This window comes from Nilaparvata lugens, chromosome 6 (genome assembly GCF_014356525.2).
Source record: "Nilaparvata lugens isolate BPH chromosome 6, ASM1435652v1, whole genome shotgun sequence".
NCBI classification, from domain to species: domain Eukaryota; kingdom Metazoa; phylum Arthropoda; class Insecta; order Hemiptera; family Delphacidae; genus Nilaparvata; species Nilaparvata lugens.
The window spans coordinates 67398821-67535663 of NC_052509.1; the positions used below are offsets into that span (position 1 = coordinate 67398821).

Genomic DNA, 136843 nt, shown 5'->3' on the forward strand with positions numbered 1-136843 from the left:
ATAATGGCAGTGGAGTAAGATAGGAGAACAATGTAGCCGATCTGTAGTTTCTTGTCAATGCCTTCTATAGACGGAAGCTGATACAGGTTCATTGATGTAATATTAAAAATAATAATATTAAATATTATTGATAATCAATCATATTTTGTCAGTATATACTTCTAGTTGATATTGATTTCATTCATTTATTTATTCATTCCATTGACAATCAGAAATCATAGTTATAATATATATAATAGTATTGGGAGAAGACAACAGGCATAGCCCAAAACAGTCTTCTCCCAAACTTTTAAAAATAAAAGTTACAAAAAAAAATGAGGTTGAGACTTCACTTTTCACTTCAAAAATTCCAATTTTCACTACAAAACTGATGACAAGATGAAAACTTTAAATTTTGATATTTTAAAAACTGGTTAGAAACAAAACTATTTCTCCCAAATGTCTACAAATTGGAAATTTTTGAGTAATTTCGTCTTCATTTCTTTCATTCCATTACCTTTGAATCCCTGTTTTATTTCTGTTTACTTGAGCTCTCAAGCAACAAAACTCCCTTCAATTCATTCTATGGGCTTCAATCGAATTATCAAATAGCATTTTAATTAACTATTTTATTCGCATGAAGTCTCACTGTAGCTTCTCGAAATCGAATCCAGAAGTTTCACTTCATGTGTCAATGTATGTCCACTACATATCAATATATGTGTCTACTACATGCCAATGTAAGTGTGACAAGATGTATGAGTGAATTTATTCAGCTGCAACACAAATACATACAATGTGTAACACAAATGACGCTTGTCAATCTAAAGTTATACTGTTTCTTGTTTATTATTCCGATATCTGATTTAAGGCCAATAAACTGGATCGGTTTATTTAGATTTATTTGCTCGGTTTATATAGATCTTACAAGTAACAAAAACTTGGACTTAAACTACTTTGGAAATGGATTCATTTACGTTGAGAATTTGTTCTCTACTTTGAAAATGTATTCATTTACTTTAAGAGTTTGTTTGTAAAATGTACAAATAGCAGAAAGAAGGTGAGAGAATCGACGCAGATTTCATGACTACAAATCAATCGGAGCGAGGTTTGTTCAGAATTAGCATTCGAGCAGATTGATTGACAGATGTCTTATTGAGTGTATTCTAGATTGGTCCAGGAGACGTATTCAAGGAGACGCCTTCAGTTCTGCGACACATGTCTTCTGACATATCTCTATCTCCCTCTTTGACATGTTCTTTGACGTATCTCTATCTCATTCTGTCCTTTATCGCGTTCTCCAACGCGTGCACGTTCATTAGGGTGAATTTATTCACTCGATTTGCAGCTACAAATCGCTGCGCGTCCTATCTTATCGGCGCGACCTTCGTGTCTACCTTCCCTGTCTATTCTTCAGTGATTTGGAATTTCCTTCCTTTTCTATTCCACAGTGATCCTAGAGTCTTTCCTTGTCCATTCTCAGTGATCCAATAGTTCTTTCCTTGTCTGATATTCAATGATCTTTGCGTCTTTCCTTGTCCATTTTCCAGTCATCTGGAGTGTCCATCCTTGTCTATTCCTCACTGATCCTTGTCTATTCTTAGTGATCCAGTATTTCCTTTCTCGTCTATCCCTCAGTCATCCTGGATTCTCTCTTTGTCCATTCTCAGTGATCCAGTATTTCCTTCCTTCTCTATTCATCAGTGATCCTCAACTCTCTCCTTGTCTATTCTTCAGTCATCCGTAGAGTGGGTGCTGCAGAGATTCAGTGTTTGCGAAAGAATCAATAAATTTGCCGACTGTCCCATTGCGAAAGTTTGTCTCCCACCTACAAATGTGGGATTCTATGGATGATATTGTTCGGTTGACACTCAGTCGTATATCAACTCTACCCATTTCTCAATTAACTTTGAGTTGGCTGGAAGAAATCTGAAGAGATATTTTTGAGTATTTGAGAAATAATAAAGTATGTAGAGTATGGAATATTTGTAGGTATTTGAGAAGTTCATTCATGAAATACGTATGTAGAGTGTTTTGGATATCTTAAATTATTTTTGAATAGAATTACATAATATTTATATACCAATCAAGTATAATAATTATCATTTTAGAAGCAAGAACTGTTCCTCTTTAGTATATTCAAAAAACTGCGCATTAGAATAGTACTCATGGAGAACAGTACTCTTCGAATATTTTCATACTATAGTGAGGTACAAGTTTTAATAGCAGTAGAGAAAGATGCGTGAACAGTGTTGCCGATTCTCTTACTATTGACTTACTACTGCTTTCTATTGAGGATATCTGATGTGTAGTATTCTTCATTGTTAGAAATGATCAATCATAATATTTAATTCGTCAAAAATTATATTTGCTCAATTAAGATTGAATTTTTCGTTGATTAATTACATTCCTGTATTGTTAAAAATCGATCTGGCAACGTTGGTCTTCATCTGGCAAAGATGAGATCAATATTGAAATTTTCGAGAAAATATCCTAATAATATTGTGCTCAGACATAGCTCCTGAAACTAGAAAAGGATGCGATATCTGCTTTGTCAAATGATAGATAAGGATAGCAACATGAATGTTCATCAAATACTGCCATCATAACGTGGACCTCACTATAAAAGGAAATTCGATAAGAGTTTATATGAAAAAAATAATATTTTATTTTTTATTTTATTTTTCGTGTAGTTGAGAAGTTGATATTGTGGTGATTATTCATATTGAATGAAAAAGACTAAGAAATTGTCAAAATCACAGATTTATTGATACTTAGAAAGACCGGTTTCGGTTATCACACCATTGTCAAACTCTGATAAACCAATTTCGCTTCAGGTATTTCAATAAAATATATATATATATGTTAGGATTTTACGGTGAATCACCGCCTTCCTTCTTTTAGTCGGATTTTCCATGTTTGTCGGTCATTCCACTCCCCATCTGTGAGATTTCTAGCCTCCATGGCGTCGTCCACCTCGTCTCGCCAAGATCGCCTTGGCCTCCCTCGCTTCCGTCTACCCAATGGGCTCCAGTCCGTCACAATTCCGATCCACTTACTTGCACTAGCCCTTCTCACGTGCCCATACCATACCAGTCTCTTGTCCTCAATGAACTTCATTATATCCGATTGAACTTTCATTCTGTTCCTAATCTCTTCATTCCTTACTCTATCCAACCTGGTGACCCCGCAACACCTTCTCCAATACTCCATTTCCACAGCCAGAATCTTACCCCTATTTCGCTTGTTCGTCACCCATACTTCTGCACCATATGTCATTATGCTTCTGACTATTGTATGGAATATCATCTGTTTGGTCTTTCTGTGGATACTCTTACTCCAGATTATGGGATGCAGTTGTCTTATACAACTTCTAGTTTGCCCTAGCCTTCTCTTTATTTCCTCCTCTGTACCCCCGTTTTGCGTAATAGTATAACCCAAGTGTTTAAATTTATCTGTGCCTTTAATTTCAACGTCATCGTCTACTTTGAGATTCTGCGTGACTTCACTATTTGTTTGCAAGTACTCCGTCTTGTCTAGGTTTATTTCGAGCCCCGCCTCCTTGTATTCTTCCTTCAGCCTACGCATCATGTAACTCAATAAAATAATATTTAAAAATAATCTATTTTCAATTAATATTTTAAATTGAAATTAATTAATTTAATTTTTTTAATTATTAAAATAATATTTTATTGAAATACCTGAAGCGAAATTGGGTAACTGAATTATGAATTGTGAAGTTCAAATATTCATCTAATGCGAACTATGTTTCTACATATTTCAATAAACTACTGATCCTTTTCAGAAATCGATACCGGCATTCAAGATAAAATGCGGTGTTACCCCAAACAGGAAATCCTTTAAATCTGCTGTTTTTAGAATACCACTTCCTTGATAATAAGATGAAATAGGTACAGAAGGTGAAATAAATATCCTGAATAATCTTGTTGTTAGATATTGAGTTGGTTAGAGAACCCAAAGCTCTTATTTGATAAGAGCTACCTGCTCGACAAGGAAATCTTTTCAATATTAGAATCGTTGAAATATCTATACTGTATGGATTGAAATAGATTTGAAATCAATCGAGTACCTCCATTTTTGATTTAAAAATTATTCGATTAACATATATATTTATGATCTGTAAATCTTCGAAAATGATATTCCAGTTTTTCCCTTGTAGCACATTTACCTAACATACAGATTCATTTATTTATAATTATTAATTATCATTGAACGAAAATCCAAATTAAATGCTGTGATTCACCCCGAAGACTTACTTCTCCCACAGCAAATAAATGACAACAGGGTAAACAGCTAGATGGAAATTCGATGAGCGCTACTATTCAAAAATTATTTTCAAGGCTTCTTTTCCCAGTCACGTCAAAAACGATTGTAATTTAATGATTATTTTGTTTGTGGAAATATTTCTTGTATTTGTCAATAAATTCATTATTCATTATTTGTCAGCCCGGGAACCGAACCCAGTACCTCCTAATTGCCGGTCAGGAATGCATACTCTTAATACCAAACTGACAATATCTGGATAGCAGCGCTAATTTTATACCAAGCCATAGCAGCAAGCCAGTCCAGAGAAGGAGATTCCATCTGTAGATTCATTTATTTCATTCAGTTACCAACAAAGTCATGAATCATGATAGAATTGAATACAATCAAGTTGAACAAATATCATAAAAATAAATTATACATAATATTTTATTCAGAAATGGATAGTATTTTAATTTCATTATATTCATGCAGCTTGGTAACAGTGAACCTTCAAAGTTGATTTGTTTTTGATCCCAATCATGCCATCTAAGTGCCTTTTTGTAAGGTTGTCAATCTACGATTTATCCTGCAACTGTTGAATAGCAAATAATGTTGAAATCCTTCCTGATAAAAGTGCTTGTCATTCAGAAGCTTTTAATAGTGGGTTGATTGAGCACGCGCACCACATGTTGTTCAACGGATGTTGGTAGGTTGCAAGGTAGCTTAGTGGACTTACATACGGTGGACTTTAATACGAGCCTATTAGTTTCTGCTTTGTAGGAGAGTCTACGCTTAAAGTCCACCGTATGTAAGTCCAATACGAACCCATTAAATTCTGCTTCTTAGGAGAGAGTCCAGCGTTGAAGTCCACCGTATGTAAGTCCACCCAAGGATAGGTGAAGCCAACTGGTTCTAATAGCTTCCATTTGATGTAAGCAATCAAATGGCCAACTTTGGTCCATTTGAATGGCAATTAAATGACCAACTGATTGATCAATTATTTCAGCCATCGCTCGTATTAGTTCCACCATGTGGGAGTTATTTTTCCAATAAAAACTTGATCGATTTAATAAATTAGTTCACCTACAGCAAAGTTATTGATTTGAGGAATTAAATCAGAAAATTAAAGTTGATAGCTCAATTTTAACAGTAAAACTGGAGTTGATAGTTTGAATTCAATCAATTCCATTTCTACTAAACTGTAGATGGTATTCAAATAATGTATTCGTGCAGGAACAAGTCATCTGAAGAAAGTGATATTATTGTCAGAAAATAATGAATGTCATAGATTAATCTTGGGGCCTTTCGCACAGTACCAGTTTGAACTTGATTAATCCGCGTTTAAATCAAAGTTATTAACAAAATGTTAATAACTTAATCCTTATAGATTCTTTTAGATTCAACAGAACTTGACAAACACATAATATGATCATCATATGGATGATAAGCTATGTTCGATCTAATAGAATCTATAAGGATTAAGTTATTAACATTTTGTTAATAACTTTGGTGTAAACACAGCTTTAAATCCATATAAAGTCCAGTTTGATATAATGTGGTTTATTTTGAGTCAAAACCACCATGGACCAGTTGAAAAATTACAAGCATATTTTGTAATTTTCTATAGCTTGTGATTTCCTATACTCTAATACTCAGCTGAGTACAAAAATCATTAGTTGTTGTTTGTATACTCATATGCAATAGGCCCCAGCTGATTAAATTAAGTTCAAGCTTCTACTGTGCAAACAGTCCTTGAATGACAAGTTTTGAACCTTCAAATATCATGATATTTTCATAAGATAATTTCCCCACTTCACTATATTATAATAAAGACTTACAAAAGTTTCCATTATTCTGGGTCACTGTTTATCCACAGGGAAACCTTCAATCTAGACGTTTATGATAAATTTGAGTGCATTTTTACGTGTTAATCGTACAGATGAATGAACTTGAAAGGAAAGTAGAATGTTCAGTGAAGCAATCAGTATAGAAATCTATTTATATAAAAGCGAAATGGTACTCACTCACTGACTGATTCACTCACTCGCAGAACTAAAAATCTACCGGACCAAAAACGTTCAAATTTGGTTGGTATTGTTCAGTTGGCCCTTTAGGGGCGCACTAGGAACGGATTTGGAAAAATTTCCAAAGATACGCCCAAAGTCTGCGTTTTTCCAGGTTTTTCAGCGTTTTTTCAGCTTTATTGAAAACAAATTAACAGAAAATGTTCAAATTTAGTACAGAAGATCAGCTAGGGTGTAATAATTCTTATTATTATAATGTTGTGTTGGAAGGAATTTGCAATAACGTCAAAGATACGCCCAATATTAGCCTTTTTTTTTGCTTTTTCTCAGATTTGTCGATAACAAATGAACAGAAAATGTTCAAATTTAGTACAGAAGCTCAGCTAGGGTGTATTAATTCTTATTATTATAATGTTGTGTTGGAAGGAATTTGCAATAACGTCAAAGATACGCCCAATATTAGCCTTTTTTTTTGCTTTTTCTCAGATTTGTCGATAACAAATGAACAGAAAATGTTCAAATTTAGTACAGAAGCTCAGCTAGGGTGTATTAATTCTTATTATTATAATGTTGTGTTGGAAGGAATTTGCAATAACGTCAAAGATACGCCCAATATTAGCCTTTTTTTTTTTGCTTTTTCTCAGATTTGTCGATAACAAATGAACAGAAAATGTTCAAATTTAGTACAGAAGCTCAGCTAGGGTGTATTAATTCTTATTATTATAATGTTGTGTTGGAAGGAATTTGCAATAACGTCAAAGATACGCCCAATATTAGCCTTTTTTTTTGCTTTTTCTCAGATTTGTCGATAACAAATGAACAGAAAATGTTCAAATTTAGTACAGAAGCTCAGCTAGGGTGTATTAATTCTTATTATTATAATGTTGTGTTGGAAGGAATTTGCAATAACGTCAAAGATACGCCCAATATTAGCCTTTTTTTTTTTGCTTTTTCTCAGATTTGTCGATAACAAATGAACAGAAAATGTTCAAATTTAGTACAGAAGCTCAGCTAGGGTGTATTAATTCTTATTATTATAATGTTGTGTTGGAAGGAATTTGCAATAACGTCAAAGATACGCCCAATATTAGCGTTTATTTGCTATTTCTCAGAGTTGTCGAGAACAAATGAACAGAAATTACTACAGAAGCTCAGCTGGGGTGTAATAATGTTGTGTTAGAAGGAGTTTTAAATAACGTCAAAGATACACCCAAAATTAGATTTTTGCGTTTTCTCAGTTATTTCATCAAGTAATAGTCAGAAAATTTTCAAATTTGATACAGAAATTTAGCTAGGGTCTTAAAATTTTGTGATGAGTTGACTTTCATATTTCATCAAAGATACGCCCAAAATCAGCGTTTTTCCAACGTTTTTCTCAGCTTTTCTGCGTTTTCTCAGTTCTTTAACTTTCTGATGGAATGAAGCATGCTCAAATGGAAAATGCAGGCGAGCGAAACGAGTCCGCTGATCTCATTCCTGGACGATCCAGTCGTGGGTCCAGGGGGCGGAGCCCCCTTGCTAGACGGATATGGCGAGCGAAGCGAGCCTGACGGCTAGTATCATATAAATGTTAACTTGAAGTCAATAATTTCTACTATAAATGAATGTACTGGAATAGTTCAATAATTTGTAATAAATTGTAATAAAACAATCGGAGTTGAAGTACCTCATGTTATATCAATAATTGCTACCACAGATAAAAATTTACTGGTTAAATTCGAGATTTTAGAATCTCAGTATAACAATCAAAGTAGGATCACCTTAGTTTCAATAATATTTTGTCAATAATTGCTACCACAAACACTTGTACTGGAATAAGTAGAAAATAATTTATAATTTGTATTAACAATCGTAAGAGTAGTGTCATGTTATATCAATAATTTTCACCACAGATGAATGCACTGGAACAAGTCGAGAATTTAGAATTCGTAGTGGAACAATAACCGGAGTAAGTGTGGATCACAACATCTGCAGACATTACCTTTCAGTAAGGCGCCACTCTCAGTCATTAATTGCTATTAGGGAACGTTTAAAGGTAACTGGTATTCCGCTCCGAGCTAAACGGACACTATGGATGAACCTGCAAAACTACAGACTTCAGACCTCGGGTGGGTAGGTTACATTTTTTCCTCCCACTTGCGAAAGAAAGTTAGCAGCTCCAAATTGCCGGGGACCAAATAGATTCTCCGCAAAACACCGTCTCCGTCTTCGGATCTGCTCGTTTTTTATAGTGAAATGGAAGGGTATCGCCCGCAAAACGGATAATAACAGTTATCTGTAGAAATAATAGTTCGGCTACTTTCACAGTGCCAATCGCAAACAACCGCTAAACTTCGGAACACTACGGGCTATCGCTCTAAGAAGCTCTGCACTGCAATCTGTTCACCAGTTTACCTGCAACTATTATTACCTTACATCCTGTATATCTGTATATATCTACCACAAAACACATTACACCAACCTGGATTATACCTGTATACACTACGAGAGTCCACAGAGTATCTAGCTACATACACATAGATGTTTGTTCGTACGATATTTTCCGTCCTTTTAAATTCTATTAGATGAAACATATTTCTCCATGTTTGGTTTTGAAGCATCTAAATTTAAAAATCTACTTTGTGAAAATAATTGAGGACTGAAAATTGTGTAAAGTGAACAGCTCTAAGACTAACTTAACCTATTTCGGACTGTGTGTAACTTTATCTAAATTTGGGAGAAGAATAGCACAAGGTTACCTTATTTTTTCTCTCCCTATCATTTTGATGATGTACTTATTGTAAACATGTTCACATCAAATCAGAATCAGCTGACTTCAAGGTTATTTTACAGCCCTAGGGCCGTAAAAATTTTACCGGCCTGGTCAGAAAACAATCATTTTCGGCCTCCATATGACACACGAAAACCAGCTCATTACATCCAAGTGGGCGAAAAATCCATTACACCAACCTTGAGTATGCCTGTATTAATATACTACGTTAGTTCATCAAGTATATTATCTGTAAACATACCACAAAATATATTGAACCAACCTTGAGTATTCCTATACTACGTTAGTTCATCAAGTAGCCTATATCTGTAAACTTACAACAAAATACATTGAACCAACCTTAAGTATTCCTATATATTACTCAAGATGCCAATATTGTTTTTGAATTCTGTCACGTTTCACGGTGATAAAACTTTCAGTTCAACCAAACAATTATTGAGACTTCATAATTTTGTACACCTGTAATGAGTTGTCTTCTTGAAAATAGGTGGGCAGAAGATGTGACTGACCAGCTAACTGGTGAATTGATAACGGGCAACTCTGGTTAATGAACAGGTAACTGGCAAATTTGATAACGGGTCACTGGCTAAATTGAATGTGTTTTGAATGGGGTGATGTTGGAAAGTCATTTTTTGTTCTTGGTGTAGGTCTACTCAAGACAGATGAAACCTAGATTTAGGACCAAATTCACCAAAACGAAGACTTGGTTTGAGCGCCAGTTGATTGTAAATAAACAAAGAATCATACTAGTAGTTCTGTGAAAAGTAGACCTCGCGCTTAGTAAGTTACATTGACCTGTTGTTATGTTTTCTCAAAAATTAATAAATAATTTATCAATTTAAAATGTCTAGAAAAAATCATAAATAAATATAGAGCTTTCTGTCCTATCGTACCGTGACGTATCGTCCCGGAATGTGAGTGTGAGCGCTGTTATCAGGTCTGACTGCAACTGTCTACAACGTTGATGGAAAGATACAATTTTCAAGATGTTGGATGTTTTTGAACGGGTAGTATTATAGTCAACTAGACAGCTGATTTATGATGAATAATTCTATAGTCTGATTTTCACGGTAATATTGGCGTATGGAGGAGGCTCCTTTTTCCTTTTATATTATCATTAAAATGCAAAATTTCCAAAACCCTTGTATGTACGTCGACGCGCAATTTAAAAAGGAACATACCTGTCAAATTTCATGAAAATCTATTACCGCGTTTCGCCGTAAATGCGCAACATAAAAACATTTAAACATTAATAGAAATGTCAAACCATCGACTTGAATCTTAGACCTCACTTTGCTCGGCCAATTACAGGATCAATTCAACATCATTTCACTTTGAACTGCAGCACCTTGTTTTCGATTTTGGGTCTAAAAGAGGTAGATTAGAGCTCTCAGGATGAAAATTTGTGGGAAATGATTGAGAAATTAATTATGTCTTCCTCTCAAGGTTATGATTGTCCCTTGTATCTGCGATATTATTTAAAACTCACTGCGTTCCTATCACTATGATGCTTTTATGTAAACGTGGAGTTAATAAATCACAATAAAGGACTTTATCAGGAGTCTGTCAATCAAATTTTATACTCTCACAATTCTGAGGTCCACGTTAAAATGGCAGTGTTCGATTATTCCTGATTTCATTTCTTGAAGTTCTTCATCCATTATGAACTGCAATATGTTTCATCAAGTTTTAACACTGGAATGACAACTTGCATACTATAATAATTGCATATTAAATACTATAGTGAGGTCCACGTTATAATGGCAGTGTTCGATTAGCAATGGTATTGCTATTCTTGTCTATCATACAACAAAGCGGATAGCGCTATCTCTTCCTCGCTTTGCTTTGTTGTCAAATCGTCTTTTTACAAAGTAGAATAAATAATTAATAACAAAATATTTCAGCTTAGTTATGAGATTATTGGAAAATATAATTTGTTGCTTAATGAAATATAATTGATTTTTTAAACGAGAATGAACAGTTAATATTACATCAATAAACTTGTATCAGCTACAGTCTATAGAAGGCATTGGACAAGGCAAAGAATCGGCAACGTTGTTCTGCTATCTTTCTCCACTGCCATTATAACGTGGACCTTGAGTGGTTTTCCCAAGGTATATCAATGTTAAATTTCTAGCACCTGTCCCATTATCAGAAGGTGAGCACCCAGGTATTTTCAAAAATATACCCTTTACATTCAAAAATATACCCTCCACTCGCTAAAAAAAATCTGTATTAGTCACAGCTTCCGGTAACCTCAGTTTTGAATAATAATCAGTAAAAATTCCCCAGTTTTCGCCCACAATAACTGCGTAGTTCCCGTAGGAGTTGGGACGGTCCAGGTAATTTACATACTATGTAGCCCTTCATGAGTACCTAAGGTAAGGGTGGAAGGGGGTTGTAATTCAGGCTCCGCCCTAGACACCCTTAACCACCCCCCCTACCTAGATACCCTTACGTCCCCCACCATAGTATAAAATAGGCCCACGCCGCTTGATGCAGACCAGTCACCCACGGATCCTCCAACTTATACAGTCTCTAGTGTAGTTTGAGTGTCGTGGTAACTACGTGCGCTACTTCTCATCTATCAACAAAACTGAACGATAAACTGTTTCCAAGTTTGTCATAAATCCAGCTACTACAACAGTTGTTTATCTCTGTTAGTTGCAAATTCAACTCCAGCTCTGTTAGTTGTAAACTCAGCTACAGAGTTCTTTATCTCTATTAGTTTCAAATTAATCTCCAGTTATCTTCATCTCTGTTAGTCACAAACTCTTCTACAGTTCTTTATCTCTGTTGATTGCAAGATCAACTACGATTCAACTGGACAATCTCTACAATTATCTGCAGTTCTCCATCTCTGTTCCTCGCGAATTCACCTACATCTCTGTCAGTTGTGAATTCAGCTACGAATCTTGGATTGATAGCAGATCTATTGCGCGCCTAGGAAGTGACTTGTTGCGTCTTAGCTCTACACGTGTTTAGCAAGTGTCTTATTTTTATCAGCCTGCAAGGAGTGTGTGTGAAGGAGGTAAGTGATTTGTCACAGTAACCTATTTCTATTTATTTTTAGGAGGTTTTAGTGGAAAGGTGAGTAGTTTGTCATAATAGTCTATTATATTTATTTGTGGGAGGTTTTAGTGGAGAAGAGTCATGTTTGTTTCGTGAAGAATGAAGAAAAACTTTCTTCTCAGAGTTTAGTTCCTCTATTATATTCAATTATTTATTTTTTTAACAATGACATAAACACATAATCATAGAATAATTGGAAATGAATAAAAAAACAAATATTATAGAAGGTTTTAGGGAAAAAGGGAACATATTTGATTACTGTGAAATATTAATTTTCTTCTTAAATTTGTATGTGGTTTTAGTGGATAAAGTCATAATTGTTTGTTGTAAGAATAATCACATTCTACTCCAAGCTCAATTTCTCTATATATGTATTCATTTGTAGGAGCTTTTAGTGGAAAAGAGTCAAAATTTGAAGAAAAATACTTGAATATTCTGATACTTTTTTCTCCAAGTTCTATTTTTTCAATAGATCGTGAAAATAATAACTATCCTTGAATCTATCGGTCTATCACAGTGTCTCAAACCACCTTATAATTTATAATTTCCTCCTCCAAATGTATAGAATACGAATGAATATTAACTGAATTCCTAATCACTATTCAATTATTGTCTCTACTAAATTCAGATCACCCATTGTGGAATTGAGAATATCTTTCAATGATAACATCAAATTTCCAAAACTTCAAACTTTTGAAGACTTCAATTTCTGATTTCAATTTGAGATTTTGATTTGGAGACTTCAATTTGGATTTTCATTTAATAATAATCATGACTTTAATTTCTCATTTATACCTTGCAACCTTTAATAAAGAACGAGGTGGGAATTTACTGTAGTCTATCTAAATCTATCTAACACTATACCATTTGAATGGATATTGAGAAGCTTATAGTATACACAATTGTTGTAGATATTGTTGGATTTTGCAAGATATGCAATTCAATATTCAATCAATGAAACACAAATTGATGAGTAATATTGATATTAATGTTGCTTGTAGGAATCAATTATTAATCAAATCGATGACTGATCTCTCAGATACAATTATTACACAAAATTGAAGTTCATCAATATTGTCGAGGATAAATAATAATAGAATGTGATCTAAAATAACAAATTAATTTTCCAAACCTATCAGATTCCAAATCACTTTGAGATTATCAAATACTGATTGATAACAATTGCAATATTTATCACTGGTATTTGCTAATTGTTTTAATGTCTTTATGGATTCGATAAAATTATTAGTTAAATTAATTAAACAGCTATGACTCATAGTGCCGGTTGCACAAAAACCGGTTAAATTTTAACCGTGATTAATTCCACGAGATCCAATCAAAGAAGCCGTCCCATCAAAAAGGCCTTCTCTGATTAGTTCTCTTGAAATTAATCACGGTTAAATCTTAACCGGCTTTTGTGCAAGCGGGCCATAGTATTATTAGAAGTAACCGTTTTTTGTGAGACTTCCATTGAATGTTATCATAGAGAATGAATAACGTAAGTTATCCTATTTGTTTGTCTCTGATGTTACTATAAGTTACACAGTATTTATAAATATCAACAATAGACTTGTCTATTAATAACTCTTTAGGAATGGCAAATTTCATAGTTCTCCATTCATTGTGAAAATTTAGGCCAATATCGATGAAGTCCTTGAAGAATAATTACACAACTCTAGTCTATTTTTCTGTCAAGGGCAAAATTTTTTATTTTCTCTGAATCATTATTGTAAACAAATGTCGATTGTTTTCAATATTGGGAATAGGAAATGTGATGATACCAGCTAAGCGGTCAGTCATTTCAAGTTCACTGTATTAAAAAAATTATAGATCTGGTTGAATGTAATAAAAATAGAAATGTAACCTTAAGCTGGTTGCAAAGATTTTTTGATGTTCGATTTTCTGCCGTCCCAATAAATTCTATTAGATTGAAAAGATGATGTCAAACAGATGATGTTTGTCAGTTTCCGTTTAATCTAATGGAATTCATAAGGACGGCAAGAAATCGTACGTCCAATAATCGACATGTATTGCTTGCTATAGTGATTCAGATTGATTGATTGATTGATTGAGTACTTTATTTATGTAGATTACAATATATACTGGCTTATACACTTATATACAATAGCTTACAATACAGCAAAGTTATAGATGAATTTACATAATATAGACTAAGAAAATAACTATTGAACTGTATATGATATGAAAAAGCAATTGGTAATATAATAACTATAGATAATAATCATATTGTTATGCATCTACATAAATTGGCGGAGCTTCGGACATATCAATGTCCATTCTTCGGAAAGAATATTAAAAATATCCTCCCCACTAACTCTCTACCAAAATTCAGATTCAGATTCAGATGAAAGGTAAAGTAATCAACCCAATAGAAGAAATATCTTTTTAGGAACTCATCAACGTGTAAAAATAAATTAATGATGTATCTCTCAAATATTTGTAATTCCTTATTAGATTCCTCAAAAGTATATACAATTGTCATCGATTTCTACAATATCGTTGCAGCCGAGAACTAATGATAGTATCATATTGTATAAATCAAATCCAAATTTAATTTACAATTTTAACAATTGGGGTCCTGCCAAACCCGAACGTTTTTCAGCTTGTGACCAGTTACCGAAAAACAAGTTACAGAAGTTCAATAAACTTAGACAAAAGTTTATACATTGAAGTATATTTGCACTCAAAATTGAACAAAACTTATGAAGTAATAAACACAACCTATTTTTGTACACTTTCTATCCAAATTTTGTAAAGGAACAGTTTTGGGCTTTGAGCCTGTTGTTCCTTTCCCAATCATTTATAGTTGAGAATTATATTGTATATATCAATGTATAAATGAACTAGTAGTTCTGTGAACAGTAGACCTCACGCAGTATTCTCATCCACATGTACCTGATTGAAACTATGGACTAAGGAAATACAGCAATAGACTGGCTTCTCCACACATCTGTGTAATCACTTGTCTGCTGAATTATGATGAATAACTCTATAGTCTGATTTTTACTCTAATATTGGCGTATGAGGAGGCTTTTTTCCTTTTATATTATCCTTGAAATGCAAAATTTCAAAAAAACCTTGTATATACGTCGACGCGCAATTAAAAAAGGAACATACCTGTCAAATTTCATGAAAATCTATTACCGCGTTTCGCCGTAAATGCTCAACATATAAACATTTAAACATTATGAGAAATGCACAAACCGTCGACTTGAATCTTAGACCTCACTTCGCTCGGTCAATAATATTGAAAGTATGAATTTATTGACTGCATAAGTATTCTAGATATCTTTGTGTTAGTTGGTTTTAGCATCTAGAGCTTGAGAGAGATTTCAACTGCTTCGTTGTCAGCCAGTTGTCAGACATGCGTAGACAAGTAGAAGCTAGAAGCAAAGAATTACATATTAGAATATCTATATTTTTTCTATATAGGTATAGTTCATTCAAGTTGAGGAATGCTTGCCTCGTGATTGGCTCTGCTGATCATTCAAAATTGATTGCATTATAAGTTCCCTGGTCCTGTTATAATATTCCATCTGAGGTATAAAATTTTCTCCACTTATACTCTGCGTGGAGATAGTTTAATGTTTCTGTTCTAATTTGGAAAATTTGTTTCGAGCATACTCATATTACCAAAGAGGATACTAGGAAGTTTATTTCCTTTCATCTTTGAAGTATAGAGATAATCTAGTAGAAAAATCATCTTTTCCTACAGTTACGTTGAAAAGTGGCCATTGCTGCACTGATTACAGAACGCAAAGAATCACTTTTCCGCTCTAGTGCGGGAAAAATTTTTCTGCACTCCAGATTTGCAACATGGCAACGCAAAATACTTAGTAGGTTATATGGAGCAACAGTGCAGCAAAATCAAAATGAAGTTGGTAACAGTGACTGCTGTGGCTGCTATAGTGAGCAGAGGTGCAACCAAGCACAACGCGCTAATTATTATTCAATATATATTATAACCAAGGACAACGAGGACTTTAGGATTTTAGGATTAAGGTTTTTATCAATAATAAAATTACACAGAAAAACATTTGATGAATTTCAGGCAATTTTACCCATAATTACCCACTTTTCATATTCAATGGTAACTGTAGGAAAAACTTAATGTGAAATACGTGCGCAAAGTTCCTCTGCTGCACTCAACAAACCATTCCGCCCTCGCCTAAGGCTCGGGCGTAAACGTTTCTTTCGGTGCAGCAAACTGTCACTTTGCGCACTAGTTGCACAAATAACTATTGTGATCTAAAGTATTTGAATTTATTTAAAAATGTGATTTGAATTCGAATTCTGATATTACCTGGGTTAAAGGAGACGAAACTGGTATGTAGCATTGTTGAGAATTTTCAATTTGCACCTCAATCCCAGAAATAAAAACTGTTGAATATGTGATGGAGGTTTCCAACACATACATAATCTTATAATTTATACGATTAGCCTCTCACATCTAAGGATTAAAATATTAAAGTATCTCAGTCAAAATAATGTGTTATTATTATCGATTACTGCAAACTGTCTGCTCGTTTTCTAGACTGATTTTGATGCCTATATTATCTTCTGCGAATATTCACTTCATCAGTTACGCTATAGTGAGGTCCACGTTATAATGACAGTGGATAAAGATAGGAGAATAGCGATGCCGATTCTCTGCATTAATTAATTATATTTCTACACTGTCCAAAACAATTGGCATCGTTGTGGACCTAGAAAAGGATAGAACAACCGGCTTTGTCGAATGATAGACAAGTATAGCAATTCCAAAGTTGAGCAAATACTGTCATTATAACGTGGACCTCACTATAGAATGATATTCAAGCTTCATCCAATCTTATCATTACTATTATCAGCATTTTTCCATGTATTCTAATTAACCTGTTCAACTTTTTCAACTTAATTATAAAAATGTCAACTCTTTAAAACATATTAATCGATGCAACTGATTATCTATACTATAATAAAGGGAAGACTAATCTATATAATAAGAGAGAGTAGGGTTGTGTTTGTTCGTGTGTTCGTTTGTCCGTTTGTTCGTTTGTTCGCATCAAAACATGTCAACTTGTGGATTGCATACCGGAAAAACGGGAATGATTTAGATCTCCTAATTTTGAACATAGATTCTAAAAATATCAATCTCGTGCACCTGGAAGCCCAAATTTCATTTTTCCTTCTAGATTTTTCAGAATTAATGTTCAAACTTCATTAATAGTACATACGATTTCATAAAAAAATCACCAAATCATATGGTCGGAATTAAATTTTTTTATTATAAATTAAAGAATTGGATTATACACGTATACAGGTGTAAAGTAGTATAGGAAAATTATGTTTGACGCATTCAATTATGTTTCAATTGAAAGGTGGTCATATGATACATGATTCCTATACAGGATTTCCAGAGAAAAGATATGGTGAAAACCGCACATCGATATCTCAAACCTTTCAAAATTTATTCTCATTCATTACCTTTGTTATAGTATAGAAGATAATAGAAAAATGGATGATATATCCATCTATCTATCATCTTCTATTCTATAATAGTGGAAAGGACTGGCTCAAACACGTATACACACGTGTAGAGGATAGGGGAATTATGTTTGACGCATCATCACGTCTGAACTACTGGACTGATTTACTTGAAATGCTGCTTATAAATTCTTAATCAACCGAGGATTCTTTTAGGCCTATTTTCAATTCTTCTGGATTTCATTACGCCAAGTTTTAAAATAGACCCTTGCGAAGCACGGGTACCTGCTAGTCTCTAATAAGTTAGAAGAGACGGGTGTCTCTATATGCTCGTACGGAATAGGAAGGTTATATTTGACGCATCATCACGTTTAAGCTACTGGACTTGAAATTTTGCATACAGATTGTTAGTTAACCGATGGTTATAGGCCTATTTCCAAGATATCATTACGTGAAATTGTCAGTTTGTCAAGTTTTCAAATATAATCATGAGGAGCACAGGTCTCCTGCTAGTCAATCAATATTTTCACAGAATTTTTCATATCAATTTGCTTTGTATTGATTGATTTACCAGAACGTCTTGATTCAATTAATATCCTCTATCCATTAGTATTGAGCATCCATTTATTCATCCACGAATACATAATAATTATAATCGAGTAGATGATTGACAGATAACCAACAGTACTCATTATCAAATGATGTTAAATAAAAAGACTAAGAAAAAGTACACAGCTACACATGAAGTACTCATTATCCCAAAAACCATTTCCTTGGAAAAATAGAAATCTTTAGCTTTAATCGTAGTGAATTTGTCAGCTTAATTTTAGTGAGAAACGCTCGTATTTCTTTCAATTATTATTTCATATCATAATTAATTGGAATTTGAAGATATTCAAATCTTACTAAACATGTGGACACAAAATGAGTAGATTTATAAGCAATTTACACAAGGAAATTGATGAATATTAAAACCATGCTCGTATAATAGAATAGAATTGGGTAGTTGAAGAATGGACCAATTGATAACAATTTATTTATTTTTTGATATAATTACAAATCATATGAATATGATCGGGATAGAACAACAGGCATAGCCCGAAACTATTCTGTTCCCAAATTTTTATAAATAATAAAATGTCCGAAAATTAGGTTATGTTCTTACTGAAGAAAGTTAAAGTTCAAATTTGAAGTTATTTAACGTAAATAAAGTTATGAATACATTATAAGAAAGTCTTGACGTGGAACAATTCATTCCTTCATTAATTCGTTTCTGAATTCAACAGAACATCAATTAATTTGCAAGAAGGAAATGCAACTTCCAGGATACTTGACCCCAGAGTGCATCACTTGCATAAACAGGAAGCTCCGACTTTCACCCCTAACTGCATTACTGCTAGACTTCATACATGCCAGAGGTCAACCCACTCACCTGTCCACTTCCTACCCTTCTACAATTATTCACATTAGGGTCAAAGGGTGGCTTCAACACAATACTTCCCGGTTTTTCCACCCCTATCATCATCAAAATCCACATAATCATCATCATCGTCTTATTCTACCTCTTTCCAGCACTCCACACTTTCTTCATCCTCTTCTTCTTCTCCTTCTTCTCCTCGTCATCCTCCTCTTCCTCCTCCACCTCCTCCTCCTCCTCTTCCTCCTCCACCTCCTCCTCCTCTTCCTCATCCTCCTTCTCCTCACCCTCCTCCTCCAACACCTCCTCCTCCAAATCTTCCTTTCCTCCTTCTTCATCTACTTGTTCCTCTACATCTTCTTCTTCTTGATTCTTTTACTCCATCCCCAATCTTCTTCTTCACCTACCTTCATCTTATTTTGCTCCTGTCATCATCTCTCCCTGAATCCTTTTTCCTCTTCTTCTTCTCCTATACTTTTCTTCACCTGTCTTCTCATACTTCCTTTCTTCTTGCTTTTTGTTCTTGTTCTTGTTCTTCTTCCTCTTCCTCTTGTTCTTCTTCTTCTTCTTCTTCTTCTTCTTCTTCTTCTTCTTCTTCTTCTTCTCCTTCTCCTTCTTCTTCTTCTTCTTCCTCTTCTTCTCCTACTTCTTATCCTTCTCCTTCTTCAGTCTTCTTCATCATTAATATAATACTATAATCTTCTTCCTCCTCTTCTTGTTTTTCATTCCAGATATTTCTCATACTTCATTTTTCTTCGTCTTCTTCATATTCTTTTCCATTCTCATATTCCTTATCATCATCATCATCATCATTATCACCAACATCGTCAGAATATCACAATCGTAATGAACCTTCCCCTTCCACCAATCACAATTCAACCCAACCTTAATCTCACTCCTTCTCTTTCTCTCACTCACTCTATACTCCCCCCTCCATCACTCTGTCAGTCACACTCTCTCTCTCTCAGAACGTTCTCTTTTTCATGCAAAATCACTTGTTGACAACCCCCTCTAATCTTTCTTCTTTTGCATTTCCTGGTCCCGAAAAAAACGCTCGAAAATAACACGTTCCTCAGGGTTGCTTGAGTTACAATTTGTCATTTATATTAAGTTCAGGATTTCAAGTACAGGCTTCAGTTTCCCCCTCAACTCTGTTGTCCAGTGCACTCGAATCGGTTGTAGGTCTACCTGTTTTTGTGGTTGCGATTCAATTGGAATTGAGTGAGATGTGGAAGATTGAGAGGTTGGGAATTGCAAACTCCCTCAATCCCACCCGGATTTCGAGAATAAGGGGAATGAAATAAGGATTATATGAGTTTCAAGTAGTCTTAATAGCCCTATATGAGCATTTCCCATGGATTGTTATTATTAATACCAAATATAAATTTTGGTAATATATAACATCTCCAAAATTGGTTTTCTTTTCACTGTTATACGTTCAAATTGGATTGAACCTCCTAATATCCTCATAATTTTGCAAAATTACTCTAAAATTTCCAATTTGTAGAGATTTGAGTGAATTATTTTTGTTTTTAATCAGTTTTTTAATGTCAAAATTCAAAATTTTCAGTTTAGTCGTTAGTTTTGAAGTGGAAATTGGACTTTTTGAAGTGAAAGTGGAATCTTAACCTTATTCTTTTTTGAAACTTTTATTTGTAAAAATTTGGTAGAGGACAGTTTTGGGCTATGCCTGTTGTCTTCTCCCAATCATATTATATTTATTATGATTATGATCTGTAATTTCCAATGGAATAAAAAAAATAAATAAATAATACCATAGAGAAACAATAGCATAAGTATATACTTTGAACTCAATATTAAGAGGGAATGTTGAATCATGCTCCACTACACAACATGAAAATTTCATAAGAATATATTTGAAAACGTATCAGAAGATGAGGTGAGATAGTATTATCATAGAGAACAAAAGCGTAAGTAGATATTCCATGGTGTAGGGCGTTTATGTCGCAACTTTTACTGTTATCTCAAGCCGCTAGTTCATGTAATTCTTCTCCATGAAGCTGTGTGACACTGGTAGTCTCTCATATTGTGCCGTTCATACACTCTCACCCCAACAAAACAGTAAAATTCGACAATAATCAACAGTAATCGGCTTGAGATAACAGTGAAAGTTGCGACACGAACGCCCTATACCATGGGATATCTACTTACGCTATTGTTCTCTATGATAATACTATCTCACCTCATCTTCTGATACGTTTTCAAATATATTCTTATCAAATTTTCATGTTGTGTAGTGGAGCATGATTCAATATTTTCTTTTAAATCTCATATATTGAGTTCAAAGTTGTTAATTTGATACAGTATATAACTGTCCACTCTACCTTCTCCAGCAGAAACTGTAGTGAGGTTCACGTTATAATGGCAGTGTTGATTACTATTTCTATCCTTGTCTATCATTCAACAAACTAGATAGCGCTATCTCTCTCTCGCTTTGCTCTGTTGCCACATTGTCTTTTAACAATCTATAATGATTAATTAACAAAATATTCTATCTTAATTATGAAAATTCATTATTAAATTATTGAAGAATATGATTTCTTGCTTTATAAAATATAATTGATTATTTTAAACGAGAATGATCAGTTGATATATTACATCAATAAACAATGCGGATAGCGCTATCTCTTTCTCGCTTTGCTCTGTTGCCAGTCGTCTTTTAACAATGTAGAATTGATAATTGATCAACAAAATATTTCAACTGAATTATGAGAATTCATTATTGAAGAATATAATTTCTTGCTCAATAAAATATATTTTATTATTTTAAACGAGGATGAACAGTACATTTAGTAATAATATTGAAGTGTATTTAGTGTACATCAATAAACAAACCTGTATCAGCTACCGTCTATTATAGGAAGCATTGACAAGACAGAGATTCTGCAACGTTGTTCTCCTATCTTTCTCCACAGCCATTATAATGATACAGCCATCGATAAACAAACCTGTATCAGCTACCGTCTATTATAGAAGGCATTGACAAGACAGAGATTCGGCAACGTTGTTCTCCTATCTTTTTCCACAGTCATTATAATGTCGACATAACTATAGCCAAAATAATATCGAGGTAAACAAGTTGTTTGAATCCATTAAATAGCGTGGGTAATTCTTCTAAAGAGTCCTATTTGTTCCGTATTGAGACAGAGTTATTACTATGGCTTGAGAGAAATTGTCTCAAAGACTCCATTTATAAGTTAGAACCGTTAATAGCCCCCTACTAGAATGGTAGTGAACCATTGTTTACACAATGAATAAGTACTAGCTCTTGAAGGAAAGATCCGTATAATATAAGTGTAACAAGCAGAATTCCTTATAAGTGCGCGGAGTAGTGGGTACAATAAATTTAATTCCAAAAGTAAGTCAGGATTAATAAAATGCAATTGGATACGTCTCCCCGCTGATTGCACGGTCATTGACAATGCAACTATGCACTTCTCCATTACTTGCTGACTCTTTAGAGTCAAACTAACTCTTTAGAGTCGAACTAACTCTTTAGAGCACGGTCATTGACAATACAGAATGCATTTCGCTGACTAACTCTTCAGAGTTAGTTTCTCTAGAGGCAATTGTGTTGGAGACTTACTACATTATATGTAAATAATAGCTTATTTCAACGTTTAAAACAACACCATACAATATAAATAGTCGGGAATTCAAAGAGAGAGGTTACTGAATTATATTATGTAAAACGGGCACATTTCTTGTCGTAATTTACAGTCAGTCGTTAACAGCTGATCAGAGAGTGTTTGACTCAAAAATCGCTACAGGCTTAATATCGAGTTGAATGTGATAAATTTTGAGGTTGGGATATGGTGAGGTGACTGGCTGTACCTACCTTGCTAGTTTCTGATAAAATATAACAATCTATAGATGTTTTCTCTGTTAGCAGGTAACCCGTACTCCGCAAAGGTCTTAAAAAAACTTGATAAATTGAAAACCTAATCTAATGAAACCTTGAAGAATTAAAAATAGGTCTATGATCATCCTCAGTAAATTAAAAATTTATAGGCTACCCAAATTTTCAAGTTAGTCAGTTGAGTAGTTGAGACGTGATGATGCGTCATTCATGAATTTCCTAACCCATACGTGTTTATGAACCAATTCTTTCCTTCATTATTTATTGACCGAGCGAAGTGAGGTCTAAGATTCAAGTCGACGGTTTGGCATTTCTTTTAATGTTTAAATGTTTATATGTTGCGCATTTACGGCGAAACGCGGTAATAGATTTTCATGAAATTTAATAGGTATGTTCCTTTTTAAATTTTGCGTCGACGTATACATCATACGGTTTTTTAAAATTTTGCATTTTAAGGATAATATAAATGGAAAAAAGCCTCCTCATACGCCAATATTAGAGTAAAAATCAGACTATAGAATTATTCATCATAAATCAGCTGACAAGTGATTACACATTACATTTGCGTCGACGTATACATCATACGCTTTTTAAAATTTTGCATTTTAAGGATAATACAAAAGGAAAAGGAACTCCTTTTAACGCCAATATTACCGTAAGAATCAGACTTTAGTATATTCTACATAATAAATCAGCTGTCTAGTTCACTATACTACTACCCCTTCAAAAACATCGAACATCTTGAAAATGTATCTTTCCATCAACGTTGTAGACAGTTGCAGCCAGACCTGATAACAGCGCTCACACTCACATTCCGGGACGACACGTCACAGTACGATAGTATAGAAAGCTCTATGTTTATTTAGGAATTTTTCTAGACATTTATTAATTTTTGAGTAAACATGACAACAGGTGAATGTAACTTACTGAGCGCGAGGTCTACTGTTCACAGAACTACTAGTCTTCGAGAAATGAAACCAAATGTCCTAGCAGTTAACTGTATCACAGTAAATGCTGACAATTATTCATAGTTTTATCGCTCAAAATCTTTTCTCCTATCCATGAATAATCCAAATATTAGATGAGTCAGTGGGTTATGAAGTCAACACTCTCTGACTAAGCCAGTCATCGACCAGTCTGTGAATAACGTCTGCGTCAACCCACGCATCTGCATGTGAAATCACATGTGGGCTACTCAGATTTTATCACATTTCAACATTCGATTGAAATTTGTCGATACTCTACCAAATTGGTGATCTGAAACAACTTTACAAACTTTACACAACTTTGGTCCGCCTATCTAAAACAAAATATCTTTACTAGATTACAGGGAACGCGGGCAAACTCACAGGTTACGGACATATGTCAAGTTAAATAAGATTAATGAAGGCTGTTCACAACCTCAACCTCCCACTGATGCTAGGTTCACCTACAACTGGGATAGTACATCACTTTTAAATGCTGTGTGACACCCTAATATTTCCTTGACTGGAAACTGATTAGGTCTTAGTCTAATCTATGACACTAGGTCGGCATAGAAATAGCATAATATCAGCCATGACTTGCTAGATGAACGACCTCGATATCTATTAATTACTTGAACAGGTTCTTGATTTATACTCAGTATTGTAGAATGGTTGTGTTGAATCACATTGTAACCTAAACTTTAACTTTAAGATTTATGTTATTGAGCCTCAATTACATCATCTCAGTTTAACACTAATCTCAGTTTACATGTAGATATCGTGGTATTTATTGTAATATGTTTCATCATAGCCACCTCTAAAGGTGCGTACAGATTTACGCGCCGCGAACATGAGCAATTCACTTTTAATCAGCTGATGCCAAGCTATTTATATCTGTACATTACCGTTTCTGTAAAAATACAGATATAGTCAGCTGATTAAAAGTGAATTGCTCATGTTCGCGGCGCGTAAATCTGTACGCACTTCACTTTTAATCAGCTGATGCCAAACTTTTCATATCTGTATATTACCGTTTCTGTAAAAATACAGATATAGTCAGCTGATTAAAAGTGAATTGCTCATGTTCGCGGCGCGTAAATCTGTACGCACTTCACTTTTAATCAGCTGATGCCAAGCTTTTTATATCTGTATATTACCGTTTCTGTAAAATTACAGATACAGTCAGCTGATTAAAAGTGAATTGCTCATGTTCGCAGCGCGTAAATCTGTACGCACTTCAATAAATACAGCCACCTCTATTAGAGGTGGCTATGGTTTCACCCCAGGTTTTAAATCCAATAACTGATCAATCCACGTTTAAACTGAGATCGCGGATGGTCCTTGGAACTACAATAGTCTACTTTTTCAACTAACTTGAAGATTTATTATTCATATGTAGATTTACTTGTAGAGATCCAGTCACTATTCCAATCTATGGAATATCTATACCTCACATTAAAATCCCATTATAAGTATCTCCTTGATTCAAATATAAAATACTCATTTCCGTGTCTTCTTCTCTATTTCATCATTATACTGTGAACAGTATTAAGAAAAACTGCATTTGAGTATTTGAGTAATAAACTGCACGGTATTTAGATGAAAACGGTAGGGGTCATGAAATGTGTGCGCAGTGGCCAGCCAGCTAGATTACGTCATCGCCACCGTCCGAGGTTTTTAACACCTATTGGCAATTTATGAAACCTATTTGTTAAAAACAGATGATTGGATATAAAATGACGTCAGCGACACTGGAAATTCAGCACAAACATGCGCGTGACACCTACCGTCTTCTTCTATATACCGTGATAAACTGTACTATTTCCAGTTTACGTGCTGTATCCATGCTCAACATACATTTGGTTGTAGTTTTGTTCCAAGTATGTTCTTGTGGGGATGTTGAATTTATTAGATATTTTTTTAATATCTTGCTAACCAATAGATAAACATGTTTGTCAGATGAGAGAATAATAGAGATACAATATCCTAACTATTTAAACAATATTCTCAACTGGAAATCTAAATTTAGGAGAGGAATTCTCTGGGGTTTGCATGTTTATTCTTTTCGAATGTCATTACAATGATGAGAATTTTTTTACTGATGGATAAATAAACAAAATCAAATGTGATTTTTTTCAAAATAAACAAAATCAAATGTGGTTTTTTTCAAACTGATCAACTGGAGGAAATATGACTCTTCCAATCAAAATCAATGGAAATATCCACTAAATTCCTTCTTTATAATATTCCTTATATTCAAATCAGGAGAAAAATTTATTCAATATTTGGTTCAGAACAAACTTACCCTAATATCTTACAATCCAGAACGTTTTACTTCCCAAACATACTGGAAGTCAAGAACCGGAAGTCAGAAACCGGAAGTAGATGACTGCAACTAACCACCCACCCTATTTGCAGGCGAATTGCAATTCTTCCTGAGTCGAAGGGTAAAAATATAAAAAATATAAAAACCGGCCCCAAATAATGGCGAAACCCTTTTGTGAGAGTCAGAAGGCTGGTGCATGTGTAGGCGAGCGATCAACTGGTTTCCTTCTTTATTCTCTTTTGCACTTCTTCTCCATGCAATTCTAGTTTTTCTTCTCTCTCTTACGTCAATTGCATCCGGAATGATGGTTGCAACATTGCATTCGTTTATTATTTTCTGGACCAGACTTCAGTATGTGACAAATATGCAGGAGGGAAGGAAAGAGATGGGTGAAATGAGTGCGAAAGAGAAGGAGAGGAGAGAGAGAGTTGGAGAAATAGGTTTAATAAGAGAGCAAGAGGGAGGGAAGATTCTTGCAATGAGTGTGGTAGAGAGAAGAAAGGAAAGAGAAAAATAAATGAGGGTATGGTGCAGCACATAGCTTGAAAAAAGATTGCAAGACTGCAGTATAGCTCACCTTACATCCAATGCAGAAATTTCTCAATTCATGTCATCTGATTGTTCGACCCCAGTGAGCTACTCCATATCATAAAATACAATGTCTACATATCACATTGTATCTGATAATACACGAAACTAGTATACATAATGAATGAACGTCAATAAATTAAGTCAACCACAATAACTCATTCTGTGACATTTTTTTTTCATTCATTTTATTTATTGTATAAAATACTATAATCATAATACAATTATGACATTGGAGGAAAAACTAGGCTGAGCCTGTACTATTTCTCTCCAAAAAGTTTGATAAAATGTAAATGTTGTCCAAAAGATAAGGTTATGTAATCACACACTGCTCCGTTACTTGATTTCCGGTCCAGGAATGATGATTTAAAATTTTGAATTTTGAAGGTTGATTTTATACTCTAAATGAATCAGAGAATGTATCACAATAAATTAAAAACTCTTGAAATATTGCACTTATTTAGAAAAATTTTAATACAAAATCAAAAACCTACTCACTATTTGTTATTCACAGCTGACTGACAAAAAGTTGAAAACCTGGTTTTGTTAAAATTTGAAGATGGTTGACAAAATTTCTCTGTGTTCATTCATTATGGAGAAATACTACATCACTCACAATGACACCATAATGGTTTAAGCTGAGTTTGAAGGAGACAATCAATAGTTCAAGGAAGTGGAGATCATCTAAGACATGAACCAAGTTGAGGTATCATAACAACTAGCAAAAAACAATTCAAATACGACTGCACTCCGTATAACTCAGATTGATCGATTGTAGAAGTATTCAAGAATTGTCAAAGTATTTGAAGTTTGTTACTCTGAAATAAATCTTCCTAAAATGATAATTCTTATCTTCACAAATTGTCAGATTGTGAAAAATAACAGATTGAAAAGAGGATCGAGTGGAGACAGTACTCATATTCTATTACCAAAGGATCTGTGAAATTGATTAAGCTATCTTAAATCAGCTTTATTAGCTGCTTTAGGTAATTGAATTCCCATTTATTAGTAGATTGAAATTCATAGATTTCCTACATAGATGTCCTAGTAGAAATTCGACTGAGTCATTGTCAGCTTGAATATGTGAATGAAAAAGACTAAGAAATTGTCAAAAAACAACTGATTTATTGATTCATTCATTAGTAGATTGAATCAAAATCTTTCAAATACAGTATAGTATGAAGAATCAAAGATCTGAATTTATAAACTCCTTGCTTCATCTCTATTCTATTAGCAAATCGAAACAATCTTTTAGATAGCATGAGAAATCGAAGATCTGGATTTGTCGATACCTTGCTTCCTATCGAACAATCGATACAATCGATTATTGGCACATCGAAACAATCTTTCAGATACTATGAAGAATCAAAGATCAAGATGAGGTTGTTGATCTTGAATTAACCATGAAGCAAATATATGGTTTGACGCCACAAGAACGTCTCATATAAACTTGAGAAACGCAGCTTATAATGCTGAATGAAACATGACTAGCTATATTTTACGGCCCATTAAAATGAGCCTAATTAAATTTTCTGTTACAGTTGGAGTTGAAAATCATTTCTCGTTTGAAGTAACCGGGAATCAGCTCTCTGTTCCCATGACTAATGCCACAGGAATGCTTGTGCATTTCAAGCAATAATTCAAGTTCCTTTTAATGACAAGATTGTGGATGAAATTGAAATGGTTGGACGTCCGTCAAAACAATTAAAATGTGTTAATTTTGACGAGGGAATTCAGTTGAGCTGTCTACTGGTTTGAAATCAAGTGAGAAGATTTATTTCCCTGCGCTGAAATCGGATCAGTCTTCAAAGCTGCATGATTTTCAGTGCGTTTCATGTCAAAACAAGATTCAATGAAGGATGAAAAGCTTTACAACTTCTCCATCTCTCTTGATTTTTAATAGCACATAGTTGAATACTAATAATATGCTATTATATTTTTTGAATTGATAGTTCTTTGAACTTGAAATGAACAACTCTTTTGTTCACAAATCTCATTTAAATTAAATTAAATTAACGTTTTGGTAGAGAGTTAGTGGGGATGATATTTTTAATATTCTTTCCGAAGAATGGACATTGATATGTCCAAAGCTCCGCCAATTCATGTAGATGCATAACAATATAATTATTATCTATAGTTATTATATTAATTGCTTTTTCATATCATATATAGTTCAATAATTATTTTCTTAGTCTATATTATGTAAATTCATCTATAATTTTGCTGTATTGTAAGCTATTGTATATAAGTGTATAAGCCAGTAAATATTGTAATCTACATGAATAAAGTACTCAATCAATCAAAGCATCTAATTGAAGGGGAGCCATTGAGTATCTGTAGAATGAAAAGGAGATATAGTGAGGTCCACTTAATAATGGCAGTGGAGAAAGATAGAAGAACAACGTTGCTGATCCTCTGTCACATCAATGCCTTCTATAGACGGTAGCTGATACAGGTTTATTAATGTAATATTGACTGTTGATTCTCGTTTATAATAATCGATTATATTTTATCAAGCAAGAAATTCTATTTTTCAATAATTCCATAACTAAGAGGAAATATTTTGCTAATTAATTTTTATTTCTATATTGTTAAAAGACGATCTGGCAATAGAGCAAAGCGAGAAAAGGATAGCAATGCCATTGCTATCCTTGTCTATCATTCTACAAAGCATATGGCGCTATCTCTTCCGCGCTTTGCTCTGTTGCCAGATCGTGTTTTAACAATGAAGGATTATTAATTAAATAACAAAATATTTCATCTTAATTATGGAAATTCATCATGAAAAATATAATTTCTTGCTACATAAAATATATTTGATTATTTCAAAACGAGAATGAACAGTTAATATTACATCAAGAAACCTGTATCAGCTACCCTCTATAGAAATCATTGACAAATACAATCGGCAACGTTGTTCTCCTATCTTTCTTCACTGCCATTATAACGTGGACCTCACTATAGATATGATCATTGGAGTGAGGTCCAAGTTATAATGGGGGTGGAGAAAGATAAGAGTCACCTTGCCGATTCTGTGCCTTGCCACTTCCCTCTATGGAGGATAGACTTTACCGGTATATTTGATCCTATTAGTCTATATTAAGCGAGCAATTACTCTTACCGGTATATCTGATGTAATTTTAACTGTTCTTAGTAGTTAATGTCATAGTTGTGGGAAATTCAGATATCCTACTTCAATAGCTCCAAACTATTCATAAAAATTAGTAATAACGGACTAATAGATCCTTATGGGTCTGGAATTTAACGAAACTAAGGAACAGATAACTCATTAGAGCTTGGTCAGTGAAAAGCTATCAGTTCTAGAGCACCCATTACTTTTAACTTTTTCAAACTCATTTTTCTAGGTGTTCAACCAATTTGTTGGAGTTTTTCAGCCCTCCAATTTCATAGACTATTGTTTCAAATTTCTATTACTGTAGACCTAGTACACGCATCACGAAGCTTCAATGAAAGTCTTACAAATTTACAAGGTACATGATAACGAATTTACTTTACTTCACTTCACCATCCAAATTTACTTCACTTTAACAAGAAACTTGGTTGTAGGACGAACGAACACAGGGTTTCAAGTAGCAAAACACAGTTTAAAACGATAGAGGAAAATAAAACTGAGAACGTTTGCAGTTATTTTGTTATTTTTCACAAGCAATCTGGTTGAAGTCAGGCTGAATTACCGCGGGCAACTTACTGCAGTGATCACTTTGAACTGCTCAGATCCATAAACAGCATCTTGTCTCAGTTTTTGTTGGTCTTCAATAGTACAACTCCTTGTTCAACTGTTCACTTTTTTACAGTACTTAGTCCAGCTGTTGCAAGAATTACCGGTAAATCTATAAGGAAAATACAGGCCCACTCCCACTTAGGATAGCTCTTCTTTATTCAAAGTGTACCACTGAGACTTCTTGCATAGATCTGGTTGCCGCATTTAACGAAACCACAAAACAATTTCGTTCTTTGAAATCTGAATTGTAACTGCTGGTTGTCAGGTAAAACAGTAAACGCCACTTGTTAGAATCAGGAAAATTATACTTCTGGAATAGTGAGGTCCACGTTATAATGGCAGTGTTTGATCAACATAGGTGTTGCTATCCTTGTCTATCATTCGACAAAGCAGATAGCGTTATCCTTTCCTAGCTCCGCAATGTTGCCAGATTGATCTTCGACTATGTAGAATAATGATTATCCAGTAAATAAAATTCATAATTCATCCTTGTGGAGCATTCATACTAGCTCGACAGGTCTCAATCATCGAAATTTATTGATTGGATGATTTATTGAAAAATATATATTTTCCTAACGAAAAATAAGTAATAGATTTTAACAAGAATGAACAGTTTTTATTCTATGAAAACTTTTATTATTTATTAAAATAAGTAATATAGTGATAAACAATATATTAAATAATAAGTAATGTTGAATAAGTTTTCATTTTATGAACCAGTATATGCTATCCTCTATAAAAGGCAGATAATCGGCAACGGTGTTCTCTTCTCTTCCTCCACTGCCATCATAGCGTGGACCTTACTATATGCTAATTATATCTTTCCAAAGCCCACAGCTTCCATATGTTCCATTGTTGTTGAATGGTACAAATGCACACATAGTCAAATGGTACACATAGTCAAAACTAAACTATAAACTTCTGTAACTATTTTGAAGAAATAATTATAATTATTTGATATCCTTTTTATGAAGCAATTCATTAAATAATATTATTAGTCTACAGATGGAAATAAATTGGAAATTGCACTCATTGAATTCCCATCTAGCTGTTTACCCTGTTGTCAACATTTGCAGTAGCAGAAGTCATCGGAGTGATTTACAGCATTTAATTGGGATTAGGGATGACAATCCCGGGATCCCGGGGATCCCGAATCCCGGGATCCCGGTCCATTTTTAATACCTAACAATCCCGGGATTTTCCAGCGTCAATCCCGGGATTTTCGGGATTGTAAACCTGAAATTGTGGATCATATTTTTCCAAAAACAATTCAATATGGAATTTATTTACGGTGATGAATATGAGTTTTTATAACTAATTTATTGTTCCAAGTGTTTACATAATTTATTCTACAGACACAGTCTACAGTTGCATATACATAATATTGATTGTATACTGTACTCTTTACTGGCTTAATAGAATTCGCATAATTGGCAGAATAGTTGTTGATCGGTTGTTATGTCTCTTCACTTGTTTCTGTTTAAACAGCACCACAATTACCAGTCTAGACGGCGCAATATTTGCAATAGTGCTGATGGCATTTCCTTGAAATGCATTCCGAACTTTGAAAAGACTTCAGAAATCAGAAATAAAAAAGCACTCACGATTCACTCTCTGTCTAATTATTCCTCTCCTCTTCTCTTTTTCTATCAAAGGTAGAATTATCTAATTATCTTTAGTTGAAGTAAATATTATAGTTGGCTTTACGAAATTTCATTTAGTAGTGTAGTGGTTCAGCTTTCGCGTTGTTTGGTCGGTATGGCGTTACTGTCTTACAAAAAGTATTCTATTTTATCATTAATATTATTAATTCAAGTGATATTAATCCACTTTACAGTATTTGACGTAATTAAAGTGTGAGCTTTATCCCGTCCTGATGTAGGATAGAAATGCTTTTGTTCTACATAAAAAAGACTCTGATGAGTTATCTTGCTTTCCTCAGTTCTCACTATCATCTGGGATACAGCAAATTTAAGGTAGGACATGAAATAAAACAGTTAACTCCTAATCTTGAAAACATTATTTCATAGAAATAGAATGTTCAATTATAATATTATTCCCAAGTATTTTTTTTTTTCATTTTTATAATAGTCTCTCCCTCTTTAATGGACCCTTTTTCATCTCCACACACTGTTACTGAACATGTAATTGAGGAGGAACAATCGGCTAAAAATGCATTAAACAAATTTTTGCCAATCCCGGGATCAGTCCCGGGATCCCGGGATTGATATTGGATAATCCCGAAATACCGGGATTGGAAATCAGTCCCGGGATTGACATCCCTAATTGGGATTTTCGTTTAATAATAATAATAGTATTCGTATGGATTTTATTGGTGGGGAGTCTCTGACGAAAGTTCCACCTCGTCTGAATGTATCATTTGAGCCGTCAATGGGCCCTACGATTGTCATAGTTCAGCCGGGACCGACATTTTATCGTGCCCATCCGATAACACGGGTCTCGTTTAATAAATGATATGATTAGAATTTCAACAGACAGGACAGTCATTGATCCTGCATTGGCTTGGAACATGAGAAATTTGTGAATTTATTTGAACATTCCAGTGTAGGAACAGGGACCCTAAAATTTACAAATATAATGAATGTATATTTTTCTAGATCAAGCAACTGTCAATACCCAACAATAACTTTTAGAAATAAAATTATATTTATTAGCCGATGAATACTCGAAATATTACAGTGGGCCATGTCACATATTTGGATTAAAAAAGGTAGGCGCACAAAGATTGTCATCGGTATGCGCACTCCAATTGAAAACAATGCATCAAATCTAATCGTCCGATCCGTCCGATGCGTGCCGTCCGTCCGATGACGGTCTGTGTGCACGAAATACGGTGCATTCACATAAATACATCTCAATATAACGAATACAGGTTACCTTTGATTTGGGTGAATAAGTATCGAAACCATGTTATGGCTGTATCACAGAACAGTCGATAATTGGCTGAGATATACGATACCCAAAAACCAGCAGGACGCGTGTATTTATCATGTTTGCAAAGCAGCTGACAATGCCCCCACGCGGTGTGTCCTTCTTCAGAGGCTCACTCCCCCGCTAAATCTCGTTCGGTTGACAAACAAACTCACAAAATAGAGAATCTGTCAGTGGGTTGTACGGAACTGACCGCTGTCCAGCAGTTTTACCCGACCCCTGATTCCGCGATCCCATAAATCAGCCCTATTTTCTTGACGGGCCGCTCGAGCCAATACATTAGACATTGTTGATTCTGTTTTTCAGTTCTCTCCCCCACTGTAATCGACAGTTTCTTAAGAATAAATCTCGAGTTTCTTACAAGATTTTCGGTGAACATCTGTGCTTCGCACAATCGATTAATTCTAAACCATTTACTGTGCAGTTTTGTAACGGCGGTTTCAGTTGAAACGCAGCTTTCAATAAAGAACGTCGCGGCACACTGTTTGGGGGAGTGAATGAATCAATGAATTTTGATGAATGAGATTGATGTTTGCATCTCAAGCTGTTATTGTCACCCATGTTTAATCCTACTTGAATCTATATTCATCAATAGATTGAAAGGCAAATGCATTATTTTGCATTTTGAATTGTTTAATCTATGATATATTAAAGAGAAGAATCGGCTTATACACGTACGGGATTCATTGATTGATTGATTGAGTACTTTATTTATGTAGATAACAATATACTGGCTTATACACTTATATACAATAGCTTACAATACAGCAAAATTATAGATGAATTTACATAATATAGACTAAGAAAATAATTATTGAACTGTATATGATATGAAAAAGTAATTTGTAATATAATAACTATAGATATTATATTGTTATGCATCTACATAAATTGGCGGAGCTTTGGACATATCAATGTCCATTCTTCGGAAAGAATATTAAAAATGTCCTCCCCACTAACTCTCTACCAAATAGGGATAGGAGATATACGATTAACGCATCATCACGTCTGAACTACTGGACTGATTAGCTTGAAATTTTGCATATAGGTTCTTGATTTACCGAGGATGATTATAGGCCTACTTTAATTTCTTCAAGATTTCAGTAGGTCTAGTTTTCAGTTTGTTATGTTTTTAATTAGACGCTTGAAGAGCACGGGTTGCCTGCCAGTCATCAATGTAATTTGAAACATAGCATCACTTATAAGTGAAAGACAGAAACTGATTACAATAATATACATTATTCGATATTTATTCATTTTATGTATCTTAGAGCCATTATTATTTGAAACACATCACTTCTCAGTGTAAGAAATAAACTGATTACAATAATATACATGCTACAGAGTGAAAGTACTGAGATATTTCCGGGTTGACAAATAATTTTTTTTATAGTAGTGCTCATCGAATTTCCATCTAGCTGTTTACCCTGTTGTCAATATTTGCAGTAACAGGAGTCTTCGGATTGATCTACAGTATTCAATTTGGGTTTTCGTTTAGTAATTATTATAATTTAGCCCACATCATTTGATATTCATTTTGGCAGATTTTGCAGTAGCAGAAGTCTTCGGATTGATCTACAGTATTTTATTTGGGTTTTCGTTTAGTAATTATTATAATGTACATCATTTGATATTCATTTTAGCAGATTTTGCAGTAGCAGAAGTCTTCGGCGTGATTCACAGTATTTAATTATGGTTGTCGTTTAATAATAATTATCATATTCATAATTTGATATTCATTTTAGAGCCATGATGTTATTGCTTTTCAAAGCTGTTTTGGTCCAGAATTATTTATAATTATTATCAAAACATGTTCTCCACCTCTGAAACCACCAATACCACAACATACTCTCAATAATATTGATTTCCGTTTCCCCTACAGTAACTGATTAACCTCTTCCTTGACTTCGCCAGAATATCACAGGTAGATTAAAATAGTTGTATATTACATAGATCAATCTACTTTTTTGAAGACACCGTATTAGTATGAATTATTTCACTTTTTCACAATCCTAGCATACCACTATTGCCTTACAGGCATAAATAGTTTCAGATCTCCGGCTAGATTGACAGATACTGAAGAATCTGTGTTTACTCTTAGAAATAGCAAGGATCGCAACATTAGTTGGATCTCATTTGTTACATAATTTATTTCAAGTGATTCTGAACGCATTCCAATAAATTGTAATCAGTAAAGTTTCGCGATAAAAAGGTTCTTAACACTCTTTAATCGTTCAAAGAATATTCTTGACTAGAATACTAATCGAGAAAAGTTGTATAGAATCAATGGTTATCCTGATTTGGTGATATGTTAGGCAAGGAGAATAGTATAATATATGATAATTATTAAGAGAGAGACATGAATTATAGTAGTGAATTCTTCATTCTTCATTGATTCATACAATAAGTACATCATCAAAATGATAGTGAGAGAGAACAGTGTGCTATTCCTCTCCAAAATTTAGATGAGTTTACACATAGTCCGAATCAAATTTTCAAAAATGAAATGAAATTTGAATGAATCAAGATTTTGTCCAAAATTCATAACACTTGTGCAAAGTATTCACATCTTCGAAGTATCACTGAATGAAAGTATGCAGTTGTCAAGAATAAAAGAAATATCTTGTAAATAATCAATTAAAATATTCAATAATTATCTTGCACTTTTACAACAGTACTCACGGTTTTCTTATTTGACGGATGGATTATTTACAAGATATTTATACTAACAGTTCAAGTGGGATGAAGACAAAAGAAGAAAGTATACTTTTTATATATTTAAAGACATTTTGAAGAAAGAAAGGTACTTTTTCTGTTGAAAGTATTATACAAACAATATTATAATATCATAACATTATCATATTATTCAATCCAATATTATCTTGACTTATCATTTGGTAATGAAATGAAATGAAAGAAATTATTTCTCATTCATTTGAATTCCAGTCACATACCAGTTATACCTTCATATTTAAGATTTCAATACATCTACAAACATGAAACCCAATGGATTCATTTCACAAAAACTGAAATCAAGTTCAAGTCAAATCAAAATTTTTATTCACAATACAAACAATTGAGGGTAATGCCAAACCCTAAGGTTTTCAGCGGGTGTCCAGTAACAGAAAAAAACGAGTTCAAAAAAAGGTGGATCTATGAAGGCTCAGGCATCTATGTAGACGTTTGTAATATAATCCATCCATTGTTTCCTGTAATGGAATAATTTGTTGGTCAACGTATATCAAATCCTATCCTACTATAGCTGAAGGATCAAGGGAATTGAATAGGTGAGCTCACAAAAGGGATTTACCAAGTTTTTAGGTCTCCAAACGGCCTTACAATCTTCAAAGTGTCAGAGAGAGAGAGACTCTAGAGTGCAGGGAAGAAAGTAGAGTGTGAGTGAGAGGATGTAAATGAAAGAGAAGATGAGATTGGATAAGAAAAAAATAATGTTGAAAGGCACGCGTCTCAGCGGATAATGCAGAAGCTTAGCTTGTACGTTGTACGTTGCTGTGGCTGTTTAACGTATTGAAGAGAGCAAGAGAAAAGGGAAAGTAAGCGAGAGAGAGTGAGAGAGTAGACAAGCAGCTGTTTGGCTGAGGGCACGCGCTACATGTCCAAAATTCTCCTTTTGTCCCATATTCTTCTCATTTCATCGAAGCATCCCTCCTTTTCATATCGACAGTTTTTTCTTCTCCCCGCGAAGAAAACGGCACCGTCTTAAACTTCCATCTCGTTCCCTCTCAATAATACAAGAATAATCTGTGTCCCTCAAATCATACCGTCTTAGACTTCCATCTCTTTCTCTCTCCATACTTCAAAAATAATATTTCTCCCTCAGAACACACCGTCTCAAACCTCCATCTCTCTCCCTCTGAGTATTAGAAGAGCAATCTGTCTCCCTCAGAACACACCGTCTCAATCTTCCAACTCTCTCCCTCTCGATGATAAAAGGATAATCTTTCTCCCTCTTTTGCCAACCACGAGTCCTTTATAATCGTCGCGAGTCAATCTGAACCTCATCGAGGGAAAAATGAAATTCCGTTACAACGTCAGATGATGTTATTGTTGCTTGCATCAATGGCACGGGTGCTTTGTCATATTTCTTGAGGGTGGAGACTGGAGAGGGAGTCTAAGAATGCGAAATAAAATTATCGATGACTTTCTGACTGTGGAAGATATTTTGAAACGGCCAAAATATGATCAAGAACAAAATATGCATTTGCACATATAGGCTAAAAACATAGATTCTTTACATTTTGATTCATAAGCTCGCATTTATAATTTTATAATTTATTATTCACAATTGAGACAACGGGTTTCCCCGAAAATGTCTCCTTGACAATAAAAATTGTACAGATACAAATGAAAAAAGAAAAATAATATGAACATATTCAATAATAACTAATACAAACAACAAAACTACCACATAATCCAAAAATGAAGAATACAAATATTTCAAATACTTATAGAAAAAGTAAAAATAAAGCAAATTGAGAAACCGAAATTCCAAAACTTATGAAAATTAAAGAATATAATAACAAATAATGAACAAAAATGTTATCAATAGAATAAGTGAATCAATGTGAATTTTTGCACTTTGTAAATTTTTTTGAGATGTTCTAGAGTTGTACAGTAAATAGGCTACTATCTAAAATAGCAAGTAATACTAATACTAATTGAATCTTAGTGGAAATATTTATAAATATTTCATAATGAAAACTATGTAAAATAGTTAATGCTAATACTAGACTATACTAATGAAAACATAGTGGAGCCGTGAAGCTTGAGAGTGTTTAATGTAATGCATGTATTTAAATGGCGGCACACACATTAATTGGAGCCGCATGCTATGATTCATTCAAATTTATATGTTTTATCATAGAATCTATGATCTAATCTATTATCTACAATCTATTATCCAAACAGAGATGAGATTCTATCAATCTATTAAACAATTACAGATTGTTTATTCTATGCTCAATTCAGTATTCAACACTCTCAAGCTTACATATAGAAATAAATAGGAAATTGCATTTGTTCAAATGCTGATTAATGAATAATTATTATCAAACGAAAATCTGGATTGAATGCTGTAAATCACCCCGAAGGCTTCTGCTACTGCAAATATTGACAACAGGGTAAACTGTCCACTATATTTTTCGGTTTTACTATGTTTTTACCCTTTATTCTTTATTGATTGATACAATAATTACCCTTAAGTAAAAGAGTGGATATTGCTGTTCACAGATTTACAAAACGAAAAATCATTAGCTATCTCTACAACACTATTAGACCAGTGAAATTGAAACTTAACCCCAGCTCACAAGCGCAGTAAATAGGCAATTTATCTTGTCACTGTTTGCTAGAGTATGTCTTCATTACACACTATTACACAGCTCTGTACCTGAGGTCATTAAGAGCATGCCAAGTCTTAATCTAGAGAACATCAGTGCGAGAGCAGAGGCTAGGCTTTGTTTGAAGTGCGTGTTCTCAGATCGTACCGAATAACTCTGAACTAACTTTAACTCTAATAACTTTAAATCCAACTCTAATAACTTTGAACGATCGACAGATTAGAGTTTATATTGAGTGTTATCTAAGTGGCTGCATCTCCTCATTACAGTTCAATCGGGTTGCCTTCCGAACTTTTAAAGTTAGAGATATGATCGTGGATGCTCATGTGCAGTGAACAAGAAATCTTAAAAATGATATTTTATGTAAGAAAATCTATTTTCGAATGATGCATTAATTGAGATTACATATTTGCAGAAGCAGAAGTCTTCGGGTGAATTACAGCATTTAATTTAAATTTTCGTTTGATAATTGACCGAGCGAAGTGAGGTCTAAGATTCAAGTCGACGGTTTGGCATTTCTCTTAATGCTTAAATGTTTGAATGTTTATATGTTGCGCATTTACGGCGAAACGCGGTAATAGATTTTCATGAAATTTGACAGGTATGTTCCTTTTTTAATTGCGCGTCGACGTATGTACAAGGTATTTAAAAATTTTGCATTTCAAGGATAATATAAAAGGAAAAATGAGCCTCCTTCATACGCCCATATTAGAGTAAGAATCAGACTAGAATTATTCATCATAAATCAGCTGACAAGTGATTACACAGATGTGTGGAGAAGCCAGTCTATTGCAGTATTTCCATAAGGTCTATAGTTTCAATCAGGTACTTGTGGATGAGAATACTGCGTGAGGTCTACTGTTCACAGAACTACTAGTAATAATGAGATTACATATTTCATTAATTAACTATATTTCTACATTGTTAGGAAAAAATCCCACAACGTTGCGGAGGTGGAAGAAGATAGCGCTATCAGATTTGTCGAATGATAGACAAGGATAGCAACACCAAAGTTATACTCAAATACTGAAATTATAACCTGTACCTCACTTCAATAAAACGTGGATGATTAAGTGACAACATATTCGTAATGATTTGAAAATAATAATTCGGATAGTTGAGTGACAAACGTTAGATGAGAAAGAACTAGCTGATCTTCTGCTAGGCTACAAGATGGAAGCTGTTATTAAAAACGCATTTATGTGCCAAGACTAGTTCAGAGCCATCCATTAGTTATAACGCCATTTAAGTCCTGACTTTTGCTGGGTGGAGGCAGAGAGGATATTTATATGAGAAGATATACTTATATCTGTGGTGGAGGTGGAACAGGACAGATTCTTAGAGTTGAGAAGTAGATATACATTCTCTACTGTATGCTAAGGAGTACAAATTCATTTTGGAAGATAAAAAGTAGCTATACATTCTAGAGAGTAGATGTATACATTCTATTTTCTGAGGTAGATGCAAGCGAAACCTTCATCTGTCAACGGCAAATCTATTCGTGTCTCGAATCCGGTCACCATTCCAGAGCTGACTCCGCTGTCCGTTGCTCAACTACCGTCATTGCCTAACATGAAATTTATCTCGCGTCAATCTAAGTTTAGTCGACAAGTGTTAATCTAAGCTCAGCCAAATCTGTGGCTATTAATCATCCCAACAATTATCGGTTCTCGACTCCCACAAGTCTGAACCATCGGTCTTCATCAGGATGTCTTCTTTCATTTTTACTTCTATCTTCGTCTTTATCAACATGTCTTCGTCCATATCTAATTTTCATCAACATATCTTCTCTCTCACTCCTAATTGTACATCTAATATCTGTCCATTTGGTAGAGAGTTAGTGGGGAGGATATTTTTAATATTCTTTCCGAAGAATGGACATTGATATGTCCAAAGCTCCGCCAATTTATGTAGATGCATAACAATATGATTATTATCTATAGTTATTATATTACAAATTGTTTTTCATATCATATACAGTTCAATAATTATTTTCTTAGTCTATATTATGTAAATTCATCTATAATTTTGCTGTATTGTAAGCTATTGTATATAAGTGTATAAGCCAGTATATATTGTAATCTACATAAATAAAGTACTCAATCAATAAATCAATCAATCAATCCATCTCATATTCTTCTCTCTCTATTCACCATTTTTCTCTCATTTCGTAGAGTGAGGTCCACGTTATAATGGCAGTGTTTGATTAGCAATGGTATTGCTATCCTTGTCTATCATTCAACAAAGCGGATAGCGCTATCTCTTTCTCGCTTTGCTCTGTTGTCAGATCGTCTTTCAACAATAAATGATTAATAATCAATTAACAAAATATTCCTTCTTAATTATGAAATTATTGAAAAATATAATTTCTTGCTTAGTAAAATATAATTGACAACTTTAAACTAAAATGGACAGTTAAAATCGCATCAAGAAACCTGTATCAGCTACCATCTATAGAAGGCATTAACAAATAATACAATCGGCAACGTTGTTCTCCTATCTTTCTTTACTGCCATTATAACGTGGTCCTCACTAAATAATCCTCACTGTCTTTAAACAATGGAGAATTAATAATTAATTAACAAAATATTTAATCTTCATTTAGAAAATTCATTATGAAATTATTGAAAAATATCCAATATCTATTAGAATATCCAATTCTCTTTCTACACCATCACTTAATACTTGTATACTTCTATTTCTACACCATCATTAATACCTCTTTTACTCTCATTAAGATAACTAACTCTCCCCAAGCCAGGAAGTAAGTGAGATTATTTTGGTGCCAAAACACTCCTGGATGATGTGAAACTATAAGAAAAGCACGTCTGGTCTAGGTTCCTTCTTAGTAGACCATAAAAGGCAATAATATCCTTATCACTGCCACATCTTCCATGTATTATCCTCATATGATATGTATCTTGTCTTTTATTGACAATAGATATCGCCAAGAAAGACCTAGATCAACTAAGTTATATTATAACTGTAGAATAGTTCATCTTCAATTCATAAACTGTAGGACCGCTATGAGAGGAATCTATATATAAAACTATGTGCATAGTTGTTGTTCTATGATACCACTCATTGTTTCCTGAAGTATTGACAGAATCAGACCTGCTTTAGGAAGTAAAACCGTACCCCACATCTGTTGACTCCACTAGAAATCGTAAATAAACCGGTGACTTGCCGTTGTAACAATTGCTTTGTATCAGAAAACCTAGTAGCAATCTCCATAGCGTCTGTATCTGTTAGAACATTTTCGTATAAATCTTCAAAGACTTTCCAAAGTTCATATATGAGACAGGTCAGAATTTATGGCTAGTTTGTCGATTTGGTTGTGAACAATTGTAACCAGAGTGAGAGAAAGTGAAAAACATCAAAACCGATAAAATCTAAAATAAGTCTGTTGCCAACAGCTACTGGAAAGCTATTATGAATAATTGCTCCCAAATGAAAGTGAGCTATAAATTTAATGTGTCACCCACTGTTAAATATCAATTTAAATTGCTGAAAGGGACTGATTTATGTTAATATGTTTCATGTTGAGTATTCAAGGATCAATTTTGTTTCCTAATGTTGGCTGAGAGGTTACCAACCCCCTGTGCGATATAACTTATAATTATGTATTATTACTTCATGACAATACAGAGTTAATAGGAGGTCATTAACTGGCTCAATGATACATCATTTCAGTTGAATAATTATTCTCGCTCAGTAACCGAATATAAATTCATGCCATAGTCAAAAGAGGTCATGAGTGTTATCTTTGAATCTTATTTTATTTTGTGAAAATACTTGAGGACTAAAAATTTTGTGAATTGAATTTCAAGGCGTGACGTATTCCGGACTATGTGTTAACTAAATTTGGGAGAGGAATAGCTCAAGGTTACCTTATTTTCCCTCTCCCTATTAATTTGAAAATTTATTTATTGTATAAATGAATGAATCAATCAATCAATCAATCTATTTTACTAGAACATTTTGAAAATGAGACAGTCGAAAGTACTGCAGTCAGTGAGTGAAAGAATTTGATGATTTACTCAAATATTTGACTGCATATCGTGTGAAATACATAAAAAGTGTGAGAATATTTTACAAATAAAATTTCTTTGATGGGAAATGATATGATCATAGAATCTAGGGAAGGACCAAAATCCACGAAATCAGAGTAAAGTCGATTCAAAAATAAAAAAATTTAAATTGTTAGAAAAAAAATAACTTCAGTGAGAGGAATATTCTCATGAGCCCAAATTGATCTCGAGTGCAAAATATACATTCTCTCCACCAGGAACTTCAATGACCAAGCTTAGTGAAAGTAGTAAATCTGAATGATTGTGTTGTAAAGTTGAGGTCAAAGTCCTAAATTGTATCACGGCAGTGAACCCACAAAATGAGAATTATCCTATCCTTCCCTGTGGTGAATCAATTAGAATGCTTATCACGTTTTCGGGGTTGGTTTATTGGGCGTTTAAAAGGGAGAACTGGAAGCCGTGATTTAATTTCTTTTCGTATTCGTTTTATACCGCGATCAAGAGCTTTATAATTGGAGCTATCTTGGATTGGAATCCGTTATAGTAACTTGGTTATGATAGCAGAGCTCTGATGTCCCTTACTTTCCTCTCATTGACCCATTAACAAGTGCAAAACAGGAACTTTCGTACTTTAATCGTTGCGTTTTTATTGTCGACGGGTGTCGACTAAATTAAAGTTATGATAATCGTGTTCCATTAGCGGCTGGAGATCTTCATGCGGCTCTAAGTTTTTTGTTGACTACCAAAACGAATCTCTGAACTTGATACTTTTTTCTTCCTCGTCTCTTCCACGTCCTTTATACCTTTCCATCTTTGTCACTCATGAATATTTATCGACAAAACAATCACTGCAAGATGAGTGAATGGAACGCGCCTCTCAATGTGAATGAACGTGATTAACTCGATTCATAGAACAACCAAACTATCGATATCTCTCTTTATCGATATGTAAGTATCGATAATCTCTGCTCGGATATATCGATTTGAACGAGACCATCCAACTATAAAAAAATAAGTGCCCATAACTAAATAGGTATAGTTGGACGACTGAGTGCATCGTCATTGCCCTACTGGACTCCAGGGCCCAAGAAACCACTTTACTTGATACTTAAATCTCTTATTTTCTTTATTCATTTAAAATGCAAATGATACTAATATAATAACATTGTTAGATGAAGTAATATGGTAGTCCTTGTGTTATTTTTTTCGAATTTATAGGTGACAAAGTCCAAGATAAGGTTAGAATTTCACAAATTTCTTTTCTTCAAAAATATTATCAGTCTTTTTTCGTTTATCGTTCGAATAGACTGCTTCTTTATTGCAGAGGTCTCATAAGTAGCCTATATTTCTAAGTTTTAAATTCATTCTGTTCAACTATTAATCAAAACTTTGAATTAAATACAGTCTCACCCTCTTGTTGGTCATAAGAGTCACTGCTAAAATGTGTTTCCATTTCAAAGTGTTTTTAATTTATATATTGTTTGTCAATTTTGTTTTTATGCATTAATCTGATACTTCATCAATACTGTCTTCATAACTGGAATAATATTCATAGTAGCTCTTTTCTCATTCATAACTGTATTTTGAATCACTTCTCTCACATCATTTAGTGCCGGTTTCCGAGCTCGGGATTTAGCTAAGTCCAAGACTTTAAACAGCTGGAGTCAGAAGATTGATTGGCTTTCCGAAACCGGGCGTACTCGCAGACCTCGTTTAAAATTAAATTTCGAAAAACTAGAAAATTGAACACAAAATAAAATGAAGAGAAAATAGTGTACAGTTTAAGCTATTTTGAATTAATTAGGAATGTTTCATTTCGTCAAGGAAAAACGTTCCCAATTATAGAAATGAGAAAATGAAGGTTATTAGAAAAACTGCGACTACGTCATCTTTTGGAAAGCCAATTTTCTGTCTCCAGCTGTTAAGAAAAAGTCAAGAAAAAGCTGTTTCCAAAGTCTAGAACTTAGCTGAATCCCGAGCTCGGAAAACGACCCTTATTATTTGATGTAGTTGCTACTTTTACCCCACTTCCAAGCTTTATATTCACAATATTAATTTATAGGTTTCCGTTGTTGGATTTACCTCACTTCCGGGTCCATCCCATCATACCTATATTCATTCACAAGTTCAAAATCTAGAGATCGTAAAATCATCCTCCCAAGACATCTCAAGACTCTTCTGATTCACGAGGAAGTCTTTTGAAAATCTAGAATCCACTTAATTAAGTGGAAGCACTACCCATAAAATATTCCCGTACTGTTTCAAATGCTGTTTATCACAGTTCATTAGCTTGTCTATCCGTTTTTAATAGTCTGATACTAGTCGAATAACATATATGAACTTCGACTATTTTCCTGCTTTAGAGCCACGCCACAATGTTGCCAACATGACAACACATTCCATTGAAATAACAACCTGCTCCTAGGTATCTTTGAAGATCGTGTTACATATTTTCTGTTATCCTACATTGTAAACCTGAACACACATTACTATGTAAACTTTTCTGTTATGTTACATTTATATTTTTGTAAACCTGTCCACATAGGTATACATGTATGTAAACTCTGATGGTTTTGATGCGCTATGTAGCCGCAGTCTTCTAGACAAGGACTAAACTGTAACACTTTATAAGCTTCTGCAAATGTTGAGTTTTAGTAGCCAATATATTGACAATGGAATGGACGATATCCATTAAATATAGATTCAATAGCTTGTTTGTTTAGTTACGATAAAATCTGCAGACAGAGCTTGGTGCTCCGGTTTGCATACAACATGATGTTAGTCGGTATCATATATTTTGTATGGCTCCATTTGTTTCTCTACTATGTTAACTGGAGGATTTGATCGTAAATAGAGGAAGAAATGGAAGCTTTCATCTTGTAGCCATCTTGTAGGTATGATTATTGTTTGACATAAACTATCTTCCAGGTTTATGGTTTTAACTAACCTAGGTTTAGGACGTTTCGTTCAGCAAGCAGCAAATGTTGTGATCTATGTAGATGATCTCCGCATAGAATTGACTCAAGATTTAATTATTACACTAGAGCTCTGTTAACTCAAAATATAATAATTATTAACTCAAAAGTTAACTCAAATTTTTTGATGTATGTAGATGATCTCCGCATGAAATTGACTCAAAATATAATTGACTCAAGATGTCATTCTTACACTTGAGCTAGTTTCACTCAAAATATAATAAATAGCTCCTAAGTCAACTCTAGAGAATTTTATGATCTATGTAGATGAGCTTTGCATGGAATTAACTCAAAATATAAATGACTCAAGATTATACGAGTATTCTTACACTAGAGCTAGTTTAACTCAAAATATAATAAATAACTCCCAAGTCAACTCTAGAGAATGTTATGATCTATGTAGATGAGCTTTGCATGGAATTAACTCAAAATATAAATGACTCAAGATTATACGAGTATTCTCACACTAGAGCTAGTTTAACTCAAAATATAAAAAATAACTCCCAAGTCAACTCTAGAGAATTTTATAATCTATGTAGATGAGCTTTGCATGAAATTAACTCAAAATTATACGAGTATTCTTACACTAGAGCTATTTTAACTCAAAATATAATAATTTACTCAAATGTTGACTCTAGAAAATGTTGTGATCTATGTAGTTGAGCTCGGCATGAAATTGACTCAAAATATAATTGACTCAAGCTCTTATTCTTACACTCAAGCTCTTTTAACTCAAAATATAATAATTAACTCTTGTACTAAAGCTCTGTTAATACTAAACAATAATTGACTCAAAAGTCAACTCTTGAATTAGATGCAAGACATTGAATTGACATAGAATGAGCCTTACTCAATTTTCAATATCTACAACGTTTCAATTACACAATGTTTTTAACTTTCAATTTTCGATAACTATCATGTTTTGATAAAAAATGATGACATCGACTGACCTGGCTGGCTCAGGTCTGGTGTCAGAGTTTTCAGGTCGCAGCTGATCAATTTCAGGGCCTCTGACATGCTTAATAATTCAATGTTTTGATCAATTTTCAATAACTACAATGCTTTAATGATAATTTATTTCTTTAGTCGAGACAAAAACTGATAAAAAAATGTTGGAGTAATATTGTGTAACCAGGTTTACGAAACCCACTCTCCAAGCAACACGTTTCAGTAATGAAGGAGGCACATAATAAAAATATGGATAACTAACTAGCAAAACATTCAACAGACCTTGCATGAAATGTAAACAATTTTTCACTCACAACTTTTGTTTCAACGTTATCTTGAGTAGGAATAACTCATCATTCAACAAACAATAACAAGACTCTTTTTAACAGCTCTGCTGAGATAAATTTCGTCATTGGCAGTCTCTTGATCTCGCAGTAAAGTGATTCTAGTTGAATAAAATAATATTCATCATTTTAAACAAGGATGAACAGTTTAGTGTTGGTAAACTACATCAGATATACCGGTATTCTCTATAGGAGGCAGTGGCAGGATAACGCTTCTTCTTCTTCTTCTTCTTCTTCTTCTTCTTCTTCTTCTTCTTCTTCTTCTTCTTCTTCTTCTTCTTCTGACAAACAATGATTAGATTATACCCTCTTGCTAATTATTCAAATAAACTCACAATACTGCAAAATTTCCTATTATTGCCACCGTTTGCGTGGTCTGCCAACAAACGTGGCTGATAATAATAGATTTTCGATCAACTGACATTATTTGGACATACTCCATCCATTGATGCCGATTCTCCCAACTCTTTCATTCATGCTGTAGATATTCAATTCTTTACTAACTCCTGGATTAGTCCATTTTCAGTTATCTGTATTCTGAGGCTTACCTGAACTTCATCCAAATCAACTAAGTCCTAAATAAAAAATCTGGTGTGGCGCACTCATACCAAGATGGTGTAGCCGCCATCTTGAATTGCATTTGATCGAAATTGTTCGTGTCGGATCCTTATATTGTAAGGACCTCAAGCTCCAAATTTCTAGTCATTCTGGGAGATGAGATATCGTGTACACAGACACACATACACTCATACACACACACACACACACACACACACACACACACACACACACACACACACACACACACACACACACACACACACACACACACACACACACACACACACACACACACACACACACACACACACACACACACATACAGACCAATACCCAAGAACCACTTTTTTGGACTCGGAGGACCTTGAAACATATAGAAATTCAGGAATTGGGGTACCTTAATTGTTTTCGGAAAGCAATACTTCCCTTACCTATGGTAATAAGGCGAGGAAAGTAAAAAATCGATAGAAAAATAATAATTTAAGATCTTGTATTTACAACTCTTGGAAGTTACTCTTATTACTTTTGAAATAACTTCCAAGAGTTGTAAATACAAGATCTTAAATCTCTCTCACTACTAACTACTAACTTTGGTAGAGAGTTAGTGGGGAGGATATTTTTAATATTCTTTCCGAAGAATGGACATTGATATGTCCAAAGCTCCGCCAATTTATGTAGATGCATAACAATATAATTATCCATAGTTATTATATTACAAATTACTTTTTCATATCATATACAGTTCAATAATTATTTTCTTAGTCTATATTATGTAAAATCATCTATAATTTTGCTGTATTGTAAGCTATTGTATATAAGTGTGTAAGCCAGTATATATTGTAATCTACATAAATAAAGTACTTAATCAATCAATCAATCAAACTATGCTACAATCGTCATTATGAATGGTTAATAAATAGTACAAGATTAAAATGGTTGTTGATCAATTGACTAGAAGACACCTCCGGAATTCATTTATAGTCGCAGACGGTAGCAGATTGGCTGCTGGTAGTTGATCACAGAAATGGAAGTTAGTAGCAAGTTGTAAACGAGTTTCTGACCGAGCACACCTTTTTCATCCACTTGGATTCTTTCCGGAGCTGGAGATTCAGCAACAAAACAACACCATGATAATAGTGGCACAAGTAAAATCAGCATAAGTAGTCAAATAATAGATCGCTGTGAATAAACAGAAAATAAATTACAGATGGCGAGAAGTGCAAGATGTATAATTTGGAGCTTTTCGGCCAAGATGAGAGGGTGGAATATAAATATTAATAAACAATTAAGCTGGAACCGGTTGGTGTGTCTACTAGTCTACCTGTGCCAGTAACCAGTTACTACGTATAGCGGTCTCAAACATTTGCCTGCGTTCTTTCAAATTTCTCTCCAAAAAGATTATTGTTTCTGGAGCAAAATCACGACTACTATAGTCAGGTCGACGTAATAATGGAAGTGGGGGAAGATAGGAGAACCGCGTTGACGATTCTCTGCTACGTATAGTGGTCTGGAAACATATGCCTGCGTTTTTTCAAATTTCTCTTCAAAAAAGGGATTGTTTATGGAGCAAAATTTCGACTACTTCGGTGAGGTCCACGTTATAATGGCATTGAAGAATGATAGAAGATCAGCGTTGCCGATTCTCTGCCTTGTCGCTGTCATTTACAGAGGGCAGCTGACATTTGTAATAGAATAAACTGTTCATTCTTGTTAAAAATTGCCAATTATTTTTCATTCATCAAGAAAATATAATTCCTAATAATTTAATAAGATAGGAGATCAGCGTTGCCGATTCTCTGCCTTGTCGCTGCCATTTACAGAGGGCAGCTGACATTTGTAATAGAATAAACTGTTCATTCTTGTTAAAAATTGCCAATTATTTTTCATTCATCAAGAAAATATAATTCCTAATAATTTAATAATAGATTCTCATAACTTAGATTGAATGTGTTGTTCAATTAGTTGTATTTCTACATTGTTCAAAAACCATCTGGTAAAGTTGTGGAGGTAGAAAAAGATATCTGCTTTGTTGAATGATAGACAAGGATAGCAACATCAATGTTGATCAAATACTGTCATTATAAAGTGGACCTCACGTTAACATATATAATGCTACTAGATTGGTTTAACCATAGAGAAACAATAGCGTAAGTAGATATCCCATGGTATAGGGCATTCATGTCGCAACTTTTACTGTTATCTGATTACTGTCGATTACTGTTGATCATTGTCGATTTTTACTGTTTCGACCGGGTAAGAGAGTATGAACGGCACAAATACCAGCGTCATAAAGCTTCACAGGAAAGAACTACGTGGACTATCAGCTTGAGATAACAGTAAAAGTTGCGACATAAACGCCCTATACCATGGGATATCTACTTATGCTATTGTTTCTCTATGGTTTAACTCACATACAAACTTAGTTTAGTTTGATTAATTCTTTACTAAAGTTAGAAGGGGACAAAAGCTGGGGAATTTTCACTCTTATAACTTGATTTGAGTACCAAGTTAAGTTGTGATACGTGAACGAATATAGTAGAGATATTATTATAAATTGTCACATTCATAAGATAGATTAATTTTTATCTTCATTTGAATTCATAGACAATGTAACCCAGTTTTGAGTAACTCATTAATAAGCCAGCTTAATCTCTCTCCTCATTTGAATTCATGTACAATGTGAGCAAGTTTAAGTAATACATTGATAAGCCAGCTCAATATCTCTCTTCATAGACAAATTCACTGCTTTAACTAACTCGGTAAAGCTCTCACCAGATTGACTAACAAGGCTGGGGGATAACTGAATGAATTAGTTGAAAGTGTGTAGCCTATTGCTGTAACAATTTGGCTGGAGCTGGTGGAGAGATGGTGATCAATGATGATATATGGAAGCAGTCATTTGAATTTGAATTCACATAGTTTGAAATTAACTTCCAATAGCAATGTATAGAAACATGAAAAAGTCTCAATTAGAAAAAAAATTTAAGCTGAGAAAACAGAACTTCCTGACTAAAGTGACTGAGTTGCAAATAAAAACGATGAAACAATATTTTGAACAACAATATTTCGACTCTGGCCTCCGGTTTAAAACAAACAAAATCATTATTTGCCAAGGATGTAGTAGCATTTCGATTAATCGATTGCGTATCAACACACGTTGCATAAACAATCGATCATCAATATCGATAACGAGCCGCTGTTTCGCTTGTAATGTCTGCCGTCTGTTTACACAGTGTTTTCTATGTATTCGTGTCAGAAATCGTGGTAATTTATACAGATTTATCCCGTCTGCATACTGATTACCCCTCTCAACGGCCCAGTTTTCTCTATCGTGCATAAATAAATAAATAAATTCGAATCGTATATTTTTCACCGCTGACAAGTTATGTCTTCATTGGGAGTTGGGAACCGTTACCATCTATCAGAATGGCTTCGATCCATTGTTAAGTGGACACGATCAACAACCAATGAATATGATAATCGATTGGACAGCGATATCGATCGAAATCAGTCAACTGATTTTTGGAACGTAGTAATACAGGATGGTGATATGTGTTTGAGAACAATAACTCACTGGTAAAGATAAAAATCTTGTTTGAAAATTTGTTTAGTCCTTGAAGAACTGTAATAAGTGGGAGAGAACAATAATATATTCACTGATATTGATACAGTTATTGTTTGGAAAATTGTTCTGGTTTTCAAAGGTGTCTCAATGAGTGAGTGGGTTATAATGATATTTGGCAACAGATGTTGATCATAATATCACACTTGATCCGTCATTCTTTGGTTGAAAAATATAAGATTCTCCGGTTTGATTATCATCAATATCATTTCATTTGAATCAATTTCATATAAATTTCTCTTAATTCATCATTCTTTAGTTGAAAAATTGAAGATTCTCCGGTTTGATTATCATCAATATCTTTTAATTTCATTTTGTTTGATGTCTATTTCACTTGATTCTTCAATCTTTAGTTGAAAAATTGAAGATTTTCAATGGGTTTGATGGAAGGTTCGATTATAATTAATATCATTCTATTTGATTTGCTATCTCTTTCTCGCTTTGCTCTGTAGCCAGATCGTCTTTCAATAATGTAGGATTAATAATTAATTAACAAAACATTTCATCTCAATTGCGAAAATTCACAATAAAATTACTAAAAAATACAATTTCTTGCTTAATAAAATCCAATTGATTAATTTAAACGAGAATGAACCGTTAATATTACATCAATAAACCTGTATCAGCTACCTACCATCTATGGAAGTTATTGACAAGACAGTGAGGATCGGCAACGTTGTCTCCTATCTTTGGTAGAGAGTTAGTGGGGAGGATATTTTTAATATTCTTTCCGAAGAATGGACATTGATATGTCCAAAGCTCCGCCAATTTATGTAGATGCATAACAATATGATTATTATCTATAGTTATTATATTACAAACTGCTTTTTCATATCATATACAGTTCAATAATTATTTTCTTAGTCTATATTATGTAAATTCATCTATAATTTTGCTGTATTGTAAGCTATTGTATATAAGTGTATAAGCCAGTATATATTGTAATCTACATAAATAAAATACTCAATCAATCAATCAATCAATCAATCTTTCTCCATGTCATTATAACGTGGGCCTCTCTATATATCATACTAGGATCTATTTTGAAACTTAAAAACTGAAAACTTGTCGTAATGAAATCTAGAAGAATTGAAAATAGGCATATAAGAATCCTCGGTCAATTAAGAATTTATATGCAACATTTTAAGTAAATCAGTCCAGTTCAAACGTGATGATGCGTCATTCGTGTATTTCCTATCCCATACGTGTATAAGCCAATTCCTTCCTATATCATATTATAGGCTAGATATCGAGAAGTAGGGATAGATTGATCCTTATCTCAACTATCTATAAGCAAGATTTCAGGTTAATCAGTCCAGTAGTTCAGAAGTGATGATATGTCATTCATGAATCTCCAATCTCGTACATGTATAAGCCAACTCTTTCCTTTATTATACTAGTAGCTCTGTGAACAGTAGACCTCACGCAGTATTCTAGTATAGAATACTATCATATAAGTAATATTAGTAATATTATTATATGATATATAATAATATTATATATCTAGTACTTATTAATATAAGTACTATCATATACTAATACTATACTATTCTTGTATAGTTGAAACTATACACCTTATGAAAATACAGCAATACAGCGACCGGCTACTCCACACATTTGTGTAATCACTTGTCAGCTGATTTATGATGAATAATTTTATAGTCTGATTTTTACTCTAATATTGGCGTCTGAAGGAGGCTCCTTTTTCCTTTTATATTATCCTTGAAATCCAAAAACTTTGTATATACGTCGACGCGCAATTAAAAAAGGAACATACCTATCAAAATTTAATGAAAATCTATTACCGCGTTTCGCCGTAAATGCGCAACATATAAACATTCAAACATTAAGAGAAATGCCAAACCGTCGACATGAATCTTAGACCTCACTTCGCTCGGTCAATTATTAAACGAAAATACAAATTAAATGCTGTAATTCACCCGAAGACTTCTGCTTCTGCAAATATGTAATCTCAATTAATGCATCATTCGAAAATAGATTTTCTTACATAAAAACATTCAAACATTTAAACATGAAGAGAAATGCCAAACCGTCGACATGAATCTTAGACCTCACTTCGCTCGGTCAATTATATTAATTGATACGTAGGGATAGATTGGAGCATATCCCAACTGTTAACGTGTGTTGGGTATCGAACCAAACGTCTGTTGGGTAACGAACCAAATGGATACGAAGCCAAATGCACCTTCAACAGGTTGCTAGAAACCGTTTCACTGCATCAGGTGTAATTCCGTGCACCACTCCAACTCCCCCCTCCAGCACCCGATCCCGTCGGTGGGGGTAGAGTGGCGGGAATGGAGGGGTGATAATGGGGCGGTCGTCTGGTTTTGGAAATCAGTCGTTCGCCGGTTGCGAGATTATCATGTTGTGTGCAGTTCCGCGCTCCTTCTCGGCTCTTAAACAAGGATTACAAGTTTTCGATTCGATCTCAGACTTCTTCTGTTATCATGTAACCAACCCGCGTTCAAGTGCGATTGGAAAATTGTTGTGAAGTGTTGAAACTTTTGGAGGGATTTCTCAAAACTTGAAAAAACTTGTGCTCAATTTTAGGATGATACCACTCTGTGACAAACAATGTGATAAAAGTTATTCATGAAAACAGCAGGAATATTTTCAAGTGAGTACTACATTATAGACATATGAAATAGTAAGCTAAATATTCGTGTTATAAATTCAGGATCGGAACTCATTTGTTATCTCCTTAGACATGAAATAGTTAGCTAAATATTCGTGTTATAAATACAGGATCGGAATCCATTTGTTATCTCCTTAGACATGAAATAGTTAGCTAAATATTCGTGTTATAAATTCAGGATCGAAACTCATTTGTTACCTCCTTATAAGTTTAAAGTTACTGATAAAGAATATTAGGTATGTCACTACATTGATGAAATATATTTTATTCAAGACATATACATATTGTGGTGGTATTTTTTCATAGTTGAAAGAGAAATTCGTTGATGTTTTCAATACCACAATATTTGTGTGAGATATAGTATTCATGGAAACATAAAAAATCTTCATGAGTGAGTACCACATTCAAAACATATATATTTGATTGTATGGTAAGGGATGTTTTGAAATCTCTCCATAATTGGAAGAATAAGAAGTTTTTGATTTTGTCAATACCACTAAATTTGGTATATTATAGTGTCATACCTAATTTATTCATTATTTATTCATTTATACAATTTTCTCGCTATTTAGTGGTATTGAAACCATCTACGTCTTATTCTTTCATTATGAAATAGTTGGCTGAATATTCATATTCTTTCATATAAAAATATTTATGGGATAGTTGGCTAAATATCCGTGTTATCAATTCAGGATCAAAACTAATTTGTTATCACCCTAGAATTTTGAAGCTACTGATAAAGAAAATTAGGTATGACAGTAGGTCAACGAAATATTTTATAGTGGAGAGTAGCCTAGAGCTACTACATTCTTCTCAATTTAGTTGATTTATATTTTTGGAAATAATTTGAGCTTCCGTTTGGTTGAAAAATGTCTCCCTTACCATTGTTTGTTTTCAATATCTTTCATTTCTTCGGAAACCAAAGATTGTATTATTTCTTATTTTATCCTTCGTTAGCGAAGAAAGTTTCAAACTTATAGCATAGAGAAACAATAGCCTAAGAAAATAAAAAAGTAGCAAAATCAACTTATGCTATCGTTTCTCTATGCTTATAGGTAGGTTAGGAATTGGTTGGCTAAATATCTTTAATTTATTCGGAAACCCGAGGTTGTATTACTTAGTTTTTCTTCCGTTAGCGAGGAAAGATTCAAACTTATAGGTAGGTTAGGTATTAGATGGTGTGTAAATATTGTGTTATCAATTCAGGTTCGGAAAAGGGTAGAGGTTGTAAACATACACGAATAAATAACTCTAAATCTAATTTAGTAGTTTGAGGTTACTGATAGAGAAAATTATTAACGACACTAGATCACAGAAATATATTCATGATACATTGTTTTCAATTTATTTGAAAAATATATTTTTGTTTTGTTTGAAACATTAATCCCCTACTACTCAATTAATTTTTTAAACTGTATTTTTCTCAATTTAGTTTAATATGATATCAATTTTCATAATTTAGTTTATCGATTCTAAATTCAGCGAATTACGCCAGGCCCTCACAAACACATGCTTAAGCCTACATGTGAGTCTCTCACAACGTGAGGGTATATATAAATATACTGTAACTGTACTGTATTATTTGTGAATTGTAAGAGTAAATTGATTTGATTTTGATTTGATATTTTCTATTTATTTGGAGAATCCGCAATTGTAATCCTCAGTTTTTCTCTTTTGAGCGCAGAAACCACTCTTAAATTTTATCAAACTCAATCGTAGGCTAGTATTAAATTATCAGTAATACCTCAAATACATTTGTGATGATTATTCATGATCCATCATCAAAACATAGATGAATTCAACAATTTTTCTCCAGTTTTTCGCAAACATTCGATTGGGGTCTTCTATCAGAGAAAACTTATACTTTGAATATTGTGTGTTTCTATTGTTAGTAGGTTTTTAAATGTTTATGATGTGGTTTAGTCCAAGTTCAGTTTTTCAGAACAGTTTCAGGCCAGTTTCAGTTCAGTTTCAGGCCAGTTTCAGTTCAGTTTCAGACCAGTTCCAGTTTTCCAAGTTCACAATCAAATAGACCAATCCTTCACAATAAAAAAGACCAATCCTTCATAAATTCAACAATTTTTCTTTAGTTTTTTCGCAAAAGTTAGAGTTGGGCCTCCTTCTATTAGTTCAGACATCGCATGTTTATGATGACATGATGTGGTTTATAGTGATTTATAGTCCAAGTTCAGTTTGCCAATGCTTTCAGTATTTTTCATTATTGTGGTTTTGATTCACTAGCCTATCGTATTTAATGAGCCGCGTAATGACGATTGGGCTACTCCGCGGTATACGCGTTCTGTATTCATTCTAAACAATAAATCCAAAGGTCTATCAACGGTTTTGCTACCTTGACTTACATAGGAAGGATTATGATCTTTTATTATGATACGGTACTATGATTTCAAACACAGAAAACGTGTCAATGAAGAGTAACAGTCCGACAAAACTGCAATCGCGAAATTGATAAAATATGTGTTAAAATGTAGTTTCTGATTCTAACATCTCTATAAAATATCGGATGTAGATTCTCTTCACTGTTGTTGAAATTCGCAAAGTTATTTCGAATTAGGAAAATGTTATCAACTATTGAGTAGTGTTATCAAATTTGATGAGGTAGAGTAGCATTTTCAATGGTTTGGAAGTTTCAATCTCAACTTTTAACCAATAAAAATAATCGATAAATAATCCCTGTAGCCTTATAAGTTCTCTCTGCGTATGTCTTTTTTCCTTATTATTCAAGAATAGAGGAACTACATAACACATAATACAGGAGTCTCGTCAAAACTATTATCCGCTCGAAAATTACTAAATCGTTTATCATAATCAGCATCCGAATTAGAATAATCCAATCCATAATCATAATATTCAACATAATCCAAGCGGACGTTCTAAATGATCGATCTAGAATTCTCAATTGAAGCAGCTATATTTATAATATTATTATTCATAAATGATCGATCTAGAATTCTCAATTAAAGCTGCTATAGTTATAATTATTATTCATAAATTATCTATCTAGAATTCTCAATTGAAGCAGCTATAGTTATAATATTATTATTCATAAATGATCGATCTAGAATATTCTCAAAATTGAAGCAGCTATAGTGTTTTATTCATTATTCATATTATTATATTATATTTCCTCTCAATTTGAAGGCTCGTGGTTTGGATTTTTATCAGAATGTGTTTGAACGAACAGCTGACATTTCCCCGTTTAAACCGAGTATTTGCTTACAGGCCTAGAACCCCAAAACTGCTTCTTTCTAAAATCTTGATAATTAAATTTCAATTACTTTGTAACAACAGTATTACCATATATACAGCAATAATATTGAGAATAGAATAGTGATTCCGAGAGTGTCATAGTAAAACATCATATTGTGGGATACCTATATCATAGGACAAATGGAAGCCGGTTATTCATTTTTCACAGCTGACTGGTAATGTTCCTTCCTCTAATTTTGATAATTTTTTAACTACTTTGATACAACTGTATTGTCACATACACAGCAATAATAAAATTGAGAAGAGTATAGTGATTCGGTGAGTGTCTTATAGTGAAAACAATCACAATTTATACAAAAAGATAGTACTCAATATATTGTAGAATAGAAGAAGAGAAAAGAATTTTGTAGAATAGCTGTATCGCAGGAGAAACGGAAGCCGGTTGTTTATTTTCCACAGCTGACTTGCAAGCTTTCGATTTTACTCCAGCCTCTCTCTTGTTTATTAGCCTGCGTAGAAACGTAGTGGCCTCCTTTCCACCCTCCCGTTGGCCCCCAGGGGGGTTTTGAGGGGTTGTCATCCCCCCAGCTAGGGGTTCGTCGAACCTTCAACCCCAGCAAGACAAGTGCGCGTGCCCTAGGTCTTGTTGCGTTCTGCTCATGCGTAGTAGCTCCTCTATCCACTAGAGTAGCGGTCTCTTTGAACTTGAAAAGATGCCGCCGTTGGGAAAGATCAATTTCTGACGTAGCTTGGTGGTTTTCCAGTCTTGGTAGGCTAAACCTGGTCTAATTGATCGATAAACTATATTGGATAGAGATGTTTCTCAACATGATAGATCTTGGAACAATCGGGAGTTTATTTTCCCTCATGTAGGTTTTTACTTGGAAGAGGGAGATCTAAAACAAGTTTAACAAGAGTTAATTCCACCGGGAAATATACATATCTAAATGTGTATATTTACTTTACTTTACTTTTGTGTATATTAACTTTACTTTACTTTACTTACTTTTAGCTAATGCTGTGGTGAATGAATAAATGCATGACGTGTCAAAACATAGTGGAACGGCTATCTTTCTAACATCACTCTCCTATCTTTCTACACTTCCATTATAACGTGGACCTCACTATCAAATCAAATAATTTATTATCAAAGAAAAAGTGTTACAACGTCAATACAGTTTACAGCAGTAGCATAGAACAATATTCTGCGAACAAAACATAAAATCAGTCAATAAGATCGGTATAAAAGAATTCATGCGTTACATTATAAGCACCAATAGAACTTTCAAATACCTTCAACAGTGGATTTTCATTGTTTCCACATTTTTGGGAAGAAAATTAATAAGCCCATTGACATAAATACTCCCTGTTCTTTTGAGAGTTACTTGGAATATCTGGATTGATTGATTGATTGATTGAGTACTTTATTTATGTAGATTACAATATATACTGGCTTATACACTTATATACAATAGCTTACAATACAGCAAAATTATAGATGAATTTACATAATATAGACTAAGAAAATAATTATTGAAAGTATATGATATGAAAAAGTAATTTGTAATATAATAACTATGGATAATTATATTGTTATGCATCTACATAAATTGGCGGAGCTTTGGACATATCAATGTCCATTCTTCGGAAAGAATATTAAAAATATCCTCCCCACTAACTCTCTACCAAAAATTTGGATAACAGTATAATAGTGTGTGACCCTAGACTATAAACGTGAATTCAGTGAACTGCTAATGATTTATATTCCTGTGAGATCTAAATCAATGACAAAAACACTCAGATGATGATCGTTAGCTTTTCTGCTGTTATAAACAATGCAATCCATTGTCGAGCTATTGTTGGCTCATCTTTGGTTCATTTTTTTTGTAGGAGGGTCTCCTCCCACATATTTCAGTGTCTCAACACTATATTTTTCTCACTCACACCTTTACTGTCTCCCACATACTGACACTCTCTCTCATCCCTAGTGTTTCTCTTATATTTCTCTCACTCACACCTTTACTGTCTCCCACATACTGACACTCTCTCTCATCCCTACAGTTTCTCTTATATTTCTCTCACTCACACCTTTACTTTCTCCCACATACTGTCTCTCTGTTTCTCCCACACATTGTCTCACCTTGCTCTAAAACAGTCCACGCATTCAACACACGTCACTTTCTAGTCTCAAATTATCTGATTTACACGTGTGTATTAAACTGACCAATAATCATTAAACGAATATTCTATTGCCAATTTAAACATATGCCTACATCGTTAAAATAGTCAATAGTCAACATGAGTTTGTGGATTTGAGTGAAATTTTCAATATTTTTTTTGCAATTGTGGAGGAAGAGTTTTGTTTGGATTTGTATTTGGAAATTGATCAATCTGATAAATTGATTGAATTGTAGTAAATACATTTTTTGGACTCAAAATTGTGTACGAATTATCATTTAAGTTAAGTAAGTAGCATAACCTTTAGACTGTGTATTCCAAATTAAGGTTTGAAGCAGTTTTGGGCAAAAGCCTTTTGTTTTTACCTGAATTGTATTTGCATATGAATAAATAAATAAATATCAGCGTGATAATGTTCCAATGTTGATATGAACCAATTTTGGGTGGAAATATCTCTAAATCTGTTAGAAAACATTGACTCCCTTCTACTTGTAGATTCTTGAAAGCAAGTTATGTTGAGTTTCTTAGTAAGGTCTAATTGTAACAGTGAATTTGTGATCAGATTGATACAAGGGATATGAACCAATTTCGGGTAGAAATATTTTGAAATCTGATAGAAAGTAATGACTCCCTGTCCAATTGTAGATTCTTGGAAGCAAGTTATGTTGAGTTATCTAATAATTGTAACACTCAATTAGTAGAATAGAGTAGTTCTAATACTAGTGAATATTAATCATTATTGGAAACAAACATTTAAAAATATATTAGAAACTATTGATTACCTTCCTACTTCTCCAATTTCCTGATTTTGTCACAAATCGTCCAAATATTATGTAGGTTAAGTTCACTTCAATTTCAACACCAAATCTTCAATCTGAAACTATGAATCAGAATAATACAAAGAAATTCAAATTTAGATAAATTGATAATGAAACTTCCGTTAAAACAAAAACCAAACTTCAAATATTCACAAAATATAGAATAAAATCACTTAAATTTTGAGCTCGAAAATATCACTTTCACCATAGCTACAACATGTTGAGTTATCTCCTAAGGTCTAATAGTATATTAGTAACAGAGCGTGAGACATACATCGAACAGTGTTATAGTTAATGTTGCATTAAGTAGCAATGCAACTTGCTCCTGATAAGGTAGTAAGCAGGCTGATATAGGATGTAATGAGACTAACAGAATGTCGCTAAAAACGGTTGATGCGTTTGATTTTTGTGACGCTAACGATTGACTTCTGTCGCTGAGTTTGATCAGTGACGGTAGTACTGTCACAGTACTTAGTGACAGCTGGTCAGGAAGTAACTACTGTTACTAACTACTACTCAGATACCTGGCGATAGTGTAACAAACTGACGGAATCAGAGTAAAGGAGTTTGGAGTTTATAGATGAATACTGGAGCAGATACTACTCTATGTAGAGAAATCTACTCAACTACGTGAGGAAAATCTACTTGACAGCCCCTCTACCTTATCCAAAAAAATTCAAGTTGAAAGTTGGAATACGAAATTTATTCTCTCTTCTTTAGGGCTACTTTGGATATAAAATTATAAATCTGAGTACCCTTTCAAATTATTTTATCACGACATGATTCGAAAGGTGGGCTCCTTGGACTATGTAGGCATTCATGAAGCCCAAAAATAATCTGATTTGGGGGAGTGTTCCTGTGGGCAATAAGATAACATGTCGGTTGTGGGAAGGCAGCTCCCACAGTGATATCTTCCATCTGGATTCTCAGTCGTAATAATATGACAGAAATGTAATCGAAATGACGTAATGTATGGTGCACCCACACTCTGTCTCTGTCTTACTGTTACACCCCCACACGACACTCACACACCCAATCACCTCTGAATTTCTTTCTCTGTCATTCATTAGTGTGTGCACGGGCCCAAATATAGACTCTGACCTTTTTACAGCGCCGGATTTCGGCAATGAACACTTTTAGGAGTTGTAGGAGTATTGACTACTGTGGGTGGATGGTTCTTTGGTGAGGTCCACGTTATAATGGCAGTGTTTGATCAGCAATGGTATTTAATCCTTGTCTATCATTCAACAAAGCAGATAGCGCTGTCTCTTTATCGTTTTGCTCTGTTGCTAGATCGTCTTATAACAATGTAGAATTAATAATTAATTTACAAAATATTTCATCTTAATTATGAAAATTCATTATGAAATTATTGATAAATATAATTACTTGTTTTATAATTGATTATTTTAAACAGGAATGAACAGTTAATATTACATTGATAAACCTGTATCAGCTACCATCTTCAGAAGGCATTGACAAGACAGAAGATCGACAACATTTTTCTTCACTTCCATTATAACGTGGATCCCACTATAGGAACAAAGTGTGGGTTCAGTAGATAGATTCCATCATTAGGAAAAAATGTCACGTTTTTTGGAAAAAATGTCACGTTTTTTGGAAAAAATGTCACGTTTTTTGGAAAAAATGTCACGTTTTTTGGAAAAAATGTCACGTTTTTTGGAAAAAATGTCACGTTTTTTGGAAAAAATTCACGTTTTTTGGAAAAAATGTCACGTTTTTTTGGAAAAAATGTCACGATCCTGGTCTGATTTCACAAAATCCCAATTACGGGATTACATATGCAACATCTCAGTTTAAACGGAGATTGATTAGCTGTTGGTTTATACCTGGAATGTAATTCCAAAAATGCAACCTCTACTACATGTGAACCTAGTTTAACATTTAACTTCGTTTGTGCATGAAAACTCAGTTTCGAAGTAAAAGCAAAGAGACTGTGAGACTTCTGAGTTGAAAATGAGATTTCGTGAGGAATAACTCACTTATGAACCTCGGTTAACCTGGCATATCGATTCATGAAACAAATTTGAGGTTGTGTTTCTTTTCTGGCTCAAAATTTTGTAAAATTACTGAAAAATTTTTAATTTGAAGAGATTTGAGTGAAATAGTTTTGTTGTTAATTAGTTTTAAAATATCAAAATTCAAAATTTTTAGTTTAGTCATTAGTATTGAAGTGTAAATTGGACTTTTTGAAGTGAAAAATGGAATCTAACCTCATTCTCTTTTGAAACTTTTATTTGTAAAAATTTGGGAGAAGACAGTTTTGGGCTATGCCTGTTGTCTTCTCCCAATCATATTTTAATTATGATTTGTGATTGTGAATAAAATAGATAAAATAGATAGATAAATTGGTCATAGGCATATTATTAACATCATTAAATCACATATGGGTCGAAACATAGCGAAGCTTCGATGATTGAAAATATAATTTGGCGACGTTGCTAGAAAAAGATAGCGCTATTTGCTTCGTCGAATGATAGACATAGATAGCAACACCAATATCAATCAAATATACTGTCATTATAACGTGAACCTCACTATAAATGCTTCTAACTTGGTATACCTCAAATACCAACTTGGTTTAGTTTCTTATAACGTGGAAGACACCATAGTTCTTTATGAGTAATAAATGGTTATTGATAATAGTCCAGCCCAGATAAATGAATCCGACATAACTGAAGCAATTGATTTCTAGCGCAGCTCATTTTCACGATCCAAAAAATAATAATTAACGGTTCTGGAAAGCAGTCGACTCTACGTAACCCAGGAAGCAAGTAGTAAATCCAATTTAGAAAAGTGAACGTCAGGTGAATTACAATTTTCAAAACGGTAACATTAATTAGAAACAACTACAAATTGAGTGAATGTTCAGATCCGAATAAAAAACTGTAATACTGGACCAAGTGCCAATTAGTTGAGTTACTGTCTATTCGCTTCCAATCAACCATTCAAATTTGCTCATTTAGTTTTAAGATAATCCGAACATCGACCGTTTCAGTTTTTTCAATTATCCTGATTGCAGCTAGAAGCTTACCAAGTTAATCGTTTCAGTCTCAAGTTTTTCCATAGCAATTCATTTTCAAGAGCCGTGTAGTGAATTTCTTGACACCGACCGTCTCAACTTTATAGTTCCCGGCTCTGTTAATTAATTATTGTCGGCTTTTACTTAATGACTGCACAATGCTTGCTTAATACCTAATAGAATTACTCAGAGAAAGCGGTCGGTTCTTTGAACTTTTTCAGTTTGCACTGATATTTCAAGAATTCAATAGAATGTTACCTCCACCTTCAACCTCATATTTGCAACTTGAATGGGTGGACACTGGACAGGCAATAAATTATAAAGAGTCCAGAAATGTTTCATCATTTCAGATCTAATTCTTTAATTACGAATTTGATATAATTTCAAGATTGATCCATAGCTTTGACTTGAATGATATCAAGTATTAAATATCAAATTTTTGATTCATCAAAAATTGGGTCATTATAATCAACTACATTATCAAGTCTGAAAATCTTCAAATTTATCATTTTCAGTCAATTATTATCGATTCTCAGCTCTAAAAGAATGTATAGATTATAGATTATTATCTATCAATTAATTCCTTTTTGAACATCTCTGTCATGATTTTCAACACTTTTGGATACTTTCTTTAAACTGACCACCCTATTCATCATTCACTGTCATCATTTACTTTTCTTACTCAACTAACATCATAAATCATAATTCCCGGGCTGATCATTTTTGTATAGTAGCGCTCATCGAATTTCCATCTAGCTGTTTACCCTGTTGTCAATATTTGCAGTAGCAGAAGTCTTCGGGGTGATTTACAGCATTTAATTGGGATTTTCCTTTAATAATAATTACAGTAGAACGTCAATAATCCGGATTAATTGGGTCCGGACCCCATCCGGATTATCAAACTATCCGGATTATCGAAATTACGTTAAAAAAACGGTCAGCACCACTATTCAAGAAGCAAAGCTGTTAAAATTGCATATACAGTATTCAATTATTGGTAGGTAGAGTATAATATATATTGTACATTAAAAACATGTTTTCTCCAGTCGCCCGCTGTAAAGTAAGGAGCTTAGCGCCGAGGGCAGAAGGTATGAAAATTTTATTTCTTGCCAGAGACGAATCCGGATTATTGACTGTCCGGATTTTTGACGTCCGAATTATCGACGTTCTTCTGTATAAATAATATCTTCAAAATGTTAGTTCCACTACATTCAATTATTTGAGTAGCCTATGTTTTTGAGAGATCCAAGTCCTATTATAGTGGAGGAGTGATATAAGAAATATTTTTATAAAACTGACAGATTCAGGTGGATTCCGAACCACTTCACAATACTGGTATCTTGTATCTTAGCACTTGTATCGATTCATTATTCATGTTTTATCTCTCAAAAATCTAATTTCTCTAGAAAGCACCATCATGTTTAATACTGGGAGATTACTTAATTATGATTGCTGGTGTTTCTTAGCACACTTGGTAAGGGCTACTGTACAGCATATCAATTAAGAAACACCATGTCTCTAGCACTATAGAGAGGTCCACGTTATAATGACAGTATTCGATTAACATTGGTGTTGCTATCCTTGTCTATCATTCCACAAAGCAGATAACGCTATCATTCTCTAGCTATGCAAAGCTGTTATATCGTTTTCCAACAATGTAGAAATATAAATTGATTAGCAGAATAGTTAATCCTTATTATGAAAATCTATGGATTAATCTCATTGGAAAATGTACTGTCTTGACGAATAGATATGATAGATTATTTTAAACAAGTCAATCAGATATACATACCGGACAGAGAATCGGCAACGCTGTACTCCTATCTTCCACCACTGCCATTATAACGTGGACCTCACTATCTAGCCAAGCACTCACTGATTAGTGATCTTGTACCTATTTTACTTGTTAATTAATTTTGTAGCCAGCGTGCGACGTGTCGATTGTAAATTACCATTAATTTATGACCGATATGGGATCAGTCATTAACAAGGCTGAGCTACTTGGGTTATTCACACACCCTGTTTTCATACATGATGTGCTTACTAAATACAGGCCTACGAAATCATACTGGCATACTAAGTGAACCACTTTTTCCTGCTTCTTCATGATTCACTTTTTGTGTAGTTGAGGAGTTGATATTGTGCTAATTATTCATATTGAATAAAAAAGACTAAGAAATTGTCAAAAAACCACAGATTTATTGATACTTAGAAAGACCGGTTTCGGTTATTACACCATTGTCGATCTCTGATAAAATCTGTTTCTAAGTATCAATAAATCTGTGGTTTTTTGACAATTCCTTAGTCTTTTTCAATCAATCTTCAGGATTCAATTGTGGAACACTAGAAGTATTTTTTCAATTTGAAAATGATTTTTGTGTGTTTTGAATTGTAAATTGAGTGTGTAATTCAAGAGTGTTGAAGTGACACATAACCTAGCTACATTTGGACTGTTGTATAAATTGGAATTGGAACCGTTTTGGGCTTATAAACCTGTGGTACTTTTCAGTAGACTAAAACATTTTCTTCTGAATGACTGCCTTTCTGTCTCTCCCTTTCTTCAATCAATCAATCTCCCTCTCACTCTCACTCTCTCTCTCAAATCAATCAATCAGTCAATCTCACTATCTCTCTTTTGGTAGAGAGCTACTGGGAAGTATATTTTTAATATTCTTTCCGAAGAATGGACATTGATATGTCCAAAGCTCTCCAATTTATGTAGATGCATAACAATATTATCTTCAGCTACTACAAATTGCTCTTTTCATATCATACACAGCTCAATAATTACATTCTTAGTTTATATTATGTAAATTCATCTAAAATTCTGCTGTATTGTAAGCTATTGTATATAAGTGTATAAGCCAGTATATATTGTGATCTACATAAATAAAGTACTCAATCAATCTCTCTCTCTCCAATCAATCAATCACTCTCTCTTTCTCTCTTTTCCTAACCCTTCTTTTTTATACTGCAAAACTTAATCGAAAAAACATTTGGAACACAAATAAACAAATATCAAGCTTTCCAACGCAAGCGCGTGTGGGTGTGTGTGCGTCTCGTTTTCAATCATTTAAATAAATTAAACGGAGTCAATCTAGTCTCAGTCTTGACATTCACCTTTCTCTCTCTACCTAGTAATTAGTTGTATCTCTCTTTCTCTATCTAGTAATTATTAGTTGGGAAGGCTTGAGCCATGGTCTCTGAATTTAGTTTTTGATTGATGACCAAATCGATTCGACGTCATAAATACTGGAGTCGACACAAATCAATCGCTTAAATCTATTTTGGATAGCTCAACACTTCCCACAGTAATAACTTGCTGCCTTAAGAATCCTCCATTAAAAACTAATAACCCGTTAAATGCCTTATCACTCACTCTGAAATATGACTGATGGAATGGCGAATTGAAACTACAGTGAGGACCACGTTATAATGGCAGTGGAGAAAGATGGAAGAACAACGTTGCCGATTCTCTGCCTCCTACCAGTATTTCCTCCTACCAGCTGATACCAGTATATCTGATGTAATATTAACTTTTCATTCTTGTTTAAAATGATTTATTACATTTTATTCGTAAAAAATATATTTCCAATGATTAATTCGTAGATTTTCATAATTGAGAACCACTGTTATTGAATAAAGTTAGTATAGAATGAAAAAGACTAAGAAATTGTCAAAAAACCACTGATTTATACTAACTTTTTTTGACAATTTCTTAGTCTTTTTCATTCAATATGAATAATTACCACAATATCAACTTCTCAACTACCCAAATAAAAGTTAGTATAGTCTACATATTGTAGAAGAATAATTAGACTTCGAGAGCTTAATATATTCTCATATCATTTTCCATCAGTATTTTATACGTCGGATTGTGTTGACTAGTTTTTCAAATAATGATATGAAATGACTTCGTGAGCTAATATTCTCATATCATTTTCCATCAGTATTTCATGTGTCGGATTGTGGTAACTAGTTTTTCAAATAATGATATTTATTTTTTGTTACAGGTGATCACCTGGATACACCTGGGATGATCAAGGAATAATCACGCATTTGGCGTCTTGGTGAGTATTTTTTTATTTATCATAGAAAATAATTTCACAAGTTTGATTGGACTTGTCCAATTTAACGCAAGCTCAGAAATATTTTCTCGAGAAAACACTAATATTCGTTATAAATAAGACACATGATAAAAAATTCATGAAACTAACCATTGTAAACTATCTAATATTTCCTGTAATTGATGTTGTAGTTTTAGTTTTTTGGGAAATAAACATTTTTCTATCTATTCAAAAATAGAAATAATCTTGAATGAAGTGGTAACAAAAATAAATGAAAACAACAATAATATTTCACGATTGAAGTCTGATGGAATTTAAAAATGGGAGGAAGCCAATTTATTCTCGCAACAATCATTGTCAAAGAGTGATTCTATCAGATGAATGTTAGAGTGAATTTTATTACTTTCCGAAGATGGCCAAGACTTGAAACTAAAATGAAATACAGAGGTTTAAATTGTATGTATGAATTAATAAATGTTTGGATGATATTTGACTTAATATGAATAGTCTCCGAAGAATGCGGTGAATATTGTTCAGCTGTTCTTAGTGAGAATTTGTGTGTATTTTTGATTTCAAAATTCATAAAATAACTTAATTAAGACAATGTGCAGTGATAATTAAGTGTAATATTTAACTATAGTTTGGTGTTTTAATTTTCTAAATTTAAAATTTGCATCTCATATTTATTTTTGGACAAAAGTTGACCTTGAACTTCTTACAGAACAAACATAACCTATTTTTTGGACATGTAATCAAAATTTGGGAGTTTTGGGCCAAGCCTGTTGTTCCTTCCCAATCATATTTATATGATTTGTTATTGTATCCACGTATAAATAAATAAATAAATATTATTCACTTGCAGAAGCAGCTTGAAATGACAGAGTCCCTCTATCGATACACAGAGTTTTCAATAGTATGAATGTATCAATAAATAAATAGATGATATTTAATTTAATATGGATAGTCTCCCAAGAATGCGGTGAATTATCCACTTGCAGAAGCAGCTTCAAATCACAGAATCCTTCTCAATTTTCACTCCTACATTGAACTTTAAACACTTTGATATTTAACAAAGTAGGCTACAAACAAGTTTCTACCTCATGTACAGAAATGGAATATTGATATTCAGTAGGAGAGAATATTGTACAAAAAATATGATTTTACGAGCTATAAAAGTAGCCAGTATTTGCTTGCAATCTAATAGAATTTAATTCGAAATATACTCAAGTCTTCCTCATGGGTTAAACAAGTCCTTGGAATATCAAGCGATGGGAGTTTATTGTGAACGTAAAATCCACCTCGGATGTGACGTGATGGAATATCGTTTATCGGAAAAGTTCAAATAACACATTCAGGACAAAATTTCCATTCTCACACAGTGGTGTTTCACACATCCGGAAAATTCCACTGTCCTTGCGATTCTGTAACTGTAGCTACGTTTGGTGTCAACTACATCATTATTATCGTAATCGTCATAATCTATGAACAAGTGAACATAATCATCATCATTGTAATAATCCATAAACAAGTGATGCCAATTGAACTGAAGGCTATTGGCCTCTTGATGTAATTGTCTCTTTGATTGAGAATTAGGAATGTTTATTATTGACTAGCGTGGGAACTGGAGGAATTCATCATACCTGACTGTGACTCTTGCTGAATCCTACTATTTGGACTGCCTGATCACGTGAAATAAAATATTCTACTATAGGTTCCTCCATGTGGTTCACATTGATTTTTTTACTGCTTATGTCATGGCAATCGCTATTCAAAACTATTCCAATCTCTCATTATTTACAAGAGTAGTGTAATTAAAACTATGAGAATTTATTGGTGGAATCCTGTCATAATTCTTGGGTTTTTGACCTCTCTTGATGGAAGTCGAGTGTTTTCATTGATTCGATTGTGAATAAAATGTAATGATTTTTCCGCATAAAGATCTTTATTTCTCTCTCGTATACAACAAACTTTTATCAATCTTCGTATACTTCATTCATGATTGTTGTCAATTATTCATTGAATCTGATAATTTATTTATTTATTTATTCACCATTTACAATCAACTTGAGGAGAAAGAAACAGACTACAGTCCAAAACTTCTTTTCATCCCAATTTCATAAAATAAATTGTCCAAATAAAGGTTATATGCGACTTTTCAATTAATTCTTCACCAACTTCCACATTGAAACAAAACAAAAAAATTCACTTTCATTGTACAGTTATAATTTTCCATAGATACCAGGTTCTTGGTTTTTTTAGTCACAACAAACTTTATCTATCTTTATGTCCTCCATTCATGATAGTGAAAAAACATTGAATAGAATCTCACAATTCTCTTCCAATATATTTCAAAAAAAAATTGAATTTTTTTTTCTTCAAATGTAGTGTAATTCTTCATCAGGCATCTCTCATGAATGATATTAGGCATAATCATTTTCATTTCATTGAGATTTTATTCACTTTACTAAATAAGGAATCAATAATACTAGTAGTTCTGCGAACAGTAGACCTCACGCAGTATTCTCATCCACAAGTACCTGATTGAAACTATAGACCTTATGGAAATTCAGCAATAGACTGGCTTCTCCACACATCTGTGTAATCACTTGTCAGCTGATTTATGATGAATAAATCTATAGTCTGAGTTTTACTCTAATATTGGCGTATGAAGGAGGCTTCTTTTTCCTTTTATATTATCCTTGAAAAGCAAAATTTCCAAAAACCTTGTATATACGACGACGCGCAATTAAAAGAGGAACTTACCTGTCAAATTTCATGGAAATCTATTACCACGTTTCGCCGTAAAGGCGCAACATATGAACATTTTAACATTCAAACATTTTAATCATTTAAACATTAAGAGATATGCAAAACCGTCGACTTAAATCTTAGACCTCACTTCGCTCGGTCAATTAAGCTAACACTCATGAGAAAATAAATCCTTATAATTTATTTCGAGTCGAGGAATACAAATCAACATTTCTTTCCAATTCATTTGAATCATAGCTAACTCATCGGTAATGATAATAGAGGGTCAACAAACAAGACTGTATAGAATTTTTGTCACAACCAGTACCATTTATCATATAAAAGTATTTAGTATATTTCATCAGATACCGGTATCAGTTATCAGAAGGCAGTGTTCAGGCAGAGAATCGACAACGCCGTCCTCCCATATTTATCCACTGCCATTATAACATACTATAGAGTAGCGTCGGTGTCTAGACAAATGCAGCCGGTTCTATGCCCTATGCCACGCTGCATCAAGGTGCGCTGTTTATCGACCCTTTAAGGGTTGAAGGGTGAGTGCTCGTGTCTGACCTTGCCCTTGAACCTTGAAGGGATGCTCGTGCGGGGGTGAAAAAGGGCGGGGGTGACAAGGCACCCCCTAAAGGGTCACCACCCCCTTTGTAGCTACCTGTTGCCTGTTTACAGCCCTTTGATTCTCCACGAGCCAACTAAGTATATAGTGAGGTCCACGTTATAATGGCAGTGAAGAAAGATGGGAGGACAGAGCTGCCGATAAGATGCCTTGTCACTGCCTTCTGTGGAGGATAGCTAATACCGGTGTATCTGGTGTGATATTGGATATTCATTCTTCTTTAAAATTTTTAGAGAATTTTAGAGAATTTTCTTTATTCAAGTAAGTTACAATACATTCTGGTTCATACACGAATCTACAATAAATTACAGTACAACAGCCGATTATGCAACAAATTTCACATATTATGAAAACTTATTAATTACAATGACCACAATGACCACTTATGAATTACAATAATCAATCTTATTTTATTACAAAGGCAAGGGATGATAATTTAGACTGTATGGTAATCTCTATCCATATTATCTGATAGATGGTACAGTGGATTCAATAGTATCATAGATCTCATCTAATTTTAACTGTTCATTCTTGTTTGAAATAATCAATTATATTATTTCATTCCTCACGAAATCATATTCTTCAATGATTAAGTAATCAATTTTCATAATTGAGATCAAATACTTGTTCAATCAAATTATATTCCTACATTGTTAAGAAACGATCATGGAGCTAGAAAATGATAGCGCTATCAGCTTTGTTGAATGATAGACAAGGATAGCAACACCAATGTTAATCAAATACTGCCACTATAACGTGTACCTCACTGCAGCTACTGACCCTTTGCTGCTCATTTTTTATTAACACTTCAGTTGGCTTCTTCATCTTCCGCCACTTGTAGACACGTGCAACGCTTTTGAATACGTCTGCCTCAATGCATAAAGATCAGAGAGAAAGGTTACTTTTCAAGTTGATCAAATCAATAGCAGGAGTACAATTAGGAGAGAAGTGATGTAAATCAGTCTCTAGCAGAAATTGATCTTATCTTCCAAAAATGTTCTACTAAGAGTTCCATACTTTGAAATGTTTCAGATTACTTTTATCCTTTTGAACTCTTTAGAGACTCTGTGGTTACTTACTGTACTTATCACATCGAAAAGTAATAATATTTATTAAATATTTAAGTATTTTAAGTATATTAAGTATTTATAAAATAGTTATTTCAAATCAATAATTATTTTAAATTAGTTTTTACTCATTTAAGTTGAAATCCTCAACAGTTCTTCCCTTTGAATAGTAATCACCTTGTCATCTATTTTGTGACAAATAAAATCTTATCACAGCCAAGTGAAGACAAGAGCGGTTCACACAGTGAAAGCTCAAACTAGATTGTATCAGCTGGTGGTTTAATCTCACATTACCAGAACTAACAGGAATCAGTTGATAATAGAATAGAACTAGTAGTTCTGTGGACAGTAGACCTAACGCAGTATTCTCATCCACAAGTACCTGATTGAAACTACTGTATAGACCTTATGAAAATACAGCAATAGACTGGCTTCTCCACACATCTGTGTAATCACTTGTCAGCTGATTTATGATGAATAATTCTATAGTCTGATTTTTACTCTAACATTTGCGTGTGAAGGAGGCTCCTTTTTTCTTTTATATTATCCTTGAAATGCAAAACTTCCAAAATCCTTGTATATACGTCGACGCGCAATTAAAAAAGGAACATACCTGTCAAATTTCATGAAAATCTATTTCCGCGTTTCACCGTAAATGCGCAACATATAAACATATAAACACTTAAACATTAAGAGAAATGCCAAATCGTCGACTTGAATCTTAGACCTCACTTCGTTCGGTCAATTAATCACATTATACAAAACAAACGGAAATTAGCTGATAATAGAATAGAATAAAATCGTTTTTTGAGTTGACGTGGCGGAGTTTGAACAGTCGGACAACTCGACCACGATAATCAGAGATCGGAGAGCTTCCTGCCTTGCCGACAATAAAATTCCGTTTAAAAACGCTTCGTATGACTTTGCCCCAAGCTTGTTGCTTCTCGACTTGTAATGGTAGATTCTCCCTGTTCAGTTGACTCCTAAAACGCCTCAAAAAACGCTTCGTATGGCTCGGTCCCAAGATTGTATCTTCTCGACTTGTAATGATAGATTCTCCCTGTTGACTCTCAAATCGCCTCAAAAAACGCTTTGTATGACTTGGCCCCAAGATTGTTTCTTATCGACTTGTAATGGTAGATTCTCCCTGTTGACTCTCAAATCGCCTCAAAAAACGCTTTGTATGACTTGGCCCCAAGATTGTTTCTTATCGACTTGTAATGGTAGATTCTCCCTGCTCTGTTGTCCCTCAAAACGCCAGATAAAACGCTCCGTTTGGCTTGGCCCAAGATTGTTTCTTCTCGACTTGTAATGATAGATTCTCCCTGTTGACTCTCAAAACGCCTGAAAAAACGCTTTGTATGGCTCGGCCCAAGATTGTTTCTTCTCGACTTGTATAGTGGTAGATTCTTCGAATGATCCTCTTATTATTTCTTTTAATCAGACCATGTGTTTCCAGGTGAAAATACAATAAAAACTTGTCCCGAATAGGATTAAACTAGGAAGATGGTCTGGAAAGAACACATCTGAAGTTGGCTGGACAGTCAGCTTACTCACTTACTAAGACTTAAATTGCATCGTAAAGCCCGAACCGGCGCAAGAGTCTGTGGCTTTTACTTTGTTAAGCAGTTTGCAGTCAGCAGATTGCGTTTTATGTGGTCCAATAATGAGTGTCGTTACGATCCGGCCTTCCAAGGTAGGAGAACTTCTAGACTTGCCCCACTCTAGGGGATCTTTAGAAGCCGGCAGACTTTCTTGCAAACAAATAGTTTGCTCTCCCTGTTCAACTCACGATTAACCTGTTTTGGTTTTTTCTCTCTTCCATTGGAAACCTAACTGCTAACTTGTCACATGTTGCATAGCTTTGTTACCATTAAATACGTTAATAGAATGGCCTGCCGCTGAAGACTGCAACATGTGGAAACCTGTTCGAATATACGGGGTAGCAGTCTATGTTGCCAATCTCTTCCATTGCACATGAATATTTCACAAGGAAGTTCCTTCATTACTCATGATTATTGTCTGAATTAAGAGAGTTGTTCACCTAGGGGTAACATGATTTGTATGACTTCTTTGACATAAGGTGCGTACAGATATACGCGCCGCGAACATGAGCAATTCACTCTTAATCAGCTGATTATATCTGTATTTTTTCAGAAACGGTAAGATACAGTTTGGCATCAGTTGATTAAAAGTGAATTTGCTCATGTTCGCGGCGCGTAAATCTGCACGCACTAAGAGCTTTAAGAGCATTCAAAGATAAAGACAAAATACAAGATCTTCAACTTAAGCAGTCAAATTCATCCACCAATCATTGTTTCTTATTATTCGTCACAATCTTAACATCAACATAAAGCCCGTCACACACACACACACACACACACACACACACACCACACACACACATACACGCACACACACACACACACACACCACACACACACACACACACACACACACACATCGATTTTTGACTTCCGAATTTTTCAGTCCTTATGAAGTCTACCAGATAGAAGGGAGATTGACAAACACTAACTTGTGTTAATCAAGTTATGTTCAATCAAATAGAATTTTCAAGGACGGTGGAAAAGCGGACCTCCTAAAATTGATGTGTGTGTAACTAGACATAAATGTATATTTAGAAAAACCTTCAAGCAGAGAGTATCAATACTGTCTCATATACTATATCCTATAGATTGGTTATTCCATCCCACTAGTGTTTTTATATTCTAATTTCGGGGCACCGAGCTTCACTCGTTATTTTTATTTATTTATAAACAGAACACAATTCTCTAAAATGATCGTGTTTATAATTATTCACAGCAGGCTATACATCAACTTATGAATTTCGGGGATGCGATATTCCGATTTTTCACATACTCACTTTTTTACTATCCACAGCTGTTTCAGCCAAGGATGAATTATCCTTCTTATGTCGTTCAGCGAGTTATCTCAAGGATGAGACCTAATGCAATCGAATCTTTATATCATAAACCTACTATGTTCCAAATTTCGTGAAAATCGTTGGAGCCGTTTTCGAGATACGTTCAACATTAATAACCAGATATATAAATACAGAAATTTCTCGCTCAATATAATAGGATTCTAGTGTTTAGAAGCTCTCATGATTTCCCAGTCTCCTCCATTTTCTGTCCCCTCTATCATCTTTACAGCAATTATCACTTTCAAAAACAGAAAGTTTTATTAGTAGTGTCCCATAGTGATAATTATTATAAACAGGTGAAATGAATAAGTCTCGAGAAATCTCGATCTTGTTGGTCATTTATATCTTGAGATGAGGATACGATAGCAGTTTTGGAATTTTTCGCAGATCTCTGTAGTGTCTGGAATAATAGGTTTCTGGGCGTACACAACCTATTGAGATATACACTCGCAAACTCAGCAGGTGTTATTGCTCGAATCAAGCCCATAGGGGCACATATATGAGCATATATATGATCATTAATAACTGGACAGAGTTATAATCAAGCACCGCGACTTTTTTTATAACCCACCATTCTTTGCCCGTTTTTATGCACGCCTGGTGCTTAACAATAATCGTCTGTTGGTGTGAATTTTATGGGACTTTTGAGTGGTTGTTTTCTATTTGGCAATGCTTCCGTTATAGCAGATTGTACGTGGAAATTTTGGATTAGGGCTACTCAGGTGTGATTAAGTTCGCGCGTGTACGTAATAAACTGGAGAAATTTTAGTGCTCAACAGTGGAAAATCGAACTTGAGAACCTGTTATTATATTCACTTCACAGGGTTTTAGATTCTTGTGATTTTCAACCGATCATTACGTTTAACAGTAACTGAGAAGTCACACCTCTAATTCTTACATGAAATGAGTTTTTATTATGAATCACGTGTTATTATCGAGCTTGTTTCATTGAGATTGTAAGTACAAAAATATTTTCCGACAAAGAATTATTGAAACGTAGAGTGGAAAATGAGAAGACTTCTACCTAATTGCAAACTGATATTAATTTTTATTTGAAGAAGGAATATTATAGTTTTCATCTATCTCTTCACTCCCAATATTATTCTGTAAATAAGTGATTTTGTACAGATGTAAACATATATTTATTGACCGAGCGAAGTGAGGTCTAAGATTCGAGTCGACGGTTTGGCATTTCTCTTAATGTTTAAATGTTTATATGTTGCGCATTTACAGCGAAACGCGGTAATAGTTTTCCATGGAATTTGACAGGTATGTTCCTTTTTTAATTGTGTGTCGACGTATATACGAGGTTTTTGGAAATTTGGATTTCAAGGATAATATAAAAGGAAAAGGAGCCTCCTTCATACGCCAATATTAGAGTGAAAATCAGACTATAGAATTATTCATCATAAATCAGCTGACAAGTGATTACACAGGTGTGTGGAGAAGCCACAGTTAGTGGCTATAGTTCCAATCAGGTACTTGTGGATGAGAATACTGCGTGAGGTCTACTGTTCACAGAACTACTAGTATTCACAAATTCCAGCTATTGTATGGATCAAACATAGAGTGTGTTGTTTTCTCTTACAATCATCATAAATTTTCATCCGGTTGGAAATTCAACTACTGGAAATATCATGAAATGAGGAAGATATAAGTAAAAAATAATGATTTGACACAATCATTATGCATAGGAGAATCTAGGGTTCCTTCTTATAGAAGCTTCATGGGTGGATCAATCTTCCACACCTTCTTCTGAAGTTATCCTTCTATAGACGTTTATACTTTCGGTAGAAGACGCCTCCAACTTCAAAAAATAAATTAAAAGTGCTTCAAAAACTGAATAACAGCCTTCTTGATACTGGTAAGCTATTGTGTGGAAACCCGGAGGCATTCTCTACGTACATACTATACTTTGGCTGTGCTATAATCTTCGAGAAAAGGTTGAGATACATTTAATAGAAGCAACCACAAGACGAGAGCCTCGGTAGGATAATGATGGGAGTTTACAGTAGTGGGTGGATACGAGATAAAGTCGAGAGAGAGAGGGATAGAGAGAGTGAGAGGGAATGATATTGGTGATAGATTCAGGCTACAATGAAATCGAGACAAGGAGAGAGAAAAAATATGAATTTAGGCTAATACTAACACTGAGTGTGAGAGAAAGATCGATTTAAGCTACTACTACACTGGTGTGGGAGAAAGAAAGAAGATGGAGCTGGGCTATTACAAATTTTGGAGAGAGAGAGAGAATATAGACTTAGGCTACTACGAACACTGGGAGTGGGAGTGAGAAAGAAGATTGATTTGGAAAAACGATTAGTATCATGAAAGTTACTAACTATGCACGGTTTTCCAGGTTGTTGTTTGCGTATTAATCATGATGCGGCATTGTTTTGTATTCTTATTTGAAAACCATGACAACTTCTGGCATGGGAACTCTCTCACTTTCTCTCTCTCGCTCAATCTGGTGGCGCCAAGTAACGTTGTTGATCTCTCTCTGACACTGATTCTCTCTCCACCCGCATGCAAGATCATCTCATCGGCAACATTATTCGAATTGTCGCTCTATTTTCTATCACTTTTTTCCGTTCTTCTATGGTCTCTTCTTTTCGAGACATTTATTTGTCATTATCTTCTTCTTCCTCTTCTTTTTCCTCATCTTCTCCTTCCTTTGCTCTTTTACTGACTTCTTCGTTCTTGTTTCCTTCTTCCTCATTCTCCTGTTTTCTTCTTCTTCTTCCTCATATTCTCCTCCCTTTGCTCTATTTTCTATCACTTTTTCTCGTTCTTCTATGGTCTTTCTCTTCTCAAAATATTTCTTCCTCATCTTCTTCTCCCTCTTCTTCTTCTTCTTCTTCTTCCTCTTCTTCCTCCTCTTCTTCTTCCTCTCATTCCTCATCTCCACCTTTTTTTGCTCTTCTACTGACTTCTTCGTTATTGACTTCTTCCTCCTCATTCTCCTGTCCTCTTCTTCTTCTTTGGCATTTTCTCCCTCTTCAATCTTAACTTCTACTACTTAATCATAGTCTCATTCTTATGCTCAATTACCAACCTACTTCTCCACCTATCTCCATCTTCTACTTTCTTACTTTTCTTCTGTCTCCTCATTCTCAATTCTTCTTTTACTTCTTCTTCTTCTTCTTCTTCTTCTTCTTCTTCTTTTTCTTTTCTTCTTCTTCTTCTTCTTCTTCTCTTCTTCTTCTTCTTCTTCTTCTTCTTCTTCTTCTTCTCTTCTTCTGTCTCCTCATTCTCCATTCTTCTTTTACTTCTTCTTCTTCTCTTCTTCTTCTCTTCTTCTTCTTCTTCTTCTTCTTCTTCTTCTTCTTCTTCTTCTCCTCCTCCTCCTCCTCCTCCTCCACCTCCTTCTTCTCCCTTTTTTCTCCTTTTTCATCTTCTCTTCCACTTCCACTTTTCCTTTCCTCTTATCTGCTTCGTCTCCGAGAGGAGAAGTCACCAGTCACCGATGTGTAGGTGTAGGAGTCAGGTTGTAGAAGAATCATGATGGCCTTGACTTGCAGCTCACGGCTCAAAGCACCCGTCCTCCTCCACCAACTCCTCTTCTTCCTCCTTCTCCTCCAACACCTCTTCCACATACTCCGCCTCCTAAACCTCCTCCCACGCTTCCTAAAACCTACCTGTATTGTAGGAGAGAGAGAGGCTGGAGGAGAGAGAATCGCCAGCAGGTGCATTCCTGCCTGTAGGTCCGGAGGCTGAGGAGAGGAACCCCTTTGATACGGGCGGCACAGCATAGCAGCCAGATTTCAATCGACTGATAAAACCGGCTAATTGTCTTGTTTATAAGAGACGAGGACAGCAGTCGAGAGAAAGAGCCGGCCACCTTTTTTGTCTCCGTCATCTTACTCACCTCTTTTACTTCTGTTTCGAATTATTTTTCTCTCTTTTTCGTTACTGTCTTCATCTCTGTCTACGTTTGATTATACTTCATTCTTTCTTCCAACCATTTTTTCCCGTTTTCCGTCCTCTTGTTTTGTTCTCCTCCTTGATTCTCATGAATAAGTCTATTTCTCTCTCTTTTCTCACTCTCGCGACAATTATTATTTGTTGAAACACCGCCGATTCATGTAGTTACATCACAATAAAGTATTATATTATCGTTATTCAAATTGCATTCAATCTCCATTTTGATAAATAACTTTTCATAATTTATGAAATTCGTTGAAAAATTAGCAATGTAATCATTTAACCTTCCGGTAGTCGCGTCCTACTCAATCACACGAGCAGTCGCGTGTTGTATTTTGTACAACATCCAATTTTCCAAGTGCTATGTACTCTGTTCACTGTCAAAACATATTCATTAATTTATTGTATAATTACTTTTTCCTACAGTTACGTTGAAAAGTGGCCATTGCTGCACTGATTACAGAACGCAAAGAATCACTTTTCCGCTCTAGTGCGGGAATAGTATATTTCGCACCTAGGGCCGAAAATGAGACTTTTCTGGCTCGAAATCGGTTTTCAAGTCCGAGGCCGTAGGCCGAGGACTAGAAATAATTGAGAGCCAGAAACACATTTTTGCCCATGGTGAGAACGTTATTTTTCGCCACACAGAAAAATAAAAAATATAAATATGAGAATAAATTTATTGTTTATTAGGCACTTCCGAAAGCAAAGGAAGGTCATAGCTCTAGCAAATCTGAGGTAATCTGAATATCAGGAAATTGTCCAAGTATTTTTATTTTTTATTCTGATTTGTCTAAATAACCTTAAAGATTATGTTCAATTATGTAAGAGGTTGAGTTTATACTTTTTATTCTTCCAATTGACAATAAGATGATTTTATTATAAATGTTTTGATTCTTGAATAATAAACACAAATAATGAAAAATTTTTTGATCAGCTGTTTTAGCACTGAAATTTGGCCAATCTGAATGTCAACGTCAACAATGCTTGTTGTCGTTGACTTCGGAAGTTTAGGTTAGAAGTTCTATCCTACTCTGAAAATCGAATTTGAATAGTTTATAATATATAAATCTATTCATCCAAATAAAATGATATTATCTTATTGCAGAATACTTATTCAACTCTAGAAGCATAAACTGATTCCGTTTCATAGATCATTTTGTAAACACGTTCACATCAAATCAGAATCAGCTGACTTCAAGGTTATTTTACAGCCCTAGGGCCGTAAAACTTTTACCGGCCTGGTCAGAAAACAGTCATTTTCGGCCTCCATATGACGCACGAAAACCAGCTCATTACATCCAAGTGGGGCGAAAAAATTTTTCCTGCACTCCAGATTTGCAACATGGCAATGCAAAATACTTAGTAGGTTATATGGAGCAACAGTGCAGCAAAATCAAAATGAACAGTGACTGCTGTGGCTGCTATAGTGAGCAGAGGTGCAACGAAGGACAACGAGCACAGCATTAATTAGATATTATAACCAAGGACAACATTTTTATATTCAATTTGACAATAAATTAAGGTTTTTATCAATAATAGAATTACACAGAAAAACATTTGATGCATTTCAGGCAATTTTACCCATAATTACCCACTTTTCATATTCAATGGTAACTGTAGGAAAAATTTAATGTGAAATACGTGCGCAAAGTACCTCTGCTGCACTCAAGAAACCATTCCGCCCTCGCCTACGGCTCGGGCGTAAACGTTTCTTTCGGTGCAGCAAACTGTCACTTTGCGCACTAGTTGCACAAATAACTATTTCCATCTTCTTGGATCATTTTACGCCTATAAACATTTGTAAGATTACCATTTCATAGACCAATAAGATACATCAAGCAAAGCCATCAATTCTGTGTTATTGGTTCGTTTACAGTACCCGTATCTTTCCCTATCTTATGCACTGTGGCGACTAAATGGCACCTAAAGACTGAACCATTGCTCGGTTGATACTGTAACTTAGTGGAGTGATGGGGGGAAAGTTTTGTAATGTATAGGAGACTCATTCACTGACACCACCCCATTCAATAGTTTTGTGCAGCAAAAAAAAAACTGACACTGTTGTACTTTTTACAACAGTGCGACTGCCGGAAGGTTAATTCAAATTAGTATATAAGTCATAATATATTGTAACATACATGAATAAATAATTGTAATCCAATTAAATCTCTTCGATAGGTACCACTCATATCCTCTCCTATAAACTCCTATCTAAATAAACTCCTATAAACTCCTATATCCTCCCCTATCTTTTAATCAGAAAGTGTGAATCTCTTCTCACTTTCTTCATTATTTTCCTCTCCAGCGTCCTTCCTCCAAGACTTTCCTCCTTCTCTCTTCATCCATGTTATCTTTAACCTTCCCTTTTTTTTCTTTTTCTTCTTCTTCTCCTTTCTCAGCTTTTCAAGTCATTCAAATTCCTCATACCTTTTTCTTCTTCATTCTATCTCCTTCACGTCTCCATTTTCGTCCACTTCTTTATCTCTATCCTCCACTTTTTCGTGCTCATTTTCTATTCTATCTTATTAACTAATGTATCCACTGTACTTACTGTATTCAATGTATTCACCAATGTAAATTCATCTAATGAATTCTAGTTTTTTCTTTTACTTATGCTATTATTCTAATTATTATCCTTTACCAATATCTCTCTTTCACTGCTGTAACTCCTTTACTACAATATCTCCTTCATCTTCTATCTCTTTTCATGCTTTGGTTTCTCCTGCTGCATTTGATCTCTCTTCTCTCTCACAAACTCCCCCACCCTTCAACCAGTTCCTGAGCCGTGGGAACTCCACAGCTTCCAAATGCTGTTTATCTGTATCTCTGTTTCAGTTGTTACTGTTCTCTCTGTTGTGCGGAAAAGACAACTCTTCATCACACTCTTTCTCTCTTCAACTCTTAAACCCACTCTCTTTCACAAACCCTCTCTCTCTCTTTTGCCTTCTACAAACCGGAGACATTAACTCGGACGCTAACATAGTTTTATCTTGCTTTTTTATTATTATTTATTCCCTTCCCCGCCTCCTACAAGTTATTAAAGCCGCCAGACTTGTCCCAATGTTTAAAGACCAGAATTACACAGGATTTTCGCTGTTTTGTTGCATTGTACCAAATTCTATTGCATCGTATCAATTTCTGTTGCACGGTACCAATGTTCTGTTGCATGGTACCAATGATACGTATGTTGCAGCGTATCCAGTCACTGCAGTTGTGACTCTATGATTATTCTCCCACTAACAACACAATTAAAACACTACAGTGAAATATATTCCAGATTATTTTTGTGAAGTGAACAACAACAACAAGACTTCAACAGCGATAGCTCAACTTATTTCAAGCAATTCATAATACAGTACCTTAGAATCAATTATCGAATTTTTTCAAAGACTTTGGACTTGTAGCATAGTGAAGTGAACAACTACTGCAACATTTAACCTATTTCGTACTATGTGTAACCTTATCTAAATTTGGGAGAGGAATAGCACAAGGTTACCTTATTCTTTCTCTCCCTATCATTTTGATGATGTACTTATTGTATGAATCAATGAAGAATAAAGATTAATTTGATGATCTACCCTACAGTAAGGTCCACGTTATAATGACAGTGTTTGAATAATATTGTTGTTTCTATCCTTGTCCATCATTCGAAAAAGCAGATAGCGCTATCCTTTTCCGCAACGTTGCCTGATCATTTGTAAACCAAGAACAGAGATAGTGTGGTGGAGAGAAAATGAGAGGGAAAATAATCAAAATCAGACACTGGGACAGTGAAGCGATGAATAAGAGAGAGCATAACTTATGAAAAGAGTAGAAGAATCACTTCTTGTGAAATACAGTGATATATAAATAGGAAAAATTTTTGTGTAGTTGAGAAGTTGATAATGTGGTAATTATTCATATTGAATGAAAAAGACTAAGAAATTATCGAAAACCACAGATTTATTGATACTTAGAAAGACCGGTTTCGGTTATTACACCATTGTCAATCTCTGATAAACAATGGTGTAATAACCGAAACCGGTCTTTCTAAGTATCAATGAATCTGTGGTTTTTGACAGTTTCTTAGTCTTTTTCATTCAAAATACAAAAATATTCCATGCAACATGAAAATGCATTCTGTATGAAAATCAGTATTACACAATAAATTGAGAATAGCAAGTCTAGTTACAGACATATCGATTTTTGGATGTGTTGAATTTTTTCCATCCTTATGAATTCTTCTACATTAAACAGATGATATCTGTCAAGTTTTATTTGATCTGGTAGAATTGATATGGACGGCAAAAAATACGATGTGTATGTAAAGAGAGAATAAAATATATAGAAAAAGATGCCACAGAACAGAGAGAGAACTCCTCTGGCGTTAAGTGGCCGGATAAATCTCGATGAAGTGTACACAAACACAGAGAGAGTAAGTCGGGGTACACACTTTCCCGCAGTATGATGGGGAGTAGGTAGGGGTACACACTTTCCCCTAACCTAGGGGGTTGCTCTATCGATCGCTGTTACGCGCACAGTCTCTGGGTTACGTCGAGTCCCCTCCCGCTTTCACCCCTCTCCTGATGATAGCAAGGTCAAGGTCACACGTGCCAACACCCCCCACCACTTCCCCTGAAACTGGTAGCAGCCCTTCCTCAACCCCGGAGCAACGACCCTGGGTCAAATCATCAGTATCAGCGTAGCGCGTGTGTACTCTACGAGCATCGGAAAACACCCCTCGTGCCAACCACTCGTCTTCCCTCGTCACTCTACGAGCAGCCCCCCTCCTGCCAACCCCTCATCGAATATCCTCGTCTCATTCCCTGGCAGACAGAGAGGCTGCTGTTCCTTTGCATCATTCCCTATCCGATTTCCATCCGTCACTCTACCATTCCCTCTTCACTGTTCCCCTGTTCCCTGTACGACGCACAACATACATTTCCTTGAGTGGCGTAATACGAGAATGCTTGTGGTTTCTCAGAAACTTTCTCTCTCTTCTTCCAGGAAAATTCTGTGCCGATTAGCAAACATCATTTCCGCTACCTGTTTTGATAAGTTCACAGTGCTGTGCATGACACTGTCGTATACGAGATCAAATATATGTTTCAATAAATTTGAATATATATTTATTTGAGAGTATATATATATGAAGGCACTAGGAACTAAAGTTTAGTTCAAATTACAACGAGATCAGAATGTATTAAATATTAGGAGGTGTTCGTTGATCTGAGACGGAAGGCTCAAACTTTTCACACAAAGATAAACACAAGAGGTCATTGGGAAATAACATAAAAATTGGATTAGACTGTATGTTGTGTTAAATACACTCAAATTTTGAGTATAAATCAAATTCGAATATAAATCAAATTTCGACTGTATGTTGTGTTAAATACATAGAGAAACAGTGTGTTAATCTAAAGTTATCTACTTCTAATAGCTCCCAATGCTTCTTCAATCCGAATGTTGATTAGACCTGTAACAAACTTTCTCAAGCCTACCTGTGAGTGTTTGTGTTAGTGTGTAAGGTCTACTCATTGTTTACTAGTGGTTGTAGATGATGAGAGTCTACAATACACTAATGAATAATTCAATCTGGCTACCACGAACAGTGGTCGGATACTGCCAAATCATGTAAGTGAGATATCGAACCAGCATTCTACTGTGTTATTACAGTCCATATAATATGAAGCAGTTATAAACTTGCCTGAAATTCCTGCTGACTAATAGCAATAATTGGCCAGATGGGCTCTACTATAGTGAGGCAGTGTTTGATTAGCAATGGTATTGCTATCCTTGTCTATCATTCAACAAAACAGATAGCGCTATCTCTTTCTCGCTTTGCTCTGTTGCCAGATCGTCATTTTACAATCCTATTATATTAAGCGAACAATTTCTGTATTTTTATATCTGGTTATTTATATTATATCTGGTTATTTATGTTCAACGGATCTCGAAAACGGTTCTAACGATTTTCACGAAATTTGGAACAAAGTAGGTTCATGATATGAAGATTCGATTGCACTAGGTCTCATCCTTGGGAAAACTCGCTGAACAACATTGAAAGGATAATTTATCCTTGGCTGAAAAAGCTGAGACTTACTACGTCTGTGAAAAGTAAAAAAGTGAGTGAGCGAGTGAGAATGTGAAAAATCAAAATATCGCACCCCGAAATACATAAGCTGACGTATAACCAGCTGTAAAATATAAATACGATCATTTAAGAGAATTGTGTTCTGTTTATCAATGAAAAATGACGAGCGAAGCTAGGTGCCTCGATATTGTAGAATTAACAATTAATTAACAAAATATTTCATTTTAATTATGAAATATTATTGAAAAATATAGCCTAATTTCTTGAAGAATAAAATATAATTGATCATTTTAAACTAGAATAAACAGCTAATATTACATTAACAAACCTGCATCAACTACTGTCTATAGAAGGCATTAACAAGACAAAGGATCGGCAACGTTGTTCTGCTATCTTTCTTCACTGCCATTATAACGTGGATATCACTATACAATCAACAAACCACTGGCTAAGTTTCCCTATAGTAAGGTACACGTTATTGAGACAGTGGAGAAAGATAGGAGAACGGCCCTGCCGATTCTCTGGCTTGACACTGCCTTCTATAGACGGTAGTTGATGCAGGTTTGTTAATGTAATATTAGCTGTTCATTCTAGTTTAATATAATCAATTATATTTTACTCGTCAAGAAATAAGGCTATATTTTTCAATAATTCCATAATGAATTTTCATAATTATAGCCTTCTATAGAGGATAGATGATACTGGTATTAACAGTTCATCCTTGTTTTGAATGATCGATTATATTTCATTCGTCTTCCAATGATCTTATCATAAATTCCCATCATCTTCTTCTTTTTCTTCTTCTCGCTTTACAGCTCGATGTGAGCTCTAGCCTCACGCACAAGAGCCCTCCACACATCACGGTCGCATGCCTTTCGTCTCCATGATCTTATCCCCATCTTTCGGAGATCATCCTCCACTTCATCACTCCATAAGTTTTCATCATCGATATAAAATATTTGGTGAATTAATTCCATTTTTAAAATTGTACAGAACAATTTGTAATATTTACAATATTGTAAATTTGCCGATCTGGCGAAGTTGCAGAGCTGGAGAAGGATAGCGCTATCTGATTTTCCGAATGATAGACAATGATAGCAACACCAATCTTATAATCAAACACTGCCATTATTGACCGAGCGATAGGAGGTCTAAGATTCAAGTCGACTGTTTGGCATTTCTCTTAATGTTTGAATGTTTATATGTTCATATGTTGCGCATTTACAGCGAAACCCGGTAATAGATTTTCATGAAATTTGACAGGTATGTTCCTTTTTTATTCTGCGTCGACACGGTTTTTGGAAATTGTGCATTTCAAGGATAATATAAAAGGAAAAAGGAGCTTCCTTCATACGCCAATCTTCTTCTTCTTACAGCTCAATCGTTTGATTGGTTGGCAGCCTTCCATCTAAATCTGTCCATTGCTACTCTCTTCCATTGTTCATAGCTCATTAGCTCTTAGTTCTCTATAGTTCATTGTTCATACGCCAATATTAGAGTAAAAATCAGACTATAGAATTATTCATCATAAATCAGCTGACAAGTGATTACACAGATGTGTGGAGAAGCCAGTCTATAGCTGTATTTCCATAAGGTCTATAGTTTCAATCAGGTACGTGTGGATGAGAATACTGCGTGAGGTCTACTGTTCACAGAACTACTAGTAACGTGGACCTCACTATAGATGAATTTTGTCTGCGCATGCGATACTCATCACAATATTATTCTCCATGCTTTGTTGATTTTAAACCATAGAGAAACAATAGCTTGAGTAGATTTCCCATGGTATAGGGCGTTTATGTCGTAACTTTTACTGTTATCTCAAGCTGATAGTCCACGTATTTCTTTCCCAAAAAGGTGTGTGACGGTGGTAGTCTCTCATATTGTGCCGTCCATACACTCTCACCCCAACAAAACAGTAAACATCTTCAATAATCGATAGTAATCGACTTGAGATAACAGTAAAAGTTGCGACATAAACGCCCTATACCATGGGATATCTACTTACGCTATTGTTCCTCTATGTTGAAACTGAATATCATGAGATAGATACGGAGTAAGATGTCAATTTAGCGAAGTAGATTAAGACGTGAAACGGGGTGAAGTTGAGAGATACGCGATTGAAATTTTCTGAATATCATCATATACTATATAAATGTAATCAGTGCTGTTTTTAACCGGGCTTTATGGAGTCTAGATGACGCCGGTGCTTAATAATGTTGCTAGAGTAATCGAAATGCACGGTTCAGTGGCAAGCTGTGATTGTGAGCGGGGTAGAGGGGGAAATTCAAGAGGTTAGAGGGGGTGATTGATGAGCACAGTCCCACCCCTCATCTACGACCGGGTATCATGGCAAGATGTATGATACTCAGACCGACATACGAAGTACGCTTGATTATCATCAACGAGTTGGAATCCATCAAATTCATTTTACCGACGTCATGGCTCCTCCAAGTAGTCAGCGAGAGAGAGAAAAAGAGAGATAGTGAGAGAATGTGTTTGAAAATGAGTTGAAGCAAAAGAGAGAGTGAGAGTAAAAAAGAGAGATAGTGAGAGAATGTGTTTGAAAATGAGTTGAAGCAAAAGAGAGAGTGAGAGTAAAAAAGAGAGATAGTGAGAGAATGTGTTTGAAAATGAGTTGAAGCAAAAGAGAGAGTGAGAGAGAGACTGAGAGAGAGGAGTGGGCAGCATCATTTTGAGAGCAAGATAATAGAGCGAGAGAGTGTCACTGCATCTGAAGAGTAGGTGAAGAGAGAGCTGGAGGATCATTAAGAAAGCAATAGAATAAGGTGAGAGAGATGTGTTTAACGATGAGATGAAGCAAGAGATTGATTGATTGATTGATTGATTGAGTACTTTACTTATGTAGACTACAATATATATTGGCTTATACACTTATATACAATAGCTTACAATACAGCAAAATTATAGATGAATTTACATCATATAGACTAAGAAAATAATTTATTGAACTGTATGTGATATGAAAAAGCAATTTGTAATATAATTATATTGTTATGCATCTACATAAATTGGCGGAGCTCTGGACATATCAATGTCCATTCTTTGGAAAGAATATTAAAAATATCCTCCCCACTAACTCTCTACCAAAACGTTAATTTCGTTATTTAAACTAAGGATTTATTTAATTATGGAAATATTGTAAAAGTTTTAATCAATATGAATATTAAAGAGAAAAAAAACTGAAAATTGATAAAGTAAGATAATTATATAGGTAGATAAGATCAAATATGATCGAATGAGAGAGAGAGAGAGAGAGAGAGAAAGCTAGAGGATCATTATGAGAGCAATAGAATAAAGTGAGAAAGATGTGTTTGAAGATGGGATGAAGCAGGAGAGCGAGTGAGAGCATTGGGGAGCATCATTTTGAGAGAAGAGAATAGAGCGAGAGAGAGTCACTGCGTTTGAAGAGTAAGTGAAGAGAGAGAGAGAGAGAGCTTGAGGATCATTATGAGAATGTGCATCATTGAATGAATAAATAATAGAATAATGAGACATATACAGAATTACACCTGTAAGAAATCAAGAGATGCCTTGTTCGGAATAGAATGAAATGAACTTTTTAAGAAATGCAAAAATATACACCTGTAAGAAATGAAGAAAAGCCATGTTAGGAATCGTATGAAACAAACTTTTAAAGAAATACTTGGAGGACTTTCCTATTCAGTTTGCATCTCCAATAAAGCAGTATCACGCACAAAATCTACGGAAATATCTTCAAGCTCTTTGAAAAATTATGACCACGATTCGAAAATCACATCACTACTTTGTTGACGGCTCTTCCGACCGACAAAAGAGAGAGTGATTGTGAGAGTGAGAAAGACAAAGAGAGAGAGAGAGAGTGATAGAGAAGAGAATCAGTTACTTTGATATTCCGCTCGCGAAGTCCATTAATCAAGTGCTGGGAGAGACTTCTTCGCAGGTGGCACTGGAGATGGACATCAGCCTCTCTTTGACCTTTACACATCCCTTCAACCTTTGCTGGTGTCCCCTCGATTTACCCCCCTTGTCCCCTCTAGAATCCCCCCTCGTCACCCCGAAATTCTCCTCATTTCCCCAACTCACAGGCACCCACCCACAATGTTGTGAGAACAGCGCATCTTAAGATCATACAGCAGGAATTTCTATTATTCATTTCGCAGACTATCTTGAAAAAAGCTATTAATTTGACAAAATACCCGGAAACGGTGTACAGAGATGTTTCAGTGATGAGCAGCTTTCTCGCTAGATATACTGTGTGAAAAGTGTTGCGATAGGCTATGTTCTCTAGTGGTAACATGAATCAAAAACAAGCTAAAAACTCAGGTTTTTTTACTACTTTTCTAGTGTCTCCATAGATAAATGAGTGATGGACCTGTGAGAGCTGAACTATAAGATCATTGGAAAAAATTCGTTCTTTATCCAAGTAGATGAAAAAACAAATACAACCCAAAAATGTAAAATAAAAATGTTCTAAGATTAAGGAGATAGATAAGGTTTGGCAATAGAAAGAAAAATAAAAATCTTAGTACCCTTTTTGAAATATTTTAAGATTTTAATAAAATTTTTATTTTCGTTCTATTTCTATAAAAGTAGCCCTATACAGAAAAGAGATGAATAAGGTTTGGCTTATGTGAACATATTCTATCTAATGAATTCTCCTCATATTTTAGTTGAAACTTGATTGATTGATTGAGTATTTTATTTATGTAGATTACAATATATACTGGCTTATACACTTATATACAATAGCTTACAATACAGCAAAATTATAGATGAATTTAAATAATATAGACTAAGAAAATAATTATTGAACTGTATATGATATGAAAAAGCAATTTGTAATATAATAACTATAGATAATAATCATATTGTTATGCATCTACATTAATTGGCGGAGCTTTGGACAGATCAATGTCCATTCTTCGGAAAGAATATTAAAATATCCTCTCCACTAACTCTCTACCAAATTAGTTGGGTGAGATATAATAACAAAAACACTCATTCAAAGTAGCTGGGACTTATAGCATGTTTTTACTTTCTTTGCCCTACCTACTACCATAGGTAATCGGAATATTGCTCTCAAAGAAATTGATTCTCCATTCACCACAATTTCAAGTTTTTTATATGTTTCAAGGTCCTCTGAGTCCGAAAACATTATTTTTGTTATTGGAACTTCTAACTTCATGATATTTGAGGGTTTGCTGTTTTATAAACTCTCCACATAACATGATTATATTATTGCAAATAACTCTTTGACTATTGCTTTACAAATTATAATACCAAGCCTTTAATAATATCTACTTTTCTATATGAGTTTGTGGATTTGAGTGAAATTTCCAATATTTTTTTGCAATATTGTGAAGGAAGAGTTTTGTTTGGATTCATATTTGGAAATTGATCAATCTAATAAATTCAAAATTGTAGTAGATACATTTTTTGGACTCAAAATTGTGTACGAATTATCATTTAAGTTACGTAAGTAGCATAACCTTTAGACTGTGTATTCCAAATTAAGGTTTGAAGCAGTTTTGGGCAAATGCCTGTTGTTTTTACCTGAATTGTATTTGCTTATGGATAGATAAATAAATAAATAAATGAATAAATAATAGCTCATATCCTAGCTTTAAATGATACCTACCTCTCCAAATAATAATACCTAGAGCTCCTGTCAAAGATTCTCTTTCTTTGGCTGAGTGTGATGTCCACTTGAGCTGCAGGCTTGTGCGTGGGTGAGACGGATGATGATGATGATCATGATAAAAGCTAAGAATAATGAGTGGATAAAATAATTTCCCACTTTATGATTCTCACACCTTATTAATAAAATTATTTCAATATTAAAATACAAGAAAACATTCGTTGAATATGTTTTTAAATTAGTTTTGATTATAATTAGTTATAACATTATAAGAATGTTTTTGTTTCACTTGTTTGTAAAAAAAGAATGGCAATAAATTGAAATTGAAATTGAAAATCCTGATGACGAATATTCTTCATAAAAATAATAATTTATGATTTATCACCCACTCATACAAGTTTAATACGTAATTTAGGTTGATATAACGATCTTCTCTTCACGAAAAACCTATAAATTTTCGGTGTAGTGAGAAAAAAAAACTTTTTTTCATACTTACACACGAGGAAGAAGTTTTGAGTGTTCGAGTGCTAGGACGAATATTAAGTGATAATTCTAACGAGCCTAAAAGGTTATTTGGTCACACGCTGACAGCTGGTCAAACATGTCTCGGCTCCTAAAAGTTTAAACCGGCGGTTTATGGTTTGTAAAAGTTGACTCATTAAGAAAGTTTAGGCCGTGGATTAGTTTGTTCCCAGTGTGGAATGTAAATGAGCTGCATAGGTGATACTAGTTGGTACGGGGTCCTTGTATAGCTGCAATATTTGATCTATTGGAAAGTTGGTTATACAAACATCGATTATTGAACGTTCGATTTTTTGCCGTACTTATAACTTCTATTAGATTGAACAGATGATGTCAAACAGATGATGTGTGTCAAGTTCCGTTTAATCTCATGGGATTCATATGACTACAAAGAATCGAACGTTCGAAAATAGATTTTTCGCCACACTGCACAGAAAGCAGCTGTTTTCCAGTCCCTACGTAGATCTGAAAGACCTTGTTTGCAGACGACGTCAGAAAAGGGTTTCTTTTCCGGTCTAGGCCAGAAAGTTGTCTCTTTCCGGCCGCTTATGGCTGGAAACAACGCGCTAATTATTATTAATAAGTCATCCGCTAGATCGGGCGAGTGTCCACTTTCATAATAAGCTGAAGTCGCCATGATTTCAGTTCCAGTTTCGAATCAAACTAATTCGCTTCGCAACCAGTTTTATTCAATTATTTATTGTTGATTAGTGCATTCCGAATTTTCAAAAATGCTTGAAGATGACTGTGGTATTCCAAGTGAAATTTTAAAAGAATCTGAAATCCTGACTGCAAATCTTCTACCACTAAAATCAAGAGATAGGTACGATAGCTTAACATGTATTCTTTATTTTGTATTCTTTATTTATTTTGTCAGCAATACCTGTAGTGTGGCGAAAAATATCGTTCGCACCACGGGCAAAAATGTTTTTCCAGCTCTCAATCTTTTCTAGTCCTCGGCCTACGGCCTCGGACTTGAAAACCGATTTCGAGCTGGAAAAATCTCATTTTCTGCTCTAGGTGCGAAATATACTATTCCGTACTTATAATTTCTATTAGATTGAACGGATGATGTCAAACAGATGATGTATGTCAAGTTCCGTTTAATCTCATGGGATTCATATGACTACAAAGAATCGAACGTTCAAAAATAGATTTTTGTGTAAAGTCAGTTGGGATTTTTTACCGTCCTTATAATTATTTCTTTCTGATTAAACGGAACTTGAAAAACATCATGTGTTTGAAATCTTCTGTTTAATGTGATGAAATTCATAAGGACGGCAAAAAAATGGAAGGTTCAAAAATCGATGTGTGTGTAACTAACTGGCTTTAGGATATGGTTTTCAATCAGAAACTCACTGTATTATCACATATATTTCGGTAAACACTTTCCTTGAAACTCATCTTTCATCATCAAATCTTGAATCCTTCAAAATTCTCTTCTCACACAAGTTTATAATCCATTTCTCAATAATATATCTAACATATTTATTATTATCATCAACCTTATCTTCCATCATTCATTACTTCTTGATTCTTCAACATTTTCTTCATCCTTATTTTGAATCACTATAATCTTCAATATATGATATTTAATCTCTATTATGAGAGGGTTCCTAATTGATGAAGTATAGCATATGAAGTAAATTAAATTTGGTCAGTGTTTTTTCTCAAATTACTCAAGAATAGCCAGCTGTCAACAAAACTCATCTATCTACGATCACTCGTAATTTATTTTTAACAACAGGTTACTGAATATTGGATTTGGTAGACTTGGGTTGTATCTTCATTTATTTATCAATACTGAATAAATTGTTCCAAAGGATAGGTTGAATAGATCAGTGCTCAAAGTTTATACATAGATAAAGTATAGAGATGAGTACAGACTTATGCGCTACGTACACGCGCATTTCACTTTTAATCAGCTGATGCTATATGCTTATTAAATCTGTATTTGTACAGAAACGGTAAGATACAGATATAATCAGTATAGCATCAGCTGATGGAAAGTGAAATGCCGGTGTTCGTGGTGTATAAGTCTGCAGGCACCTTGACAGAATCGTAGAGGTTCATTTCAATGTGCGTGTTCGTGGCGCATAAGTCTGAACGCATCTACAGACTTCATCTGTGAACAATCCATGAACACTGATTTATTAACCTATCCTTCGGATATCAATTTATTGAGTATTGATGAATAAACAAAGATGTTTATTCCAATTCACCACCCATAAATATTATAGTAGACCCAAGTTTTACTCTGTTCCAATATTGATAACATTTGCCGAACACAGTATTTACTTTCAATCTAGAAAAGTCGGCCAAGGAAACTTTTGTGTACATTTTCTCGACGTGAGCTTTCCCTAGTGAGCTTTCCCTAGTGAAAAGCGGTGGAAAGTGAAGCAGGGAAAGTTGCAGTTGTCCAGCAACCTGGCGTTGTCATGGCAACCACAGGGATAACGCTGTGACGTCAAACGCGTAAAACGCTGGACGACCTTCACATCTACTCCCTTGAGCCCTTCCCTCTCTGTCTCTCCCTTAAGCCCTTCAACACTGCCCTTTCCACTGAGCACTTGCCGGCCAGCTTTTCTCCCTTCTCCATGCCTTTCCCAATGAGTACTAGCCGGCTGGCTTTTCTCCCTTTTCCCTCATTCCTTATCCCTTTTCCCTGCCCCGAGCGTTCTCTCCCTTTTCCGTTCCTACTAAGTACTAGCCGGCTGGCTTTTCTCCCTTTCCCCTCATTCCTTATCCCTTTTCCCTGCCCCGAGCGTTCTCTCCCTTTTCCCTTCCTACTAAGTACTACCCGGCCGGCTTTTCTCCCTTTTACCTCATCCCTTATCATTACCTCTTGCTTTCTCTCCCTTTTCCCTTCCCACTAAGTACTATCCGGCTGGCTTTTCTCCCTATTTCCCTCATCTCTCATCCCTTTTCCCTGCCTCATGCTCCCTCTCTCTTCCCCTGCCTTTTCGAATTAACACAAGCCAGCCAGCTTTTCCCCTTTTTCCCTCATCACCGATCCCTCTTCCCTGCTCACGTGTTCTCTCCCTCTTCCCTTCCAACTAAGCACTAGCCGGCCGGCTTTTCTCCCTTTTCCCTCATCCCTTATCCCTTTTCCCTGCCCCATGCGTATTGAATTCCCTTTGAAGTGCTCAACACTCTCTCTCGAGCAAATACTTTTCTCATCTCATGTTTGAAAATCGATGCTGGTAGAATGTTATTACTCTGATGAAAACACCATCATGATTCCATGATAAATAATTCCACCGAAAGTGAAGTCCACGATATAATGACAGTATTTGATCAACATTGGTGTTGCTATCCTTGTCTATCATTCTTGTATCATCTTCATATTCGAAGTCCAAGATATAATGGTAATATTTGATCAACATTCGTGTTGCTATCCTTGTCTATCATTCTTGTATCATCTTCATATTCGAGGTCCAAGATATAATGGTAATATTTGATCAACATTGGTGTTGCTATCCTTGTCTATCATTCTTGTATCATCTTCATATTCGAAGTCCAAGATATAATGGTAATATTTGATCAACATTCGTGTTGCTATCCTTGTCTATCATTCTTGTATCATCTTCATATTCGAGGTCCAAGATATAATGGTAATATTTGATCAACATTGGTGTTGCTATCCTTGTCTATCATTCTTGTATCATCTTCATATTCGAGGTCCAAGATATAATGGTAATATTGATCAACATTCGTGTTGCTATCCTTGTCTATCATTCTTGTATCATCTTCATATTCGAGGTCCAAGATATAATGGTAATATTTGATCAACATTGGTGTTGCTATCCTTGTCTATCATTCTTGTATCATCTTCATATTCGAGGTCCAAGATATAATGGTAATATTTGATCAACATTGGTGTTGCTATCCTTGTCTATCATTCTTGTATCATCTTCATATTCGAGGTCCAAGATATAATGGTAATATTTGATCAACATTGGTGTTGCTATCCTTGTCTATCATTCTTGTATCATCTTCATATTCGAGGTCCAAGATATAATGGTAATATATTTGATCAACATTGGTGTTGCTATCCTTGTCTATCATTCTTGTATCATCCTTATATTCGAGGTCCAATATATATAATGGTAATATTTGATTAACATTGGTGTTGTTATCCTTGTCTATCATCTTCCTATAGTGAGGTCCACATTATAATGGCAGTATTTGATCAACTGTGGTGTTGCTATCCTTGTCTATCATCTTCACATAGTTAGGTCCACATTATTATTATTATTATTATTATTATTAGTCGTAGAGCTCCCGAAGTGGAAGACGCTGAGTAAAATCATGATCATCGATTTTTATTAGACTTGGCGGTTTTCTTGTTTGCCCACCAGCTTTTCATTCTGTGAGAAAATGCAGCTCCTTCACTCCATCTTGTGCCAACTATTGGTGCTTTTATCTCTGGAATAATTCCTCATTTGTTCACTTTTGTTTTGAAATTATTTCTATTTTTAATGTATCATCAGTAATTCCTGCCAAAACTAGATCTTTCTTAACATTCCTAATCCATTCTCCTCCATAGGCAAGCGAAGCTACATATTTTACTATTTTTTTTTGTGATTCTATGGTCAAGGAGCCTCATGATATGACCATTATAATATAAGTATTTGATCAACATTGGAGTTGCTATCCTTGTCTATCATCTCCCCATAGTGAGTTCCACGATATGATGACAGTATTTGATCAACATTGGTGTTGCTATCCTCGTCTATCATTCGACAAAGCTGATACCAATCTGAAATGAAGAACATTTACTCATCTTCTCCTAATCCTCACTGAACAGTCTCTTCTCAATTTGTAAAATCTGTATTCAGTTCATTGTTCAATTCTCACAAGACCGCTAATGGAGTCAACTCTGGAGCCATATTAGAAGATGTACTTGGACTTTTCCACTCTGTGCACAATGGCTGTGCTACATTATAATGTTGAAAGCTACAATTGTAATGATTTTACTGCAAAACCGCACTCGCCACACCTTTTGAACGTGATGAATAAAGGTCCTCAATAAAGGTCCACAACAAATTACTAACAATAATAAGGTTGTATAAATTCCTAGTCATGCGTACTGCACTAAACGCTTTTAGCTCAACTTACAGCAATTTCAAATTTCACGTTTAAATTAACTTTATGATCAATCATTTTTAAGAATTATTATGAGAGAAAACAAAATAAATGCCTGGAGCTGACTTTGATCCCCTATTGTTCTGAGGTCTGTGAGACCTAAAATACTGGAGGAATCTATTAATCAACTCCAAATAATCAATGTAAAATTTTTGTTTATAGTTTCCACTAATGTTGTCCCGTGAAAGCAAGATATTTATTTATTTATTTATAAGGTTAGCAAAAAAAATACAAGAATCGGAAAAGAAAAAAAACAGGCTATTGCCTAAAACTTCTTCAATTTCCTAATTTAGTTTTAAATTGTCCAAATATTATAGGTTATGTCCATTCAAATTTCTACACCAAATCACAATCTAAAATATAAATTAGATTAAAACAAACAATTTTAAATTTGGATGGATTAATAATAAAAGTTTCTTGAAAACATGAAACGATAAAACAAACTATAAATTCACAAAATAGAGAATAAAAACACCTAAATTTTGAGCTCGAAAATGTTTCAAACAAAGATGGGAAACATCCAGTTTAATACTTTGTATGAATCTGATAGCATTTCCTTATTGATTCATACAATAAGTACATCATCAAAATGATAGGGAGAGGAGAAATGAGGTAACCTTGTGCTATTCCTCTCCCAAATTTAGATAAGGTTACACATAGTTCGATATAGGTTAAGTTTTGTAGTTGTTCACTTCACAAAAGTTTCAGTTCTTAAATATTTTCACAAAGTAGATTTTTAAATTTAGATGCTTCAAAACTAAACGTAGAAGAAATATTCAACATTATTATCACTGAAATAGGAAATATTTACATATTAGAGGAATAATTTTGAAGGACCAAAAAAAAAACAACTCAATTCTAAAAGCACAGCTAACAATCTATCAATTAAGTTCAAATTATCAATGGAAAATTCACTTTAGAACTCTGGACCGCACGTGATGCAATATTTATTTATTTATTTATTTATCAGATAGAGCGAACAATACAATAGTCGGAAAAGAAAAAACAGGCTATTGCCCAAAACTTCTTCAATTTCCTGATTTTGTCACAAATCGTCCAAATATTATGTAGGTTATGTTCATTTCAATTTCAACACCAAATCTTCAATCTGAAACTATGAATCAGAATAAAACAAAGAATTTCAAATTTAGATAAATTGATAATGAAACTTCCGTTAAAACAAAAACCAAACTTCAAATATTCACAAAATATAGAATAAAATCACTTAAATATGATAATTTAAATATGATTGACTCAATTCTAGAACAATTGGAGAATTGAACTTGAAAGTTTCAAAGTGAACGACAAGTTTCAATGGGAAAACTCCTATCAGTTAGCCAATACAATGCCTATTATCAAAACATCTCTCATTCATATTCAATTGAATTAAATCCAATGAGATTACGGGATTCAGTGAATATCAAAATATTTCCTTGTAGGCCCAGTCTTGTTCCAGCATCTCTAGTTCCCCAATTTCAGTGTTTCTTCTTCTACTTCATCATCATCTTCTTTTTCTCCTCCTTCTTCTTCTCCGCCTTCTTCTTCTTCTTCTTCTTCTTCTTCTTCTTCTTCTTCTTCTTCTTCTTCTTCTTCTTCTTCTTCTTCTTCTTCTTCTTCTTCTTCTTCTTCTTCTTCTTCTTCTTCTTCTCTTCTTCTTCTTCTTCTTCTTCTTCTTCTTCTTCTTCTTCTTCTTCTTCTTCTTCTTCTTCTTCTTCTTCTTCTTCTTCTTCTTCTTCTTCTTCTTCTTCTTCTTCTTCTTCTTCTTCTTCTTCTTCTTCTTCTTCTTCTTCGTCTTCTTCTTCTTCTTCTTCTTCTTCTTCTTCTTCTTCTCTTCTTCTTCTTCTTCTTCTTCTCTTCTTCTTCTTCTTCTTCTTCTTCTTCTTCTTCTTCTTCTTCTTCTTCTTCCTTCTTCTTCTTCTTCTTCTTCTTCTTCTTCTTCTCTTCTTCTTCTTCTTCTTCTTCTTCTTCTTCTTCTTCTCTTCTTCTTCTTCTTCTTCTTCTTCTTCTTTCTTCTCTTCTTCTTCTTCTTCTTCTTCTTCTTCTTCTTCTTCTTCTTCTTCTTCTTCTTCTTCTTCTTCTCCCACCTCTTCTCTTTCTACTCTATTTATTTGAATCAAGCCTCTCTTATTCGTTTCCGTTATCTCGTTATCCGAATTTGGTAGAGAGTTAGTGGGAAGGATACTTTGGATATTCTTTCCAAAGAATGGACATTGATATGTCCAAAGCTCCGCCAATTTATGTAGATGCATAACAATATTATCTATCTTATCTATAGTTATTACAAATTGTTTTTTTTCATATTATATACAGCTCAATAATTATTTTCTTAATTTATATTTTGGAAATTCATCCATAATTTGCTGTATTGTAAGCTGTTGTATATAAGTGTATAAGCCAGTATATATTGTAATCTACATGAATAAAGTACTCAATCAATCAATCAATCCTCCTTCTCCTCCTCCTCCTCCTCCTTCTCCTCCCTCGTTTTCTTCTTATTCTTCTTCCTTCTCATCTCCTGTCTTCTTTTCGGAATTGCGTTTCCTTCTCACTTTCCCGCAATCAGATAGAGTTGGATTATTGTAATAGCCTGAAAAATCTCACAGTTTTAGCTGGAATAATTTGAAATAGTTGTGGCATGGAGGAGAAACTAAAATAGATCTTCTATCGTTCGGCTTAATCAGCTAGATTCAAATTGAATGAGCATACAAATTAAAAAAAAATCTAGAGAACCATGCATCCAATATTTCAGCAAACATATATTATTGTCTCAGTTGACAGCTCAATTCTCTCCTGAAAATAATCTAGGTTTCTTGTCCATTCTTCCACTTGTTCTATTGTTCATCTCTCCCATCCCCACTCCGCCTCTTCAACCGCCCGATGTGTCATTGTCCTAATTAACAGAAGTTTGTGTAGGCTTCATTTCACACGACATTGTCGCCTTGCCACAACAATGTTGACGGGAAAATTGGCGTGAAGAAATTGGCTGTTCTCCTGCTAGGCGAGACAACCGACATTTTTTCGCTCCCTGGAGGGAGCGTCTTTCGTCTTTGGCATACATACAATACACTGGCCGCCTAAACGGCATTGTGTCCAACAAATGAGGAAAATGGCGGATGATGTGTTGTCGTATTGTTCCCGAAAAGCGGCAGAAATGTCTGTCCTACATATTTGGGAAGGATTCCACAATTATTTTTCTCATTATCAAGCAGAGAATATAGACTGCAACATTTCATAGATGCTCTGGAATATTCATTCCAGAATTTTACATTTTATACGCTCTGTTATCACCGCAGTTAACAATGTTCTGAGATTTTACACAGAAATATTAGTTTAAATAAGATAAATCTCTCCTTTAATTTAGAATATTTTTTCCCATAGTGAGGTCCACGTTATAATGGCAGTGGAAAAATATAGTTGAACAACGTTGCTGATTCTCTGTCTTGTCAATACCTTCTTGACAAGAGCTGATACAGATTTATTGATGTAATATTAATTGTTCATTCTCGTTTTAAATGATGATGGGAGGGAGAGGGTACATAGCATGGTTGTGGGGAGGGGGGGAGGGGGAGATAACTCGAGAAAAAAAATGTTTATCCCCGTAAATTCCTTCTACTCCTATTATTGAGCAATAAATGATATTTTTCAATAATTTCTTAATGAATTTTCATTATTAAGATGAAATATTTTGGTAATTAATTATCAATTCTACATTGTTGAAAGACAATCTGGCAACAGAGGAAAGCGAGAAAGAGATAGCGCTATGTGATTTGTTGAATGATAGAGAAGGATAGTGATACCAATGCTGATCAAACACTGCTATTTTAACTTGACCTTCACTATAGCTGACTAATTTGAACAATGAAAGATGTAAGTTATTTATAGTCAAAAGTGAAACTCAATAAAATGACCATTTCATAAAGAATTTAGACATTAAAATGATGGCATAATTGCCTGAAACCGGTTGTGTCTTGGGTACTGATAATTTAACAAAAAAAATTCTATCAAGATTCACTGCATTTCAATGCAGTACCAAATACTAAACTTCAAAGAGGAGCAAAATAATTGCTGAAAAGAATATTAATTGAAGAACAAGAGTTGAACGGATCTCAAAGCGGAAATGGTGCAGAAAACGAATTAAAAAAGGACAACAAGTGAGCGAAACAGGTCCTTCCTTATCTCCCCAGAGTTCAGATCCGATTTTTGTCGGTCGAGCAGTTTTTAGACAACTTGTATATAAATATTGTCGTCGGCTCACTGATTAACCGTTCCGATTTGCCGTTCTTTTTAATTAGCTTCTTGAAATATGTATTCGGGAAAAAATCGGATTAATTGGCCACCCACATGTGCACGAGAGTAGTTTTTGGTGAAGGGACACGATTTTTTCCCGAACGGGAACGTGGAACGTGGACAGTGTGACAAGTTGCCACACCCTCACATTTTTTGCATAGAAACTGTCACCGGCATCCCAATATAGAAGTCGTTTTTCCAGTGATAGGTAGCCTCGGGCCAATTTAGAGGTGCCCCTTATTATCAAGGCTACGCCAACCGCTTGAATTATCGAGTCGCACTTGAAGACAGTCAACTAATAATGCATCGATTTGGAAGAGGTCGATAATAAATCAGAGGTCGATCTTACTCTAATAACATCATAGCACACTTCTCTAATGTTGAACCATATTCTGACTTTATTCTCTATTGATTCATACAATAAGTAAATCTTTATGCACTGTGTATTTCAAATTCAGGTTTAGAGCAGTTTTGGGAGGAAGCCTGTTGCTTTTACCTGGATTGTATTTTGTATATGGATAAATAAATAAATAAATAAATAATGAATCTCATCAATTTCCAAGGCAAAGTTTCCCTCATCAATCATCTATTAATGAGGTTTAATTAATTAAATTAACGTTTTGGTAGAGAGTTAGTGGGGAGGATATTTTTAATATTCTTTCCGAAGAATGGACATTGATATGTCCAAAGCTCCGCCAATTTATGTAGATGCATAACAATATAATATCTAGTCATATCTAGTTCATCTTCAGTACCCGCAACACAGAACCGCAAGCTTAGAGAAAGGGCCACATTATAGCGGATTAAGAGCTTATAACTCTCTTCCTATTGAAATAAAATGTATTGAGTGCCCAAAAAGGTTTAAGAATGCAATAAAAGCTAAATTGATCGATGCATCTCCGTACAGTGTAGAGGAAAGCTTCAACTGTTGGCGCGTGTAGGTATTTTTTGCTGGCATATATTTCCAACTACTTTGTATGTTCTGATTTTCTTCTTTTTTTTCTCTATTTTATGATTACTTTTTTTTTTTTTTTTAGTATTGTACTCAATACTTTTTGACATGTCATATACTACCAAGCTTTGCTTGATTATGTAGTGTTACATGACGAAAATTAAACTAAACTAAACTAAACATAGTTATTATATTACAAATTACTCTTTCATATCATATACAGTTCAATAATTATTTTCTTAGTCTATATTATGTAAATTGATCTATAATTTTGCTGTATTGTAAGCTATTGTATATAAGTGTATAAGCCAGTATATTGTAATCTACATAAATAAAGTACTCAATCAATCAATCAATCAATCAATCTATCATGCAAAGTCCCGCCCTCTTGTCGATTTTTATCAATACTTATCAATCATGATTTGGATACAAAATCATTACCATGATTCGCTTATCAATTTCATGTGGTTTTCGAAGGCGACTGTGTGCCTCTCACTATGTGCCAACTGTCCCCTACAACAACAGGTTGTTCGACACCCATTATGTCGACCGAAGAAAGCCTTGAAACCGGCAGAAGTTGTCGCTTGATTGCGTTAGCTGGTCGTTCTCAGCTCTAACCGCTAAACAAACTTTACACAAATTGAGAAACGGTAAAGCTGTTGGTGTTGTATTTGTGTGAGAGTGTGTGCGCATGTGTTTGAGCGTCGAGATCAGTTAACTATGTATTTTCCAACAACTCATTTCCACATAGGTTCGCGTGTGGTCACCAAATCTTTACAAAAAACTCATTACGCAGGTGTCAACTCTCACAAAGTCCCTTTCTTTCTCAGTCGTCGGCCTACGCAAGCATTTTGCAACGATTCGCCCGCATTCCAAAACTAGGCGTTTTGCTAGTACAAATTCCGATCCAATTTTTTCTACTTGTTTCAAGCCATTTTATAGTTTTTACTTTAAACGAGCATGTTTTGAATGCGAAATGTCGTACAAAACTCTGTGTTTCCCTCTGTAGGCTACTGACCAGAAAGGATAAAAAGTTTAAATACATACTCTCCTTCAAGCTAAAAAATAATAAAGCAATACATAAACAATAAAACAATACTAGAAAAATAAATCTAGAATGCTGAATAGCATTGATCAATTATCCTAACTCTAACAAGCTAAACTCTGTGAAATGTAAATATTTCAGTTGAAATAGTATCTGCAATATTAATATTCTATCCTCAATCACTCTCCACTTCCTAGAATCAATGAATTAAATTTCGATGTCAGGGTTATGTATAGAAAAAATATCATGAAATATACCTATTTAATTCACTTAATAATACTATAGAATATGTATACGGTACAAGAATTGAAGAGTTTTCTCCATCTATGGTACACCTAAATACACTTCTTGAAATCAATTGATTGAATTGAAATTTTCAGCTACTGCATACGGAAACCCTTATATTGATAATTTTTATTCAGTTGTATCATGAAATAAGTATACCTGAAATGACTCTCACGCTCTCTCCATGCTTGTAATTCTTGTTCATGGTCTTGTAAACTACGAATTTTGCTATTAAATCTGCAATATCTCCAATCACCTGATACATGAACAAAGAAGATTCCTGAATCTGTAATCTTCCATTCTCCATAGTTCTTCTCTCCCACCTCTTCTCTTTCTACTCTATTTGAATCATGCCTCTCTTATTCGTTTCCGTTATCTCGTTATCCGAATTTGGTAGAGAGTTATTGGGAAGGATACTTTGGATATTCTTTCCGGAGAATGGACATTGATATGTCCAAAGCTCAGCCAATTTATGTAGATGCATAACAATATTATCTATTTTATCTATAGTTATTACAAATCGCTTTTCTCATATCATATACAGCTCAATAATTATTTTCTTAGTTTATATTTTGTAAATTCATCTACAATTTTGCTGTATTGTAAGCTATTGGATATAATGTATAAGCCAGTATATATTGTAATCTACATAAATATAGTACTCAATCAATCAAACCACCTCTCCTCTTTCTACTCTATTCGAATCATTCCTCTCTCATCCGTGAAGTAAGAGGGCAGATCATAATCCTCAACTCGTTCCTTCTGATTTTCAATGTTTCGAATCTGACTCTCTGATACTGATTTTCAGTCATCTGCGACTTGCAAAGACGTTTTTCATTCTTGTTGTCCACCATTTTCATGAAATACATGATAAATATTGACATAATAAATTCGACAGAGTCACTGTCAATGTTGTAGAACCGTTCCATAATGAAATAATGAAAACATGGTCCTGTACCAAAAAATAAAACAATGGAATTTTACAATATTTGTGTTTTTATTTGATTATGACATAATAAATACTGGAAAATATTGTTTTTGATTTTTTTCATGTGATTAAATCAGTTTTTCTTTTCTTCTGTTGCAGGTGCTAATTCGACACCGTACTTGATACGCTGACACACCTGATTTGTCGACTGCTGCACCATTATCAAAGCGTTCATGGCTTGCCGAATCTTCTGAGGATGGTGAGACTGCACTTCGGCGAGCCAAGCGAGACTGCTTCCAACCGACCAACACCCTCGTCACCGCCTTCCCATGACAATGGGCGATACCATGCGTCTCGAACATGAGCAGATCGACCTGAGGACCAACAACAACAACAACAACAACAACATCAGCAACAACAACAACCATCATCCCTACATCAAGGAGAAGAGCGGCGTGAGGAAACGGAGGAGGCTCAACCAGGTTGTTGATAAGCTAGTCACACTGAACAACAACAACTACTCAACAACAGTTAACCATTTGAACAACAACAACAACGAGACCATCAGGCGGAAGGTGTCTATGTTGAAGCAAGAAGAGATGGCGCCCCTAGATTGTCCCCTAGTTTCTGAAGATGAGGATGTGTTCAGCCCAGCATCTTCGAACAAATCCCCCCACAGTTCCAACACAGACTCGCCCAAAATCAGTTTCAGTCCGTTGAGGTTCAAGGATAGCAGCGTGGAGGAAGACTCAACCATGCCATCACAGACAGGATGCTCCTGTACCAGTTGTATCCCGAACTACCCTGGGTCACCTGCGTCACCTTTACCAGCTCCCGTCTACAACTTCGAGCATTATATTACCTCCAAGTACCTGCCAGATTTGATCCGTCGGAGGAGTCATTCAGACTCAGATTTGCCACCTGTCTGGGCCATGGAAACTGCCAAAACTGAACCAGGTCTTGAAAGGACATCGACAACCACCACTCCTCGACCAATCCCACATCCCGTCAGGCATGCGTCCTTGGATTGGGACAGGACGTCACCTCAAGATTCACCCCTAGATCTGTCTATGAAGACAGGGTTGAAGGAACCTCCCTTACAACTCTTCCCCTACGGTTTCCTACCATCTTGGGGGTCAGTTTCAGTACCAGTTGTGAAAGGGGATGTAGCCTCCCCTACAACAAAGGAAAGTGTTGCTGTATGGTACAACCTTGAGGTATCACCTGTGGTTGAAGAGATGCCTCCAGGCTCCAACGTCGCATACATTTGTCCAGTCTGCGGCCAAATGTTCAGTCTACACGATCGACTAGCCAAACACATGGCGTCCCGACACAAAAGCCGTACACAATCTAGCGACTCTACCGCAAAAGCGTACCTCTGCGAAGTTTGCAACAGATCGTTCGCGAGAAGCGACATGTTGACACGACACATGCGTCTCCACACAGGCATTAAACCCTACACATGCCTCGTGTGTAAACAGGTCTTCTCAAGGTCTGATCATCTCTCCACGCACCAACGCACGCACACGGGGGAGAAGCCATACAAATGTCCGCAGTGTCCGTATGCGGCCTGCAGACGGGACATGATCACAAGGCACATGAGGACGCATGCACGGTATGAGCCCGGGGAAGAACCGCATACGCCGTCTGCATCACCCACCAGTATGAACCCCCCTACACCTGCTGAGACGTAGGCATTTCCCTCATGTCCATCTGTGTTCATAGTAATACAATGGTGATACCATAGACAAACGATAGCATGAGAGGCTAATATTAGACAGATCAGCAATTTGCAGATATAGTATTCAAATTTAATTCAATTTGAAGTTTCAATATCTCAAAATATCTCACTCTTTAAGGTTGCTTGGAGGACAGGACCCAGAGTCCTAGCTCCGCCCTTAATAAAGACAATTATTCATTTATTATCATTCTTTTTTCTAGAGCTACTGAGAGTATTTATAGTTTATTCATAATTCATTAGTAAACTGGAACTAAAAGTACAAAGAAATAGTATGTAGATAATAATCGGCTTGAACAACTAGTGGGATTTGGAACACAAACGATCGAAAGCATTGGATATCTATCTCCTTGTGCTATCTTTTCTCTATGGTGACACTAATGTATCTCTATGTCTGTGTTGTACTCTGTGTTCGTATCATCACACTCCATCTAATTCATCAAAGCTTTTGAGTGTTGTAAACGCATGCAAAATCGTAAACGTAAACGTTGTTGTGTGTACAAGATGTGTGTTTTATAAAACAATCTCTGTAACTGTGTTGGAGAGGGTGGATATTTTACACAATATTTGTGTTCATTTTGACACCAGGATCAAATAATTATTTTAAAATTGTGTGTGTTTTCAAAATTGACATTGAAGTATTGAAACGATGAGGAATCACTGAATATGAGAGATCAATCATAAATGCTGTTAGAATTCATTTTTGAGAATTTGAGGTATTCTCGTGGAATAAACGAAATAAAGTACAAAAAGTTTCAAGCATTACGAGATCTCTAACAATTACTTGCATCATGATGATAAATTCATGACTAGTGACTGTTTCAAAAATGAAAAAATAATGATTCTAATCGACTGAAGTTTCAATTATCTAAAGATTCAATCAGCTGGAGAATGAATTATCATATTCATATTGATCCGATCAACTCACTGATCAATTCAAGAAGCACTTGTGAGAAGAATCAGGGTTAAGGTACCAACAAATTGAATTCTCCAAAATCAATTCAAGAAGCACTTGTGAGAAGAATCAGGGTTAAGGTACCAACAAATTGAATTCTTCAAAATCTTATTTTGGAAAATCTTTTCTGAGACACACTTCATAGAAACTGGAATTGAAATATTGAAAACCAGTATTGTTACAATATGTATTGAATAAATATATGATATTTAATACAATGATATTCATAATGTATTCGTGAAATATCCGCTCTCCCCGTCAAAAATATTTACAAATCGATATCGTTGTTATAATAAGCGTAACCTCTTCACACATCCTAGAGCACACATCAGGTTCTTGTGTATATTTATCGTGAAACACAGAAGTTTTTAAACCAAAGAAAGACTTTTATTGACTATTTTCCAACCATAATGGTACGGAGTTCTAGCATGCCTTTCTCTGTGCCTATATGCTCAATCCATCTACTATTTCTGTTTATCTTACTTCTTAATGCTATTTATACTTTTCTATTACTCTACCTGTTAACCTCGATAATTTTAGGCTTTACGTTTTTGAGCTTAAATTATATCCTGAACCATTACTTAACTTTATCATTAGTGATTGACCCATCTTTTAGTACTACCGTATTTTATAAGGAAGTAACTGTACTTAATGTGAGGATTCCCATTCAAGGAATTAATTTTCCTGAAGACCAGATTGAAAATCACAAATTATATTTATAACTTGTAATACAAGAAATACACTTAGCTACACACACATCGATTTTTGTTCGTATGATATTTTGCCGTCCTTATAAATTATATTGGAATAAACAGGTGATTTCAAACAGATGATGTTTGTCAACCTCCGTTTAATCTGATAGAATTCATAAGTAGGGCAAAATATCGTACGAACAAAACTCGATGTGTGTGTGCAGGACTTTACTCCCTAGTATGAATGTCCAAATTCAGTATTTAATACGCTCGATATTTATTCAGGTGTAACTTTTGTATTTTTATATAAAACACTAACCTTGACAGGAGAGATGAGTCCCACAATTTTTTTAGCTTTGGATAGATTTAAGGATAGGCCTAACGTTAGTGATGATTGAAAAGACTATTTTGAATTTTTCTGTTATATTGTTGAAATATTTGATTAATGCATTTTTCCACCATTTATGATAATTTGTTACTGATTCTTAGATTGGTTTTTTATCGAAATTATTTTAAATTTGTGTTTCTCAAGATTGAAAGTTTCTTTAAAAAAACTTGTGTTTCTTAAAATTGTTTTCTCAGTGAACTTCATTTTATTTGTTGAATTTCAACCCTTAAACATCTTTATCCATGTTCCACTGATGATCTACAAATCCAGTGTTCACTTGTTACTAGTTTATTTTTATTGTTAATTAATAAGTTCTACCCGGTTTGATATTATATTAAGTTTGTCAATCTTTTACATGATACTGTAATGAAAAGCGTAGAAGACTTTACGGCCAGTTCAAAGTTATATTTCTTGAGTGAGAAATTTCTTAGTTTCTAATTTAGTGAAGAGCAGGCACAATTTACCCCTATCATATTTCTATAAAATTCAGGGACTGAAGTCATTAGTGGGTTGTCAAAAATTGGCAGCACATGTCATGACAACTTCGTGATTGGAAGTTATGGGCCAAATATGAATATTCTCAGAGATAGTAATTTTCTTCAATTTGTCAAGAATGATAAAATTTTAAACTTTGTCATCTATTTCCTGTTGCTCAACTTTGTATATGTTCTAGTGATGGATGTTCTTGTGCTTTAAATGTTCCCCATACCATCTCTGAGCTACCAAATCTCCACGAAAATAATAGATATTAAAAATATTATTAGCTGTTTGATTCGATGTTGTTGAATAGGTGTATTGCCGTGTTGTACTCATAATGGTTGTTAGTCTGTTAGACAGATTGTAATATTGTTGGTGCATTTCAAAGAAATGACTTATCGTTGAATTTGTGATGGAAAATCATTATTTGGCTTAATCTTCTGTTTTCAATCAATCAAATATCATAAATCATCTTCCCAAAATTATTAATCTCCAAAATTAATTTCACAAGTTATCTGTAAACCCTCTCTCGGTGATTAAGCTTTAACAAATTTTCCCTCCTGGTGTTAATCCACTCCAAGCTGTAACTGAACGAAAAGTTCTTGAAACGAAATTTTGGATTCATCCCCCACTCAAATAACTTCCAGGAGTCTGGGATGAATTTGAAACAAACTTGAACTTTCCCCACAGAAATTTAATAGTTAGAGCTTATTGTGGATTGATTTCTAGCGAGATAAGGTGAGATAATATTGTTTGGAAGAATCTGAGGTGATATTTTGAACAATAAAAGTTATCTAGGGTACATAAAACTCATCCATCCCTCACTATAAAAATGTAGAAATTGATCCTACAAGGCTCAAACTTTTCGATTACTACTATACTTGGAAAGTTTCGAGAATGAATGAAAGTACAGCACAGTCACATTGGAATTATAATGAATGAGAAAACCTTGAACGTTTTACAATATTTTCCACTATAAAACTCGTCCATTCACCATTTTAAAAATGTAGAAATTGATCCTACAAGGCTCAAACCATTTGATTACGACTTTTCTTGGAAAATTTTGAAAATAAATGAAAGTACAACACAGGTCCATTGAAATTGAAACTGGGAAAACCTTGATCATTTGACAATACTTTTCACTATAGGCTACATCAGGACTCTACTACTCATGAATGATTTGAAAATCATTATGTTATAGATTCAAATGAGTTTCAATGATGTAACAAAACTGAAAGTGATACAATCTATTCCGAATTGAAAAACGTATTCATTGATTTTTGACTGCACATAGCTAATTTTGATTCTTTAAACTAATAGCTCACTTAAACATCTCAATATCATGAATTGTTTATCCCTTTAAATGTTGTTCGAACCCTGTTACTGTTATAAAAATGCTCTGTCTACGGCTGAAAGTCATTCTTCCATTGTCAACTTATCCTATAATTGTTGAATGTTTTCTAATAATATTGTCACTCTAGGTGTGGACCAAAAGCGTCCGCTTATTCAATATTGATGCTCAACTCCCATGTGAAAATTACCGTTAGCTTTTACTGTTTGATAATACTTGGGCATTATGTTTCTATGTTTTTCTATAAAAATATTTAATATAATATATTCGCTATGGCATTTTATTTATTATTTATTGTAAAAATTATATATATTAGATGTATATGGTTCTATATGAATATAGTTGTTTTCATTATTTATATTTTCTAATCGTCTGTGAGATTGTTAGATATTCTATTTGAACCGTGCCAGAATATGTTTGCAAGTAACATTCATAAAATGTAGATTCTAGTTGTTAAGTTATTTTGATACGAAATAATTGTTGTAATTCTAAGGTTAAAATCGAAACATACATGTAAATTCTATCAACCCTTTTTGTACAATATAATTTATTTTGTAATAATATAATGTTGAAATGTTGAGAATTTATTTTTGCTTTTTATTTCCGTATACATTTTCATTTAGTATCCAGTCTCTACATAAATAATTGAAAAGTGGTCTCAGATCTATAAAATGAGTCACACAATATAAATATAACACACAATATAATTGAATCTATAAATTCAAATTGACAATTCAATCCTGAAGGAGAGAATAAAATTTTCAAAATAAAATTTTGGAAATAGAACAATCAACTTCCATTTTTATTCAACACATGAAATATTAATTGGAATTGGAATTGGTTAGGTACTAGTTGATTTAACGATTAAATTTACTCATCCTATATCAAGTGAAGGAATTGTTCAAGAATGAGTTGGACTCTATATACTTCGAAATTAAATCGTTTTGAGATCAGTCTCCCATGAGAGTGAGTTTCAAATTTGTATAGAATCTACCAGTTAGCCGTCGAAATGCTGCCAATCTAAAAATGCTAACAAAAAGTTTTCTACAAGAATCAAATAAACGTAATTTATTATTTATTATCATATATAATAATCTTATCATCACAGTCTACTATTTGACAGATGAAATTCATCTGGCAAGTAGCCTGCACACAGGGACAATAGAAGCTTCCACTAGCTATCATGGGAACACGGAGTTGGAAATATCCGGAACTCAAACCTACATGGTATTTTGAATTCCGTGTTCCCGCTATAGCTAGTGGAAGCTACTACTGTCCCTGTGTGCAGTGTGCTTTACTGACAAAAAAATGAATAGAATTAATGATCAATAATCATTTTCAAAGATATCAAGTATCATTTGAATCAATCTTCAATAGTCGTTCTTGGAAATATTATTCGCAAATATCATATAATTTAATCATCAACTCCAGTCTATCATACCAAGTAGCAAGTAAATGAAAAAAACACAGTTTTTTTTTGTCATATCCACATTATTTATCAGATTTGTAGTCTACACAGGACTTCAGTGGTACAAATCGAATGTTGATGTGACAAAAAAGCTTTGTTTTTTCGATGGAGAATATTTTATTTCATCAAGTAGCACGTATATTAAGGCTGTGCAAAGGCTAAAATAAACTTTCTACTCGAGATATTTTTCAAAGTTTTTCGATTTGTATATCATTAAGCTATCAAAATGAAAAAGTTTTCTCAGGAGAATATTTTTTCCCGATCATTACTTTTTGAGATATGAGCGCCTAAAGTTTAAATTTTTGGATCAGAACATTTCAAATTCGGTAAGAGATAAATCCATAAGATTTAAGGGTAGATTCTCCATTGTATTTTTGATCTAGTAGAATATACATTTTCTGAAAATATCCATTCTTATATAGTTATTCAATTTACTAAAAATAACAAAAAATAACTTTTTGTTGAGTTATTTTTGGTAAATTGAATAACTTTTTTTAAAATTGATATTATCAGAAAATTTTTGTTTTACTAGGTCAACAATACCATTCCATCCTCTTAATCTCATGGATTTATATCATACCTACTTCAGGCGCTCATATCTCAAAAAGTAATGATCAGAAAAAAAGGTTTTCCTGAGAAAACTTTTCCATTTTGATAGCTTGATGATAATTATACAAATCGAAAAACTTTGAAAAATATCACGAGTAGAAAGTTTATTTTCAGCTTTTGGACACCCTTAATTTTAAGTAAGTTTCCATGTGTGAAAATACAGACGTACATGATGATTTGATTTCAATTCAGTATTTCGTACATAATAATAATAATATGTTTGTCAGGTAGGGCATTCATATCAACGATTGAAGAACTGATAATAATTTGATTGTATGGGAAAAGATTTTTTGATATTTATCCATAATGGAAAGAATGAGACATCGGTGTTGTCAATAGCACTGTATAATTGAATGAAAAAGACTAAGAAATTGTCAAAAAACCACTGACTTATTGACAATTAGAAAGACCGGTTTCGGTTATTACACCATTGTCAATCTCTGATAAACTAAAACTGTAATAACCGAAACCGGTCTTTCTAATTATCAATAAATCAGTGGTTTTTTGACAATTTCTTAGTCTTTTTCATTCAATATGGATAATTACCACAATATCAACTTCTCAACTACACAAAAAGTGCACTGTATAATTGTTATATTATTACCATTTTATAATGTGGTATTGACAACATAAATGACTCATTCTTTCAATTTGACCTTTTTCCATCTTCACCGATTTCTTATTCATTGTGACAAAAAATTCAAATCATTAGAATAAAGTATTTTAATAAACAAAAACTAAAATGAACTGGGTCACAAAAGGTTGATCAAAATATGCTATGATCATCCATATTCCAATACCTCTACTGATTATTTTTCGAGTATTATTGGAAGAAATCTATTGAAGCAATTGAATCGATCTATTTAATCCTGAAGCAAACAAACTGAGATTTTTCAGTTACAATGATTGGGGAGAGTGTATGTACTGTATCTGAGAAAATTCTTACTTTTGTTTTGAAAGCCAATCTCAGACGATTATAAAATTATTATGTCAAATAGAACTAAATTATTAGAGAGACATTTGTGAGAACTCCTTTTTTAAAATTTGGTGTGAGCTTACAAAATTCATATAATATCTAGATTTCGAAGATTGAAGGAAGTGTATTTATCTGAGAGAATTTTTTTTCCTACAGTTACGTTGAAAAGTGGCCATTGCTGCACTGATTACAGAACGCAAAGAATCACTTTTCCGCTCTAGTGCGGGAAAAATTTTTCTGCACTCCAGATTTGCAACATGGCAACGCAAAATACTTAGTAGGTTATATGGAGCAACAGTGCAACAAAATCAAAATGAAGTTGGTAACAGTGACTGCTGTGGCTGCTATAGTGAGCAGAGGTGCAATGAAGCACAACGCGCTAATTATTACATTAGATAATATAACCAAGGACAACGAGGACTTTAGGATTTTAGGATTAAGGTTTTTATCAATAATAAAATTACACAGAAAAACATTTGATGCATTTCAGGCAATTTTACCCATAATTACCCACTTTTCATATTCAATGGTAACTGTAGGAAAAACTTAATGTGAAATACGTGCGCAAAGTTCCTCTGCTGCACTCAACAAACCATTCCGCACTCGCCTACGGCTCGGGCGTAAACGTTTCTTTCGGTGCAGCAAACTGTCACTTTGCGCACTAGTTGCACAAATAACTATTTTGTCAGTAATCCTTTTTTAAGATTTGGCGTAAGTTTACAAAATTCATCTGAGATCTAGAGGCTGGGTACCATCTTCCATTATTTTCTCTTCTGTTATTATGAAGCAATTCTTTCTTCCATTCTAGTTCTAAAACTAATAAATGTTAGAATGTTGAAACTACATGTTGATCGTGTACTAAATATATATATGTACTGTTTAATATGACACATATTGGATATCAGTGTAAATTGATGTGCTTATTTTTATACGAAACAATTTTCAATACTTAGTCGGCTGGTTCCGTTCTAAAATACTAAAAAAATCCGAGGAAAAAGAAATCTGTAAAATATTGACTGTGAGATTGCTTGCTCAAGATGAAATATACTTGTGTTGGAATAATCACATGCCAATCTTTTTCCAATAAAAAAAAATAATTATAAATCCTATTGGTTTGTATTATTCATTCAGTTGAATCACTAACCTATACAGTGAGGTCCACGTTATAATGGCAGTATTTTTGATTAACATTGGAGTTGCTATCCTTGTCTATCATTTGACAAAGCAGATAGCGCTATCCTTCTCTAGCTCCGCAAGGTTGCCTGATCGTTTTTATTTTATGTAGCAATATAATTATATTAACAAAATGATTTATCTAAATTACCAAGATGTATTATTTATTCATTATTTTATTTACTTGATGAATAAAATACTTTCAAGAAGTTAGAACTAAGTCTTTTAAATATAATTTTGTTCTAGTATTGACATGTCACCAGTAAAATGAGTGTTACTCAAAAATTGATGTAATGTGACAATAAATAAATGAAATGAAATTAAATGAAATATAATAATTCAAAACAAGAATGAACATAGAAATTCATCATTCAATCATTGAAAAATATGTATTCTTGAAAGATAAAGTATATAATTGATAGTTTCTAACAACAATGAGCAGTTAACATTACATCAGATATACCGGTATCAGCTATCCTTTATAGAAGGCAGTGGCAAGGCAGAGAATTGGTAACCCTGCTCTTCTATCTTCCTCTACTGACATTATAACGTGATCCTCAATATGCACACAGATTGTCTTTTATTAAATAATAATGATTCTTCTCATAGTCTTACAAGTCGCATAGTCTTAAGCCAGTTACACACACAATAATTATTTTTGAATGTGCGATTTTTTGCCGTCCATATGATTTCTATGAGATTAAACGGAACTTGTCAAACATTATCTGTTTGACATCATCTGTTTAATCTAATCCTACGAGCAATTTCTGTTTATATGTTGAGATGTTTATATATTTGTATTTCACCGGATCGCGAAAACGGCTCTAACGATTCTCACGAAATTCAGAACATAGTAGGTTTAAAATATAAAAACTCGATTGCACTAGGTCTCATCCCTGGGAAAACTCGCTGAGGGACATTAAAAGGATAATTATTATTCATTCTTGAAAAAACAGCTGATAATAATTATTTCGTCACTTGTTGATGATGGAAGTGAGTGAGCGAGTTCATGTGTGTGGGGCTGTGTCAAAATTATGACTCAGCTGTTGAAGTTTCGTAATCATTCAATCAGGTCCTTAGTGCCGATTGCAAAGAAGCCGGGTTATTTTTAATCCTGATTAATTCCAGTAGAACCATCTTTTAGAAATTGTCTTCTCTGATTTGGTTCACGTGAAATTAATCAGGATTAAAATTCAACCGGATTCTGTGCAACCGGGTCTTTGTGAGGGAAACTTTTGCATTCCTCTTGGAATTAATCTCAATTCACTGTGATTAGATAGAACATTTCTGTATGAACTATAAATATTTTTATAATTTCTTCTTTCGTGATAAATTTTTTATGCTTTTGTACTCCAGAGCGAAGCTAGGTCCCCGATATAATCGATATAATCATAGAGAAACGATGGCATAAGTAGATATCCCATGGTAATATTCATAAGGATAGCAAAAATTCTTATGTTCAAAAATCGATGTGTCTGTAACTAGACTTTTTCTTATACTCTTCTCAATTGTGTAATACTGATTCTCATAGAGAATGCATGATTTCATGTTGCATGAAATGATTTTCAAAATCGATATTACATTATTAAATTTGTAGAATGCAAGGGATCGGTAGTGTGGAAACTCGACTTGGAATAAAACTGCATCATTATAAGAGGTCCGCACAGCGAGATATATTTGAATAAATTCAGGTTTACGTTGTCAGCTTGATCCCACTATCTCTCAAAGATTGAAACAATCTCTTTTATGATATCCAAGAGTTGTCACTTTCCAAGTTTTCAATGCAGCAAGTGTTGAAACGTCATCAACATTTCAGACATTATGTAATATCATTTATTTATGATATGTTGACAGTGATAAAACCGTTGGGAGAAAAATGAAATCCGTATTATCTGAATAAATTTGAAATAAAGGAGTAAAGTGGACAGCTAAATATTCAAATGTGATCATGATCTACAGATGAAATCCAGCATCTTCTGACATACAGGATCCAACCTCTGAATTTCAAAGGCCAAATTGTACTCTTCCTTGTTTTGAAGACAAAAATTAAATGTCCTCCTCCATCTTTTTTTCAAACTCTTTCACTTCAACTTCTAAGTCTCCACATTGATAGTCACCTGTAGAATGTGCACATATCTCATAATATTTTGAGGATCTTTAAAACTTTGAGAGTCTTCAAAACAACTCCTCGGGTTCCCAGGTAACTTTTCAAAGTATTTTATGACCAGGGGACCGTTGTTCTGGCAGTTCAACATTTACAGTGAGGTCCACGTTATAATGGCAGTATTTGATTGACATTGGTGTTGCTATCCTTGTCTATTAGTCGACAGAGCAGATAGCGATATCCTTCTCCACCTCCGCAACTTTTTCCAGATCGTTATTTGAAGATGTAGGAACATGATCGATTAACAAAATATTCAATCTAAATTATTAAAATTTATAGTTAGATCATTGAAGAATATATTTCCTCGACGAATAAAATATGAATGATTATTTAAAACAAGAATGGACACTTAGTATTACATCAGATATACCGGTATCAGCTATCCTGTATAGAAGGCAGTGGCAAGGCAGAGAATCAGCAACGTGGTTCTCCTCCTCCTCTTCCTCCTACTCCTCCTCCTCCACCACCACATCCTCCTCCTCCTCAACGGCACTCTTCTCCAATCAATCTAAATGCAAAACTTTTTGTGTAGTTGAGAAGTTGATATTGTGGTAATTATTCATATTGAATGAAAAAGACTAAGATATTGTCAAAAAACCACTGTATCAGAGATTGACAATGGTGTAATAACCGAAACCGGTCTTTCTAATTTCAATAAATCAGTGGTTTTTTGACAATATCTTAGTCTTTTTCATTCAAAATAAATGCAAAACAATATACCTCAACTATCGTAAAAAATACTCGCTAAAAATAGTTTCGAAACCAGGAGAAATTCTATTCTCGGTCTAATTTGGGGTGAAGAACGGCATTAATTGGACGATAGGAGAGGGCGTGATTTGAATGGCCAGTTTCCTGCCGAAGAAAGGCGTCATAAACGATATTCTCGCGTGTTGAAAGACATTAGCCGGTCATAACTCGGACGCCAATTAATTTTAATTTACTATTGGCACTATCAGATGCCGATGTGATCGGAAATTGTTGATTATATGTACCGTTGAAAAGCTTCTCAACAGAGGTATGAAATCTGCATCCGCTGTATTGTGATTACAGATACTTCAAAGATATGTTGCTGAGAATATCTATGAAAGTATAACATTGCAATATGGAGCATGCATTTCCTTTTATGGAGCCATATTTCCCTTTTACTTTGCTATTTAATACAATAATTTAAAGTTATGGCTGAACTCACACTTACGCGACTCAGGTCGAGAAGAGACTCGACTCTAGTCGAGAGCATGTGTTTCCAAATGGTGGCACTAAGACAAGTCGACTTCAGCCTCCGCGACGTCACCATTTGGAAACACATGCTCTCGACTAGAGTCGAGTCTCTTCTCGACCTGAGTCGCGTAAGTGTGAGTTCAGCCATAACTTTAAATAATTGTATTAAATAGCAAAGTAAAAGGGAAATATGGCTCCATAAAAGGAAATTCATGCTCCATATTGCAATAGTATACTTTCTTAGATATTCTCAGCAACATATCATATCTTTAAAGTATCTGTAATCACAATTCAGCAGATGCATAATAGGGATGGGTATCGATACATCAATGTTTAAAAACATCGATGGTTCAACATCAAACATCGATGTTTTTAACATCGATGTTTACTGTTCGATGTTTTTCACTTATCGATGGTTTTACCTAGACAATGCATAAAGCCTTGTACACACGTCCGTACAGATTCGCGCGAACAATCGTATGTACATATGCCTCAACATTCACTGTACGTCCTTGTGGACGCGATCCACGTTTGCCTCGGCATTCAAAAAGCTATCTGATTTGCAGACGACACGTAGACATGGTAGATGTAGATTTTCCACATGACAACAATGGCGTCATTCCATCATTGAAGATAGTTATCACAAATTGCAGCAGTATCATTTTATTTCAATGACTTATATAATAACATCAAAAATAAAACTTGACAAACTATGTTGGTGGGTTGAACGATTGTAGGTTGAAGTAAGGAAATAAATTGCTACTTGGCATAAGATTGACAGTTCAAACTTTATTAGGTTGTCAAAACATTATCTTGTTAATATACTGAATCTAATTCAACTAGTTATCTAAACAGTAATGATATCATCATGAGGGAATCAATAACTCCACAAGAACGATTAGCTCTAACTTTGAGATTCTTGACATTAGGCGATTCATTTGTTGGTTTCCAATATCTATTCTGAATCTCAAAAAAAGAAAAAGTTTTGATAACCTAATCAAAGCACTTAACACTGTCTCACAAAATTGACAGTCTTCTTTAAGGAAATTAGCCATAAATTGAATCAAATACTAAATTGCTGCCCATTTTAAACTAACTCTGCTCATACACATGACAAAACAAGATTCTCCAAAAGATTAGCTTCAAGATTTACCTTTAAGGGAATACTAGTTCAAAGTTTGAATAAATCTCTCTATAGATAGCCTAGCTATCTAAAACGTATAATATCATATTGAAGATTACAATTTTAATTAACAACTCTGATTGATAACATGAAACAGACACAAGATGATTTGATAGCCACAGTAAAATAATATTTGAGCTATACTTCATTGTAGGAACCCTTTAGAGAAGCTTTTTTCACTTAAATTATGCAGTTCTAAATTTGTTAATCATGATACAAATTATATATTCCATGCATGTTTCTATTTAAATATTTAACAATCCACATATCCTACAAAATTACAAAAATCCTACAATTTACAATTAGTTATTGGATCACAATTTGATTTGTCATTCATCAACCTAATTCATTGGAATTAGGTTATGACGCCTTCAATGTTTACGTTTTGCCTCACCCGTATGGCAAAATCGCGTCCACACGTACATTCAATGCTCGCCCGAGGCGCCTTTGAGCACGCCAAAATACCGACAGGGTTCCGGTTCGCCCACATGCCTCAGCGAACAGTGTCCACACGTGCGAATGCAAGCCCATACACGTATGCTCACCCGAGGCAAACGTACGTGTGTACACCGTTTTAGTAGTGTGAGTTGAGCCTATTAGGAACAGGGGACTGGGAAGCAGAAGCTTCTAGAAATTATTAGGAATCAAGTTCAATGCTGGATTTTTGTCCCTCTCAAAATAAGTTCTAGGTCAGTCGAAAAATAATAACTAATTTCCCAAAGTTAACTTTGTCTTAATAAAATAAAGATACTAAGAAATTGTCAAAAACCACAGTTCCTATTGAAAGTTAGAAAGACCGGTTTCGGTTGTTACACCATTGTCAATCTCTAGGTGCGTACAGATTTACGTGCCGCGAACATAAGCAATTCACTTTTAATCAGCTGATGCCAAGCTTTTTATATCTGTATCTTACCGTTTCTGTAAAAATACAGATATAATCAGCTGATTAAAAGTGAATTGCTCATGTTCGCGGCGCGTATATCTGTACGCACCTTCTGATGAACTAGCAGTTAGTTTTTTATTTAATTGGGATGAATACTACACTATCAACTTCTCCTCTATACAAAAATATTTGACTGTGTTGAACAATAATTTTTTCGATTTGACAATATTACAAGATCGCTCAACTTCATTAAACAATACAGAATAAAGTATGAAGCAGAGTTTACTGGTTAATAATTTTGAACAATATTCTATTGTATCTTCCAGAAAAAAAATTCACTAATTTTTAAATTATTGTTACAGTTGATACTAAGGTTTCTTCATATTATTGTTACCGTTGTTACTAAGGTTTTTTCATATTTTTGTTTAACGGTTATCATGACCATATTTGGAATACTTGGGCGTGTCTTTACGAAGCAGAGCTTACTGGTTAATCATCTTGACCAATTTTATTGTATTTTCCAGAAAAAATTTACTAATTTTTAAATTATTCTTACCGTTGTTAGTAAGGTTTCTTCATTTTATTTAATTTAACGGTTTTCATGACCATATTTGGAATATACAAATTATTGTCACCGTTTTTACTGAGGTTTCTTCATATTTTGTCTACCGGCTCTCATGACCATATTGAAAGAGTTAGTTTCGGCCAATGACAGAGCTCTCTCTACTCTGATTGGTCGACGGCTAACGCCCAATCGTAGCGCTTCACCAACACTCTTAATTATTCTGCTGCTCAATATTTAAGTTTTTTTTTCACTAGAGATTGAAAATGGTAACAACCAGTATGATGTACATCCTATACTATTTGGTAACAATCGAAACTCGTATCTCAAATTGTAATGATAAATTTTTGGTTTTGTCAAAAACAGATCGTCTCCATTCAAAATAAATCTCTACCTATGGAACTCCTCTACAACTACCTAGAAAAAATGGAAACATTATAGTTTTCGGATTTCACGTATTAATATATTTTTTCACTTTCCTTGCCCTACTACCATAGGTAAGGAAAGTATTGCTTTCCAAAAAAAATTAAGGTACCCTAATTTTAAGTTTTCTATACGTTTCAAGGTCCCCTGAGTCCAAAAACATGATTTTTCTGTGTGTGTGTGTGTGTGGTGTGTGTGTGTGTGTGTGTGTGTGTGTGTGTGTGTGTATGTGTGTGTGTGTGTATGTGTCTGTGGACACGATAACTCCATTCCTAATCAACCGATTGACTTGAAATTTTAAACTTAAGGTCCTTATACCATGAGGATCTGACAATAAGAAATTCAATAAAATTGAATTCAAAATGGCGGATAATTACTAAAAAACCATGTTTTTCACGGTTTTCTCGAAAACGGCTCTAACGATTTTCTTTAAATTCCTACCATGGATAGCTATTCATAAGCCCTATCAAATGACATGAGTCCCATTTCTGAGAAAATTGCAGGAGCTCCGTAATATACTTGAGAAAAATGGCGGATAATTACTAAAATAACCATGTTATTCACGATTTTCTCAAAATAACTTGACCGATTCTTTTCAAATTCATACTCTGTATAGTTATTTATCAGCTCTATTAACTGGCATGAGTCTCCTTTCTGGGGACTAATGGGGGGTCCACCCCATCCTTGAGAAATGGACTTTGTAACCTCCTTCTCGTGCATGAGGTAGGTAGGTAGAGCAGTTCATAAAAAGAACACATAGTCGAGATATTTCATCTGTAGAACAGCTGTTTTGACGACTTTAAAAAAATGACGACTAAAAAAATCATCGAATTTCACAATTTACACAAAGGAAAAAGTACTCTGAAAACAATAATTATTTATACACATATACAAAAGTCTGATCGTAGTTTCAAATATGAGCAAGGAAAGTTGTGTGAGTGTACCACACCAGATTTTTTATAAACGACACTAAAGATGATACCATAGCTATCGAAACATCTATGTATTTTTTTCAATATAATATGTAATAGACAATATTTCAGTGTTTACACTATGGATAAGTATCACCATATTCTCACCAATTAAAGTATCAGGAAACAATCTAGAAAATCATCACTTCTCCTCGAAGATTCCAATGATCTTTCCAGAATTAGACCAATGAGAATAAATGGATATTCATTTATCAATTTATCACATAGTGTACAAAGAAGGAATTTTGATTATGAGGAAGTGAAATAGGCCTATACTACAGTAACTATACTACCCACAGTATGGCCATTGACTGTCACGCTTCTGATTGGTTAGCTCGGTCACATGGTACAAATCCGCCATTAAGATTCCAAACAAACTTTCAAGTCCTATCTTATAGCATTAAAAATTTGGACCTAATCACTTCATTTAGCGATTGTAAACATATTTTGAGCTCACGATGAGTTTGATATATCATTTTCGAAGAGAAATTGATTATACTAATATAAGAAATGAAGAAAATTTAAAAAAAACACTAATAAAGCTTGAAAAATTAATTTTCCTTCCTTCGGACTCATCGCTGACCACTTCTAGAGCTTTCGCGGACAAATTAAAAAAATCAGCTGTTGTAGCTATGGTGAAAGTGATATTTTCGAGCTCAAAATTTAAGTGTTTTTATTCTATATTTTGTGAATATTTGAAGTTTGGTTTTTGTTTTAACGGAAGTTTCATTATCAATTCATCTAAATTTGAAATTCTTTGTTTTATTCTGATTCATAGTTTCAGATTGAAGATTTGGTGTTGAAATTGAAGTGAACATAACCTTCATAATATTTGGACGATTTGTGACAAAATCAGGAAATTGAAGAAGTTTTGGGCAATAGCCTGTTTTTTCTTTTCCGACTATTGTATTGTTCGCTCTATCTAATAAATAAATAAATAAACTTATTGGGAACCAGTGATCTAGATAAATATGCAAATAGATAAATTTCAATTTTATTGTATTTCCTCATCCAATTTATTGGATCGAACTTCAAATACTTTTTGCGGCTGAATTAAATATGAAATTTTTAACCGCGATTAAGTGCTGATTAAGTAGTAAATCTTGACTTCTATTATTGACACTAAATCTATGTTGGGTAATATAGTTACTGTAGAATATACCACTTTATCATGAACAAGGAATTGCAAAAACAAGCTCTTCATCAAAATTATTCAACTTCGAACTGTAAACAAATAAACTGTAGTCTGAATCAGACTTTATTCCAAGTTGGTGAAAAGTCTATTGAATTTGTTTTTATCAATAAGTGAGTGGTTATAATAGTACTTGGTAAAACTGTAACAACAACATGGGGTTGTGTAGTTTGTGTAGCAGAGTTGCACTACATTAACATATTTTTAAAAATTAACCTCTGAATTAAAATTGATTCAAGGAGAGAAGAATGGATTCATGAAGAGAAACGACGGAGTGACGATTATTGAACGAGCGTTAGTGAGTTCTCACTTTTGACTTACTAGAAGCCAAAGCATAGCCATCTCTAATACAAGGCCCCGGCCTACGATATTGCAACGTCACAGCGTAGGCCTAGAATCTAATACATGATTGATGAAAAAGATCAGCTGGTATTTTTTAAATCTTTTTCAAGGCCGGAGCCTTGTATTAGAGGTGGCAATGGCCAAAGTCGTTGTCCGTCTGTTTCTATGCTCTACAAATACTTTAGAAAGAATTTGTCTCATTAGCTTCCAATTTCGAGCACGTTTTACCGGTCAAAGTTTGTTGGATAACAAAATTGATCCAATCCGTCCTTTTTCAGGATATGAAAATAGCATTGAAAGTGCATACGAAACATTTTTTGTGATTATCGATCAGTCAGCTGAAGAAATCATTGCATGCAATTTCAACATTTTTCCCATCCATGGATTCATGATTCCCATCAGCTGATTCATAGCATCAGCTGAGACTATTTGCAAGCTATCACACAGACAGGCCTTCATTCACATGATTTCAGCTGGTTAAGGCTGGGCAAAGGCTAAAAATAAACTTTCTACTCGTGATATTTTTCAAAGTTTATCGATTTGTATATCATCAAGCTATCAAAATGAAAAAGTTTTCTCAGGGAAAAATTCTTTTCTGATTATTACTTTTTGAGATATGAGCGCCTGAAGTTTAAATTTTTGGGACAGAACAATCCAAATTCAGTAAAAGATGAATCCATGAGATTCAGAGGATAGATTCTTCATGGTATTGTTGATCTAGTAAGATAGAAAATATCAATTTTTAAGATACTTATTTAATTTACTAACAATAACCAAAAATAACTTTTAGTTGAGTTATTTTTGGTAAATTGGATAACTTTTTCAAAAATTTAATTTTCAGTAAATTTTTGTTTTACTAGATCAACAATACCATGAAGAATCCATCCTCTGAATCTCATGGATTTATATCTTACTGAATTTGAAATGTTCTGTCCCAAAAATTCAAACTTTAGGTGCTCATGTCTCAAAAAGTAATGATCAGAAAAAATGTTTTCCTGAGAAAACTTTTTCATTTTTAAAGCTTGATGATATATGAATTGAAAAACTTTAAAAAATATCAGGAGTAGAAAGTTTATTTTTAGCCTTTGCACAGCCTTAATATAAAAATAATAATTACAAATTTTACTTTAACAAACGGGTCGAGATATCAATGTGCGGTTTTCGCCAATCATTTTCTCTTGGATCTCTGTATCGAAATCATGTATATATATATATATATATATATCTAGATCTATATATGTATATATGTATATGTAGATCTATATTCATATGAGGGACAAATATGTACGTACACGTAGCATGGTAATTCTCCATTTCAAATAGGAACCCCAATGAAACCTACTGTCAATATTATTCGTGTAGAAGAAATATTTTGTTGTTTCCATAATTTCTGAAACTTTAAAAGTTTCAGATGTATTCACAAAATATGAACTGAAATAATAACTTTTGAACTGTATATGAAAAAATGCAATTTAGAATTACTAGTGGTTCTGTGAACAGTAGACCTCGCGCAGTTATAAACAACAGCCTCCTCTTATACTGTCCATCAGAGTAAATCCTGTCCGTATGTCGTGACGGCGAGATATCGATGTGAAAACGGCTAATGGCTGTTGGGGTTGGTGTATCAAAAATGCTAACATCAAAAGCTAATCTCCTTCAAGACATGGCAACAAGACAGCCCGAGTTCAAAGCAGAGAAAGGTCGGGAGACAATACTATGTTATTTTTTTATTTAATTGTATGGATTATTGCATGCAATCAAATAGTTCATTCAATAGTGCATTGAAATTGCATCCAATGAGGCATGCATTTAATAGTCCACACAGCAGCTGATTTTTCACCAAGTTACATTGAGATATTGAATTGCATGCGTCATGGCATGCAATTTATAATCCACTCGACAGCTGATTTATGATGGATAATTCTATAGTATGATTTTTACTCTAATATTAGCGTATGAAGGAGGCTCCTTTCCTTTCATATTATCCTTGATATTCAAAATTTTCAAAAACCTTGTATATACGTCGACGCGCAATTTAAAAAGGAACATACCTGTCAAATTTCATGAAAATCTATTGCTGCGTTTCGTCGTAAATGCGCAACATTTGAACATATAAACATTTGAACATGAAGAGAAATGCAAAACCGTCGACTTGAATCTTAAGGTGCGTACAGATATACGCGCCGCGAACATGAGTAATTCACTTTTAATCAGCTGATGCCAAGCTTTTTATATCTGTATCTTACCGTTTCTGTAAAAATACAGATATAGTCAGCTGATTAAAAGTGAATTGCTCATGTTTGAGGCGCGAATATCTGTACGCACCTTTAGACCTACCTTCGCTTGGTCAATTGTAATAGTAACTATAGTGTGGTGCACGTTATAATGGCAGTGGAAAAAGATAGAAGAATAGTGATGCCGATTCTCTGCATTGATCAATTATATTTCTACACTGTCGAAAACATAATAATTGTCATCATTGTGGACCAGGAAAAGGGATAGTACCACCGGCTTTGTCGAATGATAGACAAGGATAGCAAAACCGAAGTTGATCAAATACTGTCATTATAACGTGGACGTTACTGTAGTATATTACTACGAGCTTTGAACATATCAATGTTCATTCTTTGGAAATAGATCTCAGAATATTTTTCTAAGTAACTCTCTACCAGGATGAGGGAGAGTGAGATGAGAGAGAGTGAGTGTGTGTGAGAGAGGGAAAGAGTAAGTAAAAGCACCTGTTAATTAAATTCGTCTCGCTCTTTGGGATGCGATTGTTCTCACACGCGCAGGGACGTTCATGAGCCGCGGGCTAACCGCTTCCAGAGAAGCTCTGAACACTGGAACACTACCGTCTATAGGCTTCACAAATGAGCCACTGTGGATATTTCCTCCTCCTCCTCCACCTCCTCCTTCTTCGCTCCCTCCTCCTCCTCCTCATCATCCTCCTCCTCCTCCTCCTCCTCCTCCTTCTCCTCCTCCTCCTCTTCCTCCTTCTGCTCCTCCTCCTACCCCTCATCCTCCACCTCCTCCTCCACCTCCTCCTCCACCTCCTCCTCCTCATCATCCTCGTCCTCCTCCTCCTGCTTCTCCTCCTCCACCTCCTCCTTCTTCATTCCCTCCTCCTCCTTCTTCTTCTCATACTTTGTAACATACATAAAGAACTCTGATCTAATCTAATCTAATCTAATCTGATCCTTCTTCTTCTTCTTCTTCTACTACTTCTTCTTCTTCTTCTTCTTCTTCTTCTTCTTCTTCTTCTTCTTCTTCTTCTTCTTCTTCTTCTTCTTCTTCTTCTCTTCTTCTTCTTCTTCTTCTTCTTCTTCTTCTTCTTCTTCTTCTTCTTCTTCTTCTTCTTCTTCTTCTTCTTCTTCTACTTCTTCTTCTTCCTCTTCTTCTTCTTCTTCTTCTTCTTCTTCTTCTTCTTCTAGTTATCCTTACCCTCCCCTTATGGGCTGAAATACTTGAAGCAGCTCTTGCTCCATCTATTCAGATTTGAATCATGTACCAGACTATTATCTCAGACATTTTTAACAGGTGATTTTCTTTGAAAATCGGATTTTTGTTTTTTGCCCTTCCCCGTTTTTGTTTTACCACCTTTTCGATCATACATGGGGTCAATGACCAGTTAATCTATGAATTGCTCCAGCCTCTACTCTTGAAAATCAGTATTTGACCTTGAAATTCACGATTTTGTGGAGAATTACCTTTTAATTTTGTACACTTGTTTGGACTTTGGACCAAAGCAAAACTCAGACATTCAACAGGTGCCCGATTTAAAACTGCGCCCACTCCATCGATTCAGATGCTAGCTGCCCCCCCCCCCCCTATTCATGCGCACGCAACAGGTAGGAAAACAGAAATGCAAAATTCCGAATCAACATGAAAAAATCAATGCACCTTTTTTGTGATCAGATCAAATGCGTGAAGACTCAAAAAGTATCAGCCAATAGGATACGTCGATAGGATCCAAAGTTCTAAATCAACCCAAAAAACTGGTGTGGCGCACTCACACAACTTTCCTTGCCGTTATGAAAATTGATCACTGACGCTAGTGTTCCCGCGCATCTCAAGTCTACTATTAAAATATTTGAGCCAGCTGGTGACAGGGCAAAACGCTGGAGACACACATGAGGTCTGCTATCTCTTCATAGTGAATGATTTAATAGAATCAACAATAATTTGCAATTGAATAATAACATTTTCTCGAATTTCGAGCATTTTTTAAATTTTAGGTGAAAATGCTACTAAACATAAATTGTAGAGATTTTCCTGCTCAATCTTTCCACTTGAATTTTTTGTTTAAATTGTATCTGAAGCCTGATAATTGAGAATCTAAAATCAAACTTTGCATAGATGGGGCGGAGCTCCTGGAAATTCTACAGATATGTGACTTGTGGCAGTTGATAAAGCTTATCAATGACTATTCTAGGTATTAATTTGATCAAAATCGTTGGAGCCGTTTTTGAGAAAATCGCGAAAAACCCTATTTTTGACAACATTTTCGCCATTTTAGCCGCCATCTTGAATTGCATTGGATCGAAATATTGTTTGTGTCGGATCCTGTAAGGATCCTGTCGGATATTGTAAGGACCTTAAGTTCCAAATTTCAAGTCATTCCGTTAATTGGGAGATGAGATATCGTGAACACAGACGCACATACACAAATACATACACACATACAGACCAATACCCAAAAACCAGTTTTTAGACTCAGGGGACCATGAAACGTATAGAAATTTAGAAATTGGGGTACCTTAATTTTTTTTCGGAAAGCAATACCATAGAGAAACAATAGCGTAAGTAGATAGCCCATGGTATAGGGCGTTTATGTCGCAACTTTTACTGTTATCTCAAGCCGATTACTGTCGATTTTTTACTGTTCTTGACCGGGTAAGAGTGTATGAACGGCACAATATGAGATACTACCAGCGTCATAAAGCTTCACGGGAAAGAACTACCTGGACTACAGGCTTTAGATAACAGTAAAAGTTGTGACATAAACGTCCTATACCATGGGATATCTACTTATGCTATTGTTTCCCTATGGCAATACTTTCCTTACCTATGGTAATAGGGCAGGGAAAGTAAAAATTAAAATTATGAGAGTTTTGTGTAATGATCAGATCATTTTGTGTGGAGACTCGAAAAATATCAATTAATAGGAGAGGAACTAAAATTCTGAATCAACTCCAAAATTTCAATTCCTTTTTCTCAGTAGCGTGTTGATGAGCCTAGCACTCCCAGAAACCAACTACGCCTTCAGAGACAAAAAGAGAGAGAGAGAGTGAGAGGGAATAAGTGGGAGAAAGAGTGAGACAGGAGAGGCTGCTCATTAGCATTCCACTGGCCTAAAGGAGGTTTAACACCTAACAGCTTCCCAAGCTACTCCTCCAAACTCTATTCTCGGTTAAGTGCTTCGTAGTATTGGTAGACCTACTGTAGTATGCTTATAGAAGTAGTATAGTGAGAAGTCACTGGTTGTAAAACTTATTAAAATTCTTCACCGCTGATTGCACCCGCATAGTTATGCTGCCGATGATTATGATAATGATCATGATGATTGTGTTGAAGAAAAGGAAGAGGAAGATGGAGAGAAAGACGAATAAGAAGAGTGTGTGGAAGAAGATGATGATGATGATTATGAGGAATAGAAGGAGGAGGAGGAGGAGGATGAGGAGGAGGATGAGGAGGAGGAGGAGGAAGATTGATTGATTGAGTACTTTATTTATGTAGATTACAATATATACTGGCTTTTACACTTATATACAATAGCTTACAATACAGCAAAATTATAGATGAATTTACATAATATAGACTAAGAAAATAATTATTGAACTGTATATGATATGAAAAAGCAATTTGTAATATAATAACTATAGATAATAATCATATTGTTATGCATCTACATATGATGATGAGGAGGAGGAGGAGGAGGAGGAGGAGGAGGAGGAGGAGGAGGAGGAGGAGGAGGAGGAGGAGGAGGAGGAGGAGGAGGACAAAGAAGAAGAAGAAGAAGAAGAAGAAGAAGAAGAAGAAGAAGAAGAAGAAGTAGAAGAAGAAGAAGAAGAAGAAGAAGAAGAAGAAAAAGAAATAGAAAAAGAAGAAAAAAAAATAATAATAAGAAGATTGATGATGATGATGATGATGATGATGATGATGATGATGATGATGATGATGATGATGATGATGATGAAACGATGATGGTAACGCATACATGATTGTGCCGTGATTTCAGTTTATTACTAAATAGTAGACAAGCTTTGGTTTGAAACGCGATAGGAGCGCATGTCTTGGAGGCATTCTCTTCCACTCATATTTTGTGAAAACGTAAATATCAAATTCTATCGTGAAACGTAAGCTAAGGAAACTGTTGTATGTGGGAGAGAGTGTAGAGTTTGAGAGAGTGAATGACAGGGAGAGAGTGAGTGAATGAGAGGTAGCCAAATACCATTGCAGAGAAACAAGCTAAGAGAGTTTATGATCATTATTTGATGATAGTATTGAAAACAAGAGAGAAGATGTGTGTGACAGAGAGAGAGATTGAATTAGATTCCTTTATTTATGTATGTTACAATATTTACTCGCTTATACACTGATTTACATTGAATGACCATAATGCTAGTTATTCAACGAATTTTACAAAGTATAAATAATTAATCAATGAGAATAAATATAGAATGCAATTGGAATAACGATAATATAATAATGTGAAGTAACCTCATAAATCGGCGTTGTTTCAACAAGTAATTGTCGATTCTTTTAGAAGAATATAAAATATCCTTCTCATTAACACACGACTGGGTGTTAAGAGAGAGAAAGGAAGAGACTGTGTGTGTGAGAGAGAGAGAGAGAGGGCGAGGAAGTGGCTGAGTGAGAGAGAGGGAAGGATAGACTGTGAGAAAGAGAGAGAGGGAGTGACTGTGAAAGAGAGTGAGTGAGGGACAGACAGAGACAGAACCACACAATGAGATAAACACGTGTCTACATTGAATCAATGATCTCACATCACAATAACTATGCGTTTGCAAAAAAATGGAGATTGAAAACACTATATTTAGTTCTATATGAAGGCTGATAAAGACTGTCGATCTACATTTTATAAGAGCGAATAAATGTGGCAGAGTTCTGAAAAATTAGAATATTACTAGTGAAATTCTGTTATCAAAGCTGTCAAAATATCAGCAAATTCCTCCTTCTGTATGATATTCGAATTTACTTTCATCAAATTGAAAAAAAAACAATTGGATGAATACAACTTATGATTTATGAATAAAAAGGTACAAAAAATAGGCTATCTATATAGTTATATAAAAGCGAAATGGCACTCACTCACTGACTGACTCACTCACTCACTCACTCGCAGAACTAAAAATCGACCGGACCAAAAACGTTTAAATTTGGTAGGGACGTTCACTTAGAGGCGCACTAAGAGCGGATTTGGAAATATTTCGAAAGATACGCCCAAAATCTGCCTTTTCTCATATTTATCGAGAACAAATAATCAGAAATTGTTCAAATTTAATACAGAAGATCAGCTTGGGTGTAATAATGTTGTGTTTGAAGGAATTTGCAATAACGTCAAAGATACGCCCAAAATCTGCGTTTTCTCATATTTATCGAGAACAAATAATCAGAAATTGTTCAAATTTAATACAGAAGATCAGCTTGGGTGTAATAATGTTGTGTTAGAAGGAATTTGCAATAACGTCAAAGATACGCCCAAAATCTGCGTTTTCTCATATTTATCGAGAACAAATAATCAGAAATTGTTCAAATTTGATACAGGAGCTCAGCTTGGGTGTAATAATGTTGTGTAACGTCAAATATACGCCCGAAAGTAGCGTTTTTTCTGTAATTCTTAGTGATTTTTCCAGATTCATGTATATATATTCCAGATCCAGATCTCTATCTTTTCACCACACAGAATCTCCCCAGGAATGGGTTGAACCGTAGATGGTATGTGAGAGAATTCGAGAGAAGAGTTTGTATTTATGAGAAAAACAGAAATACGGCTTTTTGTATTTGAGAGAGATAGAAATAAATATGATAGTTGATCTTACAAGACAGAAATATATGAAATTGTATTTAAGAGAGAAAGACAGAAATCTGGAAATTTGTGTTTGAGAGAAAGACAAAAATACGTAGGTTTGTTTTTGTGGGAGAAAAACGGAGAATGAGAGTTTCAGTTGAGAAAGACAGAGATATGGCGTTTCAAATTTGAGAGAGAAAGATAGAAATACGAAGGTTCTTGTGGGAGTAAGACGGGGATATGAGAGTTTGTATTTGAGAGAGAAAGACACAGATATGACGGTTCAAATTTGAGAGAGAAAGACAGAAACACGAAGTTTCGTGTTTGAGAGAGAAAGACAGAGATATGGCGTTTCAAATTTGAGAGAGAAAGACAGAAATACGAAGGTTTATACTTGAGAGAGAAAGGCAAAACTATAGAGGTTTGTATTTTAGTGAAAAAGACAGAAATATTAGGTTTGTTCTTGAGACAGAAATACAGGAATATGATGGGTTGTATTAGAGAGAGGGACAGATAAATGACGGTTTGTATTTGAGAGAGAAAGACAGAAATATGGAAGTTTGTATTCGAGAGAGACAGTAATTTGGATGCTTGTATAATATGAGAGAGAGAAACAGAAATATGACGATTCTCATTTGAGAGAGAAATAGAAATGTAGAGGTTTGTTCCTGTAAGAGAGACAGAAATATGGAGGTTTAAATTTGAGATTGAGAGAGAGAGTGAGAGAGAGTGAGAGAGAGAGAGAGAGAGAGAGAGAGTAGTACGTCTGTCTGTAATTCAGAGAGAAATGGAATTATAGGAGTTTGTTTGTGAGAGAGATAGATATATGTTGATTCATATTTGAGAGAGAGAGAGAGAAATAGTTCGCTTGCGTGTTGTCAGCTAATGGCAGATGCAAGTAGTCTAGAAATGCACGACTCTCATTGGTAAATATTTACACGTGAAACAAACATAACAGGCACTTTGCACGTCTCCTGGAACCGGTCAAATCTGCTCAAAACTCATCAGTTAATTTCAGCATTTAGGTAACGTACCGACGTCATTAATGGCATACCTTCCCAGCTCAGTTATGATGTGTTATCGTAATAGACACTTCAAATTGATGTCGTATTTGCTTGTTATGATTGCGTATCATGTGAACTACGCGTATTCCAAGAGAGATATTCCAAGAGAGATATTCCATGAAGGCATTCAAACTGGAGTTTGTATTCAGTTGGCATTCTTCAAAGCAATAGACATTGATGTTATTGATCTTTGAAATATAACCTTTTTTCAATTGAAATTAAAAAGACCGCGTATAGATTATATCATTGAGAAACGATAGCATAAGTAGATATCCCATGGTATAGGGAATTTAAGTCGCAACTTTTACTGTTATCCCAAGCCGATAGTTCACGTAGTTCTTCCCTATGCAGCTGTGTGACGCTGGTAGTCTCTCAAATTGTGCCGTTCATACACTATCACCCCAACAAAAGAGTAAACATTGACAATAATCGACAGTAATCGGCTTGAGATAACAGTAAAAGTTGCGACATAAATTCCCTATACCATGGGATATCTACTTATGCCATCTATGATTATATCGATTATATCGGGAACCGAGCTTCGCTCTGAAATACAAAAGCATAAACAATTTATTACGAAAGAAGAAATCATAGAAACATTCATAGAAATGTTCTATCTAATCACAGTAAATTGAGATTAATTCCCATAGGAATGCAAAAATTTCTCTCACAAAGGCCCGGTTGCACAAATGCCAGTTAAATTCTAATCCTGATTAATTTCACGTGAACCAAATCAGAGAAGACCATTTCAAAAAGATGGATCTTAATCGGGAATTACTGGAATTAATCAGGATTGAAAATAAATCAGCTTTTTTGCAACCGGCACTAAGTAGGTACCTGATTGAATGATTACAAAAGTTCAACAGCTGAGTCATAATTTTGACACAGTCCGACACACATGAACTCACTCACTCACTTCCATCATCAACAGACGATGGAAAAATATTATTATCAGCTGTTTTTCCAAGGATGAATAATAATCATCCTTTTAATGTACTTCAGCGAGTTTTCCCGGGGATGAGACCTAGTTCAATCGAATCCTTATATTATAAACCTACTATGTTTCTGAGTTTCGTGAGAATCGTTAGAGCCGTTTTCGTGATCCGGTGAAATACAAACATATAAAAATCTAAACATCCAAACATCTTAACATATAAACAAATGCTCGTTTAATAGTATAGGACTAGTGTGATATCACACTATCGCTTGAAGTTTTCAAGAGGAAGCTGAAACTATTGCTAATCAGTAACTTGTTCGTTTGTTTTTTTACTTTCCTTGCCCTATCACCATAGGTAAGGAAAGTATTGCTTTCCGAAAAAAATTAAGGTACCCCAATTTCTAAATTTCTATACGTTTCAAGGTCCCCTGAGTCCAAAAAACTGGTTTTTGGGTATTGGTCTGTATGTGTGTGTGTGTGTGTGTGTGTGTGTATGAGTGTATGTGCGTCTGTGTACACGATATCTCATCTCCCAGCTTGAAATTTGGAACTTAAGGTCCTTACGATATAAGTATCCGACACGAACAATTTCGATCAAATGCAATTCAAGATGGCGGCTAAAATGGCGAAAATGTTGTCAAAAAAAAGGGTTTTTAGTGATTTTCTCGGAAACGGCTCCAACGATTTTGATCAAATTCATACCTAAAATAGTCATCGATAAGCTCTATCAACTGCCACAAGTCCCATATCTGTAAAAATTTCAGGAGCTCCGCCCCATCAATGCAGATAGATTCCCAATTATCAGGCTTCAGATACAATTGAAACAGAAAAAAAATAAGTGGAGTAGATTGAGCATGAAAATCTCTACAATTAATGATGTTCAGTAACATTTTCACCTAAAATTGAAAATAAGCTTTAAATTCGAGAAAATGTGATTATTCAATTGCAAATTATTGTTGATTCTATTAAATCATTCACTATGAAGAGATAGCAGACCTCATGTGTGTCTCCAGCGTTATTGCCCTGTCACCAGCTGGCTCAAATCTTTGATTAGTAGACTTGAGATGCGCGGGAACACTAGCGTCAGGTGATCAATTTTCATAACGGCAAGGAAAAGTTGTGTGAGTGCGCCACACCAGATTTTTTATTTGAGTGACTGCATTATATCTCCCATACCAGAATATCATAATAAATCATATTTTTAATATGTTTCATATCTCTCTTTGTTATTTATCTGGGAATTTCCATAATTGGACATGATATTGTAGTTCTTTGATATTGATATTGATATTGAGGAGAATCTTTTGAATTGTATTGCATGTATGACATTCGTTGTGTATTGTGACGAAGATAACCCTTTTATGCTCCGCAATGTTGCCAGCTCGGTTTTTAAGAATGTAGAAATATAACAAATCAACAAAATATTCAATCTCAATAATGGAATCTCATCATTCAATCATTGAAAAATATATTTTCCTGGCGAACAAAATATAATTGTGTATTTTGAACAATAATGAAGAGTTTATATTACAACAGATATGCCGGTATCAGCCGTCCTCTAAAGAAGGAAGTGGCAAGGCAGAGAATCAGTCACGCTGCTCTCCTATATTTCTCCTCTGACATCATAACGTGGACCTTGACGAGTTCACCGGTATTTGTACATATCATGAACAACGTTGAAGTTGATATAAACAGTTCAAAAAACAAGTGAATTTGCTCGTGAAAACGTTGAAGTTGATAGGAACAGTTCAAAAAACAAGTGAATTTGCTTGTGAAAACGTTGAAGTTGATATAAAAAGTTCAAAAAACAAGTGTATTTTCTCGTGAAAACGTTGAAGTTGATAGGAACAGTTCAAAAAACAAATGAATGCTCGTGAAAACGTTGAAGTTGATAGGAACAGTGTTAAAAAAACAAGTGAATTTGCTCGTGAAAACGTTGAAGTTGATAGAAAACAGTTCAAAAAACAAGTGTATTTGCTCGTGAGAACATTGAAGTTGATTTAAACAGTTCAAAAAAACAAGTGAATGCTTGTGAAAACGTTGAAGTTGATAAAAACAGTTCAAAAAAACAAGTGAATGCTCGTGAAAACGTTGAAGTTGATATAAACAGTTCAAAAAACAAGTGTATTTTCTCGTGAAAATGTTGAAGTTGATATAAACAGTTCAAAAAAACAAGTGAATGCTCGTGAAAACGTTGAAGTTGATAGAAACAGTTCAAAAAACAAGTGTAATTTTCTCGTGAAAACGTTGAAGTTGATAGGAACAGTTAAAAAAACAAGTGAATTTGCTCGTGAGAACATTGAAGTTGATAGAAACAGTTCAAAAAACAAGTGTAATTTTCTCGTGAAAACGTTGAAGTTGATAGGAACAGTTAAAAAAACAAGTGAATTTGCTCGTGAGAACATTGAAGTTGATAGAAACAGTTCAAAAAACAAGTGTATTTGCTCGTGAAAACGTTGAAGTTGATAGGAACAGTTAAAAAAACAAGTGAATTTGCTCGTGAGAACATTGAAGTTGATAGGAACAGTTCAAAGAACAAGTGAATGCTCGTGAAAACGTTGAAGTTGATAGAAACAGTTCAAAAAACAAGTGTAATTTTCTCGTGAAAACGTTGAAGTTGATAGGAACAGTTAAAAAACAAGTGAATTTGCTCGTGAGAACATTGAAGTTGATAGAAACATTCAAAAAACAAGTGTATTTGCTCGTGAAAACGTTGAAGTTGATAGGAACAGTTAAAAAAACAAGTGAATTTGCTCGTGAGAACATTGAAGTTGATAGGAACAGTTCAAAGAACAAGTGAATTTGCTCGTGAAAACGTTGAAGTTGATAGGAACAGTTCAAAAAACAAGTGAATTTGCTCGTGAAAACGTTGAAGTTGATAGGAACAGTTCAAAAAACAAGTGAATTTTCTCGTGAAAACGTTGAAGTTGATAGGAACAGTTCAAAAAACAAGTGAATTTGCTCGTGAAAACGTTGAAGTTGATAGGAACAGTTCAAAAAACAAGTGAATTTTCTCGTGAAAACGTTGAAGTTGATAGGAACAGTTCAAAAAACAAGTGAATTTGCTCGTGAAAACGTTGAAGTTGATATAAACAGCTCAAAAAAAAAAGTGTATTTTCTCGTGAAAACGTTGAAGTTGATAGGAACAGTTCAAAAAACAAGTGAATTTTCTCGTGAAAACGTTGAAGTTGATAGGAACAGTTCAAAAAACAAGTGAATTTGCTCGTGAAAACGTTGAAGTTGATATAAACAGTTCAAAAAAACAAGTGTATTTTCTGGTGAAAGCGTTGAAGTTGATAGGAACAGTTCAAAAAAACAAGTGAATGCTTGTGAAAACGTTGAAGTTGATATAAACAGTTCAAAAAAACAAGTGAATGCTTGTGGAAACGTTGAAGTTGATATAAACAGTTCAAAAAACAAGTGTATTTTCTCGTGAAAACGTTGAAGTTGATAGGAACAGTTCAAAAAACAAGTGAATTTTCTCGTGAAAACGTTGAAGTTGATAGGAACAGTTCAAAAAACAAGTGAATTTTCTCGTGAAAACGTTGAAGTTGATAGGAACAGTTCAAAAAACAAGTGAATTTGCTCGTGAAAACGTTGAAGTTGATATAAACAGTTCAAAAAAACAAGTGTATTTTCTGGTGAAAGCGTTGAAGTTGATAGGAACAGTTCAAAAAAACAAGTGAATGCTTGTGAAAACGTTGAAGTTGATATAAACAGTTCAAAAAAACAAGTGAATGCTTGTGGAAACGTTGAAGTTGATATAAACAGTTCAAAAAACAAGTGTATTTTCTCGTGAAAACGTTGAAGTTGATAGGAACAGTTAAAAAACAAGTGAATTTTCTCGTGAAAACGTTGAAGTTGATAGGAACAGTTCAAAAAACAAGTGAATTTGCTCGTGAGAACATTGAAGTTGATATAAACAGTTCAAAAAAACCAGTGAATGCTCGTGAAAATGTTGAAGTTGATATAAACAGTTCAAAAAACAAGTGAATTTGCTCGTGAAAACGTTGAAGTTGATAGGAACAGTTGAAAAAACAAGTGAATTTGCTCGTGAGAGCATTGAAGTTGATATAAACAGTTCAAAAAACAAGTTAATTTGCTCGTGAAAACGTTGATAGGAACAGTTAAAAAAACAAGTGAATTTGCTCGTGAGAGCATTGAAGTTGATATAAACAGTTCAAAAAACAAGTGAATTTGCTCGTGAAAACGTTGAAGTTGATAGGAACAGTTGAAAAAACAAGTGAATTTGCTCGTGAGAGCATTGAAGTTGATATAAACAGTTCAAAAAAACTAGTGAATGCTCGTGAAAACGTTGAAGTTGATATAAACAGTTCAAAAAACAAGTTAATTTGCTCGTGAAAACGTTGATAGGAACAGTTAAAAAAACAAGTGAATTTGCTCGTGAAAACGTTGAAGTTGATAGGAACAGTTCAAACTCTGAACTCTGATCTAATCTAATCTAATCTGATCCTTCTTCTTCTTCTTCTTCTTCTTCTTCTTCTTCTTCTTCTTCTTCTTCTTCTTCTTCTTCTTCGTCTTCTTCTT

At 34.4% G+C, this 136843-nt stretch overlaps 1 protein-coding gene across 1 annotated transcript; it reads left to right on the forward strand.

Annotated features, from left to right (window-relative positions):
- The first annotated feature begins 53654 nt into the window (after positions 1-53654).
- LOC111048436 (early growth response protein 1) lies at positions 53655-106198 on the forward strand. The gene is made up of 3 exons (XM_022334318.2): positions 53655-53944; positions 67243-67299; positions 103657-106198. Exon 3 carries the CDS (start codon positions 103827-103829, stop codon positions 105189-105191), a length of 1365 nt encoding a protein of 454 aa, XP_022190010.2. The 5' UTR covers positions 53655-53944; positions 67243-67299; positions 103657-103826; the 3' UTR covers positions 105192-106198.
- Positions 106199-136843: the final 30645 nt, after the last annotated feature.

Bases quoted from the DNA above. Each gene is read 5' to 3' on its own strand.
- LOC111048436 (XM_022334318.2), top strand. From the start codon at position 103,827: ATGACAATGGGCGATACCATGCGTCTCGAACATGAGCAGATCGACCTG.